At 39.2% G+C, this 119875-nt stretch overlaps 4 protein-coding genes and 1 long non-coding RNA gene across 11 annotated transcripts; 1 reads left to right on the plus strand and 4 right to left on the minus strand.

The window, feature by feature from the left end:
* Positions 1-492: 492 nt before the first annotated feature.
* On the minus strand, positions 493-28920 carry fam118b (family with sequence similarity 118 member B). 2 transcript variants are annotated; one of them, XM_067419637.1, is made up of 9 exons: positions 28862-28920; positions 27965-28242; positions 23234-23323; positions 18109-18361; positions 9592-9819; positions 6334-6462; positions 1877-2186; positions 1732-1797; positions 493-1424 (listed from the first exon to the last, which is right to left on the minus strand). In XM_067419637.1, the coding sequence occupies exons 2-9, from the start codon at positions 28240-28242 to the stop codon at positions 1411-1413; spliced, it is 1368 nt and encodes a 455-aa protein (XP_067275738.1). In that variant the 5' UTR covers positions 28862-28920; the 3' UTR covers positions 493-1410. The 2 variants fall into 2 exon arrangements, with proteins under 2 accessions (XP_067275738.1, XP_067275739.1); XM_067419638.1 differs by lacking the exons at positions 27965-28242; positions 28862-28920 and adding an exon at positions 24290-24613 and having other exon boundaries at positions 495-1424.
* An 853-nt stretch (positions 28921-29773) lies between these two features.
* On the minus strand, positions 29774-49229 carry ilvbl (ilvB (bacterial acetolactate synthase)-like). Its single transcript, XM_067419627.1, has 15 exons — positions 48816-49229; positions 47316-47517; positions 47101-47228; positions 44373-44511; positions 42704-42815; positions 42487-42586; positions 42141-42238; positions 40016-40152; positions 39689-39823; positions 39104-39218; positions 37914-38083; positions 36241-36311; positions 36043-36114; positions 30980-31085; positions 29774-30816 (listed from the first exon to the last, which is right to left on the minus strand). Exons 1-15 carry the CDS (start codon positions 48915-48917, stop codon positions 30638-30640), a joined length of 1866 nt encoding a protein of 621 aa, XP_067275728.1. The 5' UTR covers positions 48918-49229; the 3' UTR covers positions 29774-30637.
* A 529-nt stretch (positions 49230-49758) lies between these two features.
* glb1l2 (galactosidase beta 1 like 2) lies at positions 49759-75689 on the minus strand. 5 transcript variants are annotated; one of them, XM_067419299.1, is made up of 19 exons: positions 75436-75689; positions 61881-62047; positions 61727-61795; positions 61179-61274; positions 59106-59214; positions 58927-59019; positions 58756-58837; positions 58250-58314; positions 57995-58079; positions 56944-57081; positions 56542-56622; positions 56333-56439; positions 55540-55686; positions 55386-55457; positions 55057-55135; positions 54843-54930; positions 50890-50998; positions 50643-50759; positions 49759-50472 (listed from the first exon to the last, which is right to left on the minus strand). In XM_067419299.1, exons 2-19 carry the CDS (start codon positions 62042-62044, stop codon positions 50362-50364), a joined length of 1812 nt encoding a protein of 603 aa, XP_067275400.1. In that variant the 5' UTR covers positions 62045-62047; positions 75436-75689; the 3' UTR covers positions 49759-50361. The 5 variants fall into 5 exon arrangements, with proteins under 5 accessions (XP_067275400.1, XP_067275398.1, XP_067275396.1 ...); XM_067419297.1 differs by having other exon boundaries at positions 75396-75689; XM_067419295.1 differs by lacking the exon at positions 75436-75689 and adding an exon at positions 65186-65237.
* Positions 75446-88667, plus strand: LOC137043148 (sialic acid-binding Ig-like lectin 7). Its single transcript, XM_067419301.1, has 3 exons — positions 75446-75561; positions 87618-87926; positions 88015-88667. The coding sequence occupies exons 1-3, from the start codon at positions 75459-75461 to the stop codon at positions 88392-88394; spliced, it is 792 nt and encodes a 263-aa protein (XP_067275402.1). The 5' UTR covers positions 75446-75458; the 3' UTR covers positions 88395-88667.
* Positions 88668-96166: 7499 nt separating this feature from the next.
* LOC137043208 (uncharacterized) lies at positions 96167-96801 on the minus strand. Of its 2 annotated transcripts, XR_010898432.1 has the most exons (4): positions 96761-96801; positions 96540-96600; positions 96372-96431; positions 96167-96262 (listed from the first exon to the last, which is right to left on the minus strand). It is a non-coding gene; the product is annotated as an uncharacterized lncRNA (long non-coding RNA). The 2 variants fall into 2 exon arrangements; XR_010898431.1 differs by lacking the exon at positions 96761-96801 and having other exon boundaries at positions 96540-96618.
* Positions 96802-119875: the final 23074 nt, after the last annotated feature.

Below are 119875 nucleotides of genomic sequence, written 5' to 3' on the forward strand. Positions count from 1 at the left end.
ATGGAAGCGGAAATGCTTCTAAGTAGAGCCTGAGAAACCACAAGCATTTAGGTTCACACCTTGGTCACCCTTACAATGTGTTCTTCTTACAGGCCAGATTCAGTTGTAAAAGAAATGTCCAGTCATATTCCGACTAAATAATAGAATAAAAACCATGTGTGTGCTGTCTATACACATACACACTACAGATTTTTGTAATGTTTTGGAAAAATTACACTCAGTAAGGCTACATTTGTTTTGATGAAAATACAGTAAAATTGTCAAATATTACAATTTAAAATAACATATATAAATAACTTATTGTAATATTTTCTTTTGCATTTATGCATTTGGCAGACACTTTTATCTAAAGTGACTTACATTGCATTCAAGGTACATGTTTTTACGTTTTGTCAGAACTTGCTTTCCCTGGGAATCGAACTCATGACCTTGGCATAGCTAGCGCCACGCTCTTCTGTTCTTCTGTTTGAGCTACAGTAAAGCAATACATTTGATCATTTATTCCTGTGAAATTTCAGTATTGTTATTCCAGTTTTTGTCACATGAGCCTTCAGAACTTGTTGATTTACTTAATTATTGGTATGTAATTATTAATAATGGTTATCAATGTTTAAAACAGTGCTGCTTAATATTTGTGTGAAAAACACCATTTTCAGGGTTCTTTTATGAATAGAAAGTTCAAGCATTTCTTTAAAATCTAAATATTTTGTAGCATTATAAATGTATTTACTGTCACTTTTGATCAATGTAATGCATCCTTACTGAATCATGTGACTCTGAAGATTGGACTAATGATGCTGAAAAATTCAGCTTTGCATCACAGGAATAAATTATAAAATATATTACAATAAAGTTATTTTAAATTGTAATAATATTTGACTATTTTTGGTTTAAAAAATGTGAACGCCTTGGTGAGCATAAGACTTACAAAAAAAAAAAGTCTACATGCATAGATATGGTCTTTATTCAAAATGCATTTTCTTTTTTCCCCTTTTAATTTTGTGGCGAGGCATGCCCAGGGCATTTGTTTTGTGACGTTCTCACACACTATTTAAATACTGCTCGAGCATTTGCTGATGAGAACTATTAAATGTGACAGCTCATGTTTAACATCAGACTGGCCCTGAACATCATTCTGGGTCCACAATTCAATTGCCACATAAAAAAAAAGTTCCACAAATTTCTCCTTCACTCACATGAAGAGTTTCATAAACATTTTCCGAGTAGCAGGAGTTCACAGTTTGCTTGGTGGTGTTTTTACAGACGCCTTTGCCGTGTGAAGCGAACCGGTACTGATGGCGCTCAGTTTAAGTTAGAGGAGAGTCTGTTGTGCGTGAAGATCTAGTCATACCAGACCCGAGCTGAAGGGGGCGACGGAACTGTGGAAACGTTCTGAGACTGCCACTTGTGTCACGAGTGGTAGTCTGGACAGAGAGACAGGAAGAGCTACAATGAAGATCTCGTTACAACAGGAAGCATCAGCTGATTTCACCACAGAAAGCCACAGCGCACATGGGGTCAGGTGTAGAAGAGTACAGTGGAAAGGTGCAGCGAGTTTAAAACAACAACAGAAGCACCTTGTGCTGCGTTCAGGTCTACGAGTCTATCGTTCTAGAAGCATGCACTTAAGGACAGAAGGGAAAAGAAGAAAAAAGCTCTCGACATGCTTCAGTTAAATGCCCAAATTGCCTTTAGCATGCAAGCGGCCGACAGCATGAAAGCTGTCCTAACCTTGCAGGAGTTTTTTCTGGGTTGTAAAGCCATTTTGACTTTCTTCACCTTGTGAGATGGGAGATCCTAAACAAATCAAGCAAATAAATGGGTGAAAAATGGCAACCATCGTATGTCACATCTAAAAAATGGAACCAGAGCTTACCCCAACCATTGGTCACTACGTCTCGGTCCACATCCCGGTTGCAAATCTCATTGGCCAGCCGCTCAAAGTACTCTGGCAGGTCGGCGTATTCGTTGCCGTACGAGATGACCTTAATGCCCTTGTCCAGCATGTTATCTCGAAGCTTTTTGAATTCGCCCACGTCCTCTCGCCGCACCAGCATGAAATGCTCGAGGTCGGACTTGTGTTTGACCGCCTCAAGAAACAGTGCCTGGAAGGTGGTGTCGTCCACTGTCCTCCCACAGCCCAGGAACACAAAAGACTTGGTTTCGTAGAGTTTCTGGATCTCCCTCTGCAAAAACAACATAACTGACGATATGGAGTGATGGCACATACATTTTAAGGATCACTGAGAAATAAAACATCTTACGGTTGATTCCATATGGTTTTGAAAAACTTTTATAGCATTTTCAATAAAAGCTTTACAGGGGGGGTGAAATGCTGTTTCATGCATACTGATCTTTTTACACTGTTAAAGACATGGAATCCCATACTAAACATGGACAAAGTTTCAAAAGTTAAGGTGGACGTTTGATGGGAGTATTTCTTTGTCAAAAATACTACTTCCGGTTAGTCATAAGTTTCGGCAAGTTTTTTGAGATCATGCGTCCACTTGACGTTAATAGGTCGGAATTTCCTTGTATGGGCCGTACGGGCAATTCTACCGTGAGAGAGAGAGGGAGAGAGAGGGAGAGAGCGAAAGCAACAGGCTACGCCCATCAAAGCGCTGGCTCGTAGGCTGCGCTGCACAGGTGATGTGACTTCAAGAAATTAACAATGTCACCAAAAAAGTGCGTTTTTGGTTGCCAGACCAAGACAGCCCTGTACAGATTGCCAAAAAACCCCGCGTTAAGGCAACAGTGGATGTAATTTGCTTTTCCGGATCAGCAACTGAGTTCCGCAAAGGTTTATGTCTGTTCACTGCATTTCGGTGCCGACTGTTTCATAAACAAGACCCAGCTCGACGCCGGATTTTCCGATCGCCTAATGCTGAATGATGGAGCAGTCCCAACGATAAAGGTCCCAACGTTAGAACCGCAGGCGGTGAGTAAGACTGCTTCAAATGTCTGTGTTATTGCCTATGCCCATCAAGTAGCCCAAACATGATCACGTATAGTTAATTGATCAATGGAGCATGCGATGTGTAGTGCGTGTACATTTGTTTAGCTGGCCACTATATGTGTAACTTTATGTTTGTGTATTGTAAAAGCACTCCAAACAACAATACACAAAGAGTGGGGGAAAATGATACACTAAATAAGCGCTCTTCTTCATTCAAATGCACTACTATTCCATGTCTTTCAATGTAAACACTAGCCTGCCGTGCAAAACCAGTCCACTTACTACAATTGTCTACACAAACCACGCGCAAACACACACACACACACACACACACACACACACACACACGTGCACAACTGCACTTCCCACATGTACACCTTCAAAGAAAAAAAATACGACGATATAATTCAAGTATAAATATGTAAATAACACAAGCCGCTAAGCATATTATATAGTTAGTGTATAACTTGTACCACATACAGACGTCCTGCTCTAGTCGTTTTTGCTGCTGCTCCTGTTCAACTTCAGCCTCTGGGTCTGATTCCGGATCATAGATGTATGGCTGTATCTGATTAAAAGCCATTTTTTTTTATTTTGAATAAAGTTTTTTCCCGCTGTTAGGGATGACACAGCTTTACGACGCACTCAACACAATAACAGCGGCGCGCACTCGTCATTATTTAGCTCCGCTCACACGATACGCCCCCACCCGCTCGGCTTTTTTCGGAAAGACTCGGAACAGCGCATCTTTCTTACATAATTATTAAAAAAATAAAGACTTTTCGGAGATTTGCAGAATGCAATGCTACTCTATAGGTACTCAAGATTGACATGACACTGACTGAAAGTGAGTGTTTCACCCCCCCTTTAACACATAATAAATTTATTTTCAATAAGCACTATATTCTTCTATGGCCACAAGTGTATAAAATCAAGCACCTAGACATGCAGATGCTTCTACAAACATTTCTGAAAGAATGGGTCGCTCTCAGGAGCTTAGTGAACTCAAGCGTGGTACCGTGATACGTTGCTACCTGTGCAGTAAGTCAACTTGTGAAATTTCCTCACTACTAAATATTCCACTGTCAACTGATAGTAGTATTATAACAAAGTGGAAGCAATTTTCTGGCAATCCGAAGGAGGAGTCTGGGTTTGGCGGTTGCCAGGAGAATGGTACTTGCCTGAGGCAAGTGTAAAGTTTGGTGGAAGGGGGAATAGGGTGTGGGGTTGTTTTTCAGAGGTTGAGCTTGGCCCCTCAGTTCCAGTGAAAGGAACTCAATGCTTTAGCATAACAAGACATTTTGGACAATTTCATGCTCCCAACTTTGTGGGAACAGTTTGGGGATGGCCCCTTCCTGTTCCAACATGACTGTGCAACAGTGCACAAAGCAAGGTCCATAAAGACATGGATGAGAGAGTTTGGTGTAGAGGAACTTGTCTGGCCTGCACAGAGTCCTGACCTAAACCCGATAGAACCCCTTTGGGATGAATTAGAGTAGAGAATGTGATCCAGGCCTTCTCATCCAACATCAGCCTAACCTCACAAATGCGCTTCCAGAAGAATGCTCAAAAATTCTCACAAACACACTCCTAAACCTTGTGGAAAGCCTTCCCAGAAGAGTTAAAGCTGTTATATAATAATCGGTCAAAAATAATCGGTCACATAATCTGATATTTTATAGATTTATTGATGCAGTCGTGACAGTCTAAAGAGATCTCTATTATATAATTTACTGTTTTTTTTTATGCAAGTTAGTCTTACCCCATGATTTGATGGACAAAAGTTGTTCAAACTCACGGGCATTCATAATGGTGCATGTCCACTAGCCACACTTCACTCCGAAACACTTGACTTTATGCTTTATTTATGCTTTATAAAGAAATCTAAATCAATATACCCACATCATATAAAAGGTGAGTTCAAATGACAATGTATTATTTGTTTATTTTATGCATTTTTTTGCATAAATTATCTGATCCAGACCACCAAAAAAATGCAGCATGTGATTGGCAATCATAGCATTATTTTATGTAGCTTTTATCACCTTCATGTTGATAATGTTGTCCTAAAAGTTTTGTTCAAGGACTGAACAGGAAGCAACAAAAACTGCTTCAAAGGAGTCTCTCTCTTCAGGGCAGAATGCTTTGGTTCACTGTGCCCTTCACCCCGGGGAATTATCACTTCCAGTGGTGTGACTATTTTAAAAAAACCTTTACTGGGGTGAGCGATATATAGCCTCAAAATTATTTCACGATATTTAAAAAATGTTTGTGATGATATTTATGACAACATTTTTTTTTTTTTTTTAAACACGTGGAACAAAGTTTTATTGGTGATTGCAGCTGGTAGGCAGCAGCATTTATTAGTGCAAACAAAATTAAGGGCATTTTCCAACATTTCCAATGAGCTATTGTCATTGATGACAGAATACTTAATTCAAAGAGCAAATCTATTGTCATAAGGTGCCAGCAGAACCATTATAGTGCAATACTAGTGACACAGTCACTTGTTTGTTTTGTTTTCACTGGAAATCCTAAGTAAAAGTATAACATAACTCCTGAACATTTTAATTTAAAAATAACTGAAGTAATTCATGCCATGCTCTTTCTGAATATTCGATTCTGATTGGCAGGAGGATGTACAAAAAAATTGTTTAATGCACAGGTCGTTCCGAGTCAGATGGATCACCGTTCTATATCAATGCTGTTTTCATTAAAGCACGCACACACACACGTCACTTGCATACAGACAGAGCGGAGATCACGCTGTGCATTCAGGAGCACAGAAACTTACCAACGCAGCCCCTTGACTTTTAGCAATAAAATAGCTAAACTACTGTATAACTACATTATAATTCTCAGCTGGGGTTACATCGCTATTTTTAAGTAATAAACACACACCATTGTTAAGAAAGACGCTGAACAGACACAGTTATGCAGGTACAAATCTCTCGATAATTAATTAAAATAAATGCTATGATTCATTCATTCAAATAAATGTAATCTTACCTAATCGCTGTCTGATTCAAAGCGGGCAGAATGCTGGATCTAACTGACAAAATTAACCTTTAAATTTACTCTTCTGGTCAAATATTGTGCTGAAAACGTCAATAACAGCTTTAAGTTGTCGACATTATGTCAGTTGTCAACAGGGTCTGACCTATTGTGACCAAGTAGTTCCCGTTTTAGGTACTAAATCGTCATCGGAGGCTGTCATGCTGCTTCCAGTATACTCTCAGACCGGTGTTGTTGTGCGCGCTGGGGAATGTTAATCCGGCATACGTCATCGCTTTGCCATATCATTGATATACATGACAGTTGTTTTATCATGTAAACATTTATACCGGTGTGTTACAACATGGCAAACCTCTACTCACCATGACTTCTGTGTTCCTCAGAACATTCTGGTAGCCAGCAGGATGCAGTACGATACCGCTGGGGTTGGTGTAAACACCGTGAATATGGAGCACGCTTAGTCTTCTCTTCTCCTGAGCCCACTCCAGAACCTGCACACACATGCACACAGCAGCATTTCATACTCCACCGAGCCCAATCCGGTTCCCACTAGGTCCAGCTGCTTTTAATGACTGTGGGTTCTAATCAAGAGGCATTCATTCGATTGAAAAGGTGCATAAACACCCAGCCTAAAGGCCACACTATGGAAAACCACACACAGCCTGATTAATAAAGACAGAGAACTGAACATGCAGTCACTTGTGTTTCAGAGGGCCCTTCAAGTGAGCTGCTGTAGAGCTTACATGCACTAATGCACTACATGACGCTTGGCCGGGGACCATAAGACTACTTTTATGACTAATAGCTGAAGCTTTCACTGCTTTGTGCTGAAGGAAATTTATGGCCAAAGCAAACAAAGATGAACCCAGTGCCCTGAACATCTGAAGAACATCACTTCACAAATGTATTTCATTATTTTTAAGTTTGAAGCAACTGATATGAAAATAATTATTTTTTGGTCTCTTTTTCTATGCATTTTTGTGTGTCAGTGACTGATTAAACTCCAAGGGGAATTCCACAATGCAGCATAAACAATGCAATTCAAATCATAGACTAAATAATTGCCCTATATGACACATTGCAGATGAACTTAGAGATCCCAATGACCTCCCAAAACTAGAATTTTTGCAAGAATAGAATTACGATATACATATGTATAAACTGCATTTCCTTGTCATTTTTTATATAATTAAATACATTACCCACGCCATATTACATACGTCCTATTTATCTGAAATAATACAGTAATCGGCAATATCAGTATATTGCCTAATTTTGACAAGCAGGGCGAGTGAGAGGTGTGAGATACAAGATTGGTGTAGTGTTGTCACGATACCAAAATTATGACTTCGATACGATACCAGCCTAAAATATCGATATATCGATACTAAATCGATACCACAGTAAAAAAAAAAAGAGATAAGATGCTTAATATGACAACAGAACTTATTATTTATTGTTATTTTTTACTAAAAATTCATGTGGCCAGCATGTTCCTTAGGGTTGGGCATCATTTTGATTTGAACAATTATTGATCAATTACTATTAAAATTATCTCACAAATTTTTGCTATCTCAATGTATTTTTTTCAATGGGGTAACATAATTGTGTTGCAATAGCTTACACACAGCACAAGAAAGCTTGATTTCGAATGGTAAATTGAATTTAAAAAGATGAGTATACAGTAATAAAATAAGAACAAATAAACAGATTACAAACAATAGCACAAATAAATGCAATAGAATAGAAGATACAAATTAAATAGACTGCTTTATTTTTTCAGGTAGGTCTAACATTTAGATAAGAAACTGAATAAAAAAATGCAGTAATTACATTTAAAACAACATTGGATAATGTTCTTTGTAAAAAATTCAATAGCGTACAGATGAAACTATTAAAGTTACACAAGTTGATCAGTCAAGAGCAGTGTAATCGTTTGTCTTTTTGTAGTTTGAATAACAAATGACTGCGGTCCCTTTAAGACTAACGGACGCATGGATCCTAAACACTGTTCCTGTTACTCGTTCTTCCTGAACTGTTTGCGACTGCGTTTACGTTAATACTCTTCCAGATGTGCACTGATAGTTCTTTGAGTGTATTTGACCAATAATAAGCTGGAAAGAAGCAAATGTTTGCACTTGTATCATGTCAGAGGCGGCTTTATTACGGTAAGCTATGTGTGCGCTTTAGATGTGAGCAGGAAATCTGCGGGGATTAGTAGAATTAATTTATGTGCAATCCCGCGCGAAATTCAGACCGATCACACACTAACACTAACACACTGTCATGAGGAAAAAGTCCAGCAGAACGCGCGTTCGCCGTGCTCAGAGGTTAACCGGGCTGAGTGAGAATATGCCGGTGTGTGTCAGCTCGCTTTCGGTCGGAGAGGAGAGCGCAGCAGCTGATATCGATACTGTAAAAACTGAGAATCGTATCGTTTCAGATATTCCAGTATCGATACATATCGAAATATCGATATTTTTGACAACACTAGATTGGTGTGATGCTTATTTGCAAATAGGCCACCAGCCTCGTGTTGTTCTCTCTTGCGGCTCTTATCCGCCCTGCTTGTCACAACAATATTTCGTTTTTCGTTTTTTTATATCACGGTAATATCTCGGCACGGTTGAAAATTAACTAATTACTAGGCATGAGTCACAATTTTTTTTACTACGGTGGTGATAGTAAACATATAAACTAATATTGGTATATAATTGAAATGTTTTATATCTATTGACTTTAGGCAAGACAAGCCAAGTGTTGATTTGAGAGGCTAAATTGAACAAAAACTTTAATTGAACAAACAAAAAATTCTCCAAACATTTTTCTAAATTAATTGAATAAAGAAACTAAACAAATTAGAACTATTTTGACATTAAAAACAAAACTGACCTATTTGAGTGGCTGTAACAGTAGTGTGTAATCAGATGGGAGGATAAAAAATTTTTTTAAACGTGAATACACTGCTGGCTCTCTTTCAATCGTATCTAAGGTAAATCCTCAACACTATCATGCCTTATGTTATTGAACTAATGACATTTTAATAGGCTAAAACGCAATGTTTCAGCATGTTACAATAATTTTATGGTTTAAGTTAATATGTCCTATTCCCTTATGAATTAAACAGTTTATCATACAGACTGAGAGTGTGGATGGTCTCTCGGCCTCTCTGTCTCTCTCTCTGTTTGTGTGAAGCCTATATGCGTGCATGCGGGGGAGAAGTTGCGATTTTCGAATAATTTCCATCAATCTTCGAATACAAAAACGTATAATTCATTTATCATTATTATAATGATTAATATCTTTTGTAATAATAATTTTATGATTTTTACAGGTTAATTTCTATTATACGATTTGCACTATGATTTTGAAAAAGATTGAACTAAGACCTAATATTACTGAGATCTTACTAAAAAAGACAAATGTCTTTAGATGTTTACATTATTACAGTATCTTCATTCATTGATGCTGCATTAATGCATTAGCAAAATCCAGATCAAAAAAGGTTGCATCTTCTTCACTTTCCAAATAAAAATCATTGTAAGCGCATAATAAAGCAGTCTGATCTGTAATGCTAACTGACCTAATTTATACTGAGTTCATTAGGAAACAGCAGGTACCTTCTTCTCGTCTGTGAGATCCAAAGACTCCAGCTTGGTCCCTTGGTGAGCAGCGTAGATCTCTAACAGGTTGTCAAAGTTGGTGGTGAGGACCAGGGCACCGCTCTCCATCAGCTGCAGCACAGAGCGGAGGAGATGCTTCCCAGCGTTCTCCATCTTACACTCCAGGTCATCAAACACCTCGTAGAGGCAGTCTTTAAAAAAGGTGGAGCGCACATTTCCCGTCCGCTATGGAGAACGCAAGAGGTGAAAAGAAAGAAATCTGAGGTGTTTGCAAAACAAAAAAGCTTCATGAGTTTATAAATAACTCTTTTGGGAGCATATGGCAGGGTCACAACGAGTGAACCATAGCATGCTTCTAGAAAGCAATATAAACATCTTCTTTGAGGACATTGAACTGTGGAACACATTAAAAGTAATTAAGTACTTATACTAGTCTGATTGGTTGACAAACATTCTAAGGTGTGCAATTATTTTGAAGCGAAATGCACGGATTAAGTTCAGGCAGGTCTTGACCACATTACATTTCTGTATCACCTCGCCTAACAATTTCAGTTATTTCAAAAGGTCCTTACAGTCTACAACAGCAAAAGGACCAAAACCCACAGCAACAATGAACAAGCAAACAAAATATAGTAAACATTAGGATAAAAACAACAAATTATTTCCGTGTTTTTGGAATTTATTATGTATAGAAAGCATATACTCTCTTTTCTACTGCTCTCTCTCCCACTCAAATGCAATACATATAGTACGGACACACACTCGCACAGAAACATGTAAGCGCTGCTCTGATGAATTTATTAGTAAAATAGTTTAACCACCATTATCGAGGTAATAAGTAGGGCTGGGTCAAAAAATATATAGATAGAGTTCTCGATTTTACTCGATTCTCATATTTAAGAACTAATGTCGATTCTTAAATTCCAAGTCATCCTGCTTTCAGTTGATGAATTAACGGAGTGCTCCTCCCATCCAATAAACCGCAATAATCTTTGTGTTTTATTACTACGGATATGACACAAAGTCTCAGTGTTTCAAGCGCGGAAAGATGTCAATAAAACAGCTTGCAACAATTTTATGTAACATCACATTTACCTCAGAAAAACCATACCCAGTGTCCATAAACTTAAAAAAATTAACTCCAGAGTGGAGCATTTTGCTAAATATTGGCACCATATAACATATTCATTATAACCTTTAATGTTTTTCAATATTTAATGCATGTTTGAATAAATCTGGCAAGTTTTTATGACAAATCACCAAAACAAACACGCCCCTATCCACCAAAAGGTTCTCTGCCCTATTTTGATAGCTCCGCCCCACACATACGTAACCCAGGCAATGACTATGACAGAATCTGTGTGTTACTAATCCAGGTTGAAAAGTCAATGAAAAAGTGAATATCCATCACAAAAACACAAACCGTTCTAAAGAACAACTCGCTAGAACACGAGCCAACAACCATATTACAATTATGACCAGATTAGAGTTATAGCGATCACAAAAACACAAACCTTTCTCAAGACAACTCGAAAGTACAGAAGCTCGATAGTTCATTTTGTGAGCTGATCTTGAAACAGACAGTGAGGAGATTTAGATGCACCATACGGTGTGGAAATGAATGGGTCTTTATCATCGCTGAAGTGAGACACAATATGGTCTTAAATGAACAAACAAGCGAACATAGTCAAGCATATTCAAGCAAAAGCCAGCATATATTATTTTTCGGCTAATGCCCGGTATGTGTGTTTTGAATAATGAAGTGCACTGAGCCTCTTTTTCACCATTATTAATGTTTTAAGGACAAAAACCTGACAAGTGTCTTGAAATATATCATCTGAACAAGGTGTGGTAACCATAGTATAAGCCGAATCATTTACTGTTGTATTAGAAAAACAATCCACTTCGTCATGGCCACATTAGCCGCCCACAACATTTGAGCTCGGGCAGTTTGGCCTGGACTTGATCAAGAGAGTAATTATGCCTGAACAGAAACTGTTCGGACCAATGAAACTGTCAGGACGGGCTTTAGACATGATGGACAGATGATAAACAGTAACATAATCATTGAGGTCACTTCACCCCGCGGACATGGAAAACAACCTGCTGGAAAACCGCTGACTTGGCACACAGTTCAGTTGAGTTATGCGTCGCTCCATTGCTCTGATTGGTTTTAGGTCTATCCAATTGATAGTAGGTCTTTCCTGGTTCGGTTGAAACAAGCCCCATATCACAGCCCAATGGAGCAGTATCAGACTCATATTCTGTCTAGAAATGAGTATGACCACGTCAGGCTACTTTGAATTGCCATTAGGTATGAAATGTGCAAAACAAATAAACTTGCCTTGCCTTGCATAATAATTTGATGGTCCATGGTCAATTTTTCCTTACTTAAATAATATATTTAAGATCAAATTAGAGCCCAGTTTAAGTGGCCAATATCAGCCTGTTGCAGATATATCAGCATCGGCGTATTTGCCGCAGATATGCCACCGATATGAATGTATTCGCTCACGCATCTCACAGCTTACTTTTTCTGTGGTGGTTCACTCATGCAAACTTCAACCCTGATAACAGGAATCTCATAAGAAATAGAAGTACTTCAGTCATTACAGTGACTTATATTTAATTCTGAAAGTGTTCATTAGACACTGTACATGATTTGATTGCTAACACTGGAAAGTATGTGAGATTGTGGAGAGAGCGCTGAGAATAGAGTAGTTCTGACAGCATTGCCCTTGTCCTAGTCAGACTCAATCTCATTACACTGAGCTGAATTCATTCTCTGAGCTTGGCCGAGACACATGGAAAACGAGAGAGAGAGAGAGAGAGAGCTATGAATAGCTTGCAGAATCCACTTTCTCAGGAAGGAGCTAATTATCAGTACCTCCACACCTGCTGTGAACTAATGCCTCTGATCTTTGAGGTGTAGGTATCTTTCAACTGTTTACACCTGGTATTAAAGGGTTAGTTCACTCAAAAATGAAAATTATCCCACAATGTACTTACCCTCAAGCCATCCGAAGTGTGTATGACTTTCTTCTTTTAGCCAAACACAATCAGATTATTATAAAATATCCTGGCTCTTCCAAGCTTTATGATGGGTTTATGGATGATACCCTAGATTTTGAATCCCAAAATGTATCCATCCATCATAAAAGTAATCTATATATCTCCAAGGGGGTTAAGAAGCCATGCGATTTTTTTAAAAGAAATGTACATATTTATAACTTTATGAACTATAATCACTGGCTTCCAGTAACTAGCATCCTTGAGTTTATTTACAGCGGCAAAGTGACCTCTGGGATGATGATGGGATCGTTTTTTGGGTGTTAGTCCTTTTTGGGTGAACTAACACTTTAACATCTGTCTCAGGCATCTGATCACGTGTGCAGTGCTAAATACAGATGTAAACCACTCAAGATTTGCAGGACTCCAGGCAATATAAATGTATGTACACATTATAATTTTTTTGTGTTGACATGATAAAATGAAAAGTTTCAGTGGAAAGAAATTAATTAATGAAATGTTGACATATGACTGAAAGTAAGTGTTTTGAAAGTGTAAAACAATCTTACGGTGAAACATTTTGCAGCTGTTTGTTTGTTTTTCACATGACCTTAGTCAGTGTAGCGCATATTTAAATGTGGAGATGAACAGGAATAAAAATCAGGCTGACGGTACAGTGTGTACAATGGATTGTACTGTTGATTAACAATATACACATTGTTCAATCAATTAAATTTCTTTCCAAAAAAACTGTCAGCAGACAAAAAGTTTTTAAAATTACATGTGATCTAGGATACTGCACATGTATAAATAAATAAAAATCTATCTACAAGTCAATTTGTTTTTTTTGGGCACTCAATGAAAAAAATTGCATTGAACAACAAGCACTGAGAAATTAGATATAGATTTAGACACTAAATCATATTTGGAAGGTTTTGGACTTTTTTGTGCTTATCAACATGCAGTAACACGATAACTTTGATGTCCGACTTCAAAACAGAAGTTTGAATGGGTCAGGCATACTTTCATGCTCAAACATCTGAATGTTTATTTTGACTGGCATTCTCCGACTTGCAGCGAACATTACAAAGAATGCACGACTAAAGAAATATTTCACGCCAAAGCGGCAATAGGATTATTGTCTAGCCGTGGCATGTTGTTCTGGAGGTGTGAACTCTGGATGCATGTACAGATTAGCCGATCTTTAAAGAGTCATTTGATCCACAGAGGCCTGATCTGCTCATGTAAAGCCTAGTTCACACTGCCCGATTTTTGCCCCGATTTTGAGTCGCCGACAGGTTTTGTGAAATCGCCGACAAATGCCCGAGATCACAGGCAAATCGGTGCTCGTGCACGCGAGTGACAATCACGCAGTGTGAATAATCAAAGACGCGATCAGAAAGAATCGCCGATGAGTCGCCGACGCCGGTGAGATATTTGGCATGCTAAATATCTGGACCTGTCGGCGATTCAAACTCCTGCTGTGTGTTCTGACTGAAAATTACACCGACAGCCAATGAGAGAGTGAGATACAGGGCAGCAGGAGGTTCAGGGAGGAGTTATAGAGCATAATTTCAGTATTTTAATAGATATATTTACAATTCTATCAAACAGAAACATCCAGCCACAGCAGCAGCACATTACAAAATTATTTATTTACCTCAAACTGTTTTTGCAGAACAAAATCCTGGCTCCCTCTGTCTCTCCAACAATTTCTTCCGCCATAATCTTTTTTCTTTTTCTCCACAGATCAGCGCACATACAATTTGAAGCAAACTTTGTGCAGTTTATCATTTTTAATAACAATTCCAAGTCACGCGCGAGAACTCCGGTCTGACGCACGTGTGATCTCGCGTTGTTTACTTGTCACATCGCACGTGTGTTTGGGAAACGTAGTTTGAGACCTTCAAGGAAGGGAAGACAATGCTTTACATATAAACTTTTTGTTGTACTGGCTGAAACTCTCTTCACATCCTCCTAGCAATCAATAATGAGATGGACTAAATATTAAAAGTATATATATATATCTTCTCAGGATCAAGAATGTTCGTCCAATCATTGCATTCGATCCCAATGCAATGACAGGATGTCCTACTTGCCTGTCAACATTAGTATTTCCATCCTGCTGTAATTATAAGATGACCACCCATGACAATCTACCCGGAGCTGTTCACGTCTTCAGACTCGGATTTATAAGTTTTTATGGCAAAATTATCAATGAGAAATTCATTTTTGTTTTAAAGCACATAACTTTTGCTGCGGTTACGCTTGTCTACACTACTCTGCCGTTTTTGAACCTCGAAAAACTTGCTGTCTTTGTGGTCCTTTTTAGCAGCCATTGTTCAGTTAAACACTGTATTGTATAATACTGCAGCCGCCTACATACACAAGAGGCAACTGTTCACACTTGTACACGCAAGCCCAGTGTGCACGAACAGTCACGTGACAAACGTTTTCGGTCATGCAGTGTAGACTGAGATCGTTTCTGAACTGTACTAGTGTAAACGGGGCCTGAATCTGCAGCAGTCAGGTGGTACACGTCAGAGCTCTGCGAGTTGTTTACGTTCATTATTATTGCAATGTTACGTGCTTTGAGACATGAGGTAAATTAACGCAGTCACTTGTGAGGCTTTGCAGACTCTGCTCTGGCTGTGCACATTAATGCGTTCTGGAGGAGGTGTGGCTTTGGAGACGCTCTAAAAGGGAGGGTGAGATCTTATGTTTTCAAAGCTAGCTTAATATTGCTAACCTCTCCTAGCTTTGACTCCAGAGCATCGCAACTAACAACAACAAACAAACTGAGCTTGTAAATTGACTTGGTACTTTACTGGATTGTGACAGACTGCATGCTGATGTTTTTATAGGAGAGTTGTTTTGTTGATGTTCAGCTACAACCATTCCAGGCAACGAAACACCAGCGTTGGTGCTGAAATTCATTACCTAACACCCTTTGACAGGCCTAAAGCCATCTAAATCCTCTAGTGACACTGGTGGGTTCGGATGCAATTGATACAGGGGCTTGACAATGAAAAACAGGGATGAATCACTGAGAGCTGTTTTTACGGGGGGTGACAAACAACACAGGTGGCACGTGGCTCTACGCCTCATTCTGGCTGGAGAAAACGGAAAAGGCTAATGACAGACAAACTTGCACTGCCTAGCAATATGCTCATTAGGGATGTTAACCGATGACCGTTTGACCGATGGTTGACTGTATCAATGTAAACCGATCAAAGTTGTCGGTTGTCGGAAAAAAAAAAAAGTGATCTCTAAATTAGGCTATTATAAACAGGACTAAACGCTACTACAGTTAGCCATCTCATTTCAAAATATTTTTGTGTGAAGGGAACAAATCCCTCACACTCAATTTTTCATAACTCGCCTGTTTGTACTTAATAAACCAATAAAAACATTTAGCACGAGGTCACAGCGTTTGGGTTTGCGCGCTCACAAAGTTTGCAAAAAGTAAACAAGCTAAAACACTCGAGGTTTGAGCCAGGGCAGACGACAGTATGAAGCGTGTATTCCGCATAAGCTGGACTTACATTTGGAAATATATTACATCTATATTTCAGTGGTAACACATTAGGTGTTGATGATCATCTTTCTTTATTATTGTTAGCACTACCTCGAACTAAAACGGCGTCTCTTCGGAGCTGTCATTTTCTTAAATGAGCCGCGGCAATGTTTCAAATGAGCTTTTAACACTAGACAAATGCCTTTATTTTCAACGCGATCCCCTTGTACACAAACCATTTCGAAACTAAGGAGTCATTTGTCCTCCGATTACAAACAAGCTCCTCGGCGCCATGTTTGCGGAACTCATGTTTCGCGCTGTAGGGGATTTTAAAAAAGTGACGTGAGTGGAAGGGAGGCGGCGGCGCCGGGACAGTGTGTGCGTGAGAGCGGGAGGCAGAGCAGCAGAGAGATGCGACAGAGTTGCGAAATTGCATGCGTGGCTCGCAGCTGTTATTTCAAATAGCGCAGCATATTTTAAACTAATCGGTTAACCGGTTTCAACCGGCTAATGAGGCTCGGTGGTCGGTCAAGAAAATGTTTAGTTTTCGCCATCCCTAGTGCTCATGATCCAGGTTTATCAGGGCTCTAAAATAAGGATTTTTCCCTGCCCTGTCAACATTATCACTAACCCCACCACAGAAAATTAAATGTTTTTTCACCGCCATGACATTTTATTTTTATGGTATAAGCCATAAAACCTAGGGCTGGGTTGACAATACAGATGAATCTATTTTGATTAATCAATCTTTATTTTTATGAACTGATATTGATTATTCAATCTCAAGATCGATTTTTCAATCTATGGTGTTGATGCGCAAAACAAAACTTCACAAAACATTATTTATAGTGTGCCTACCATCCAATAATCACAATACGCTGGGTGCTTTGTTACTTCTGATAGGAAAAAAGTCTTAGCTTTTAAATTTTATTAAGAAATAAAAAATAAAATAATGTGCCATTTAATGTGGTGTGACAGATCGCTGTAGCCGCATTAGTGCAAGCGGCAGCAAGAAGCACGTGGCCCGACCATCTCTTTCCGCTTTACTACTAGTTAGGCTAGAGCACAAAATATAGAAACATAATTATATAATTAAATGCAAACTTTTAAATTAAACTTTACGTTTATATTTGAGTGTTGAATATTTCTAAAAATAAATGATGATAAATGAATAAATGACAAATTTTCTAAAATTTGATTTGGACTGTTGTTAATTTTAACCTTTAATATATTACGGTACTTATTATGCGAAATTCAATTTTACATGGTGAACTATTATATGGTGTTTGAACATAAATGTGTGTTGGCAGTGTGTGTACACAACCACCCTATAATGGTAAAAGTCCACCCACTCCTGTTTTTATATTCCCCACAAATTATAAATCATGTTTCACAATGAGTCATTCAAGTTTTATTAGGCCTTTATTAAGCCCCCGGACTGATTTTACTTTTATAATGGATGGATGTAGTTTTTTGGGGGGACTTCTAATTTTGGGCTGCAATCCACTGCCATTATTAAGCTTGGAAGAGCCAGGACATTTTTTTTTTATATATATAACTGTGATTGTATTCGTCTGAAAAATGTCATATACACCTAGGATGGCTTGAGCCCTCAAGTAAAGTAAATTATGGGATTTTTCATTTTTGGGTAAACTAACCCTTTAAATTGATATTGGATTTCAATCATATTAGAATTGAAATAAATAAAAAGCTTGTGAATCCAAATGAAATTGATTGCAAAATCTGTCAATAAAATAAGCACTAATAAAATCTACTCCAGCACTGTAACTTAAACACTAGAGTATTGCGTTAACAACAGCAGAGTTATGGGTTTGATAGCTAGAGAATGCAAAAACTGATCAGGTGAATGCGGTGTTGCTTAAGCCAAACGCATGCATGTATGTACTACTATCAACACTTCAAACTTGAAAACTTAAGTTTAACTCTTTATTTAACACGTATAAGAAAAACTAATGAAAGATTCTTACCGGTGAAAGTTTCTGAATAAGGTCATGAGCAACGTGCACCAGGTTTTTGTCCTCTTGCAGACTTTTTTGGAAGCGGCGGCTCTCTTCCTCCTCAAGCAGATCAAAGTCATTGGCAGCATCTAACAGCGCCTGGATCAGACCTTTCCAGGAGCGAAGGGCGGGCACCTGAGGAGCTACGGCTGAACTCACCCCCGTGCCGATTACCAGCACCAGCTCAGGGGCACGTTTGGTCTTCAGGCTGGGCAACAACTTCCTATAGTCAGAAGAGGAAATGTAATCAGGTCAGGAAACTTGCATATGCACAAAACTATGCAGCAGAGCAGTATGCAAATGCATGGCTTAAGCTGACTTTTTTATTTTTATAAATGTTCCGGTCAAATTTTTAACAATTAGTAAAATGAGGTCCATCAACCTTAGGAAGTCATTTTATTTTCAATTAATTCTCTATGTTTATTGTTGGACACATCAAAATACAATTAAAAACCCAGGTTTGTGCAATTGTTATATTTTAGCAATAAATAATTCAAGTTAGCAAGAAATTAAAATTCTCCCTCTATTTTGTAAATGCATGTTATTGTTTGCAAATGTTGTCCTATGTTCAGTTGTCACTCAGAAGGGAAAATTAAATTTGAGACCAAGGCCTCGTCCACACGAAGCCAGCGCTTTCCTAATCCGATCATTTTTTTTTCCTCGTTTCAAGAAATATCTGCGTCCACACGGGATTAAGAACACGGACTAAAAACGATGTAGTTTGCATGCCAGGCCAGTGTGTGGCGCTGTAATTCTGCCACAGAAATACACTAAAAACAGAGAAGAAGAGTTGTGGCTAGCAGGGGTATAGCAGTGGTAGGAGGTGAGCCAAAATCTCACAATAAAATAACAATAAATACATTTGCTACTTAACAGATGTGTTTTATGAATGCCTACACCTACCCCAACCCAAAACATACCCTTACAATAATGCAGATACGGTAATTAAATGACACGATATTGATGTGCGCATGCCCAGTGCCCGTAGTTGTATCCCTTAAACTCTTCACCGTGCTGGACGTAGTGTGATGACATCACCGTTTCAGAAAATATACGGATTCGCTGTACACACGAAGACGGAAGATGACCGTTTTCAGATTTATCCGCTTTGGGACCCGGTTTAGAAAAATATCGGATTCATACTTCAAAACGCCGGATCCGTGTGGACGAAACGCTGATACGGTAAAAAATGTATACGTATACAGTAGGGATGTCAACGATTAATCGATGATCGATTAATTGTCGATAAGAAATTTGATCGATAAGACTTATCGATCATCGATTAAGCAGGGTCATGCGCGTGCGTGCGGCTCAAACGCGAAACGGGAGGAAAAATGAAGCGAGCGTGTCCGAGTTCTATTTGGGACCATTTTACAGCTGGAGTCACACCTTCATCATGACTGCAAGTTTGCATGTGCATTCGCAGCCTTTTGTTTTGTGCAAATTTTGTAATATTGTGTTTATTTTGTGCAGGCCTATCTATAGCTGATTTATCTCATAAGGATGCATTTGGTTAATAATTAACGTTAGAGGCGAGCGGTAGTAAAAGCGTGGCGGTGATCAGCTTCAGCATTTAGCTCCAACAGCAATGCACAGCTAATAATGACTATGAGTGGGACTGTCATATTACACAACATTAATGAGAACACAATAGTAATAAAACATTGTGATTGTTAAGTATTTGGGTTTATTTGCCGTGTGTTTCATTGCGTTGATCCAGGAAGAGCGCGTGCACAACATGGTTCTCGGTCACGCACTCTGACTCGCGCATGTAACTTGGTTAAAGTTCACTTGTGCATTCGCATCAGATTGTGCTGAAGTAATTTGTAATATTACATTTATTTTGTAACGTTATATATGTGATCAATCATATAGGATGCGTTTCATTTAGCGAAATAAAACGCACTAGCAAATGGCTTCAGTCAGTGATGGCTACCGGTTTTCATTCAGTGCTTCGGCTTTAGCGCATACAGAGCAATGCATAATAACGATGATTGGGACGGTCATATTATATAACAGAAATGAGAACACAATTTTAATAAATGGTTGTAAAGTCATTGGGATTAGGTGCCGTGTTCAGACCGTTGTTCCAGGAAGAGCGCGTCTCCCATTCTGAATTTGAATATCAGCAACTCAATTCAAGTTCACTTGTGCATTCGCATCATTTTGTGAAGATATATAATTTGTAATATTTTGTTAACTTTATATAAATCTGATTTATTTCATATAGGAAGCTTTTTGTTGAGTTAAATAACGCGCTAGCAAAGCTTCAGTGTAACTTACCAGTGTTGATTCAGCGCATCTGCTTCAGCTCGCGCAGTTCAAACAGCAACGCGCGACTAATAATAACTATGATTGGGACTGTCACATTACATAACATTAATGAAAACAACATTTTAATAAATCGTTTTGAATTAATTGGGTTTAGGTGACGTTTCAGCACGTTGTTCTTGGAAAAGCGTCCACACATTCTGAATAACAGATCTGAGGCGGCGTTGGTGTTGTATTAGCTACAAATTATATTTGGTTATTAAATAAGTCATTTAAATAAATTTTAAATAACATCGACTAGTTTTACAATCCCATAGCTCTTTGTTTAGATAAAAAAATCCTTCTCATTCATTTGGTGAACATGGCGTTTTGAGCAGCATTTGCACATCCTGTCATGCAGTCGGCTACAAGCCACTGCTGTAGACGCATATTTTAGTATTATGGTTAACGATTAATCGATTAATTGATCGTTAATTTAAACGACAATCGATCATGGGAATTTGTGAAAATTAACATCCCTAGTATACAGCGAAACGCGTCTCCGTGTGGACGGGGCCCAAATGTGGGTTTGTTGTCAGTGATACACATTTAAAAAAACATTTGTTCAATAATTGTTACTTGTGTAATAGAGTTGAAAGTTTGAGCTCGATTATTGCGTTCAACAATTTGTATATATTAAAATTAATAAATTTTAAAATAATTAAAAATAAAATAAAATTATAGAATAAAAATAATAGAAATAAAATTTGTATCATATATTTTCTTGTTACTCTTGGGTATCACAACTCTAATAATTTTTTATTAGAAACAATCATGCAATAATAGGGTTGCACACAACATGTATTGAATTAAATGAGCCAACTGCAGATTATTATAGTGATACAGTCAAGAACTGTGAAGAGGGCGTTACATTTTTTGATGCACTTAAAATCGAATTAGATACTTGTTTATCTTCTTACAACAACGACCTGTTTGATTTGTCTCTCTACTCTTTCAAAATCTGTCTCATGCAATACTCTGGTGAAAATGTTTTACCAAGTAAACAACATTCCAATCAACCGATCAGATATGAGGAACAAATTTACAGTTGATGTCAAGTTTATGCTTACAACAAGGGTTAGGGGCTTCTACATCAGTGTTATTCACCTGTAAATTCCCTCTGAGTTTAGGGATAACTTATGGGTAGGGTTTTCTTTAAAGAATAATAGGAAACAATTTACCATGTGTTACCATTAATGCATTAACTAACATGAACAAATACTGAACAATACATTTGTTACAAAGATTAATTAATTTTTGTTAATGTTAGTTTAAAAAAAAAACAGAAATTCATTTATTTTTTATGTTAGCTCGCAGTGCATTAATGTTAACAAATACAACTTTTGAATTGAATAATGCATTAGAAAATGTTGAAATTATTAACTCAGATTAATAAATCCTTTAGGAGTATTGTTCATTCTTAGTTCATGTTAACTTAATTAGTTAACTAATCTTAAAGCGATTTCTGAGAATCACTGGGTGTGTTAACATGCACACCAGTAAGCAGATAACAAAAAAAAATTGCTTATTGAAATAATCAGTTTTCCCTGTTTGCATGCAAACCAGTAAACTGACAATGCAAGTAAACCGCGTTTATATGACTTTATTAATAAACCGGGTTAATTCCTTGTAGTGACGTTAAAAAGTTATTATGTCTGTATCTGACTCTGAGTTTTTCAAATGTTACGTCAGTTGTGATGTTAAATAAAGCGTGCGCCATGCCAGCGGGAGATTTTCGGCTCATATTATCCCTCATGCAGTTCCAGATGCAGTGTTTGGACTGAACCTCTTCTACTTCTGCTGCATGAGATGAGAACACATCTTTACAATTTTCTGGGTCTTAAAAGAGTCTGCGTTTGTGATATATGTCCTTATTTCATGCAAAACGTTTGCTCGCTCTGTCTGGATGCATTTAAATCTGTTCCAAGTTATGCATTTTTCTCACCTATCACACATGTGCACTTCAATAAGCCGACAGAAAGCAGGTTAATGCGTTTACATGCAGCGCGAAATCAAGGTAAGAGGCAAAAACCTACCTGTCCCAACCGGTTTATACTTACGCTGTTTATGACCTTACTCCGATAAAAGAAAACGGGTTACCGGGTTTACATGAACATGTTCATTGTCGGCTTATTAGGCATAATCGGCTTAAGAACGAGCATGTAAACGCATCCACTGTTGATATTTGAAATCAACCCAAAAACACACACCCATTCCTTTTCATGGGGCTCAATGAGATTCTGCTCCCTTTTGAGCCTGTCTCTAGTGGCCAGTCAACGAAAATTGCAGTTTAAGTCACTTCCGTATTGGCTTCAAGAGAAGCTGGGGGAGGTTGCCGCATGGTCATAAAGCTCTTGCCTAATCATAGCCCATCTTCTTCCAATTATATTCCTCTGACCTTTTCTTTTAGGTAATGTCTCTCAGCCATCTCTCTTTCAACATTCTTTCCTCCCTCTTACTCACTCCTCCCTCTCCTCCCCCATTATTAGTGGACACGCCCCCTACTGATAATTATCCACAAGTGTCTTGTGCCGCTCGGTCCAACCCACTTTCAACAGCTTTTCTCAGTAATTGCTTACTGCACCTTTAACTAATGAAACCTTATTCTTAAGTGTAAAAAAACATGAAAAAAAAACTTCCAGGTAAATTCATCCTTATCAGGAAGTTCTTTGGAAAAACATGTTTGCCAGAAAAGTTCAGAAAACGGGCTGACTCCATGAAGAATACTTCGTCTTGAGCATGTGCTGGCACCAAAGCAAGAAATGAACATCTGCTGTTTTCATACCTGGCCTTCTTAGACACAGTGTCACCATCCTCAGAGTCAGGGGAAGGACGCTTCTCTGCCTTCACTGTAACAACAGAGGCCATTCGACTCCTGCAAAAAATAAAATATATATATAATAATTACAAAGCAACAAATATTGACCCAAAGGGCTACACAACAGGTCATAGATAGATAGATAGATAGATAGATAGATAGATAGATAGATAGATAGATAGATAGATAGATAGATAGATAGATAGATAGATAGATAGATAGATAGATAGACATCAAGAGTTAATTTAGAAGGTTTATAAAGCCTAATTGTTTTAATTGGCCTTGACATTGAGAGATTTTTTCCCTTCTAGCTGGAGGAACAAGTTTCAGAGTATTTGAATGCTCATATGAGGTACAACACTGAAGATGCTTCAGTTCTTTGTTCTGCTCACTAATAGTTAATTAGTTAATAGTGAACACACATCTCCGTTCTTTCTGTTTTCTTTGTTTTTCTTTCATATTCATGTCAGACATATTCGACCGCACATGAAAAACATAGAAAATCAATCATAACCTACAACAACAAGCTGTCCAGAAATCTGACTCTCTTTGAGCTAGCAAGCTAACAGGCTAGCTACAATTGTGATTATTACAGCGCGTATATTATGTATTAAATCACAACAGGGGTTTTTTTAAGTTTGACACCAGAATTACGAGTACTAACGGAATTCTTATGATATATATATATATATTTTGGGCTGTTTTAGCTTTAACAACTGTTTGTGTTTGTCTTCAACCAAACGTTCACCTGTTGATTTTGTTCCATATGTGATACAGTTTTTAGCATGCAGGCTAAAAAAAAAAATCTATATAGATGTTATTTTAATATTCAAAACATTTAAGAAAGGACATCCATTAAGTTGAGGAATGGCGATATAACTTAACTGAAAAGGCAAGATTTAATGTTAACTCAGCTAAGGTAACTTACATCACTACGACTAAAATGAAAACACGACAAAAGCAGTAGCATACTAAACTTAACAGTATATCAAAAAAAAAGTTCCAAACACTAACGTTACTTACCGAGATGAACAGGGAAAATGAGGATCCGAGTAACGTTACTTAATCTTAAATTTCCTCGAAGCGTTTAAGTTACTAATGATACAACAAAACACTAAGGAAAAACTCGTATCTGTCGAACACACGTCAAGTGGCTTTCTATAAGGAATCTCGATAGCAGTAACGTTAGGTTATCAGTGCCAATCAGCCTTCAGTCCAAAAGGCTACAGGCCTTGAAAATAAAATCTGGTCAGCCTTTAGCGAAGCACCTGTCCAGTCTTGCCTCTGCGGATCCCCGTGTACAGTACACAAGATGAGCTTTATGTGTCCGCGCATCACAGCGGAAGTGCGCGCGCGAGTGTTTGTCTATGGGATGTAAAGCGGAGGTTTAAACCGCCAGACCTCACTTATTACAGGCAGTGCCTGCAAAAAAGTGCTAGCCTACTATAGTTAACTAAAACCATAACAAAATTTGTATTAAGAATGACAAAAAAGCACAACAAAATTACAATTTTTTTAACAAAAATGTAAATGAAAACAGAAAGAATTATCTCAATGATACTGAAATAATTGTGCTCCAAACACAGTACTCCGTCTAATTATAAGTACAATTAAATATATATATATATATATATATATATATATATATATATATATATATATATATATATATATATATATATATATATATATATATATATATATATGTGTGTGTGTGTTTTAGCACTATGAGCATGATAGGCTTGCCTTAAAGTGCTGTCAACTATGTTTCTGGACACTAACCAACTATAAATAATATAAGTCTGCATTTAAATAATTTATCAGATATTCTATAACTTTTACCTGGGATATGCAATATACTTTATTGAGTGTCAGAAACAGCATTTAAGTCATTAAAAAAAAATATGGTCACAATTTTTGTTAACACTTGATTTTTCAGTGTCATTGTTATGTTACATGCAAAGGGTGGGCCAACATTAAAATGGGTTACACTTAATTTTCTATAGGGTTAGGGTTTGATTTGGTTTAGGCTTTGTTGCAACCAAACCAAACCCTAACCCAATAGTAAGTACATGTAGTTACTTAATAGTACTCTTGTAATACTATTATTGTAACTATAATAGTATAGTTAAAATAAAGTGTAACTATATTTTAATGTGCAGTTGTTGAACTGTAATTACACAAATAAGTACTGATTAATATGACGTTTATTTAAGGTTAGGATTTGGTTTAGGGTTATAGTATGTAATTACGCATAATGTTCTGTAAATACAACAGTAAGTATATGGAACATAGGGATTAATATGGAGCTGGCCCACCCTTTGCAGCTATAACAGCTTAAACTCTTCTGGGAAGGCTTTTCCATAAAGTTTAGGAGTGTGTTGGAAATTTTTGACCATTCTTCTAGAAGTAAATTTGTAAGGTCAGGTACTGATGTTGAATAATTAATCTCAAAAAGTGTTGAGGTATGAACCTTGCTTTGTACACTCCTGCAGTCATTTTGGAAATGGAACGGGCCATCCCCAAACAGCTCCCACAAATTTGGGAGCATGAAATTGTCCAAAATTTCTTGGTATGCTGAAGCATTTCCTTTCACTGGAACTAAGAGGCCAAGCCCAATCCCTGAAAAACACACCATAATCCCCCATCCACCAAACTTTACACTTTGCACAGAACAGTTCATTCTACTGGCAGCCACCAAACCCAGCCTTATCCATCGGTTTGCCCGAGAGAGAAGCGTGATTGGTCACTCCAGAGAACACGTCTCCACTGCTCTAGAGTCCAGTGGCGGCGTGCTTTACTCCACTGCATCTGATGCTTAGGTAATCTGAAGGCCACACAAAGTTTGGAGTTATGTAGCTATTGACTTTGACACTGTGTGCCTTAAAATGCACTGACCCCCCTCTGTGATTTTACGTGGCCTACCACTTCTTGGCTGAGTTGCTGTTGTTCCCATTTGCTTTCACTTTGTTATAATACTACTCACAGTTGACAGTGGAATATTTACTAGTGAGGAGAGCGTGCTCCTGAGAGCGACCCATTCTTTCACAAATGTTTGTAAAAGTGTCTGCATGCCTACGTGCTTGATTTTATACACTTGAGGCCATGGAAGTAATTGGAACACCTGAATTCAATGATTTGGAGGGGTGTCACAATACTTTTGGTAATATAGTCTATGTAACAAGTTCACTGTAAAATAAAGTGTTACCATATCCGCTTTGTTACTCATCAACTATGTGACCCACAGTGTTGGGGAGTAACTAGTGACATGAAACAGAGTTATTTAATTTATTTACAAAATAAATGTAACTGTAATCCGTTTGTTTTTGAGAAAAAAAATTGCAATTACATTACAGCAATGTTATTCTGATGATTTTCATTGGTTCTCTTTGAATTTGCAGCACAGCACGTCTGCCAATTACATCAATCCACAGTGCCGCTGAAAGCTTTAGGGTACAACCTGTCTGAGCTGCCACCATGCGAGTGATGTGTTCCAGTGCAAGAAATGTAAAAATAATTTCATCCAGGAATTAGAAAAGGGCACAAAATATCATTCAATGCAAAATATGTTTGCCAAACTATTAAAATCCTATCAACATAGAAGATGTCAATGTCGAACCTGAGGAAGCATCTCCTATGATGAACGTTAACCACCTAGCGGACAAATCTCTCTATTAGTTTGTCCTGTTTTGACAGGAAAAAAGAGCTATTTAACAACTAACACTAACGATTGGTCATCAACTCTAAACAATATTTTAGTTGTAATATAACTTTTTAAAAACAACAACAACAGCAACAATACCATGCATGTTATGACAGATACTGTCTGTTTGGGTTGCCAGTGAATATGAATCTAGAATCTATTCTTGCTTCTGTTAGTGAGAAATCAAAATTAGGCCTTATTCTATGTTTTTCCCTTGATACACACATAGTGGTAAAAAGAATAGAATGTATATTTTTTTACTATTATTTTATATCAGTAAGAAGAAAAACATCATGTTCTTTACTACAGTATAATGCTTTCTTTTAAATATAATCAAGTGTAATCAGTTACATTCATAAAGTAATTGAAATAGTTATACTTTACATTTTAAATAGGGTAAATTGTTATCTGTAACCCATTATATTTCCAAACCTTCCCAACACTGGTTGCCTGTTATACACACGCACGCGCACACACACACACACACACACGCACACACGCACACACACGTTGTGTTTCCATGTTTTATGGTGACTTTTCATAGGCGTAATACTGTACTGTATAAACTGTATGTTTTATCCCCCTGTATTGTCCCTACCCCTAAACCAGAATGTTATCACAGGAAACATTCTGCATTTTTAACTTTTCAAAAAACATCTTGGTATGAGTTAGAACATCTTATAACTTAGTATGAGTTATAAGATGTTTTCCTCATGGGGAGCAAAAAATGTCCCCACAAGGACAAGGATTTCGGATATTGCCATCTTTGTGGGGACATAACGTAAGGTTTACCAGGCCACACACACACACACACACACACACACACACATACGCTTGACAGTAACGGTTCACATTGTTGAAGTAAATAACATAACTGACCAGATATATTATTGACAACATTTATTTTATAGCATATCAAAGTATATATATATTTAATAAATGAAAAAATAAAAATAATAAAACAGCATTGTGAAAGACATAAATAGGCTTTCTACCTTGATTCTTCAGGTGGCTGGTCAAATTCAGATCTGTCTGCTGGAGTAAATATGTTTTCTAGTATTCGATTTCTTTGTCTTCTTCTCTGTTGTGCTTTTCTCCATTTGTCTCTTTTGGTTTGTTTCTCCTTCTCACTCAACTCTGCGATTTTTTTCACATTTCCTAGTCTTATTAATCTGTACCATGTCTCTCTCTGCTTTTCTAAATATTGTGCCCTTCTTGAGGGATCAGCATCCCGTCGAGCCCTGTATCTTCGCTGTTTCTCTGCTGCTGACATCTGTCAAAATCAAAGAAAATTATCGATTGTAACAAAACAATGGGTCTTGTATAATGTTTGAGGTCAGTAAGAAAAAAAACTTTTATTCAATAAGGATGCTTTATATTAAGTGACAGTAAATACATGTATCTATTTCAAATAAATATGGTTCTTTTGAATTTTCTATTCATCAAAGAATCCTGGGTGTGTGTTTGTGGTGGGGGGGAGATCATGTTTTCACAAAACACAAGAATGATTTCTTAAGGATCATGTGACACTGAAGACTTCAGTAATGATGCTGAAAATTCAGCTTTGATCACAGGAATTACATTTTAAAATACATTCAAAATTTTCGTTCAAAAGCATAAAAGTTTACTGACTACAAAATTGTGGACAGTTAGTTGTACTGTGTTGAACAAGTATAGTTTTATATAAACGATAAACAGATTTAAATATTATTCATGTCTATGACTAACTTAAGCAACACTGATATTGCTGAGTAACATAGTTGACAGGTAACATAGTTGACATTCCTGTGTTATTTATTCACCCACACGGCATATTTGTTGTATATTTTGTCATTTCTCATTGTAAGCACAATTATTAATGAAACATTAAGGGAAAATAAGAAGCCACTCACCGGTTTGTTTTCAAAATGTCTGCTGCTGAAGGCTGAGACGCAAGTCACGTGGTTTTGGAACAAACTACAGCTCAGTTACACGGGGGTGATCTATTGGTAATTTAGTTGACAATAGCAATGAGAGATATTTTATCATTTTGATGATAGAAGAAAAAACTTATTTTTTTGGAACAACTGAATAAATATAAATTAATGCCGATATTAGTCGTTTGCATTGTGCATTTTGAATTCAAACCTGTTTGAAAATGCATACACATGCATAGTAAAATCATGATAATTTGCTGATAAATTAAACATTGAATTCTGAAAGTGTTTGATGTTCTGTCCTATTGGTAAAAATATAATATATAGTTAAAAATATATTTATAAAAAAGGTCACAATATTTAAAATACAGGCTACCTAATCATATCACGCATTTGCAAACATGCAGCTCAATGGCAGATGGCTGTAAAAGATCTCAAGTCTGTAAGTTGCTCTTTTTATAGCAGTTCGGTCTCAGTGAAAGTAGGATATGTTCCTATTCAAATGCTGCCTGCCATAATAAAATTAATGGGTTAATGGCAAGGCTTGCTCTATTTTGGACAGGTCATGATGTGCCTGTGGTTAATGAAGCGTCAAGTTTTATATGGCCTCTTGCACAGAGACACAAGAGCATCCTTATTTTCAGTACTTTCTTCCTCTAGTGTTCTCTCTTTTCACCCGCTGGCCATGTATTTGATTGCTTTTCACTGACTGCACATGAAAATCAACATAATGTTGATTAAACAGGTAACTGGTTAGAGGGGGATTTGTGAGCAGACAACACAAAGGCACAGAATGGTACAGTTATTACTAATAACTGATGAATGACACCTTAATAAATGCACAATGGTTTGCATGGCAGTCTGACACTTACAGAACAATGGTAACACTGTATTTTAAAGATTTTATTACATAACCAAATCTTGATAAATTATGTTGCCATATTCACATGGTCATTTTGTGGGTGAAGCTGAGGTGATCAATCACAAACAGAAGAAAAGTCGCCTTATCCAGGGCTGATATTGCAGCAAAAACAGGACTGCATTTCCAAGTATGTGTTAGAATATTACTTTGGTTAAGATGGACATTTTTAACTAAACAAAGATAGAGCCATTCGATTCACACAAAGTTCTTTAAAAATATATTTCTAGCAAATTTCAGATTTTCTGAACAAGATCAGTTTAACATTCAGTAAATACAGGCACACCAAAAATTATATTCAATATTATATATCATATATTCAATCATCAATCAATATATACTGGACAGAGTAAAAGGCACTGTGTGCTTGCTCCTTTTCAGCTCAATAAAAACCGTACTTGCAAAACATGTCCAAGCTCACATTTCAGCCCAGAAAAGAAATGACATTATAATATATGTATAGGTCATTTAAATAATATTTTCTCTCTTTTTGCTTTAAGGTCATGAGAATTTGGGTTATATGTTTAATGTCGCATTAGAAAATAAATCATAATGGTCTTAAACGCAGGCTTAATTTCCTAAACATTCCATAATTTATTATTTATCTTTTAGAATGAAAAATGACCCAGACATGTTCTTGAAGGTTTTGATTTGAACAGTATTAGTCACAACATAAGTTAAATGTTTCTGAACATCTGATATGTAGTTGCATTGATCTCTTTCTCAATCAGCTGACACTATGTAACTTGGTAAAGGCTGTATCTGTATATTTTGAGCATGACAACACAAAAAAAGACTTTGGGTATCTAGGCAGGATGGTACAGTGTTTCTCGCTAAACTGAGATTGAACCTTCCCTAAAGTTGGTCTTTCCGATCAGAACGTTCAGCAGAGTTGCCTTTCCCTCTCGGCACTCCTTCTGCGCCTTTTTAATGATGTCATCAAGCTGCAACTCATCCTCTCGGCCAATCAGGTAACCTTTTCCGCCATAACCATCAGCTACAATGTGATAATCTGCAAGGAAGAGAAAAGACACCACACCTCACTATGACTGATCAATTTATATATTCACTTGGAAATTAGCTAGATTATTAGATTAAATATTTTTGTGGATTCGGACCATAGCTTTGACATATAAACAAATGCAGTGAACAACACTTTAATGATTGCATCTTACCTGAAAAGGCAAGACCACAGGCCACGTTGCTGCCCAGCATAGGCACTTGTTCTCTGGAGATCTGACTCCAGCACGCATCATTGCCCACCAAAGCGATCACTGGGGTCTAATATGAGATGACAAGGGAGTCATTAAAAGTTACTAAGAGAAAATAAAAAGAAGCCACAACAAAGATGCCTTTAAAGGAATATTTTACAACTATTGAACAGAAAAAACGATTCATAATTAAATATAAACTATTCAACTAAATAAAATCTGTTCATTATATAAAGTGGTCATTTATTTTCAGAAGACTTGGATTAAACCACTCGATTTGATTTAGGATTTATTTATGAATTTTTTGAAGCCTTACACTTTTGAAAGAATAGACATTTCACTAGTTCACACTTACATCAAATTAAATAGAGTAAAGATTATGCGTATTTGGCGTGCTGTCCGGGGGAGGGCGCCGGGCTCGGAATTTCGCCCGAACCCAGAGTACCCCCCCCGTGATAGAGATACTCTAGAACTGGACTGGAGTATATTATAGATTGAGTTGACATCTAATAAGAGTTTGTTAGAATCAAGTGAGGAGCTGGGGTGGTGGAGGGATGCTAAAATGAAAATGGTCAATGAAAGAAGGTAAATCAGCTGTATTTATACACCCCTCTTATCGTTGATTAGCTTGATGTGCTCCACTTGTGTTTAATTAGGTTTAATTATATGAGCGTGCTCCGCTTGTGTTTAGTCAGGTTTAATTATCTGCACGTGCTCCTCCCGAAATTTTGTTAATAAAAACTTCACTTCACTAGTTCACACTTACATCAAATTAAATAGAGTAAAGATTATGCGTATTTGGCGTGCTGTCCGGGGGAGGGCGCCGGGCTCGGAATTTCGCCCGAACCCAGAGTACCCCCCCAAAAATGCAAGAAGCAGAGGACAGCCACCAGAAACCCCCCCAAATACGCAGATAATTGGTGGGCTGGCGTTTTGCTAAGCTTGGTTGCTTGACCAGCAGAGCCCATGTTGGCTCTGATGGGAGCAGGTCATGGCCTCGGGTGTATGGGCCCTACTGGCTGATTTACTGGGAGCAACCTTGTTTTGGAGCGACCGATCGGAAAGGCTCTTCTGAGAGAGAAACGGCACTGCTGCAGCTGTGGAGAAAAGGTTAGCCAGAGAAAACCGGGCTCTTGCGGGAGCAGAGGAGACCGCACTGCTGCAGCTGTGGAGAAAAGGTTAGCCAGAGAAATTGAGCTTCTGCGGGAAAAGAGGAAACGGTACTGCTGCGGCTGTGGAGAAAAGGTTAGCCGGAGAAATTGGGCTTCTGCGGGAGCTGAGGGAACGGTACTGCTGCGGCTGTGGAGAAAAGGTTAGCCAGAGAAATTGGGCTTCTGCGGCAGCAGAGGGAACGGTACTGCTGTGGCTGTGGAGAAAAGGTTAGCCAGAGAAACCGGGCTTCTGCGGGAGCAGAGGGAACGGTACTGCTGCGGCCGTGGAGAAAAGGTTAGCCAGAGAAACTGAGCTCCTGCGGGAGCAGAGGAAACAGCACTGCTGCGGCAGTGGTGAAATTAGCCAGAGAAACTGAGCTCCTGCGGGAGCAGAGGGAACAGCACTGCTGCGGCAGTGGTGAAATTAGCCAGAGAAACTGAGCTCCTGCGGGAGCAGAGGAAACAGCACTGCTGCGGCAGTGGTGAAATTAGCCAGAGAAACTGAGCTCCTGCGGGAGCAGAGGAAACAGCACTGCTGCGGCAGTGGTGAAATTAGCCAGAGAAACTGTGCTCCTGCGGGAGCAGAGGAAACAGCACTGCTGCGGCAGTGGTGAAATTAGCCAGAGAAACTGTGCTCCTGCGGGAGCAGAGCAAACAGCACTGCTGCGGCAGTGGTGAAATTAGCCAGAGAAACTGTGCTCCTGCGGGAGCAGAGGAAACAGCACTGCTGCGGCAGTGGTGAAATTAGCCAGAGAAACTGTGCTCCTGCGGGAGCAGAGGAAACAGCACTGCTGCGGCAGTGGTGAAATTAGCCAGAGAAACTGTGCTCCTGCGGGAGCAGAGGAAACAGCACTGCTGCGGCAGTGGTGAAATTAGCCAGAGAAACTGTGCTCCTGCGGGAGCAGAGGAAACAGCACTGCTGCGGCAGTGGTGAAATTAGCCAGAGAAACTGTGCTCCTGCGGGAGCAGAGGGAACAGCACTGCTGCGGCAGTGGTGAAATTAGCCAGAGAAACTGTGCTCCTGCGGGAGCAGAGGGAACAGCACTGCTGCGGCAGTGGTGAAATTAGCCAGAGAAACTGTGCTCCTGCGGGAGCAGAGGAAACAGCACTGCTGCGGCAGTGGTGAAATTAGCCAGAGAAACTGAGCTCCTGCGAGAGCAGAGGAAACAGCACTGCTGCATCTGAGGAGAAAAGGTTAGGCAGACAAATGGAGAACCACATTCGTATGAGGGAAACAGTGATTACCTTTAAATCTAGCATATTTTGTGTATGAGCCAATGCAGTATCCTATTAAAATAAATATCCATATTTTCCCCTGAAACTGTAATTGCCATTATTTAATACGACAATCACAATTTACATTGAATGATGTTTTGAATATAGCTTTATACTAGGGGTGTAACAATACACTTTTGTCACAAGTCGCTATAAACCATGATACTTACCTTATCAATGAATTGGACCCACAAATATTCCCCCATTGCATCATAATACACTATATTCCACATTATATAGTGGTTTAATATAGTAATGTCACTCACGCTTTCAATGCAGGCAGCATTCTCTCCCGGTCTCTATGACCCTCCTCTCCCGCTACTAATAAACTACACATATAAAAATAACCATCTAAAATGCTTTGGATAACCATACTACTAAACCAAAATGTGATCTGGTGATTTAAATGATGTTTGCACTTTCGCTATAAGGAGTGCCTCTTTAAATCATATTTGCACTTTGACATTGAGGAGCGCCATTCCAGCAGCGCACACGCTTTAATTGATCAGTGCAATCCGTCACAGTTCTGAACGCAAGAATGCGTGTCAAAATGACTATTCCTAAAACTGTAAATGTTTAGCTCACCTAAAAAATTTAATACTGCATGAACTCATGTTGTTTTCACATGGCTCGCAATAATTTGAACGTCCATGTTTACTACAGTATGTGCGTTGTGTTAAATATATTCATCAAGCCATTGTGTCTCTTCAGAAGACTTAACTTTGGATTAGCCACTCGATTAGTTATCTTTACAATGCTTTTATGATAGTCGTTGGATCTTTTTCATACAAAGTTTGAGAAGAATGGACGGTCCCGCCGCTGGCCGTCTTGATGCCTTAGCGTCAATACTTAATGATGCCCACAGCACTAGGAATGGACTTAAATGGAGGGACAGAAATCACAGGTTTTATATTAAAAAAAAAACATCTTAATTTGTGTTTACAAGCTAAAATGAAACAACGCGGCTTTTAACGAAATTAAATCTTAACATCTAATCATGAACACAATTAGAAATTTGATTAGAGTTATGCAGTCGTATACCAAAGTTTAATATAACTTTAGAGACGGTCCCTAGATCCACGGATATCGAATGACCATGTCAAGCCAGCTTTACTCCGGTTAATTTCATCCGTAGTAAGTAAGTCTGGCCAGTAGGAAAGTACTACAAACGTTGGAACGTGAAAAAGCCTTTTGGTGAGTTACTGTGAATTTGCAGACGGTCCCTAAAGAAGCCTCAGTGGATACTTTAACTTGTTAAATTAGCTACTGCTCCTTTAAGGCGGAACGTACTCTCATCTCACTCGCTGATGAGAGGCAGTCCGTAGTAGATGAAGCGCGAGCTGTGAAAGGCGCATGGATGCGTTCTACATTTCTGTTACTCTTTGCCGTTTGTTTTTCTGTTTAGTAACGCAGTTGTCAGTGGAGTGTTTAACTGCCCCAAGTGTGCGAGGGATTTACGGTGATAATAAACCCCCTTTGTGAGTTTGCTTCAGCTGCAACCATTCGGGCCAGCTATCCGGCCTCTCGATGTGAAGTGTGTAATACAACACACAGTTAATCACAATGAAGAAATCATTGTCGTTTTTAATTTAATGACGTAGAACGCTTAGAATCTGAAACGTGAGGCTCACATTATCAGCTGGTTCCAGTGGCTTATCGTTTGCCGTAATATGCGCTTTGTAATGGCATATTTTAATGATTTAGCTTCACCAGCAAGTAACATTATATTTAGGCTATAGTTCATCACCACAGCAACCTTGAGTGGGTCCATGATGAACGCAATTGTCGCGTGTGAAAAGTATCTGTCTGTATTACACAGAGGCGGCAATCAAAAGAAAGATTGATGCATGTAACAAATTATTTAAGATCATTTTCTAATTCTGTTGTAGTTTCCCCTGAAGCAGGTCTGCAGTGTGCACTTTTTACACTGTCCGAGCGCGACTCTGTCGTCATTTTATTTATTTATTTATTTTCTAAAACAACCAGCTGTGAACATAACCTTACCTTAGAACAATGATTAGACTTTAGAAGATGGAAACGCGAGTGAATCGCAGCAAACACAATTACATTGAGGAAAAGCAGAATTGGTTTTACCGTGATGGAAGCGGCCGAAATGGCTTAGAATTCTGTAACGAAAATTTTTAGCATTGTAGAATTGTTTCAAGCTGTTTGAGCGATCTATACAGCGTGGGCGGGCGAGGCGACCAGCCGGAAAAGCCATCCATGCTAAAATGAAAATGGTCAATGAAAGAAGGTAAATCAGCTGTATTTATACACCCCTCTTATCGTTGATTAGCTTGATGTGCTCCACTTGTGTTTAATTAGGTTTAATTATATGAGCGTGCTCCGCTTGTGTTTAGTCAGGTTTAATTATCTGCACGTGCTCCTCCCGAAATTTTGTTAATAAAAACTTCACTAAATGGAGGGACAGAATCTCTTCATTAAAAAACATCTAAATTTGCTTTTCAAAGAAGAATGAAAGTCCTATTATGGGTTTGTGATGGCATGAGAGTGTATAATTTTGGGTGAACTAAGAGCAATTTTGTGAATCTTTACAAAACACAAATTCATACATTCTGATATTGATGCTGTAAAAGTTACCTTGTGGCGTGTGAAGGTATCAAATTCAGCCACACTGTATCCGAGGGAACCGTCGCCATAAACAATCCATACCTGTTTACAAGATATTGATGTGTTTACATGCACAATTATAAGGTGTTTTTATTCAACAGTAGATCTGAGAAAAACATTATTTAACAAAAATTAAAAAATGCATTCAAATTAATTTTAAGATTTTACCTCTGACTCAGGTCGACAAAGTTTCGCTCCCAAAGCAAACCCTCCTCCAACACCTAGAGTCCCAAAAGCCCCTGGTGCAAAGACAAGCCACAAATCATGAGGAACACAAAGACTATAAGTGCATGTGTCAGGTTTGAAAAAAACAACAACACAGGTGGAGATTCTTATGGAATTAGATTTGTGCCAAAAAAGAGCTTTTCATGAAGTTCACACAAATACAAATGAAAACAGTGACCTCAATGGCACAAATGAAAATGTCCAAGATTCCTTATCGCAAATCATGGATTATGAATTAAAGGTGCCCTAGAATGAACAATTTAATTAACCTTGCCATAGTGAAATAATAAGAGTTCAGTTCATGGACATCACATACTGTGAGTCTCAAACACCATTGCCTCCTACTTCTTATGTAAATCTCGTGCATGATAAACACCATGGAAAAATAAGTGATTCTCAACATAACGCCAACCGTGACACAATCGTTGGGGATCATTTATATGTACGCCCCCAACATTTGCATCTGTCCAAACATGTTCATTGTCAGGCGGAACTGACGGAGCGACTCATCGGGACTGCAGATAAACAAGCTTCACTAGAGGATGGCGAAAACGGCAGCTCTCATGGACACAAATGTCATGTTCCAGGCTGTGCAGGGGACGTGAGGACTGTTCTACCCTTCACACAGATAAAAAATGTCAACAGTCATGGTTAATGTTTATAATCGGATACCACAACAATTTAATTCAAGATTGTTTGTTTGTTCGGCCCATTTCAAGCAAGCTTCGCTCAGTGTCTTAAACTGAAGAAAGTGGCAATTACAACTGTATTCCTGTAAGCAGTAAGTAGCGATTAGAGTATCCACTTATTGACTGTTTAAACAATTTTCTAAAAAAATCTCTACTCTCATTGGCTCATTGGATGGGCAGCTCCCTGACCTAGAAGTAGAGGCTTCAGTGACTCGAATATTGGAGAGTGATGTGACTGGCTTACTACTGAAAAATTACTTATTTAGTTTGTAAATTAGATATAGTAATTAATATATAAAATTTGTGAAGTCTCAGGTGACTACTTTTTCTAGATGAGCCTTCAGAAGCAGTATGAACATTGTCATCATAATCATACTCAGCAGGAATCTCGAGGCAGCTTGAGGTAAGTTAATGTAACTAAGAAAATCAAACAACATGTATGCAAGATAGTGATGGGGAGCTTCATTGCTGTGTCCGAAATCACTCACTTGTTTACTGATTCTCTAATCCATAGCCTATAGTGCATGACAGTTGGGTGAATTATAAGATAGATGAACGAAATAAAGCGAGGAATTCGGACACTGACGTATTACACAGAGTCAGAGAACTGTCGCAGGAAAGTGCCGCTGTCTAGCAGAGTTTAGCTTCAACCCTAATCAAACCCACCTGAACAAGCTAACCAATGTATTCAGGATTACTGCAGGACCAATGTTTCCTATCTCTGCCCTTTACCAACTAAACTAGACCTAACTCTAACAAGAAAAGGCAGAATTTTCACAACTATGCTCCTTTATAGAAAGAAATGGTATCTGCGAGGATTTCAGGAATTAGACTGTATCATAGTAATGAGTACTGTCCCATTGACTTCTATTCATATGGATATGATACAAATGCTTGAGACATTAACATAGGGATATTCTGTCTAACCTGGGTCCAGCCAGCGGAGCGGGCCCCGTGGCCTCATGATATATGCCGCGCTGCCAACAAAATCCCCCCCATCAGCCACGATGATGCTGTCCTCAGGCAAGAGCTCATCCACATGGTGCAAAACACTCAAAGGGTTCAAATGCCTCTCTGTCTTCTCATCTGCTTTTGCTCTGAAGGCAAAAAAAAAGAGCATTAACATAACATATACGGATAGATAACATCAAACATGGCCATACGTATATGGACACCAATTGTTTGTTTTTTTAAAAGGAGGTATAACTGCAAACATTTTTATAAATGTTTAACAGGTGTGTATGTGGTGATTGGCTATGTAGTGTAGGTCTACGCCTTTTCCACCAGAATGGTTCACATTATGGGACCGGAGCCTGATCTCGGCCAAGCGAAGTGGAACCTGTTGTGAACCACAGACTTGAGGAACCAACTGTGATGTAGTGCTACTATGTGTTGTTTACGTGACTATAACCAGCCTAAAAAAACCAGCCTTTTTCTGTTCACAGTATTGGAAGTGATTCTAGCAATCTGGCGGATCATATAAACTGCCGGTATTTTTATCTGTCCTTTTCAGAATAAACTGAAACTAAAACTGTTGATTCACTTGCTCTCTCACATACTGGGTCTCTCTCAGGTGCATAGATTATTTATTTAAATATGAGGAGCAATGTTATTACATTGCTCATAAAGACAGCATCAGCATTTCTCGAACCCTGCTCCACGACTCTATTTGAGACTTGGGCTGAATCCGAAATCACCCATATATACCCTCAAATAGGGCATTATTTGAGGGGACAGCCATTTGTAGTGGTGTACGAAACCATGGCGGACCTTATTTAGAGCACTCATTCAATCCTACAATGCAACCGCAATTACGAGTGTACAACCGATGTACTTTCAACAGCTGTCAGAATTAGCTCACTTGTTTTCATTCACTCGTTCAAGTGGGGAATAGTGATTGAGGGTTTAGGGGGAGATTTCGGATTCAGCCCAGCAAGTTTTTAGAGGCGAGTTGAACCGATCTTTCCGTTGAACTCCATTTTCTGCAGTGGAAATGGGTGAAGCGGTGTGAGAATAGATACAGGCTGGGAACCGGAACCGTGCCTGTGGAAAAGGGTCAGTGTCACCACCACAGACAATGAATCCAAGCAACAGTATAATGGTTGGAATAAGACCACCTGTTAGCTTTCTCTTTGATGTCATCTCCCTCTTTCAGTTTCTGAGGCCATTCCTCTGGGCATCTGTGTCCCTTCAGGGCTTTTGAGAGACGCACGAGGAAGGAACCAGCATCGCCTGAATCATTTAGGAAAGGATACCTTGTTATGTAACAAGTCTTGTAGTGCATCTTTAATTCATATATATATATATATATATATATATATATATATATATATATATTACACACACACATACACACACACACACACTTTTATTCAGCAAAGTAGCATTAAACTGATCAAATGTGACAGTAATGGCATTTATAATGTTCTAAAAGGTTTTCACTTCTAAAACAATATATAATAAAATGTTCTGTGTCAGTACGTGTGGTTGCGAGTGTCGACGTGCTCTGGGAGTTAAAAAAAATACAGCATATTTGTCTTTAACCATGCAGCAAACAAAAATCTTTAAACCGTTTAACTGATAGTATTAATCGGTCAAAATTATTACAATCAGTTAACAGTTAAACGGTCAATATGGGCATCCCTACCCCAAACCTTTAAAAGGTAGTGTATATCCACTAAATAAGTAAAATAATTGTTCACCTTGTAGGGCCACTGTTGGCTTCCAGAACATGTCTGAGTTCTTTAGTAGCTGACTCTTGTCTCTGTTGACTGCAATGATTTTACTCCGTCTGTTCAGCACTCTTCCGTAACTCAGTCTGAAATCACACACTGTACCTATTCACCAAGAAAAATACATTCAGGAACAAGAACTATGCAAAACACACACTTTCCCACTTCCAAACCTGGAAATCACAATTTTAAAGTTCACTAATATTTTCAGACTTTCCAAAACATACAAAGAGCTGTACACAAGACAAATTCTGCTGCACATAATCCAACTGTACAGTAGCTGGCGCCGTTTCCCACCTGCCAGCAGCACGAGATCAGCATCTTTTAAGGCGTCTCTCCTGTTCTGTCTAATGTGCAGTGGACTGTTCTTTCCCAGCATCCCCCGGGACATTCCACCTAGGAAGCAGGGAATGCCTAAAGATTCTAAGGCATTTCTGTGAGAAAAATAAAATACAAATCTTGTGACTAAAAATTGACTTAGTTATTGGCAATCGTGATTTATGGGTGGGTCAAAGACTTTTCATCAATAATGTATATGATTTGTTGTTGTTTTGGACTTTGCTTACAAACTAAATGCATTTTCTTAGATCAATGTATTCCATACATACAGTACCAGTCATTTATGTTTCTTAGGATCTTAAAGTCAGTATAAAATGAAAACTCATACCAGCTATTTTCTAAATGCATGTTACAGCTTTTAATTTATTTTTTTACGCAGCATTTCTCAATCATTTAGTGTGCTTACAGGATCATGAAACCCCAATATATATATATATATATATATATATATATATATATATATATATATATATATATATATATATATATATATATATATATATATATATATATATATATATATATATATATATATATTTTTTTTTTTTTTTTTTTTTTTAAAGGGGTGGTTCCATGCGTTTTTTCCTAGGCTTGGTTGTGTTTATGGACCAAAATATAACATCTTAATACTTCTTTCTTTTAAAAAAAATGCCATATTTTTCTTATAATTGACCTTTATTCCACACCGCTGTCTCCACTGTCCTTTGAACGGATCGTTTGAGTCCTGCTTCTTTGAATCTCATCCCTCGGATAAACGCAATGGTCTTAGATTGGTTAGATGGCCAAAAGTAGTTTCATGTATTTTTACTGGCTGAAGTGCCAAGCACAGGTTGTCCGGAAACGCCACGGCCCTTCCCATTACGGGCAGAAGTCACATCTGCGGTGACTAGCAAGGGTTTTTCCACCAACCCAGGAAGAAACTCGTTGTAGTCCAAACCGGCCGTTTTTGTAGGCAATAAACTGCCATAACTTTAAAAGACATTATCTCCGTTTGCATTGAACTTTCAGCGCTGTAACTTTGCAGATACTGTTTATGCTAAAGCAGCAACATTACACACTAGCTCAAGTTAAAAAAGTGAAATTGCATATAACCACCCCTTTAAAGTGTGAACAGATATGCACAGGCTACACATACTAAACATACTCAGAAAATTAATCCATACATGGAAATTAGTTATTTTTGCAATAGCAATATCGTACTTTAGGTTTGAAAAGCAAACTTGAAGCAACGTAACAGATTCTGGCGTAAATCCAGCAAGATCCGGAGTGGTGAATAGCTGCCGGGGCTTCACTAAGGGAATAAGCACATCTCTGAGCACTTCTCTGCATTTATTCATGACAAAGAGCTCAATCAATCCAGTCACTGCACTGTACTATGCATAAGATATAATTGAGGCATTATGCATGAGACAAAATCACTTGTCATGTTTGTCTTCCCTCATTATTTAGAGACATGGTCATAAGTGCTTGTTTGCTATGTGAGAAAACACAAAAAAGTTGTTTGAATTTTAGGGCAAGAGTTTAACTACAAACACATGGGAAATATGACTGTAATAATGTTTAATAAGTAAGAACATGTAGAACACAGTTTAACAAGGGCATATTTCATATACTCTAGTGCTCTAAACATGAACCAGCACAAGTATGCATGTCATGCAAGCTCAAGCTAATCTGCCTCCACTTTTGAGTGCAATGCCCACATCTCAATATCCAATCAACAACCGAAGAACTGAACAAAGTTCCAGCCTATATATTGTATAGGCTGGAACTTATATATATATATATATATATATATATATATATATATATATATATATATATATATATATATATATTTACACTCAGATATACACCACAATACAAAATAAAAGATTTGTTGCAACTCATTTCACTTTTTTATCTAAAGCTTTATGCTTGTATACATTACTGGACAAGAATTTTTGTTCATGTCTGAGTATGTAAATAACATTTTTAATTTAGGGTTAGGTGTTGTGTTAGGCAAAACTGGACTGGTGACCTAAAGGTCAGAAGTTCAAACCCAAAAAGGCGGCCCCTTTAATAGCCCCTGTAAGCAGAATTTTACCTGACATCATCTGCTGGCGTGGGGGGTAATGTTGCCTGACTGCCGAGCAATATGACAGGTTTCTTGGCTCTGCTCACCAATTCCACACACCTTTGGACCTGTGAAGAGTAAAGGGTCATTCAAGAGCCATTCAAGTGCAATGTGATCTTATCTTATGTTTTTTGAGGGCAAAAGTCAACATTTCAACATCTCTCCTTCAGCTTTGTTGTTTTTACCGGTGTAATTCAGGTTTTTTTGAGACTGAATGATGATGATGAGCATAAAGCAATTCTTGAATCGTTATCATATCATTGATCAGTTGCATCTACAGAATAACCTCCAATGCATATGCCATAACAAGCTTTACCTCATCCTCTGTGGCTTGAGGGATATGAACAGGAAGTGGCGACGGATCTTGCGTCTCCCAAGCTCCAGCAAACAAGTTTGATAAATGATTCTTGAGATACCTAAGGGATTACAAGAAAAAGTGATCAAACACTTATTAAATGCCATAACTCATCATTTAATAACAAGATCAGGTGTAGTATGAATAATAGTATGTAAATACTGATACATGTTTGTACCATGCAATGATTTTCCCCATCAGCCCTTTGGGAGTGTTTTTAGGGGCAAACTCTTTTTCCACCACATGGTAAGGGTACAGCGTGTCTATGGGAAACTCTATAAACACTGGGCCTGTCCAAGAAATCAAAGAAATAGAATTACACTCACTGAACTGCAAACAGGGCTCTTTTACATAGAATTAAATAATTCATGAAAGGAATTTACTTTGCTTTAAATATTAAGAGATAAAAAATGTTAAAAACAAACCAGTAAAAAAGCTGATTATTTGTAGAAAAAGGTTACTATTTCTAATAATACAAATAATACTCATTCATACTCTTTAAAGGCTTCTTTCAAAAGTGAATTGGTGAATTATAATTCATTTAAAAAAAATTATAAGATATTAGAATCTATGGTAAAATCATAAACTGTAAAACTACTGTTAAAAAAAAGACAAAAGAGAGGAGTCAAATAATCAATTATTATATATTATTGAATTAAAGGTGCCCTAAAATGAAAAATTGAATTAACCGTGAAATAATAAGAGTTCAGTACATGGACATCACATACTGTGAGTCTCAAACACGATTGCCTCCTATGTGTAAATGTAAATATGTAAATCTCGTACATTTAAAACACCACGGAAAAATAAGGGATTCTCAACATAACGCCAATTGACGAAAAATTTGCATCTGTCCGAACATGTTAATTGTCAGGCGAAACGAATCATCGGGACTGCAGGTAAACAAGCGACACTCGAGGACAGCGAAAATGGCAGCTCTCATGGACACAAATGTCATGTTCCAGGCTGTGCGGGGGACGTGAGGACTTTTCATACCCTTCTACAGGTAAAAAGTGTCAACAGTCTTCGTTGATGTTTATTATAATCGGATACCGCAACAATTTAATTCAAAATCGTTCGTTTGCTCTGCACATTTCAAGCAAGCTTCGCTCAGTGTGGTCAGATGATCTGAAAACACCAATAAACAGGCTGCATTTTAGCCATCCCCATTTCAGATGTTCTGCTTAAAGTGTCATTCAATCGGTCTGTATTCTTTCAGGACTCACAAGCAGCTTTGCTAAACAACTGAACTGCTGTGTACCGTGAGCTGCTAAAAATAAGGCGAGCAGAGCAGGGCTCACATTAAAATTCATGACTTTGCCAAATAAGGTAAAAACAGAGCATTACATCTTAGGGACATTTTCTAGGGTTGTAAATGGACCTGTAAAACTGTATCTTTTTGCCTGTATCAGAATTTTTGCCCTTAAATAAGCCACATAGAACAATTCATAGAACAATTTAACATATTGTTAACTCATTCTAAGGCACCTTTAAATTATTTTTCTTTTTTCACATTGGTCTGACTCTAAACAAAAGTTACAGGTGGGCTAAAAGAAAATTCAAATTCACAGGTGGCGGCAGTTATGGAAAAAGCAGACATACAGATGATACCTCATAAAAAAGCAGCACTGAGCTTATAAACAACTTTATTAGGCATTATTCATCTTCTCTGAAGAGTCAGGCCCCCTCAGAGATGCATACATATAAAGACGCCACCAGCCCCCCCCCCCCCCCCCCCCCCCCCCACCACCACTCCCCAAATCATGTGATTGTCATTTCACTATCAATACAGTACATTTCAGCAAAAGGAGACAAGATTACAGGTATAGGTTTCAGCACCACTGTACCTGGTGTGCCAGACTGTGCGGCGGCCAAGGCTTTTCTTACAGTGGGAACAATCTCTCTCACGGTCCTCACTGACGCACAGAACTTACAGAGAGGCTTGAAGAGGGACATTTGGTCAATATCCTGTAGCGCACCTCTACCCTGTAATAACAATCACGTAATATTAATGACAAAGTATGATGCAAATGACACCAAACAATTATTTCTCTGAGATTCAATTGAATAAAGCCCTGTTCACACCAAGAACAATAACTAATAACTATAATGTTACATTTTAAGAAAATCATAATGTAGATACATTTGAATAATAATCATTTTAATTCTATGAGATGAGGTAAGTCCACAACATAACTACAACTGCGCAGAGGAGCAATATTGTTAGAATCACTGCTAGAACTATTTTTTTCAAGCTGACGAATGATACAAACATTGACAGCTAATCAGAATTCACCTAACCTTAAAGGAACACTCCACTTTTTTATAAAATAGGCTCATTTTCCAAGTCCCTTAGAGGTAAACAGTTGAGTTTTACCATTTTTTAATCCATTCAGCCGATCTCTGTATCTGGCGGTAGCACCTTTTAGCATAGCTTAGCATACATTATTGAATTGGATTAGACCATTAGCATCATGCTCAGAAATGACCAAGAGTTTGAGTTTGAGCATTTAAGGTGGCAGACTTTAACGTAACTGTACTGAGCATTGGTGAATGATTATGTTTGTAATAAATAATTGTGGATGTTAAAATAGTTCTGTCATGACAACTCTCTGAGTGTTTGGCATTGTAATGGATAAGAATATCAATGTCTAAAGAGAATGATATGACTGCTAGCAGATTGAGTTAAGGACCTATCAGCCTCCACAATCTAGAGTTTCATGACAGAACTTTGTAGTTATTGCTATACATTAGGTATCATTATTGTTATTTGTCTTGGTGTGAACTGACCTTAACAGCAAACTTCACTTCAGTACAATAGGTCCATTAGTAGATGCATGTCTCGTGTATCATCAAATCAAAAGAGCATACACCTATCAGGCATAACATTATGACCACTGACAGGTGAATTGAATAACACTTATTATCTCTTCATCACAGCACCTGTTAGTGGGTGGGATATATTAGGCAGCAAGTGAACATTTTGTCCTCAAAGTTGATGTGCTAGAAGCAGGAAAAACGGGCAAGCATAAGGATTTGAGCAAGTTTGACAAGGGACAGAGTGTGATGGCCAGACGACTGGGTCAGAGCATCTCCAAAACTACAGCTCTTGTGGGGTGTTCCCGGTCTGCAGTGGTCAGTATTTATCAAAAGTGCTCCAAGGAGGGAACAGTGATGTACAGGCGACAGGGGCATGGGCAGCCAAGGCTCATTGATGCACGTGGGGAGTGAAGGCTGGTCCATGTGGTCCGATCAGAGAGATGAGCTACTGTAGCTCAAATTGCTCAAAAAGTTAATGCTGGTTCTGATAGAAAGGTGTCAGAATACACAGTGCATTGCATGGCCGCAGATCAGTCAGGTGCCCATGCTGACCTCTGTCCACCACCAAAAGCGCCAACAGTGGGCATGTGAGCATCAAAACTGGACCATGGACCATGTGTGTGCGTCGCTTACCTGGGGAACACATGGCACCAGGATGCACTATGTAAGGAAAGCCAGTGGAGGCAGTGTTATGCTTTCTGCAATGCTCTGCAGGGAAACCTTGGTCCTATCATCCCTGTGGATGTTATTTTTTATTTATTTTTTTATGTGTAGCACTTTGGGATTGTTTTTAACTATGAAAAGGGCTTTACAAATAAAATATATTATTATTATTATTATTACTTTAACGGGTATCACCTACCTAAACATTGTTGCAGACCATGTACACCATTTAACAGAAAAAGTATTCCCTGGTGGCTGTGGCCTCTTTCAGAAGGATAATGCACCCTGCTACAAAGCAAAAATGGTATAGAAATGGTTTGTGGAGCACAACAACGTTTGAGGTGTTGTCCTGGCCTCCAAATTCCCCAGATCTCAATCCAATCGGGCATCTGTGGGATGTGCTGAACAAACAAGTCTGATCCATGGAGGCCCCAGCTTGCAACTTAAAGGATCTGCTGCTAAAATCTTGGTGCCAGATACCACAGCTCAGGGGTCTCGTGGAATCCATGCATTGTTGGGTCAGAGCTGTTTTGGCAGCAAAAGGGGGACCGGCACAATATTAGGATATGTTATGCCTGATAGGTGTATTTTTCATTGTCTGTGACATCTGGGTGGTTCCATAAAATGGAAGTCAATGGTAACCAAACTTGTTTGTCATTCAGGTTTAGACTGGCATGAGGGTATGCAAATAATGGCAGAATTGTCCTTTCTGTGCGACTTTCCCTAAAGTGATTTTTATAAATCAAATCCTGGCTGTCATGGTTCAAGGCTGGTTCTTTGAGAATTAACCCTGAGCTGAGATAATATCTAATGTTTGCACAAGACATAAAATGAAGAAAAGATAAGGCAGTTATAGAGGTATAGGTCATCCACAGCAGAGGGCAAATATGCAGATGTCTATGACTTAGGTGTCGATCGTTACTATGCTTATGTTAGTGTTTCCTTTTTATTTATTTATTTATTCTTTTTTTAGTATGTTGTTTGAGCTTGTGATTATGACGCACTCAGTGCAACACCTGTTGTATTAAATTGTGCAATACTAATAAAAAGAAAGCAGATGACGTGCATGAAGTGTACAAGGCACTTCCTGACCTGCAGGAGAGTAGCAGCTGCACCACCAATCAGAAGCAGCGGTGATTCGGCCATCTGAGCGTTCTTCACCGCAGTCACTGTGTTCGTCAGCCCCGGCCCCGCCGTCACCGCTGCCACACCAACAGTACCTAAACCGCAAAAAAGACGATTTTCAGATTATTCTGCGGCTTCTAACAAGATGTGCCTTCTCTGCGTCTGCTTATGATCAGCCTTACCAGAAAGTCTTGCTACGGCATCGGCAGCAAACACAGCTGTGGCCTCATGGCGGGTGTCGACAATGCGGATGCCTAGTTTCTCACAGGCCACAAGGATGGGCGAGATGTGTCCTCCCACCAATGTGAAGACAAATTTGACCCCATGAGACCGCAAAACCTCAGCCACACTCTCTCCTCCATGTCGAGGGCTCTGTCTCTCTGTCTTGTAGTGAGGAACATTAAAATCATGATGAATGAAAGTAGTGACAGATCTTTTCTGTTGTATTGTGATGTACATCCAAGTGTAACAGATTATCAGAGAAAAAAAAATGTAGGACGGAAACTAGGTTCTATGAATCAGTTGTTGATTCGATGTTGAAATGTGGGCATTGCATTAAAAATGAAGGCAGGGGTAGAGTTTACGCAGACTAAATGATTGGAGGTGTCCTGCTTACATCACCAGAGGGAAGTCTGTCATTTTCACCGAAAGATTCAGTTATAATTTTTATTAAACATTATAAGGTCCAATAAATTAAACCTATGCGCAAATTAATTCACAATAACATTTTAACATGCATATTACAGATCTCTCTACATGCTTAAAAATAAAAGGTTCTCTATTACCACTGATGATTCCAGGAAGAAGATCCATGGAAACTTTCCATTGCACAAAAGGTTCTTTATAGTGGTAAAAGCAAGCTTCTTCAAGTTATTAAAATATTCTTTACAATTAAGAACAATTTAGTGAGAGGTTCTTTGTAAAAACCAAAAATGATTTTCTACCGCATCACTATGAAAACCCTTTTAGGACCTAGGAGTGCACTAGAGAAAAAAAAAGACAACCTCTAGAACATACCTTTTTTTTCTTTTTCTTTTTTTTCTCATGCAGTTACAAGGAATGAAGCTTTCACATAAAAAAGCCAACAAGCAAAGTATGACTGGAATTAAAATCATGAGAGCCCTTGCTCGCCTCCATGAGGGTTCATGATAGAAGTAGTGATGTCTGATTGATGAATTAATTGCTTTTTGTGTCTGATATTTCCTAATGAATCAGTTGATCAGGTTAAAAAAAAAAACCTTAATGAATAATGTTTTTACAATTGATATGGATAACTTACAACCCACTTGCAAGTGTTATGTGTTTTCAGTTAACACCATAAATTTCCATCTGTTCTTCACACAAAGCTATTATTTGACTTCAGAAAATGTACATAAAAATACACAAATGTAAATAATAATAATAATGTCAGTCTGATTTTACTGACAATCAATACTAGACTTTTTTGTTGATGAAAAAAATAAAACCCTGCCACACATCAAAATTATTATGAAAGAAACTGCTTCATTTGGTAGTTCAAGTACTTCAATTCATGTAGTTATTAAACATGCAATTATTGATTAATATGATTTTATAAGATGACAGACATATGCATGAATGATTCAAACTAACGTTAGTTTAACTGTTTAATTAGGTGAAAGTCGCAAGCTGTGAAAGACAGACAGACAGACAGACAGACATACCTTATGAAATAGCTGGTAAAGTAAGCCCATTTTATAGGATACAAGGATCACACCCCCGAGGGCAGCACCCAGAGTGCAGCCCAAAACCACGGAAATATCCATCGCTAGAGTGGGTTGTTGGTTTACGACCTAATGTCCACCTGTTTGCTAGGGACCTGCCCAGCAAAAGCAGGAACACAAATAAAAGAACAAACCGCTTACAATGTCGTGGGCTTCGAGGTTGACCTTTAACCGTGTAGTTACTGGATAAATGGCGAGACAGTGGTCATTAGATTTAGCACGCTGTCATGTCTGATCCTGCCATGGCCTGGTAAAGGTTAGACAACACTACCTGCCAGCTCTTTCTCCCCTTCTGCAGTTGTTGCTGAAGCGAATGAATGCACTGAATGGGACCGAGTGAGAAAGAGTTACGTAATAGGCGGAACAACTGCTCCGCTGTTTGAGTAATTGTCTCTTCTCGGCACATTCAGGACTCTACGTTGATTCCTTTGAGAATAGCAGTCTGTGCCGTAACATGATTGACAGCGCCGTCATCCAATTGAAAGCTGAAACGTAACTCAGTCACTGTAGAGCTGTACAACCACCAGGAAACTCGTGGCTAATGTCAATAATCAGTTGTTTTGTTAATTATTTTATTACTTAAGTGTGTTTTGTTGTAATTACGCAGGTGTAACATGAATTTCCTAATTTATTTAAATGGATCACAGCCAATGCAGGTGACACCGTGCGAATCAGTGCGACGTTCACCAATTAAATGACCTTTACTCTAAAGAACTTCTGAACTTTGACAGGATCATTACATTCGTACATGTACATCAGTAATAATAAATCATAACACTGAACGTTTCTTCCAGGGTCTTTTTAATTGTCTTGAAAACAGCAAAACGTCGACTGTAGCTCATCAATACAAAATATATTTGGTAGTCTGACTGACATAAGACCAAACACTCCAGTTTTTACAGAGGGATTTGTTCATTTAACATTCACTTGATTTATACATTTTTTTCCTAAAAATATTTTTTGGCTTTCTGGATGTTCACAGTATTTTCTGATTTATAGAGTTATAAAATAGACGTACAAAATCCTCATAGTAAAAAGCTGTGGCCTTTTCAGAAGGATAATGCACCCTGCTACAAAGCAAAAATGGTATAGGAATGATTTGTGGAGCACAACAACGTTTCAGGTGTTGTCTTGGCCTCCAAATTCACCAGATCTCAATCCAATCGGGCATCTGTGGGATGTGCTGAACAATCAATTAATTAAACTAATATGTCTAAAAAATTAAACAAGAATTTTGAACTTAGTTTTTCCCCATGTTTAGATCTGTGTTCTGGAAATGTTTGCAGATTAGCACAATTAGATAATGCATCATTCTCATATTTAAACATAACATTTCAGAAAACAATTTTCTTAATGTGCAGTTAATAAATCAAAAGAGGAGGTGATATACACTATTACAAAATGTTCACCATTTTCATCGATGCGATGCTGTCTGCTGTTTTAATGGATGTACGTCTGAGATCCATTGTAAAACTGCAGGTGTGCTTTAAAGAAGGGTGCAAAACAATTGTGTAGATACATCGACTGTCTTGCCATATTCTGGATTTTCAGCTAAATGGATTGTTTCCGCAGCTTTAAGTTCTTCAAAAACAACAATCTAAAAGATTGAAAAGATTGACATGTATTACATTTCATAGATTTAAAGGAAGACACAGATTTTGTATTGATTCATGCAAAATAAATTGTCTTATACCAGTTTATGGCTTTTGCTATACTACATCACAGTGAAATATTTATTTGCCAACATATTTGCACACAGCCAGTCACCTCATTATCTCCACTCCTGAGCCAGGGACCTGGGAGATAGAGGGCTTTCTGAGGACCAACCGACCAGTGGCGTCCAAGATTTTGCCCGTTCACAAAAACCACTCCTTTACTCCAATTCTGCAAACAGTACAGGAAAACATGATATGTGCTATCTTCTATCTAAGGCTGTATGGGAACATGTTACTCAAGGATAAAAGCAAATGTGAAGAAAACAAAATAAAACTGTAGAAATTTGCTGAATACTCACTGGCAGTTTAACAAAAGTATCTGTAGGCTGCTCCACTACCAGGGTTCCCTTGAAAAATGCAGGGTAGGTGGGCTTCATACCGACAGACATCCATTTCTGTGACTGCAGTCTAATGACAATTGAGAGATTCAGTTCAGTTATCCTATGATTTTTTTTAAATAACAAATGTGTTCATTATTTACCCAGATCACTTATTTACAGTTAGAAACTGCAAACCCAATTCCAAAAAAGTTTACAAATCTCATAAACTTTTTGAAACATTATGACATTTTGAAATGTCATGCCAAATATTGGCTCATTTTGGATTTCATGAGAGCTACACATTTCAAAAAAGTTGGGGCAGGTAGCAGTGAGAGGCCGGAAAAGTTAAAGGGGGGGTGAAACACTCAGTTTCAGTCAGTGTCATGTCAATCTTGAGTACCTATAGAGTAGCATTGCATCCTGCATATCTCCGAAAAGTCTTTATTTTTTTAATAATTATATAAGAAAGATGCGCTGTTCCGAGTCTTTCCGAAAAAAGCCGAGCGGGTGGGGGCGTGTCGTGTGAGCGGAGCTAAATAATGACGTGTGCAGCAGCGCGCTGTGTGTTGAGTCGAGTGCGTCGTAAAGCTGTCTCATCCCTAACAGCGGGTAAAAAACTTTATTCAAAATAAAAATATGGCTTTTAATCAGATACAGCCATACATCTATGATCCGGAATCAGACCCAGAGGCTGCAGTTGAACAGGAGCAGCAGCAAAAACGACTAGAGCAGGACGTCTGTATGTGGTACAAGTTATACACTAACTATATAATATGCTTAGCGGCTTGTGTTATTTACATATTTATACTTGAATTATATCGTCGTATTTTTGTCTTTGAAGGTGTACATGTGGGAAGTGCAGTTGTGCACGTGTGTTTGTGTGTTTACGCGTGGTTTGTGTAGACAGTAAGCGGACTAAAAAAAACACAGACATTTGAAGCAGTCTCACTCACCCTTCTAACGTTGGGACTGCTCCATCATTCAGCATTAGGCGATTGGGAAAATCCGGCGTCGAGCTGGGCCTTGTTTATGAAACAGTCGGCACCGAAATGCAGCGAACAGATATAAACATTCACGCAACTCAGTTGCTGATCCGGAAAAGCAAATTACATCCACTGTTGCCTTAACGCGGGGTTTTGGGGAATCTGTGCAGGACTGTCTTGGTCTGGCAACCAAAAACGCACTTTTTTGGTGACATTGTTATGTGCACATCAGACATCACCTGTCCAGCATCCTACAAGCCAGCGCTTTGATGGGCGTAGGCTGTTGCTTTCGCTCTCTCCCTCGCTCTCTCTCACGCGCTTCCGGTAGAATTGTCCGTAAGGCCCATACAAGGAAATTCCGCCCCCATTAACGTCAAAGGGGACGCATGATCTCAAAAAACTTGCCGAAACTTATGACTAACCGGAAGTAGTATTTTTGACAAAGAAATACTCCCATCAAACGTCCACCTTAACTTTTGAAACTTTGTCTATGTTTAGTATGGGATTCCAAGTCTTTAACAGTGTAAAAAGATCAGTATGCATGAAACAGCATTTCACCCCCCCTTTAAATGTACATGTAAGGAACAGCTGGAGGACCAATTTGCAACTTATTAGTTCAATTGGCAACATGATTAGGTATAAAAAGAGCCTCTCAGAGTGGCAGTGTCTCTCAGAAGTCAAGATGGGCAGAGGATCACCAATTCCCCCAATGCTGCGGTGAAAAATAGTGGAGCAATATCAAAAAAGAGCAAAAATTGCAAAGAGTTTGAAGTTATCATCATCTACAGTGCATAATATCATCCAAAAATTCAGAGAATCTGGAACAATCTCTGTGCGTAAGAGTCAAGGCTGGAAAACCGTACTGGATACCTGTGATTTTCGAGCCCTTAGACGGCACAGCATCACATACAGGAGTGCTACTGTAATGCAAATCACAACATGGGCTCAGGAATACTTCCAGAAAACAATGTCGGTGAACACAATACACTGTGCCATTCACCGTTGCCGGCTAAAACTCTATAGGTCAAAAAAGAAACTATATCTAAACATGATCCAGAAGTGCAGGCATTTTCTCTGGGCCAAGGCTCGTTTAAAGTGGACTGTGGCAAAGTGAAAAAATGTTCTGTGGTCAGACGAATCAAAATTTAAAGTTCTTTTTGGAAAACTGGGATGCCATGTCATCCGGACTAAAGACGATAAGGACAACCCAAGTTGTTATCAGTGCTCTGTTCAGAAGCCTGCATCTCTGATGGTATGGGGTCGCATGAGTGTGTGTGGCATGGGCAGCTTACACATCTGGAAAGGCACCATGAATGCTGAAAGGCATACTGTATACAAGTTCTAGAACAACAAATGCTCCCATCCAGACATCGTCTTTTTCAAGGAAGACCTTGCATTTTCCAACATGATAATGCCAGACCACATACTGCATCAATTACAACATCATGGCTGCGTAGAAGAAGGATCCGGGTACCTAAATGGCCAGCCTGCAGTCCAGATCTTTTACTCATAGAAAACATTTGGCACATCATAAAGAGGAAGATGTGACAAAGAAGACCTAAGACAGTTGAGCAAATAGAGGCCTGTATTAGACAAGAATGGGACAACATTCCTATTCCTAAACCTGAGCAACTTGTCTCCTCAGTACCCAGATATTTACAGACTGTTATAAAAAGAAGAGGGGATGCCACACAGTGGTAAGCATGACCTTGTTCCAACTTTTTTGAGATGTGTTGATGACATGAAATATAAAATCTATTAAATTATTTTACATTTGATGTCATGTTGTATTCTAAATAAAATATTGAAATTTGAAACTTCCACATCATTAAATAAAAAATTTATTCACAATTTGTACAGTGACCCAACTTGTTTGGAATCGGGTTTGTATTAAGCTCATCCAACTATAGTAAGAAAACATTTGTCAAGACAATAGTAGAATAATTGATAGGTTGAAGGCACAGAAGAATCAAAACAAATTATGACTTGTTCTTGTCCATTTCTTATTTTGCAATTATGGGTCAGATTTACTCACATCTTGCGCCCACAAACCCTCTTTTGGCGTAAAAAAAAAAAAAAAAAAAACTACTGTCAGGATTTACTAAAAACGCAGTGATAAAATTTAATTTTTTCGGGTGATTATTCTGCTCCTTTTGCATATGGATTTATAGGAGTTTCCCTTTCAGGCGCAGTTTATTTATAGGAGGAGAGTATATAAATGAATCATGCAAGGTGATTTACTAAGGATTGCTCTCTCGTCAATTTACTGGTATTTGCAGCATTATTTACAGCCCAAAAAAGGCATGTTCTAAACCAGATGCTAATTTGCACCGCTCTTGGAAGATTGTGCTGGTCATTAAGGAAATGATTTGCTGTGTCTGTTTGTGTTTGCGTGATGCACGTCAGCCGTAGTTCACGAGCAGAACTTTCTTCTCCCATCTAGACTTTTTTGGAATTGCACACCCACGCTAATTTGGCCAGTTTAGTAAATCTGGCCCTATATCTTCAGCCAGGGCCTACGGTGATAGATGATATCAGTTCTTAAACCCCAGAGAAGCCAGTGATTCCTGACATTAAAGTTACCCATTTTAGTTTAACACAATTATGGAAGCTGTATCCGCCATGGAATAAAAAAAAAAAAAAAAAGGTAATTGTGACTTTTCTAAATTTTAATTTTCACCTTTTATATCTCACAACTCCGACTTTATAAGTTGCTTTTGGGAGTGTATAATTCACAATTCTGACTTTTTTATTCCTCAATTCCAATCTCATAATTTACTTTTTTTCTCAGAATTGTGAGATACAAACTCGTAATTGCCAGAAAAAAAAACATGCAATTACCTTTTTTATTTTAGCAATGTTAATAGTTCCTGTATATAGTTCCGTGGTGGGAAACAAGCTTCCATACACTATATACACACAATACAGAAGCAAATACTCAGAATTAACCTGTTTATGAAACTTGTTTTCATATCCAAACAGTACATGGAGAACTTTTTTAGAGGTACATCATCCAGAGTTATATCTCCAACAAGCCCTGCATGGATGAAAACAATAATGAATGGCATGCTGTTAATGTCACTACACCCCTTATCATATCTATTACAGTATTGTGACATACATAATCAATAAATTAATTTTTATTAAATCAATCTTTCCACACCTTTCTGCTGGTTGTCCAGGGCTGGACCATAGTTCACTCGCCCGCAGTTCTCAACAAGCAAACTCAAGGTCCTCTCACTCTATAAAAGGAAATCCAATAAACGCACAATAATTCATCGTAAAATGTAATATTACGGTATATACCATAGGTATATACATTCTAGGGAAAGAATGAAAATGAGCACAAAGTGCTCAAATCTTTTTTACTTTATAATACTATAATATTATTATGATAGCAACTTTTATATTTATATTATACATTTATATTATAATTTATATTAATATGTTTATTTATATTGTATTTTAAGAACAGCAGTGTATCATATTTACCTTACTCTGAGATATTTTAACTTTCTGAGTTCTATAGTCCAAAACACCGATCAGTTCTCTGTCAATAAACACCTTCAATAAGAGATTAGAATTCAGTTCTCTCCTTAATTTGATTTATTTTACACTTTATTAAATAAATAAGAAAATATATTACCAGAGCTCTGTCACGAACATGGTTCCTTGAGTTAAGTTCTCCACCTGAATAAATGTCAGTCTGATAGAGTGTGTACCCATAGGACTGACCATTGTTGTGGTTTGCAGGAAGGTTCTCCATGCTGATAGGATCATCAGCTCGGAAATGCTATGTTGAACAAATGGTGTTTAGTCATTGTGGGATCATTTCTTGCAAAAATGTTCACCTATTTATACTTTTTTCAATAACATATAACATCATATGCAAAAGCATATTTTTTCCTAGTGTGGCATATTTCCTAGTAAAACAGTATATTTAATGATAGAACTAAAATTATGTAAACTAGGTCAGTTTTGATGAAATGGAAGCTCAAATGCTCAAATGGGCATGTTTGATGTGTGAAAACTAGGTTTGTGAGGTTTGTGTTCACGCATGAAGCAAGCACATAAAGTTGTGCTTCTGTGTAGGTATGGTACTTTGATCAATGTTTAGGTCAATCTGTTCATCATATAAAGTGATCGTTTCACTTCAGAAGACTAAAGAGGATTACATTTCTCAATTCATATGGATTACATTTACAATGTCTTTCTAAATGTTTTGAAGCTTGGAAATTGCTTTGGCTGTGGGAATTTTCGACAAATTTAAAGAAAAATGCATTTGCTTATTTGTGTTCCCAAGATGAACGAAAGTCTGGATGTTTGAAACAACATGAATGTGAGTAAATTATGACAGAACTTTCATTTTTGGGTGAACTATCCCTTTAAGGGAAAGTAAAGCTGTACAAGATTGTTAGAATGGGACACATTGTTCTTACTGTTTCTGCACACTGAAGACTCTCCCATAGAGAAATGTAGTGAGAAACAACCACTGGCTCATATGCTTTCCTGCTCTGCACAGCTGGCAGCTCTGATTTCGGCTCCTCTGTCATAGATCGAGACAGACAGAGATAAAGAGACAAGCAAAGGGGGGCAGAGATATTTAACAGCAGGTTCTGTAATCAGGGACCACAGTGTAAACACGTACTGTTGTAGGTGCTCAGCAGATTCCTCAAGAGATGATACTTGGATGTATAATCACCACTCTCAGTCAATGGAGCATCATAATCTAAAAGAGACAAGGAAGTTGTGATGTTTAAATGCCAAATGCTTTAAAAACATAGTTACAGTACCATTCAAAAGTTTGGGGACAGCAATGTTTTTGATACTTTTGAAAATACAGCCCATGGCCTGTCAACTATTTGGTTACTAAATATCTTTATATATATATATATATATATATATATATATATATATATATATATATATATATATATATATATATATATATATATATATATATATATATATATATATATGTGTGTGTGAACTGTCTGTTTCACATGTGCATTATAATTGTATAATTTAATGAATATTAAAACTACAGAACCATAGCTGCTCGTCTGTGGTTTGTAGGTGCCCAGGTCCACTGCGCCGTTCATGAATCCAAAGCTGGTTCCCCCATGAAACATGTAAAAATTGATGGAGATGCCACGATCTAGAAGCTCTCGCACTATGGAAATCATTTCTGTCATAACAGAAAAAATGCAGACACAATATGTGTCAAAAAAGCAGAGAGAATTTATCAGGCAGTAAAGAATATACTGACAAGAGAAAGTGGATCATGCAATGCAAATGGATCGTTTTCCTGCAAAAAGTACATTTAGATACAGATTTTAAAGGGGACCTATTATGCAAAATTCACTTTTACATGGTGTTTGAAAATAAATGTGTGTTGGCAGTGTGTACACAGCCACCCTATAATGGTAAAAATCCACTAACTCCTCTTTTTGAATCCCCATAAATTATAACCAGTGCCTCAGAACAAACAGTTTGCATTTTTTATGCAATGTGACGTTATATATGTTTATCTCCCGCCCACGACTGCAGACAGACTCTGCCCTATTAGCATAGACCCCGCCCTCACTGAGCTGAACACAGTCCGCCATTCGGTGTGTGCGCTTCGGATGTGTGTGCTCTAAAACCATATATCCGAAGTTTAGACTGATATGGCTTTAAAACTCATGCAGATAATACACTTTCATGATGATGAAGAACTGCAATTTCACTTGAGCATAATCGCAAGATAATAATCAAAATCAAACAGATGTTTTAGTTTTTGACCTAAGGCATGAGCTGTACAGGCTCCGCCCTCTTCTGGAAGGAGAGCAGCAGCTCATTTGCATGTAAAGATACATGCACAAAAACAGCATGTTTTTCCTTCCACTCAAAAATGGGCATTTACAAAGTATAATAAATGATCTGTTGGGTATGAAACCTCACAGACACATTCTAGCGAAACCTGAGACCTATATTACATATTTTAAAAGGGGGCATAATAGGTACCCTTTAAAGTCAGTGCCTATTCTATGTGGGTTTTTTTCTCTATGCCTTGGTAGACTGTCAGTGTCCATATCCACATGATGAGGCAGATCCTTTACCTTGCGCAGGGAAAACATGATGAGGTTCTCCCCAGACATCAAACCACCCAGACCAATACTCCATCACCATCAGCGGCTTCTTTGGCTGCGGCACAGAAAAGGCTCTCACAGACATCTCTTTTGTGCTGCCTACATGTTGTATTTACAGTTTATCATCTTCCAAAAGTATAAGAGGTTTTACTTAGGCTGTACGAAATATGGCAGATTTAAATGCAGATATGGCAAGTTTAACAAAGTAAATTGTAAATTACTGACCTGCAATTCTGCTAAATGCTGTACATCACCAGATGAAAGTCTCTGCAGGTTCACTGTCTGCAAGACTTTTAGAAGAAGTGAAAACAATTACATTTAATCTGTGGGAGAAGAATATTACTTACCTACCGTTCAAAGTTTGTGGTCAATACATTTTTTTTTAAATAAATGAATCAGCAAGGAGGCATTACATTGATCCAAATTATACTTTTATGTTGTAACAAAATGTATACTTTCAAATAAATGCAAAGATAATGAAAAATAATCTAATACGGGTGTCCACAAAAACTGTTAAGCATCACAACTTTTTTCAACTTCAAACAGCAAATCAGCATAATGGAGTAAATTCTGAATGATAATCTGACACTGAAGACTGGAATAATGATGCTGAACATTCAGCTTTAACATCACATGAATACATTAAAAATACATTAAAATAGAAACCATTTTATTTTATAATATTTTTGATTAAATAAATGCAGTCTTGGTGAGCAATATATAAACGTTACCTCCATCCACCCCTCCACATTTTAACCCTTCGTGGTTGTCTGATGTCAGAAGAAGCTCCGAGATTCCCCTAGACAGTAATGCCTGTTGATTTTAAGAGAAACTGTGTAAGTATAAAAGAAATGGATTACTATATTCCAGAGTAAAGTTGATGATTTAATTTTATTCCATACCTCTTTGATGAACGACAGATATTGCTCATCCTTTGCATATGAACCATATTCATTTTCTACTTGGACAGCAATAATAGGGCCTCCATTCTTAAACTGCAGGGAGGGCAATGGAAGCAGTTTAAAATAATAATTAACAATTATAATTTATGCAATCATTTTCAACAAATAAAAACAGGTACCTGGAGGGGTGTGATTCTCGGAATCAGATTATCAAAGTACGAGTTCACAGCATTTGTGAAACCAGAGTAGGTCGTTCTTAATTTCATTTTCTTATCTTGCAGCAGCCAACTAATTAAAACAAAGTAAAAAAAAAGTAAATAAAAATAGTATTAGGCTACTAATGCAAACCTGTGATATTAACCCTCTGGTGCTGTTCGGTTCATTTTTTTAATTTTTTGTTTTGTTTTGTTTTTTGCAATTTTTTCCCTTCACAGGTGGTACAAAACTTAATAAAGGTTTTGGCACTTGCTGTGTGAAAAAAAACAAAAAAACAAATCATGGACATGATTCAAAACCGTTTAATGGTCCTTAAAATACTAGTCAAACTTATATAGATCGCAGCTCTGACCACTTTAGAAATTAATGAAAGACAAATTGTATCTACTGGAATGCGTGGTTCTGCGCACAAACAAATTCTTACTGAAAGCTCATTTTTTGAGATATCAAATAAAATTTGGAAGATAGCTAGATTTATGGCACAGTTTTAGTAAAATATGTAAAATGTGCTTTGGCAAATATATATTTCATTTAAAAAAATTAAAGGGGTCATGAATTGAGAAATAAATTTCCCCTTGAGATTTTGATATATAAAATGTCATGGTAGTATAGGAATATTCTGTACGTTTCGGAGCTAAAACTTCCATGTTAGTCAAAGAAAATATTTTATTGACAGCTGGCTCATCAAATGAGGGATCTGCAAATGTCGCTGTGATGACAGAGAGCAGTGAAATACCATCTTAACAGAGGAAGATTAAGAATAGATAAATAACATATTTGGAGCCTATGTGGCACTAAACAAGCCTGGTCTTACCAGACTCTCATACATTTCATTTGTACATAGAGTCTAGCCACTTGACAAGCGTTTATTTCCACGAAGGCAGGTACTCTGTTGAAGTTTAAAACTATTGGATCTGCCCCCTGAGCCACTCTGGATCTGCCATAACCAATCTCTAACGTTTAGTCGTGATGTATGTCATGCGCCCTTTGCCTGTTTCACACATGGAAATCCGTCAAAATAAATCTGCACTTGTGCAGGCTACCTCAGTGATAAAACCATGGGATAAAACCTAAAACTCGTGCATTCGGATTGTGATTTATTCACGCCACGGTGGAGGAAGTTTTGTGATCGGGAACGCGCTGATCATGTGGTCCGTAACATGATTGTATGCTGTAAATAAAATGTCATATGCTTGCTTGGTATGATAATAAATGCTGCTATAAATGACGGACCAAATCAAATGTTTACGTGCTTTTATTTTAATTTGTTTGAGCAGTGATGAAATATATTGCTCTTGTAAATACTTGCCAGCATTTTAAAGAAATACAAGTCTAGAAATGCATCCAAATAACAGCAAAGCGCACCCGTACGGTGCTCTGCAGGGGTCAAAAATGATTATAAACAGTACATTTTTAAGTGATATATTCTTGAAAACTCATGTGGATTCGGACAGCTATTACATCACCACACAAACTGTTTGACAAAAGCCGGGGATTTTTACGCAGATGGTGGGAGACGGATGGCAATAAAATAACTGACTATAGCCCCTGTAAATGATGACAATACCTTCCGACCCCACGAGAAACAGTTTACGTCCGAACAGGGCTTTAGCCAACTCCTTCACCACTAAAGGAGCGAGCTGGAAAGTTAAACTTTTCCCGAATTCACCCTGTTGGGGTTGACAATCAAGGTTGACAATTGTTAAGTTGACATAAGTTGACAATTTATCTCTAAAAAGAGAGTGTGCTCCAAAGATTCAAGAGAACGTTTAAGTTAGAAATGTAATGTTCAGGTCCATATTCAAAAAGTGACTACTACAAAATTGTCATTTAGTACCATAAAATATATAAATAAAATATATAATCAATCTTAAAATATAGTATAATCATTTCATTGAAATAGGAAAAGGTCATTTTTGACCAGCACACGAACAGTACCAGAGACTAAAGCAAACATAAAAGATGCACACACCTTCACATTCACCACAAAAAAATATATATAATAATAATTTTCATAGCACAAGGGATGCACTAACCTTGGTAATCCACCCAAATCCCACTCGGCACAGATATATGGCCCTGGACGCAGAATCACCCAGAGGCCCAATTCCCCTGCGAGACGAATGTACGCCCTTTAAACAAGCAAAAGTGTTTGATAAATTGATGAGTACAGTGGTGAAAATAAAACATGAAGTGTTTATTGCTGAGGCAACCATCATTGTGGGTCATACAAGGCTGTAAGGGTTTTCAGCCCCCGGAAAAAATACTTATATTGAAAGCGGGATAAAACTTAAAAGCCAAGTATGATCAAAATATCATGTATATTTTATTGGAAATGATTGCTTTTTAGTATGGTTAGGTTAAGCATGGGTTAAGGTGTAAGGGAATGGTCAACAGTGTAATTATAGTTGATAACAGCTGCATGTACATGCAGGTATTAAATATAAGCACAATGTAAAAACATGCATGTGCACAATAAGTGCATCGTATCAAATTATTAATTTAAATGTACGTACACAGTAGTTAAAGACACTTAATATAGAGTATAACACACACAAACCAAAAATAAATAGAAACATCTTACTCCATATCCAGCTGCTCTTGAAACATATAAACTCCTCTTTCTGGTTCATGCAGATTCCATGGCACATACCTGACAGACAGAATGAATAAGACTCTTCAAGATGATTTTGAAGAGAAAGAAAAAACCTATCCTTGAACCCCTGTCATGGTCTTACGTGGTTAAAGTATTAAGGCCACAGGCCTTCAGTTTCAGCAGCCGGTCTCTCCAGTATGCCCTGTGGACCCGAAAGTAATGAATGGAGCCTCCTAGGATCAGAAATGGTTCTCCTCTTAAAGTGAAGTGGGTCGAGTCTGCCCTCAGTCCCTCTCTCGCTGACATTCTCTGAAAGAGCCCCAACAAGATTAAAAAAATTACAGAATATTTTATATAAAATACAACACCTATTTTACACTGGATCTGGTGCAGTTTGTGTATTTACTGCATTTTGCCTTTGTAGCGTCCCTATCAACGTTTTTTGTAAACAGCAATTTCCTAAGAGCACATTCTCCCTGTTTGTTGCTGTAATGTTTTGTCAATCTGTCCCTTGTGAAGAAGAAGTGTGCTTAATGTGCACTTGTAGTATACTTCAAATCTTAAAAGTATGATTTTAAAAAGTGTACTTGCAGATAATACAATATTAATGAAATGTAAGCCCACTTAAGTGTCCTTAAAGAGAGTACGCTATCATGACTGTTTCTTAAGACATGGACTTAAATGGACTAATAATGTTGAATTCAAAGTTTTACTAGAGCATTTTAAATCATTAGGTTTTGATAATCTTTTGTCATGCTTTAAAGAAGTACACTTATTTTGAAGTGTTGACTAACATACTAAAGCACATACTTTACAACAATTTTAACTGTAGTTTGTTAATTGATATTATATAAAGTTCATATATTTGAATTGCTCTAAACTAAAATTGTGTCATTTCAAAAGTGTAATTACAAATTATATTTAAATACATGACACACGAGTTTCTATAGAAATATATATTTTTAAATATATAAATTATATTTAAGTTTCCCATTCATATATACAGCACAGTTTAACTATATTTCAAAGACAACAGGAGTAATGAAATTACATATAAAGGTGTAGCTGATTGGATTTAATATACATTTCAACTACAATACATTTAATTTATTTGTAAATAACATGCAATTAGGTGTCTGAAAATATTGCATTTAATTTGTGCATTTAATAGTATATTATTTAAAACATATTATTTCCCTAATAAATACTTTTTAAATGTTTGCTTTTAACAAGGGTTATAACATACATAACATATAACAACACAGATGTAGTCTTACCTTACATTAAAAAAGTCGCACAACGCAATTACACTAACTGTTATTAAGAGGAGCACTAATCAAAGCTGTGGCCACGGTACCAGCTGGAGCAGAGCGAAAACAATGAAGCAATGCCCAGAACACACCAATACAAAGAGAACAATGAAGGCTTTGTTTTGAAGAGAAAACAAATGGATTCAAAGTTCAAGGTCATCTAATTTGTCACATACATATACATGTGATGCAATGTAGTTAAATGGTATTCCCCTAAGTTCTCGTCCTAAATTGCAACAATACAAACAAGAAGTTAAGTACAAATAAACCAATAATAATATATAATACAAACATTAATATAAAATCAGTATAGGGTAATGTCTGTGTCTGTATGCAATGTATGTTTTTTACGTAGCTTAAAATTTCTACAGACTCATCCATTGTCCTTATTCAAATTTCCTCTGATCCAGATGTGAAAGAGCAGAGTGTGAACATGGTTATAAGCATAATATGTACCTATATAGGCTTATGCAAACTGTAAATGGACCAGACCACTGGGAAGAGAGAAACAAATATATATAATCTCTATCCAAATTTTGTACTAATATTGCCAACCTCAAATCGTGAATACAATATATTTCAATCATTAGCTAAGGAAGCATAAAGCATTGCCATTATTGATACACCGATCAGGCATAACATTATGACATCATAATATTGTGTTAGTCCCCCTTTTGCTGCCAAAACACTCCGCTGAAGGTGTGCTGTGGGATCTGGCACCAAGATGTTAGCAGCAGATCCTGGAAGTTGTAAGGTGGGGCCTCCGTTGTTTGGACTTGTTCGTTCAGCACATCCCACAGATGCTCGATTGGATTGAGATCTTGGGAATTTTGAAGTCAACACCTGAAACTCGTTGTTGTGCTCCTCAAAACATTCCTGAAACATTTTAGCTTTGTGCCAGGGCACATTATCCCGCTGAAAGAGGCCATGGACACCAGAGAACACAGTTTCCTGATGATACCGTTAGCGCTTTCGACGGTGGACAGAGGTCAGGAGTGGCACCCTGAGTGGTCTGCGGCTGTGCAGCCCCATACGCAACAAAATGTGATGCACTGTGTATTCTGACACCTTTTTATCAGAATCAGCATTAACTTCTTGAGCAATTTGTGCTACAGTAGATCATCTCTTTGATCGAAACACATGGGCCAGCCTTTGCTCCCCACGGGCATCAATGAGCCTTGGCCACCCATGCCTCTGTCACCGGTTCCCCACTCCCTCTTTGGAGCACTTTTGATAGATACTGACCACTGCAGAGTGGTCAGTATCTATGTGGCACTCAGTATTAGAGTGGCAGGGAACACCCAAGAGCTACAGTTTTGGAGATGCTCTGACCCAATGTCTAGCCATCACAATTTGGCCTTTGTCAAACTCGCTCAAATCCTTACGCTTGCCCATTTTTCCTGTTTCTAACACATCAACTTACTTTGCGGACAAAATGTTCACTTGCCGTGATAATCAGTGTTTTTCACTTCAGCTGTCATAATGTTTTGCCTGATTTGTGTATAGTCTGCTGTTGTGGTGGTTTGGGGTGGAAGACTAGAAACATATACATATTATTATCCACGAGATTCCAAAGTTGAATAGTTTTGTACAAGAAAAGTTATTTCATTTTTTGACTCCACTCTTTGAAAAAAGGACTTTGCCACTTCTGCTACATTGATCACATGCTGCCACCATGCGGTGTGAAACCATATCTTGACATTTCTACTTTTTCAGATTGCTTGATGTTTGTGATTAAGCAATCTGAATAGTAGAAATGTCAAGATGTTCAAAAATTCAACGACTTTTTTTAAATAAACAAAACAATAACTAAATCTATGCACTGGTCTATAGGCTATCAATTATCATTTAGATCAGTGACTAGCCTATGTCTAAAAAGCAACAATTTCCTTATTTTGCCAATAGCAACATAACAACAGAACTGGCAAAAACACCAAATAACTGTATCAATCATAGTTCTAAATATAAATTCATATTTTCTGCTTTGAAAACTGATTTGATCTTAGTTTGCTAAATGTAGACAGAACAGACTAAAAAAACTAAAATAGTCACATGAAGACGCTTCCTATTATACATGCTTATAATAGCCTATACACAGTAATAAATTAAATAAAAAAACCATGGACACTTTAACTACCCTTGACGATTGCAGTTTTCCTCGATGTGTTGACGTTCCGTTTATGACAGGAAGTCAGGGCGGGACATAACAAAATGATTTTTAAATAGCCAATAGCGTTTATTTACGTCTTACATTTTATTTCTGCACCGTAAAGGGTGCACACTCCGCAAGAACACAGAACAAAGTTCTCGCTGCCCTGGTTCGGGAGTTCTTCTCGCAGCTTGCTCTCGATACATCACCTGAGCAGAACTTTTTTCTTGCGGTGTCTAAGAACTATAGTGTGTGATCGGTCATACATTTAAAGTGGGCGGTGTTAATGCAAACGCAGATCGGCATCTGCTTTTCTCGTGAGTAGGCATACTGTTATTGGCACATCGAGAAAACGAGCTAATTTCTTTGTTTGATAAAAGGAAATTAACTCTTTAACATTATCTTGTTTTATTTGAACGAAGTTTATGAGATCCTGTGTCAGCTCCAAATAAATCAGCTATTTAAATTGCAGTAGGTTAAACTGTTTCCACTGTATTTTTGATCAAATAAATGCAGCCTTTGTGAGCATAAGAGACTTCTTTTAAAAGAAGAAATGTTGGTGGATTTATTTCAAACATTAAACAAAGCTTGTTTAAATATATTTTGGCGGAAATAGACATGCTACTTGTATTTGTTGAAACTGGAAGCTATGCTGTAGCCTACTCCGTCCAAAACATGCTGCATGTCAAATAAGATATTTGCTCTAAACCAAATCACATTCTCAAAGCTATCCATTCATAAAAAGGTTACCGGGCAACTAGCGCCAGCAGATTTTTTTCCTGCACTGTGGACTTTGAACCCTGACGAACAAGATAGTCCCATAGACCGTAAAAAAATATGTAAATGAGAGGGAGACTGCAGGCTTGGATAGTCCAGCCGATGGCACCGCGAGCTCGTGCAGCGCTGTCAGAATCAATCCGTGCATTAGACAACGTAACATTTTGCAGTTTATTTAGTGATTGTTTTAAGGCCATTTCGCGATTTCAAACATAAAGTAACATGCAGCGGCGGCAAGAAGTCATTTCAAGTGCTTTTAGGGCCCCCTGGTGGCCAAAGGGCCCTAAGCAGCCGCTTAGTTTGCTAATGCCTTATGCCTACTTTTTTAAAATAAAATAAAAATGTTTATAAAGGGGTATGCTGTTTTGATGGCCCCTGGTTTAATAAAAAATAGTTTATAAAGGGGTATGCTGTTTTGTATGGATGATGGCCCCTGGTTAAAAAAAAAAAAAGTTTATAAAGGGGTATGCTGTTTTGATGGCCCCTGGTTTAATAAAAAAAATCGTTTATAAAGGGGTATGCTGTTTTTTTGGCCTCTGGTTTAATACAAATACAGTTTATAAAGCGGTATGCTGTTTTGATGGCCCCTGGTTTAATAAAAATAGTTTATAAAGGGGTATGCTGTTTTGATGGCCCCTGGTTTAATAAAAATAGTTTATAAAGGGGTATGCTGTTTTGATGGCCCCTGGGTTAATACAAATACTGTTTATAAAGGTGTATGCTGATTTGATTAATAAAAAATAGTTTATAAAGGGGTATGCTGTTTTGATTAATAAAAAATAGTTTATAAAGGGGTATGCTGTTTTGATTAATAAAAAATAGTTTATAAAGGGGTATGCTGTTTTGATTAATAAAAAATAGTTTATAAAGGGGTATGCTGTTTTGATTAATAAAAAATAGTTTATAAAGGGGTATGCTGTTTTGATGGCCCCTGGTTTAATACAAATACTGTTTATAAAGGTGTATGCTGATTTGATGGCCCCTGGTTTAATAAAAAAAAATGTTCATAAAGGGGTATTCTTTTTTGATGGCCCCTGGTTTAATAATAAATAAAAAAAAATGAAGTGTTGGGGTATCCTTTTTAGTTAGTTTTCACACTTACCAGCATACCCCTTCATATTTCTGTGTATCTTTCTAAAAGAAAATAAATTATAAAAACATTCATTGTTTATAGACTGGTTGAATTTTTTTAATACAAATGTCAAATTTACAATATGTATAACAGAACTTTTCAACAGTGTGAGGCAAACTATGCATTTATCACACATGTAGCGAAGGGCTATGTAAAGATGTTTGGGCTAGTTTAGATCACAGTGAACCAGGTGTGTCGAACAGAACACCACAGAGTGAAGGGTCAATTTAACTGCTGTATTCTCAATGGTGTGCAGATATCAACATCAGAGGGTGGAGTCAGCCTTTACATAAACATTAACACATAGCGTGAAGCACCAGGACTGGGGAGGGTTTTGCTGTCGGAGCCGATGAGGATTTCTTTGCAGCGTTCGGAGGAGATGGATTTCTGTCGCTTAGTTTTCTGTCGCTTTTGAACGTGAGGATAATGTGTGTGTGTGTGTGTGTGTGTGTGTGTGGTTTTCCTATAGGACGCACACGAACACAAGCTGCACCCAAACTGAGGCTTACAATGACTTTAATGATCGTCTTCAGGGCTTATGAATGCCTTAAACTTGATCCTGCAGCAGCTGATGCAATCTGCCGTCCACGCCGTGCTGAATGAACAGTGCCTCTCTTCCAGCCACGCGCACACTGCGCACCTTCATAATAAGATTCCCCGCTTTGGCCAGCGCATCATTGCTCTGACACTCCCCCCCTCAAGAGGCCTTTTGCACCGCCGCCCCCAAATTGCGTGCAATTTGCTCATGTAAAAGGCTCACTTCTCAGTCTGTGGACACCGGAGGTTCTTCCACATCCTCCTCATCATCTGGGATGAGTAATAATGTAATAAGCCGGGCAACTGGCCGGGTGTAGACCCTGTTCTTGACCTGGATGTCTGCAGATTGCACATGCCCACTCGGATGACTTTAACTATTCTGCCAACTGGCCAGAGTGCCCTGGGAAACTGGGGCTCCATCAGCAGGACTACAGAACCTACTGTCAGATTGCCTGGGGCACCATGCCACTTCTGTCTACATTGGAGGGTTGGCAGGTAACATCGGATGAATCTTGCCCAGAAGTGATCTGCTATTTACATTTACATTTATGCATTTGGCAGACGCTTTTATCTATAGCGACTTACATTGCATTCAAGGTACACATTTTTACATTATTGTCATTTCTTGCTTTTCCTGGGAATCGAACCCATGACCTTGGCGTTGCTAGCGCCATGCTCTACTAGTTGAGCTACAGGAAAGCCATGACTTGACAGTGTCAGCATCTCCGTCTACTTATTCCTTCACTCTTAGGGTAGACAACTGAAGGTATTACTCCATCCAGCCACCCCATTAATAGGCCATTTGGGGTCACGGCGTCCACATCAGCAACACTGGATGAGGTATAGCCCAGAGTTATGGTATTCAGTATAACCTCTAGCAGGGTAGTTTGTAATACCTCCTCTGAAATGGGTTGGACTCATATGACAGTATACATTGCAGTCTTGACAGACCTGATCTCCCTCTCCCATGTTCCCCCAAAGTGAGGAGCTGCCGGGGGATTGAAGCGTAAAACAATCTTCTGCTTGGCTAGGAGTCGTTGGAGGTCGGAAGACATGCTATTAAAAGACTCACAGGGTTGCTTCTCTCCTGCCTTAAAGTTCGTACCCTGGTTGGAATAGAGCTCAGCTGGAGTCCCTTTGTGAGCAATGAAACGCCTGAGGCTCATCAGGAAACAGTCTGCATCCATTCTGTGCAGGAGGTCTAGATGCACTGCTCGGGTGGTAAGGCATTTATTGATGATGCCCCATCTTTTCTCTGACCGTCGTCCTATCTTGACTCGGAAGGGCCCAAACCAGTCGATGCCTGTAGAGTAGAACGGTTTGTATAAGCGTAGATGGGTCACAGGTAGATCCGCCAATTTTGGCACCACAGGCTTAGATTTCCATCTTTGGCACTCATTGCATTGGTTTTGCACCCTCAGAACTGCCTCCCTGCCACGGAGAATCCAAAATAATTGGCGTATCTCTGCAAATACTCGTTCGGGGCCCGGATGGCAGAGACGAGCATCGTAGTCCTGGATAAGGACTCCATGCAAGGAGTCCAGGACAATAGGATGTGTGAATGCAGGGTCTAAGCAGTCGGCACGTCTGAGTCTTCCTCCAACTCGTATGATTCCCTCATTGGGGTCCGGCTCCGGGGACAGGGAAAGGAGATGACTGCTTCAGAGCACTGCTTTCCCTGACTTGAGATGACGTAACTCCTCTGGGAAGTACTCAGCCTGAAGTCTCCGGAAGATGCGGTATACATCTCTGCCTGCCGATAGTCCTCTGCTGTCAAGGGCTCATCCCAGTCTGCCGCCCCATGTACCTCCTGCGCTACAGCCTCAACCATATCCTTCCAGGACAGGTATGACTGACCTAAATGGGTCCCTTGGCTATCCACTCTAGATATTGCTCCGCACGAAGCAGACTTCTTGTACTCCGTAACATCCTGTTCTGGTACCTCTCCAGGTGAAGATGGTCATTCAGCTGGTCCCTTGAGGAGAAAAGAGGGCCCTTTGCTCCAGAGTCTACATAGCGCCAGGTACTCTCCCCTGTAAGCTCCTGGATCTCGGACACAGGAGTACCCACGAAAACCTTGAAGCGACATGACTCTGACTGCAACCAAGTTAAAACTGTTGTTGAGTGGCTCCAAAGCATTGTCTGGTCCGTCTTCAACGTCAGTTGTCTCTCTAACGTATTTGCCAATTGGGCAGCTGTCAGGGCACCGCAGAGCTTGAGGCGGGGAATGGAATGCTGTAGCCGGGGCGCTACCCTGGACCTAGCTGCCAAGAATGCCAGGTAGACCTGTCCCTGGGTATCTTCTGTCCTTAGGTAAGAGACCGATCCCTTTAATGGCATTTTTTTTCCCTTTCCTTACATTACTTTTACTTTTATATTTTAAGTAGTTTTGAAACCAGTACTTTTACACTTTTACTTAAGTAAAAAGCTTGAGTTGATACTTCAGCTTCTACAGAAGTATTTTTAAACCCTAGTATCTATACTTCTACTTGAGTAATGAATGCGAGTACTTTTGACACCTCTGAGGTTGACGCATCTGAAGTCAGAGTGGGAGCTGTGTTTTCGCAGCGCTCCACTCTTGATCATAAGGTTCACCCGTGCGCTTTTTTTTTGCGCCGGCTCTTGTCAGCTGAACGCAACTATGATGTGGGTAATAGGGAACTTGCTATCCGGCTGGCCATAGAGGAGTGGCGTCATTGGCTGGAGGGAGCCTCCACTCTGTTTATCGTCTGGAGTAACTTGGAGTATATCCGCTCTGCCAAGAGACTTAATGCTAGTCAGGCTCGCTGGGCTCTCTTTTTCTGGCGTTTTAGTTTCACGATCTCTTACAGACCTAGGTCCAGGAACGTTAAACCCGATGCTCTTTCTCGCCAGTTCTCTTCCTCTGATGACGGTGCTACCACGGAGACCATCCTACCGGAGGGATGCGTGGTTGGTTCCTTCACGTGGGGAGTGGAACGGTTGGTGAGAAGAGCGCTGGCGCACACCGTCGTTCCCTGGAGGTGCCCTGAAGGTAAACTTTTTGTCGTACAGTCGGTTCGTCCAGCTGTTCTTTGTTGGAGTCACGCCTCTAGATTTATTGCGCATCCGGGGGTGGGGCGCACGCTGGCAGTTGTCCGCCAGCGATTCTGGTGGCCTGCCATGGAACGTGAGATACGTCGATTTTTTTCGTGTCATGTTCTGTCTCTGCGCAGCAAAAATCCGGTAATTCGCCTCCCAAGGGTCTTCTTCGTTCCCTCTCTATTCCCTCTCGCCCTTGGTCCCATATTGCCCTGGATTTCGTCACGGGGCTTCCCCCCTCCTGTGGCAATATGGTGATTCTGACTGTTGTTGACCGATTTTCTAAGGCGGTTCATTTTGTCCCTCTTCCCAAGCTTCCGTCGGCAAAAGAGACTGCGCGTACGGTCATGGACCACGTCTTTAGGATTCACGGGTTTCCTACGGTTTTGGATAGGGGGCCCCAGTTTGTTTCTAACTTTTGGAGGGAATTCTGTTGGCAGATTGGGGCTACTGCCAGTCTGTCGTCAGGGTTTCACCCACAGACTAATGGCCAGGCTGAGCGCGCAAATCAGGACCTTGGGTGGATGCTTCGCTGCTTGGCAGCTAGAAACCCCTTCTCCTGGTGCGAACAATTGACTTGGGCAGAATACACGCATAATTCGTTGCCGTCATCGTCCACTGGCCTGTCTCCGTTTTTATGTTGCTTGGGTTACCAGCCACCTCTGTTTCCCTCTCAGGAAAGTGAGGCTGCCGTTCCCTCGGTCCGAGCGTTCATTCAGCGCTGTCGTCGTACTTGGAGGAGAGTGAGATCGGCTCTTTGCCGGACAGCGGAATGCACCCGTGTGGGCCGCTAACCATCGTTGGTCTAAAGCACCCAGGTATGTGTGTGGTCAGAAAGTTTGGCTGTCCACACGTAATTTACCCCTTCAGATGCCCGCTTGTAAGTTGGCTCCCCATTTCATTGGGCCCTATGTCATCACTAAGGTTATCAGTCTAGCGGTAGCATGGCTCAGGTTGCCACATTCCCTCAAGCGCGTCCACCCGGTTTTCGATGTCTCATGCATTAAGCCCGCGGTTCGCTCTCAGTTCCCTCCCTCTCCCCCCCCTTGCCATTCGTGCTAACTCCCCCGTCTTTAAGGTTAAGAAGCTGCTTGATGTCCGACCCCGAGTATCTTGTCGATTGGGAGGGATTCGGTCCGGAGGAGAGAAGCTGGGTACTAGGAAGGGATGTGCTGGACCGCTCGCTTATCGAGGACTTCCTCCGCGCCCGGCAGTCTTCCTCGGGGGCGTCAGGTGGCGCCCTTCGGGGAGGGGGTACTGTCAGGAGTTTGGTTTGATTTCTCTGGCTTTACTCTTCTCTGTACGCTTTCTCTCAGCTGTTCGCTATCTTAATCAGCGGCCGCGCTCTGTGCATCTCACACCTGTTCCTCCTTTGTCCTGATCACCTTGTTATTTAATTCTCATGCTCTTCTTCTCTCTTTGTCTCGTTATTGTTTGATCTTTCATGTCTGCAACTAACGTCTTGTCCTCTTATGCTCGCCTAGTCCTGTTTCGCCGTGTGTGTGTGGTTCAAGAGGATTTTCCCCTGGGTTCTGCGGCTTCCCAATCTGCTCTTCAGCACCGCCGTGCCAGCCGAGTGAGGTGTGCGTTCCGATGCGTCCAGCGTGTGCTCCCTGGCCAGCAGTACCCGTTACCAGGCTACTCGCCAGTTCTTTATCTGGACTCTTTAGTTTGCCTCTCCTGATCTGCGTCCGCCTTTACGGCTGGTAACTGGCAGTCAGCCTTATTTACCCTTTCTCCGTTTCAATAAATTAATATATAACCAGCATTCGCTTTTGTGTTCTTTCTACATTGTGACAGATTTAATGAAAGCAGTGAACTCATTATAAATAATTAGAAAGAAATCAAACAATCACCCATTAAAATGATTTATTTAAAAAAAAAAAAAAAACATTAGTAATGTGTTTAATAAACATCAATATTCAGTCAATAAATTTAATCAATAAACATCTCCCCAGTCATAACACGTCCTCACATGTAATGACCAGGAGCCGAAGCTATATATATTAAAAGGCTAAATCAGTTGTGAAGGTTTGGTGGGTTTGTCTATTCATGTTAAAGTTCATCAGTTGAGTTATTCAGTGAACTGTTGTTTCCTGTGTTAGATTTTCACACCAACAAAGTTTATTCCGTAAACGCTGGTCTCTTTCTCTGGGTTGATGCAGAAGTTTATTACTCACACAAATTAAAATGTATTGTTAAGTTTAATTCATTTATAGATGATTTATCACCCCCATGTCATTCCAAAACCAGTATGACTTTATTTCTTCTGTGGAAGACTAAAGGAGATCTTTTGCAAAATATCCACACTACTCTTTTCCAATATTTTACTTGATATATACAAGTATCTGATAGATGGTTTGAAATAAACAAGAATTAAATTCCATTTTTTAAAATCTTGCCAAAGTTATCTTGCTTGCATCAATGCACAATGTAGTCATGTTTTAACAGCAAAGCAAAGTGGGCTTAAGTTTCACTGGGCTTAAGTTTTGTTTGTGAAAACGGGGTTAATAGTTTTATCTTTAGAATAATTACCATAACAGTTTAAAACAACAAGAGCAAGACTAGGGCAGAGAGCTTAGGTTAGAGAAAACTATTAAAACAGTTGGCCTATCACCAACACTGCAGCTGTGTATCAATAACGTTGTGGAATTTACACACCTAATCTCATTTTGGCATACATATGGTAGTTTTTTGCTTGCATATGATACGCACTTTATGGCGTATTATACACACAAACTCCCATCCCAAGAGCGTGTCATATACATGCCATAAAGTGCATACCATATGCATGCCAAAACTCATTTTGGCGCATACATTCCATGACATTTTCACACTCGTAGCCTACTATTGCTATACATTCTCATGTGATCGTGTTGAATTAATACTCTGTTATCCAACAAATTTGGCTACAATGTAACAAATTCCTTTATTTTAGGGACAAATTCCTTTTTCTTCTCATTCATCTCTGGTTTCTTGTTCTTTATGATGTTTTCATTTCTTTAGCTGGGAAGTCTTGATTTTTATGCACACCATTAAATTAATAAAGTTATATTTTATAAAAAAAAAAATATATTTAATCCTTAAAACACAAACTAATGCAATATGTAACTCAAAATACAGGTAAAACACCAAAAACCAATAAAAAAACAATACGGAAATTTGCTTTATATTTATACAGTACATTGAGCCCTATTTAATATGGACTTTTTTTACAGTGTATATTTTAAATAATATCAAATTATTCGATAATTATTCGAGAAACATTTCACTTCTGCTTTTTGCATTGAAGGCGTTCTCAAATCTATTATAGATTGTATCATCCTTTCCTGATTCCATCGTGCATGCTTGTATTCAACGTCTGTGAGGTTTTCAGTGATGCACTGTGACTTCACCACAACTGAAGTAAAGGTCGCTCTTATCTGGGGCACTGTAGTCTTTATTTAAGGTAAACTATCAAATTTTGTTTTAAAAGAGAAATTATTTAATTGTAAACTGTACAACTGTCAAGACAAATTACAATAAAAGAGATGGTTATAAGCTATACATTTAATTTTCATTATTTCTATTCTCAGAATGCTTCCTGCAGCTTTTCTTGTATTCAGCTCCATTCTGTCAGGTTGGTCTTTTTGTGTGTGTGTGTTTTCATTAAGAATATAATTGAATTAACAATGACCCCAAAAAGTATACTTAACACTTTTGGACACTCGTGTCAAACTTAATGTCTTATAGTCATTGCATTAGATCTGCTAACAAAGAGCTTTTCTCAGAAGTAACTTCACTTTCAGAGCCATAAAGGTTCCAAAAAGGTTCTTCATGGAACCAAAGATGCCAAACCTTTATTTTTTGGAGTGTATATAAAGTGTACTATAAAGTGTGACAGCCAGAACGTTAATTTTAAAACCTATAACAAGCTTTATTGAGTGAAAAACTTGAAATACTAATAAATAAATGAGGATTTACTGTATAGTTTATAATGCAGAGACGTGATGCCTATAAATTGTTATTTGTGGCTTAATTGTCAAAATATTTTTGAGGCATAATGCATATATTACGCTGGACCACAAAACCAGTCATAAGTGTCATGGGTATATTTGTGGCCAACATTGTATGGATCAAAATTACAGATTTTTCTTTTATGCCAAAAAACTTCTGGATATTCAGTAAAGATCATGTTCCATGAAGGTATCTTGTCATTTTCTTACCGTAAATGTATTAATAATAGTAATATACATTGCTAAAGACTTCATTTGGACAGCTTTTAAGGTGATTTTCTCATTATTTAAACTTTTTTGCACCTTCAGATTCCAGATCTGTTGTACCTCGGCCAAATATTCCCCTATTCTAACAAACCATACATCAATTGAAAGCGTATTTATTCAAATTATGTGTAAATCTCTCTTTTTATGACCCTTATGACTGGTTTTGTGGTCCAGGGTCACATATAGGTGTATAGATGTTTATTATATTTCATTATAGCACATTTGTGTTCCAGCTGCCTGGTGTCAGTCAAGCCTGAAAGTATCGGTCCCCAAAATCCTAAACGCCACCAGCGGCTCCTGCCTTTTGATTCCCTGCCTATTTACAATTTCAAAGGATAAAGAAGCATTTCTTCACAGTTCACCAGTAGTAACCTGGAGACGAGGATCTATGTGGGCACTCTATGATACAGCTCGTTTTACTAATGCTCACCGTCAGAAGGAGCCTCTGGTGAAGGTGGTGGGGGACTTACAGATGAAAAACTGCACCTCTGTCATGATGAATCTCACAAGCCAGCATTCAGATCGCTACTTCTTCAGGTTTCAATCTTCGGGCTTTAGTGTGACTGAAACAAAAGCTGTGCAGATAAATGTGTCAGGTAAGGGAGTGTGCAAATGTTTCAATAATAGTCAAAGACATTAGTTTTCAGTTTAAGAGGTTTGTGACACCAAATCTTTGAAAAATGTTATGAAGGGGCACATGTTAGTAGCTAAACTATAAAAAACAAGTTAATATTGAACAGTTTACATTTGAGGTCAAACATTGCCACTAATTTTATGTATTTTTGCTCCCCAAAGATGGTAGCTGTTTTCCTTTCCTGAATTATCAGTGTTGTTCACTTAGTTCCTTGGCCAAAAATACATAATGTATTTAAATAAGAATAAAAAATACCTTAGTTGAAATGTTTTAACATAAAATACCATATATATATATATGGGTGTTTCTGCAACTACGGGCACTTTTGACTATCCAAATTTTTAAAAAATCAACCTTTTTGAATTTACATTTTAACCATCATGGTCTGTAATACATATAACAATGTACACAAAATGTAATGTAGTCGTTAAGATTTTAATCTTTAGTTTTTTGGGTCATCTTCTTAAAAAGTGTCCTTACCGCAACGTTACAATTAAGTTCATTTCATACATTTTCCTTTATTTGTTTCTATTAAAAAAATATCATATTTAAATAGCTTTTTCAAATTTTACCCAGTTTTGTAAATACTGATATAAAAATAATAATATACAAAATAGGGAATTTCATGTTTTTTTCTATGCCATGTAATTTTTTTTACAGTAACCTTAGATGTCAGTTGTTTCCATACGCACAAAATGCATTTGAGGTCAACCACCAACATGCTGATGATATTGCCATGCTGGTGATATTTTTCTCCACACATACCGCTTAGAATTAGGGCCAAAAAGTTCTATCTTGGTCTCATCAGACCAGAGAATCCTTATTTCTCGCCATCTTTGAGTCCTTTAGGTGTTTTTTTTTAGCAAACTTTCATGTGTCTTGCATTGAGGAGAGGCTTCCGTCGGGCCACTCTGCCATAAAGCTCTGACTGGTGGAGGGCTGCAGTGATGGTTGACTTTTACAACTTTCTCCCATCTCTGCATCTCTGGAGCTCAGCCTTGGTGATCTTTGGGTTCTTCTTTACCTCTCACCAAGGCTCTTTTTCCTGATAGCTCAGTTTGGCCAGACGGCCATCTCTAGGAAGGATTCTGGCCATCCCAAACGTCTTGCATTTAAGGATTATGGAGGCCACAGTGCTTTTAGGAACCTTAAGTGGAGCAGAAATGTTTTTGTAACCATAGCCAGATCTGTGCCTTGCCACAATTCTGTCTCTGAGCCAGTTCCTTTGACCTCATGATTTTCATTTGCTCTGACATGCACTGTGAGCTGTAAGGTCTTATATAGACAGGTGTGTGGCTTTCCTAATCGAGTCCAATCAGTATAATCAAGCTGGACTCAAATGAAGGTGTAAAACCATCTCAAGGATGATCAGAAGAAATGGACAGCACTTGAGTTAAATATATAAGTGTCACAGCAAAGGCTCTGAATACATAGGACCATGTGAAATTTCAGTTTTGATTTTTATAAAAATCAGCAAAAATGTCAACAATTCTGTGTTTTTCTGTCAATATGTGGTGCTGTGTGTACATTAATGAGAAAAAAAATTAACTTAAATGATTTTAGCAAATGGCTGCAATATAACAAATACTTTCCGTACCTACTATAATATATATATATATATATATATATATATATATATATATATATATATATATATATATATATATATATATATATATATATATATACTGCAGTACTAATACTGTCATTTAATTTAAAAAGAATGTAAAGTAAACCTTGAATTTGTCTGTACCGCGACACAAGGTCTTTACAGCAACACCTAAATTTGCTGCGGTAATGACATGTTGCGGTAATGACATTTTTGCTAATATTTTAGCTAATTGCAGCTAGCAAGGCCTACTACATTAGTTTTGACTCTTAGCATCTTAATATAAAATAATTCAACAGTAATATACATTTATTTTTAAAATGTAGTCCAAAATACACAGTTATTAAGCTGAATGGTAAGGACGCACAATAAATACTAGAGCAGAAAAGATAATGTTTACCTTATTTTTTTGGCAATCTCACAATACATGGCCCCGGTCATCCTCTCCTAATACAGTGCAGTCGACTTGTCCCATGGGCAGAAAAACACCCCCAAAGCATGATGCTACCACCTCAATGCTTCACAGTAGGAATGTTGTTCTTGGGATGGTAATCATCATTCTTCTTCCTTGACCTAAGATCATGATGTCTTAGTGTATTACCAAGAGTAACCTTGGAAACGGTGGTCCCAGCTCTTTTCAGGTCATTGACCAGCTCCTCCTATGTAGTTCTGGACGGATTTCTAACCTTTAGGATCATTGAGACCCTACGGCGTGAGATCTTGCATGGAGCCCCAGTTCGAGGGAGATTGACAGTCATGTTTAGCTTCTTCCATTTTATAATGATTGCTCCAACAGTGGACCTTTTTCCACCAAGTGTCACGGCTGTAATGAGAGACAGAGAGGATCCAATAGCGAATCAAAAAACAAGTTTATTGTTCCACAGGACGGCAAGCGTCAACAATAAACCAAGCTCAGATAACAGGCAAAAGTATAAAGAGACAGGCTCCAGGGCACAGGCAGGCGAACTGCGGCGAAGGTCAGGTGCAGGCGGTCAGGCAGACGATACGGCAGAGCAGGGAAGCAGCGGACAACCAGAGGCCGAAATCCTGGACCAGGAACGGAGATAATTCCCCCAGGGGAAACAGAAGCCGAAGCCAGCCACGCCAGAGAAGCCTGTAACAATCTGACAATGGGTGCCAGTGAGAGAGCGGTTTAAATAGTGAGACTGATGAGTGCAGCAGGTGAAAGTGATGAGTCCCATAATCAGTGGCCACGCCTCCAACACAACCTCACAAGACACAAAGAAGGAGACAATGAATTCATAAACCGTGACAGTACCCCTCCCCCTAGGAGCGCCTCCTGGAGCTCCCAGGAGGACCTACCTGTCGATTGTAATCATCGATAAGGGAGTGATCCAGTATGTCCCTAGCAGGAACCCAACTTCTCTCCTCCGGACCGTAACCCTCCCAGTCCACCAAGTACTGGAATCCGCGTCCCCTCCGTCTAGCGTCCAGAATACGATTGACCGTATAAGTTGGTTCCCCATCTACGAGTCGCGGCGGGGGGGGGAACCGGGGTAGGCGGATTAATAGGAGCATGAAAAACAGGCTTTAATTTGGAAACATGAAACACGGGGTGAATTCTCCCGTACGCGGGAGGTAGTTTGAGGCGGACTGTCACCGGGCTAAGAATCTTGGTGACAGTAAACGGGCCAATGAATTTAGGGGCTAGCTTATTACTCACGGAGCGGAGAGGAATGTTCTTAGAAGAAAGCCACACTTTTTGACCTACGACGTAGACGGGAGGCTTAGACCGGTGGCGATCGGCTTGGGCCTTGGTGCGTCTACCCACCCGGAGCAGAGTCTCACGGGCTCTACTCCAAGTGTCTCGACACCTCTGGACGAAGGCGTGCGCGGAGGGGACCGCGACCTCGGATTCCAGACTGGGAAAGATAGGTGGCTGGTACCCTAAACTACATTCAAAAGGCGAAAGGCCCGTACCTGACACTGGTAATGAATTATGTGCGTACTCAATCCATGAGATGAGTTGACTCCAGGAGGAAGGATTTCTGGAGGCCAAACATCGTAACCCTCTCTCAAGGTCCTGGTTGGCCCGCTCTGTCTGGCCATTGCTCTGAGGATGAAACCCCGAAGACAAACTAACCGTCGCCCCTAATAATTTACAAAATTCTCGCCAAAATTTGGACACGAACTGGGGTCCCCTGTCGGAGACCACGTCCATCGGAAGGCCATGTAAACGAAAGACGTGATCGACGACAGCTACCGCTGTCTCCTTGGCTGAAGGTAATTTGGGCAAGGGAACAAAATGTACCATCTTCGAGAATCGGTCCACGACGGTCAAAACAACCGACTTGCCCTGGGAGGGCGGGAGGGCGGTGATAAAATCTAGAGCGATATGGGACCAGGGTCTCGAAGGGACAGACAGCGGTTGAAGGAGCCCATCGGGAGGGCGGTTAGATGTCTTCCCCATGGCACAGACTGAACAGGCCAAAACAAAATCTCGGATGTCACGAGCCATACCGGGCCACCAGAATCGTTGCTTAACCAAAAATTTGGTTCTATTAACTCCTGGATGACAAGCGACATTGGAGCAGTGTCCCCATCGAACAACGTCGGACCGAACTCCCTCCGGAACGAATAATCGGTTCGGTGGTCCACCGTGCGGAGGCGTTACCCCTTCTAAGGCCGTCCTGACCTTCGATTCGACCTCCCATTCGAGTGTGGAGACTTTAAGTCTCTCAGGTAAAATGCACTCGGGAGTAGACGGGCGTTCGGAGCGGTCAAAAACGCGCGACAAAGCATCGGGTTTGATGTTTTTGGAACCCGGGCGGTACGAAAGAGAAAAGTCAAAACGTCCGAAAAAAAGGGACCACCGAGCCTGCCTGGAGTTGAGTCTCTTAGCCGATCTGATGTATTCCAGATTCTTATGGTCGGTCCAAACGATAAAAGGAACCCCCGACCCCTCTAGCCAATGACGCCACTCCTCCAATGCCAGTTTGACTGCCAACAGCTCTCTATTACCAATGTCATAATTGCGTTCGGCTGGCGACAAGCGATGAGAAAAAAACGCGCAAGGGTGCATCTTATCATCCGAGGAAGAGCGCTGGGATAGAACCGCTCCTACCCCCACCTCTGACGCGTCGACCTCCACCACAAACTGGCGTGATGGATCAGGGGTCACTAAAATGGGAGCCGAAACAAAGCGGCTCTTCAGGTTGGTAAATGCAGTCTCGGCTGCAACCGACCACCTGAACGCCGTTCGGGTGGAGGTCAAGGCAGTCAGAGGCGCGGCTAGCTGGCTGAAGTTGCGAATAAAACGCTGATAAAAATTGGCGAACCCCAGAAACCTCTGTAGGGCCTTACGGGAATCTGGACTTGGCCAATCTATCACAGCCCTAACCTTATCGGGATCCATGCGCATTCCCTCGGACGAGATGATGTAACCTAAAAATGGTACAGACTGTGCATGAAACGCGCATTTCTCCGCCTTGACAAAAAGCCCATTCTCTAGCAACCTCTGTAACACTAGTCTGACGTGCTGGACATGTTCCTGGAGAGAAGAAGAAAAAATCAGTATGTCATCCAGGTAAACATAAAGAAACTGATCTACCATGTCTCCCAGCACGTCATTGACCAGTGTCTGGAAGACTGCGGGAGAGTTGGACAGCCCGAAGGGCATGACCAAATATTCAAAGTGCCCCCTGGGGGTGTTAAATGCAGTCTTCCATTCATCCCCCTTCCTGATGCGCACCAAATGATAGGCATTGCGTAAATCCAATTTCGTGAATATGGATGCTCCCTGTAACCTCTCGAAAGCTGAAGACATCAACGGCAAAGGATAGGTATTCTTTACCGTGATGTTATTCAGCCCCCGGTAGTCAATGCAAGGTCGCAGAGAACCATCCTTCTTACCCACGAAAAAGAACCCCGCCCCCGCTGGAGAAGAGGAAGGACGGATGAACTTGGAAGCTAGAGAATCAGAAATGTATTTCTCCATGGCCTCCCTTTCAGGAGTAGAAAGTGAATATAACTTGCCCTTAGGCGGAGACTTGCCTGGAAGTAGATCTATAGCACAGTCATAGGGACGATGAGGAGGAAGAGAAGCAGCCCGGGACTTACTGAACACCTCCTTCAGGTCGAGGTACTCCTTAGGCACGTTAGATAAATCCACCGTCTTCTCCTGCAACACAAAACTAGACATACACGAACGAGCAGACACAAGACAAGAGGCATAACACTGATTACTCCAGGATGTGATAGTATTATGTCCCCAGTCAACCCTGGGATTGTGTTTCTGTAACCAGGGATGACCGAGGACAACAGGTGCATGAGGAGTGTCAGTGAGGAGGAATGTGATAGTCTCTGTGTGGTTCCCAGAAATGGTGAGTGTAATGTTTTCAGTGATGTGGGTGATGGTGGGTAAAGTCTGGCCATTGAGGGCGTGAACAGAAATGGTACTGGAAAGGGGGGTGACGGGAATCCTGAGTCGTTGTGCCAGAGTCTGATCGATAAAATTACCCTCCGCTCCAGAATCCACGAGGGCTTGGCAGATGTAAAAACTGGCTGCCCACTGCAATCTTCCCGGAAGGAGAGTCGCGGACGAGGCTTTCTCCAACGCAGCTCCACCCGACAGTAACCTCCTTACTACTGCCGGGCTCGATCTTTTACTGAACACTGGTTGAGGAAATGCCCCGCCGCACCACAGTAGAGACAGAGACCCCCCGCTCTGCGACGCTCTCTCTCCTCCCGGGAAAGCCGAGCTCTACCCACCTGCATGGGCTCGGGATCGTTGGTGGGGCTGACCGTGTAGGCGCCATTGGGCTCACGAAACTCAGATGTCCTCCGCATATGAGAGCGGGATTCCAGGCGTGAGTCAACTCGAAGTGCTAACGTCATCAGTCCATCGAGATCCGTAGGTAAATCCAAGGCGTACACCTCTCGCTGTACACGGTCAGCCAGCCCATGCAGGAAACGGTCCCACTGCGCTTCCTTGTTCCAACCACACTCAGCGGCCAGGGTACGAAAGTCGATGATGTAATCAGAAACGGGTCTACTGCCTTGTTGCAGATCGGAAAGCCTGCGGGCCGCCTCGCGTCCCACGGCGGCTCGGTCAAAGACCCGTTTCATCTCCTCCGTGAGTGCGAGGAACGAGGAACAACACGGATGGCGATTCTCCCAAACCGCCGTTCCCCAGCGTGCCGCACGGCCCGTGAGCAGGTTGATTACCAACGCCACCTTGGAAGTCTCTGAAGCGAACGTGGTGGATTGCAGAGAAAAGAACAATGAACATCTTGTTAGGAAGGATCTACAAAGATCGGGCTCACCAGCGTAGCGTTCGGGCGTCGGAATCCGGGGCTCGTGCGGGTTGATGTTAGCTGGTGGCTGGGGAAACGGCGGCGGTGGTGGGGGCGCAGTGGGAATCCGTAGCTGTTGAAGTTGGTTGGAGAGCTCGGACACCTGCTCCGCCATCGCCTGTAATGCCTGGGTGGTAGCAGTCGCCTGTTGCTCCTGGCGATCCATCCGCAGACTGTTCGCGTTGAGATACTCTTGTAATTCGTTCATCTTCGCTGGATCCATAATGGTCAGATTGTTCTGTCACGGCTGTAATGAGAGACAGAGAGGATCCAATAGCGAATCAAAAACAAGTTTATTGTTCCACAGGACGGCAAGCGTCAACAATAAACCAAGCTCAGATAACAGGCAAAAGTATAAAGAGACAGGCTCCAGGGCACAGGCAGGCGAACTGCGGCGAAGGTCAGGTGCAGGCGGTCAGGCAGACGATACGGCAGAGCAGGGAAGCAGCGGACAACCAGAGGCCGAAATCCTGGACCAGGAACGGAGATAATTCCCCCAGGGGAAACAGAAGCCGAAGCCAGCCACGCCAGAGAAGCCTGTAACAATCTGACAATGGGTGCCAGTGAGAGAGCGGTTTAAATAGTGAGACTGATGAGTGCAGCAGGTGAAAGTGATGAGTCCCATAATCAGTGGCCACGCCTCCAACACAACCTCACAAGACACAAAGAAGGAGACAATGAATTCATAAACCGTGACACCAAGCTGCTTGGCAGTTTCCCCATAGCCCTTTCCAGCCTTGTGGAGGTGTACAATTTTGTCTCTAGTGTTTTTGGACAGCTCTTTGGTCTTGGCCATGTTAGTAGTTGGATTCTTACTGACTGTATGGGGTGGACAGGTGTCTTTATGCAGCTAAGGACCTCAAACAGGGGCATCTAACAGGTCTTTGAGTAACAGGTCTTTGAGGGTCAGAATTCTAGCTGATAGACAGGTGTTCAAATACTTATTTGTAGCTGTATCATACAAATAAATAGTTTTAAAAAAATCATATATTGTGATTCCTGCTTTTTTATTTTTAGATTATTTCTCTCACAGACCCCTCCATGATTTCCAAGTGGGAGAACTTCCAAAATAGCAGGGTGTTCAAATACTTATTTTCCTCAGTGTATATATACTGTATATGTGTATATATACTGTAAACAAGGTGATTAACAGGACACAGGCGATGGCTATAACTCATTAGACAAACTGGGGAGAAACTTGGTCAAGGGGGAATAAACTCAAAACACAAAGAACACATCAGATAGGGCATACATGTAACATAACGCCCCCCCTCTCGGAAAGGCTGCAGTAACTCGCGCCGTAGACAGTAACTGAGGAGGGAGGGTGGGGGCTCAGGAGGAGGACTGTGAGGAGGATGACACCCTGGGGATGACTGACAGAGAAGGAGCCTCTGATGCAGCCGAGGAGCCAAAGAGCCACCGCGACGCAGATGGTCCTGGAGACCGAGGTAACTCCACAGCAACGAGCACTCGAGGTGGAACCAGGGAACTAGAGGACAGCGGCTGATCCGGAGGGACCGAGGACAAAGGCGGAGCTGAAGGGAGGGCAGAGCCAGACGAAGCCGCAGGCAAAGGCAGGTCGACGACTGACCAAGACGGAGCCGGAGAGACGAGGGAGCCCGGAGAAGCCGTATGGCCGATTGGTTTCCGGTGGAGCCGAGGGAGGGAGGAGCCATGAGAGCGCCGAAGAGTTGACGGGTCAAGGCGGAGCAGGGGGCACCGAGGCTGGAGGCGGAGACGGGGAAACCTCAGTGCTGGACAGAGCTGGTGGCCAGAAGACACTCGGTGTGTCCACACAGCATATTATGGATGGCGCAGAGGGATGGAAGGGCAGCAGCGAAGGAATGTTACATGTACCTGTCTTGTCTGTTTTTGTTTAGCTTGTGTTTCTCCCCAGTTCAGTTAATTAGTCATGTCAGTCACCTGTGCCTTGTCCTTCACCTGCACCTCGTTATCCTCATTTTACCTCAGTTTTGCCCTCAGTAGCCACGTTTACATGCACACTGTTTTTGTCATTCCAATTTTAATAATTCCGATTGAAAGATTTAGTGGACTGTTTATATGAGAGAGACGTTATCTAAACCGATCTGGGGTTTACATGTGCTGACTTTCAATCGCAATCATCACAGAGCAGTTTGTCTGCCGCATCAGAAACGTCGACGCTGTCCTCTCCAGCAGCTGGAATGTGTTCAAGGATGCCGTAGCAATTCTCAACGGCCACCAGGACTTATACGGTTTTATAAAAGCTATTTATTTATTGTAAAGTGTAACCATCTCTGAAAAAAAATTATTTTGTCAGGGGCAGTTGAAGTAAAAAGTGCCTGGGACAAACGTTGTCAAAGATGATAGCCAGGCTATGTCTGTGTCATTATGCCAACATTATCTTCATAACGTATATATAACTTAAAGGGATAGTTCACTTTGAAATTCAATTTTGATATGTTTTAGCTTATCTCATGGGCATCCGAGATTTAGGAGTATTTGTTTCCCCAGTAGTTTCAATTTTGATAATTTTTGGTCAAACCATTCTTGTCTGTGCCTCACATAATGCAGGTCTAGGCAAGGCAAGGCAAGGCAAGTTTATTTATATGGCACATTTCATACACAATGGCAATTCAAAGTGCTTTACATAGAAAAGAATTAAAATAGGGCTAAAAAATGCATAAGAAAAACAATGCAATGTAAAGAGAATTAGAAATAATAAAATGATAATAACCAAAGAAAAGAACAAAGGTAAACTAAAACAGTTATAAAAATAATTTAAAAAATGATGCATAGATAAGGTGCAATCAGTCGGACGTACAGTGGCACAGTGCTCATTCAGTAAATGCACAGCTAAACAGATGTGTTTTGAGTCTGGATTTGAATGTGGCTACTGTTGGAGCACATCTCATCTGTTCAGGAAGCTGGTTCCAACTGCGGCTGGCATAAAAGCTAAAGGCAGACTCTCCTTGCTTTGAGTGAACTCTTGGTATTTCTAACTGACTTGATCCTGCTGATCTGAGTGATCTGTTGGGTTTGTATTTAATCAGCATATCTGCAATGTATTGAGGTCCTAGCTCATTGAGAGATTTATAAACAAGTAGAAGTACTTTAAAATCGATCCTAGATGTAACTGGAAGCCAGTGTAAAGACCTGAGGACTGGTGTGATATGGTCATATTTTCTGCTTCTGCTCAGAATCCTGGCAACAGCGTTCTGTATGAGCTGCAGCTGTCTAATGGTATTTTTGGGAAGGCCGGTGAGAAGGCCATTACAATAGTCCACCCTACTGGTGATGAAAGCATGAACTAGTTTCTCTAAGTCTTGCCTGGAAACAAAACATCTAATTCTTGCAATATTTTTCAGATGATATTATGCTGATTTAGTTATTGCTTTGACATGACTACTGAAACTCAGGTCTGACTCCAAAATCACTCCAAGATTCCTGACTTGATTTTTTGTTATCAGGCCTTTAGCCTCAAGATATGCGTTCACCTTGAGAATTTCATTAGGTCTATGGTCACCACCTCAAAGAGCATACACAGAGAAGTCCAAATTAAACAATCCCCCATCGTAAGTACACACTGATGGCCTAAGACACGAAACGAGCGGTTTGTGTGAGAAAACGAACAGTATTTATATCGTTTGTACCTCTTGTACACCACTACATCCGACTGATCTGAGGGTGCGCGTGCGTGTTTCCTGTGGTGACATTCGCGCGTTCTGGCTTTAGTCTGCACAAGCGCGGAAAGCGGCGGAAGTGGTATCACATTCTTGATCAGTGTATTCTGGTTCAAATAAATATGGTTGTGGAAAAAATTCAACGTTGTCTGTTAATATATCGAAATCTTCTTCCATTGCGATGTCCTGTACGTCTAAATATGTTTAGATCTTCACAGTGAAAGGTTACACTTCCCAAATTTCTGTGAGAGACGTACACGCGCAGGAGATCCACTTCCGGCGCTTTCCGCGCTTGTGCAGACTAAAGCCAGAACGCGCGAATGTCACAACAGGAAACACGCACGCGCGCGTTCGGATCAGTCGGATGTAGTGGTGTGCAAGAGGTACAAACGATATAAATACTGTTTGTTTTCTCACACAAACCGCTCGTTCCGTGTCTTGGGCCATCAGTGTGCACTTACGATGGGGGATTGTTTAATTTGGACTTCTCTGTGTATGCTCTTTGAGGTGGTGACCATAGACCTGCATGTGAGGCACAGACAAGAAAGGTTTGACCTAAAATGATCAAAATTGAAAGTACTGGGGAAACAAATACTCCTACATCTCGGATGCCCATGAGGTAAGCTAAAACATATACATAAAATACTGTAGGCTATATTAAATATAAAAATTGTATCAAAATGAAATATTATAAACTTTCTGGACAAAGTTGGAAAAGTATCATGCTTGTGCTTTGGGTCATTCTGACCTGTGAGGGAAGGATGTGTTACAGGTATAGCTACAGGAGGAGAGGATGAGAAAGTGTCCAAATTATTATAATAAGTTATGACGAAATGGTTTGAATCCTTTAAACAAACGTTCACATATGTGCATTTACATATCTTTTTTTTCACAAAATGAAACAAATTTAATAGCCTAATGTGACAGCTTTCAATTACACATAAATCTGGACAGACGTGTGTCTTAAGTGTAAGAAATACATAAGATAAAAATGAGATTGTATTTTATTACTTCCTTAAGAATGCATATAATTAAAAATATAAAAACAAAGTATGTTTTTAAAAAAAAGCTCTGGTTATCCCAACACACACACACACACACACACACACACACACACACACACACACACACACACACACACACACACACACACACACACACACACACACACATTTGGAGAGGTCAACCTTTCAAGCAGAGGTGTGTGAAAGCTTTCCAAGTAGTCTGAAATTCAGGGTTTTTGTTTCTTATCAATCAGATCGAAAGTAACTAACTAAGTACTTGAGTAGTTTTTTCATAAAATACTTACTGTTACTCAAGTAACTATTACGATCGTTACTTTTACTTGAGTAAATATTTCCGTAAGCACTTTGAGTACAGATATTGGCTACTCTAACCACCTCTGCTCTTTCTTCTCTCCATATCCTGATAGACTCCTTGGCGGAGCCGCATGTGATTGTGCCGATGCTCCGGGAGGGTGAGATGGGGAATTTGACTTGCTCCGTTCCAGTGCCTTGCCCTAGTAACTATCCAAATATAACATGGGATCCTGCATTAGGTGGCAATATAACACAATGGACACAGCTAAATTCTGATGGGACACAGAGTGTTTCTGCCATTTTGAACTTCCTCCCATCGTTCCACCACCATGAGCTGAAAGTGAGCTGTGTTTCCATCCATCTTCTAAACAGACATGACAAACCAATGCTAAGCCACAAAACCGTCAGCCTCAATGTGGAGTGTGAGATTTTAACCCTACACAGTTTGCAGCTTCTCTTTTTGTGGTCGTTCTGAAAATGCATGCTGATTCTTCTCTTTCTGGTCTACAGATCCTCCTAAGGAAACACAGGTCTCTCTTACAGGCTCACTTGGCCTTGGCAATAATTTAACTCTCACCTGTCAAAGTAATGCCAACCCTCCAACGGTCCACAGGTGGTTCATGAAGAAGGACGGGATAGTGAAAGAAGTGGGTGCCTCACGTGTGCTTTCCTTTACTATGGCCATTGAGAATACTGGGGAATACACTTGTGAGGCACAGAACTTATATGGTGCTGTGAACTCCACAATCCTACAGATCAATGTCCCAGGTCAGTCTGCGCTTGAGACTGCACTACAGAGCAAGGTTTCTCAAATCAGGCCCTGGAGAGCCACTGTCATGTGTGGTTTAGTTCAGATCTTGATCAAACTCACTATACCTACAATTTTCTAGTAACTCTGAAGATAAACTGTCTTATTGGGAGATGAGAGATATTTGAAAAAACATTCATTAATTAATGCGGTGAAAGCGTTGCTTGGCACCTGCTTTTCTCATGGAGGAAGGAATGTACTGGCCAGAACGAACTTTGTTCTTGTTCTTGCCACCTCGAGAAAAGGAACAAACTTCTTTGTTCTTGCAGAGTATATCCCAAGCTTTAGGTTGCAGGCTTACCTTCAGGGGCTTTGCACTGAAGACCTTTATTAGCTTATTCAAGTGTGTTTGATAAGGAACTAAATTCTGCTGGCCATTGGCGCTAAATGACCGGATTTGAGGAACCCTTCTGTAGAGTTTCACCATATATTTTTACACTACTGTGCTGTGTTCAAAATCCCCCCCTATACCCTCCTTCACTATTCCCTACATTAGTTCACTGATAGTCCACTTGAGGGAGTGAGTGAAAACGAATTCGGACACTGAGTGGCCGGAAGAGCTGCAACTTTTGCAGCTTGTGCTTGCTGTTTATTTGAAACGTAGCAAACCGGCACCTCTAGTAATAATGAAAAGATTTATCTTGAATTCTGCGATGGAAACTTGCATGTGTAAACCACAATCAAACTAATCAATTAAAAAGGAATTTATACCTGCATGCATGCTATTTGGTTGGTTATAATTTGGTTGGATATTTGGATAATTGATTCAGCTGCGGGTGCCATCTCCTGGCAGAAATCTCCTTCATACCCTTAAACAGGGACCTATTTGAGGAAACAGCCATATGTAGTGTATGTCCGCAACTAGCCTGACAAGCCAGACCCACATCAAGATGTTTGTGTGGAAACTCACCATTGACAGGGCTCAATCCGAGGGGCGGGATGAACGGTTGTCTTTCAAACTCCCTCTGCACGCAATTGGATAGCGCTACAACCAACCAGAGCAACGTGAAGCGGAGCTAGTTGACAGATTAAACTTTCGCCGTATCCAGTCGGCAAAACTCCGCACACATCTTCCCTTTTTAAGAATGACTTCAGTGCCGTTCTTTGTTCTTTTCTCAGAGAAAAGCTTAACTCTAAGTCTTCCAGAGTCGTGGTTAAAGCGTATTCGAAAGACCGCCATTCGGCAGTTTCTGTGTTTACTAGAAGCACGCAAGAGCAACTCTGCAGTAATTATGTTAAGCCCCGCCCACCTACTCTATACACGATGTGATTGGCCCGACCAGAGTTTGGCTTTCACAGCTCAGAAGGGTATTGAGAGTTGCTAGACGACATTCGCGGCAGATTAGATTTCCTGCCGCTAGGGTGCGTCTAGATTTCTAGGCTTGTCCGAAACCATAGTGGACATTATTGAGTGCATTGATTCAATCCCACGATGCACTGCAATAATGAGTTTACAACCGATGTACGCTCCATGGCTAGAGAATACCCATAATACACTGTGAGAGTTGTGCAGCGTGTAGAATTAATTCCCACGTCTCGCCAGGAGATGACATCCACAGCAATCACACACTTTTAAGACCAATGATATTAGACCCACTCCCTTTATAGTCTCTAACATGTCTGTTTAAATGCCAACAAATGCTTCTCCAATCTGATAGGAAAGGGGAGCAATTTTGGTTTCAAACCTCCGGTCGATTTGCGTCAACTTGATGCCATTCATCTTACCCCTACACTACTGTCACTACTACAAATTGAGTGTTACCTGATTTTGTATGGCCCAACCAGACTTTTTGTAAACAAGGTGTGGCTAAGTGGTTGCCGGAAATTCAAAACGCAACCTGATTTAGAAAATAATTTTCAAAAAAATTGAATTTTTTCAGTGTCGACTACGCCACCTAGGGGCCTTTACCCCAGGAACTCCCTATATGTCCTCCCTATACTGTACTTACAGGTTGAGGCCCACAAACAGCTTCTTTTTTTACATTTGGAATTGGTCCATCTTTCAGGACAAGCCGTTGTGCGAATCCTGCATTGAACTTGTGACGATTGTGAGCTTTCCTCTGTAAAAATCTGCAGTACAGAACGCTATTTTGGTAACAATTATGAGGGACCAAGTTAAAAATAAATTTTAACCATTGATCCCTAACTCCCCCATCCCTAGGAAGGCTGAACAAAGTGAACCTGAAAATAACAGCGTTTCGTCGGCGTTGCGCGACCGACAGCATTGCACTCCAGTCTACTATTCCACAGCAATAAAAAATGGCCTCACCCCTCTTATTTAATATTATCGGAGGAGGGGTTTATGTAAATATTGTAGCTGCTGATGTCAGCAACCCTGTAGGAAAAGGCTGTAGTTCCCTTCTGTACCTTTTGTCTTTAGAAATTGATTTCTTTAAAAGCAAATATCTCCCTTTGCGTTAAACTTTGAGCGGTGTAACTTTGCAGATGTTGTTTATGTTCAAACAGCAACATTAAATAGTAGCTAAAGTTAGAAAAGTGAAATTGTGTTTTACCACCCCTTTAAGGGCATGGGGGCGATTTCGGACACAGCCCTGTTTTGCTCAATCGCTTTGGCTCAATTCTCAAATACGTTTTTTTTTTTTTATTCTTAAAGTTCATGATCTTTTTATTTATTTAGTTTTTTGCAAAAGAGTAAATATATAGCTTTGGTGGCACTGGCCAATTTAATATCACAATAACTTTGAAGAATGAATGAAATCCTTTGAGTTACTATACATTTACAGACATGCAGAAGTCATTGTTTTCTATAAAATAGTTTGTTTTAATTGCACTTACAGTTTAAAAAAACGGTCTAAAAAAATGGGCCAAAGTGACTAAAACAAATTATTAGTTATGTATGTTTATTCATAAATGACATTAATCCAATGCAATGAACAGGCACAAAAAGGTCACTTTGTTTTTTCAGGCATATCATTGACTGTTTTCCTCGCATTTTTGGCACCGTTCTCATTGCTTATATTTGCAATTCCTATTATTATGATCTACAAAAGGTAAGGTCTTGCTAGATATTAAATGATTAATTATATAAAAAAGAACATTATTTGAGATAAATGAGAATATTTTCTTTTTATGTTTATATCTAGGTCCAAAAAAACATGCAGGAGTGTAAGTATATCTTTTCTGTAATGGTGTGTGTGTGTGTGTGTGTGTGTGTGTGTGTGTGTGTGTGTGTGTGAGCCTGTTTATGGGGTTTATGAGGACACAAATTTGTATAACTACATGGGTATTACACTATAAATGTGGTTTATGAGGACATATCAAATGTCCCATAATTCAAATGGCCTTAAAAACATACTAAATTATGTTTTTTTGAGAAAGTAAAAATGCAGAATGTTTCCTGTGATGGGTAGGTTTAGGGGCAGGGGCAGTGTAAGGGGATAGAAAATACGGTTTGTACGGTATAAAAACCATTACGCCTATGGAGAGTCCCTGTAAACCACATAGACCAACATGTGTGTGTGTGTGTGTGTGTGTGTGTGTGTGTGTGTGTGTGTGTGTGTGTGTGTGTGTGTGTGTGTGTGTGTGTGTGTGTGTGTGTGTTCAGAAACACCAACTACATGCTCAGAAAAACAGAAAACAATTTTGAATAAAATTGTTAAAAGTGATAAAAAAAAATCACTCCCTGGTGGTATGCGCGCTGTACTTATGTATATAGCGGTGTCCCAGGTTAAATGAATAGTTCACCCAAAAATGAAACTTTGATGTTTATCATGATGTTTATCTGCTTACCCCTAGGGAATCCAATATGTAGGTGTGTTTGTTTCTTTAGTAGAACACAAATGAAGATTTTTAACTCCATCACTGTCAGAATTTAGATCTAGAATCTAGAATCTAATCTAATCTAATCTAATCTAATCTAATCTAATCTAATCTAATCTAATCTAATCTAATTTTTCAGTGAACTATCTCTTTAAATAAAGCTTGCGACGTGTCAGCTGGAAATATTTTGTCTCATATTCTCTCATGACAGATGCAGCGCTTTGTCTGAACCGCTTCTGCTTCTGCTGCATGAGATGAGAACACATCTTTACAGTTTTCTTGGTGTTAAAAGAGTCTGCATTTGCAGTGTAAAACACTCGCTCTGTCTGGATGCATTTACATCTGCTCGTTTTTGTCACTTATCACACTTGCACACATCACGCCGTGAAGTGCACATTCTTAATGTGCACATTCTTACATGCGCATTCTTAAGCCAATTATTATTTCAATAAGCTGATATTTTGTGAGTTATCAGCTTACTGGTGTGCATGCAAATGTGCTCAGTGTAAATTCACAGCTCATTTTAATGCATTTCAGGAAAACAAACAAGATCAGGACATTTACGCCAATGTGTCTGCAAGTGCAGCGACAAGTCATCAGCGTCAGTCAAATACATATGGAGATGAGGACATTAACTCCAAAATCAGTTTCAACGAGAATCTCTCCTGCGAAGATATCTATGCAAACTGTTAAAGTGAGAAGTGTAACATTTTAAACACCCTTCCATTGATCACCACTAAACAAGTAGTGATCATTTTGATAAGCATCATGTAAACTTCCCATCTATTGTGTTCAGAACTACACCATATCAATGCTACTTCCTTTCTCTGTTTAAAGAATAAACTCTCCAATAATTAAACTCTGAATCTGTACTTAATTGTATGTTTCTTTTCTTTTTTATGTGACGCAGTTCACTTTGCTCAATTAACAAATATATATTTTTAAAATTGAATAATGCATTATTTATTATGAATGAATTACTTGGGCAATTTTTTTATTCATCATTATTATTTTTTAAATTGATGTGTCCTCATTATATTTAAAAAAATTGTTTTGCCAAATCTCTTCCCCGGATAGTGTTTACTGTGGTAACTATTAAATGCTTTAAACCAGGTTTCAATGAACTCATCCTCAGTATTGTATCCCTTTATCGATCCAGATTCATTAAACCGCTAATTTAAGGCTCCTTCTTCCCAAAATATGATCTCTCCCTGCTTCCCCTTCCCCTTCCCCTTCCCTCCCCTCCCCTTCATATATTACTACATCTCCGCCTTTACCTTTCAGATGCGTCTCGTGTTTGTAATAATAATCTTGGGGGTGGACTCATTTAAAGTAATGTAGTTGTTAGGTTTTAGCCAGGTTTCTGTCAAACACAGCACATCTAGGTTATGATCTGTATTCATATCATTAACAATAAGCACTTTTGGGTAACACTTGAGTAACACGGCCCGGAAAATACTGCATAATTAAAGTGAATTTACAGCATAACTTTCGGTAATTATAGTGTAACTATAAAGTAAGTACGTGTAGGTATATGGGAACAATACGTAATATTCGGGGAATAAAGGGGTAGCCTACTATCAGGAAAAATAACAAATTATTTGTACTGAAAGTATTTTTTAATTAAGGGGTAATTACTGTGTAGTTACAGGGTAAGTATGAATGTGCAGGCTGTAAATTAAAGTGGCTCTTGTTCCCCTCTTGTTTCATGTAGTTGCGGGGTAAGTAGAATAAAAACACATTCACAATCTGATATCACTCATAAATATTTATTTGAAAAACAACTTAATTCAAAACAGATTTATAACACTAATTCGTTTTTTTTTTTTTTTTTTTTTTTATAAACTTTTCATTTCAAATGATAATGTCCTGACAGAAAGAGGCACGTTTTGTCCCTTTCTCTTTCTTTTCTTTTCTTGTTCATCTTCTTCATTTTCGTTATGTCATCTGGGAAGGCACTATCATGTCTGATGTCCTCACTCATGGTCAAGATGCCCTACATTAACCCCATGAACAATGTCTCTCTCATCATCATCTGGCTGGAAAAAAATGAGACACAGATACAAATTTTAAGTGGTGCTGTCATAAAATATTTATTCAAACATACATTAAATACTAAAGAACAGCAATACAATAACTATGCAATATAGTAAATATACTTTTTCTAGCTGACAGAATATTTTTTCTGAGGTAAATGTGACATGACATTGCTTAAAAGCTATTTATTGACGTTTATTAACGTTTGCGCAGTTGAAACACTGCGATTACATGAGACAATACAGATTTCATACATTGTACTGTATCTTTAAACATATTCTCTGATGTTCATACATGTTTATTTCATGCTGTATCTACTAGTAAAGTGCAATATTCAAATGCAAAAAAGCAACAAAAACAACATTTAAAACCACTGTCATATTAAAGGGTTATTTCACCCAAAAGTGAGAATTAGCCCATGATTTACTCACCCTCAAGCCATCCTAGGTGTATTACATTCTTGTTTCAGACAAATACAATCACAGGGCCTGACATACATTTAAGAAGCAATATTTAATGTTTTGTTCTATTTCAGCAGTGAAAATCATTCACAGCAGAACCGCAACACGTCACAGCAACATGTGTGTTACTGAACGATTCAGCGTTTGAATGAATCGTTTGAATGAACGACTCAATGACTCACTCATTAAAACGGCCACCTGCTACCACCTACTGGAGGTTTGGTTTGATGTTTAAACATTATTGGTCTATCCAAAAATACAAATTTCAAAACATTATTTAATGCAAATTAAATTTTTCAGTGTAAATTATTTAATGTGATTGGTAACAGCCCTTATAGTGTCTTATTTTAAATTAATGTATAGATCAAATTTTACAATATAAAATGAAACCTGAAGCATAGCCTATATTTAATAAGATTAGAGGGGAAATGCCCTTTATATAAGGTAAAAAATAATAATTAAAAAATTCACAAATATGCAGATTTAAATATGTCAAAGCTTATTGAATACTGGTCAGCATATTGCTTCAGAATAAATTATATTTAAAACACACACACACACACACACACACACACAAAATATCAAACTTTTTTCCGGACAAGCACATGAACATGCTTAATGTCAAGCCCTGTATCCATTATAAAAATAATCCAGAAGGCTCCAGGGGGTTAATAAAGGCTTCTGGCGGACCGCCTTCAATTTACGAAATAAGTGTAATGCCTCTCGAAGTTCAAAAGGTTTACGCCACGTCCGACGTCATCGTCGCGGCAATTACGTTTTTTTTTACACCATGTCCGATGCCGTCGCTGCGGCAGTTGCATTTTTCTTCCCCTCTACGTCCGACGACATCGCCGTGCCAGTTACACTTTTTCCGTAACTTTAATACGGATGGCCGTCCCGCCAGAAGCTACATATTTTATATTATAACTTGTTAAATATGGATTTTTTTTTTTTTTACACAAACCCATCGATTCACATCAGAATGTCTTTATTAACCCCCCTGGAGCCATGTGGATTACTTTTACAATGGATGGATGCACTTTTTTCTGGGCTTACAAATTTGGACTGCCATTCACTGCCATTTATAATGCTTTAGATTTTTTTTAAATATAACTCCGATTGTATTCGTCTGGAATACACCTAGTATGGCTTGAGGGTGAGTAAATCATGAGGTATTTTTCCTTTTTGGGTGAACTTACCCTTTAATAGTTATTTATTTTACCTGTATCGATTCAAACTCACATTTAATAATTTTCAAGGAGTTTCATGAAACGTATCTGTATCTGATGGCGATCTGAGAGAGAGACCATGCAGTGTAGCGAGATGTAGTTTCATCCGATCCGTAAACCAGTTCAGTTTCTTGTCAAGGAGCAATAGATAAAAACATTAAAAAAATAAAAATAAAACATGTTATAGGCTTATTGACAACATGTTGCAATGTTTACGCTGTACAATGACTCAATGTGATTTAATTAGGGCTAAATACTTCAAATTTCACAATTTGATATTATTTAAATTCATAAAGTTAATATTTACCAGAAATTGCAGCAAATATAGTGAAACGGCTGTCCCTCCAACCATTCGAACAAATAGACGGCGCGAGTTGTTGAGAGCTCCATGAACCCCGCGAGGTAAAAGCGTGTAACGTTAGGAACTCTGTATTTCAATGGCTCTGGGAGCACAACACACACACGCACACACACACACACACACAAATATAATTATAAAACAATATAATGTCATAAATGCACTTTGTAGATGAGGTTAAACACGTAACTTACTTTGTGTTATCTTGGTTAAAAGTAAACTCCATGTCTGCACTGCACGGTGAGTCATGTCCCCTGAGAGAAAAGTTTTGGCTATTTTAAACGCGCACAGCATATAAGTTACATATTGGTATAAATCAATAAATTATGAAAAACAAATGGTAAATGAGATAAAACACTTACTTTATAATATTTCCCTGTAAAAAAGTTCTCTCGCCTCAGTCGCCTGTTTCTATCCTCCGCTCTGCACCGCGAGTCAAAGGACACACACACACACACACACACACACACACACACACACACACACACACACACACACACACACACACACACACACACACACACACACACACACACACACACACATACCATCCTACCACAATATAATGTTATAAACTTCATACTGTTAATGAGATAAAACACTATGCCGGTGTAAACACAACTCATTTGCTCAGCATTGCGATTGAATGGAAATGGCGTCTGGTCTGTCAGTCGGTGGGGGAGGGGATACGGGGGCGCGCGCATACAGCACGTGCATTTCCTGGATGTACATAATTATCCTCTCCGCCAGATGGCGCTGTTTTCACTAGCCGTGTTAATAAAAAACTCTTTACTCATTGACTCCTTGAATTAAGACTTGGTTTATATGGTGTGGAATGGTACGTATTAAATACGGTAAGTTAAATAAATGTGCTCATATCTATATAATTAGAGTGTTGTATATAAATCAGCTGCACATAGTAGATTAAGTTTAGTTTACTGTAGTTAAATAAATAGACTAAAGTATAATTGGAGTAAAATCCAGAACAGTTCAACTTATGTTTTTAAGTTAAAACAACAATTATACTTGTTCATTCAACAGAAAATCTAGTGTAGTTATTTCAACATATGTTTTTGAGTTAAAACAACAATTATACTTGTTCACTTAACTTTCAGTCTAGTTGAGGACAAGAAAACTTAAAATGCCTTGTTGTCTGGACAATCTAGTTATCTCTACTGAAAAAAATTTGTTGAAATAACAAAATCGCAAAAAAAATTTTTACAGTGTAGAGACATGTGGGATCCTTCTTAAGATTCATCTGTGACAAGGAAGAAAAAGAGGAACAAGATGAGGATGAAGCCAAGCAATGTTCTGAATGTGTTCTAAATCTGTAAAAAAAAAAAAAAAAAAAAAAAAAAAAAAAAAAATATATATATATATATATATATATATATATATATATATATATATATATATATATATATATATATATATATATATATATTCTTTTTTTTTTTCATTTTTTAAATAAAGGTTTCCAGATGATATCAGATTGTATTTGTGTTTTATTGTACTTACCCTGTAATTAAATTAAACAAGAGGGGAACAAGAGCCACTTTAAATTAAAGCCTGCACATTCATACTTACCCTGTAACTACATGGATAATTACCCCTTAATTAAAAAACACTTTCAGTATAAATGATTTGTTAATTTTCCTGATAGTTACACCTTTATTCCCCCAATATTACATACCTACACATACTTACTCTATAGTTACACTATAATTACCAAAAGTTATGCTGTAAATTCACTTTAATTATGCAGTACTTTCCGGGCTGTAATCTAAAGTGTTACCTTTTCAGCAACCCAAGCTTTATCAATTGTTCATCTGAATTATATCTGTTGTTCATTTGTTAGACATCAATAAAATTTTTACTGTTGAATGGTTTTGATGGTTTTTTGTATTTACTAATTCGATGAACAGACACAGTCATTGTGTGACAATATCTAGGTGAAAGAGTTTTTGTGTGTTGGAATTCATCTTATTCTGGTGACATGAAACAGGCAACAGCTAGCAGACGGTTGGTTTAACCAGTCTGTCTGCTTGGTTATCTAATGTAACAACCACACCTTAAAGGTCCACTGAAATCAAAATTGAAGTTTTTTAGCTTTTAGTATGACTGTGTTAGCCTTAAAGTTATGAATAAGCTATGTTCCAAAACTATGACAAAATTTGCATTTAGGAGATAAGAGCATTCAAAATGTACAGTCTCTCACTTCCGTAAAAAAGAATCTCAGATTTTGGTGACATCATCGCAGACTTCACTTTCTCTTGTCAAATCTTCTGTCCAATCAAAATGGTCTCTAGAATCTAAAGCCCACCCCCTACGCTGCTGAAGCAGCGGCTGAAATCGGTCAGTTGTTAAAGGGATCCCCTGGTGTTGAGACTTGTATGGCTTAATATAACATAAATTATGTCTCTTACTGAATTATGTAGTAGAAAACCCATGAAAGATTTACGTTATTTAAAAAATCGATTTTATATTTGGACCATGGGCGGCACCATTTTGTTTGCGTCCTAGGTTGATGACGTAGAATGGTTGCACTCCTCAGTCAGCTGGTTACCCGTAGCTATTTTTAGCCCAACACAACTCGAAAATTGTTTCAGAGTTAAACAAAACCAATGAATTGCTTTGTAATTGTACTTAAAACACACTCAAATATATATGTGCGCACAAACTCTCTCTCTCTCACAGACTTACACACACCCCAACAGATTCGACGCGAATACACACACACGCACTGCGTGCGCGCATACATAACCCCAATCACTATTTCCTGTGTTGATATCATAGATAGACTGTTGATAAGCAGTAGATTAACTGTAATGCCTAATGTAACCAGCAGAGGGAACTATCTGTAGGATCATGGGATAGGGGAATGTGAGGAAGAGAGGCAGGATGTTTTGGTGATGATGCATGGGATTGGTTTGTGCATTAAAGTTTGAGCACAAGCTCAGTGAATTAACCTCAATCTTTAAACTTTCATTTTTAAGACACAAATAACATTCCCTATTTTGTTCACTAATAAAACTTGAAGGAGGGAATGAAGACGAGTGCGAGAAGTCGGACAGCTGTTTGTAAATCGGCTGTACACTCGTTATTGCGGTGCAACGTGAGACTGAATGACTGCACTCAAGCATGCCAACTATGGTGTCGGACAACACTACAAATGGCCGTCCCTTCAAATAATGCCCTATTTCAGGGTATAGGGGGTCGATTTCAGATTCAGCCCCTGTCGTGGAGACTGAGCAGCCCAACATCTTGATTGAGACAGCGCAGTCTGTCAGGTGTGTGTGCGCCGTATACTGCATCCTACACAGGACGTGTCCTCCGGAGGACGCAGCCTTCGAAATTTAACAGGAAGTATCACATTGCTATGCCATTAAGTTCAGCCTCGTTGCACTCTCACGCCAGTTATATGAATGAAAATTATTTATAACTTGAAAATGACTATGAAATGTTTCTTGTCTTGACAGCAATGTACTGTTCTAAACGTTTAAAATTCACTAAACGTTTGTAATCCTTTTTACTACAACTATCTGTTTGAGGTAATAGAGCTTAAAAAAAAAAAAAAAAAACTTGAACTACTTATTTTAAACACCACACCTACGCTGGCATACATCTGGCGGTAGTGCTGTTTTTTCATATGATATAAAAAAAATTACGGTTGTTAACGAGATGCAAAGAATTGTGGGTTATCTCCAGCCGTGAAGGCTACACCTCATGCACACTCCGAAATCCTGTGAAAGAAGGACGCATTTGGAGTGTCCTACTCACTTTTTTGAAATGAGACGGCCTTATGACGTATGCAGCCTTCGAATGCGACCTCCGGAGGACGCAGCCTTCTGAAATGAGACACAGCTATTGAATAATGCGGCGCGTTCAAAGCACTTCAGTGGGCCTTTAAGTGACAGGTCATCCAAAAATCAGCGTTGACTTGAATACCAGTCACTACCTTACTTAGCATCCTTGGGTGGACAAAATTAAAATCACTACAATGGAAATGTTCAAATTAAAGCTAAAGCTCCAATCTCCAAACAAAAAAAGTCTGTTAGTGCCTCCGTGACAACTTCACTCAGAGAAATGGTCAATCATGATATCAAACTCTCAAATAACTAAAGTTATTTAAAAAAAAAAACATTTGAAATGAAATCATTGTTATTAAAACTGCTTAAATGACAGAAGCCAACTTTGGTTATATAATATAAAAAATTATATGAAGTGTAATTTGATTGTTTAGTTTATCTCACATCCATTAGAAAATGGATCGTGACCCTATGGATGCGGTGTTTATAGAAGTCATACAGTAAAAACCAAATTGTTTATTAAAATAAGGCATTGCTCGAACATTATTTATCCGCACGTTATCAATTATCAGCAGATTTTCCCACAGATTCTCTATGGAGTTCAGGTCAGGAGAGTTGGCAGGCCATGGTCAGTAAACCGTTTACCAGTGGTTTTGGCACTGTGAGCAGGTGACTGGTCGTGCTGAAAAATGAAATCTTCCTCTCCATAAAGCTTTTCAGCAGATGGAAGCATGAAGTGCTCCAAAATCTCCTGATAGCTAGCTGCATTGACTCTGCCCTTGATAAAACACAGTGGACCAACACCAGCAGCTGACACGGCACCCCAGACCATCACTGACTGTGGGTACTTGACACTGGACTTCAGGCATTTGGGCATTTCCTTCTCCCCAGTCTTCCTCCAGACTCTGGCACCTTGATTTCCGAATGACATGCAAAATTTGCTTTCATCCAAAAAAAGTACTTTGGACCACTGAGCAACAGTCCAGTGCTGCTTCTCTGTAGCCCAAAAGAGGCTTGACCTGGGGAATGCGGCTCCTGTAGCCCATTTCCTGCACACGCCTGTGCACGGTGGCTCTGGATGTTTCTACTCCAGACTCAGTCCACTGCTTCCGCAGGTCTCCCAAGGTCTGGAATCGGTCCTTCTCCACAATCTTCCTCAGGGTCCGGTCACCTCTTCTCGTTGTGCAGTTTTTTTGTCACATTTTTTCCTTCCCACAGACTTCCCACTGAGATGCCTTGATACAGCACTCTGGGAACAGCCTATTCGTTCAGAAATTTCTTTCTGTGTCTTACCCTCTCGCTTGAGGGTGTCAATGATGGCCTTCTGGACAGCAGTCAGGTCGGCAGTCTTACCCATGATTGCGGTTTTGAGGAATGAACCAGGCTGGGAGTTTTTAAAAGCCTCAGGAATCTTTTGCAGGTGTTTAGAGTTAATTAGTTGATTAAGATGATTAGGCTAATAGCTCGTTTAGAGAACCTTTTCATGATATGCTATTTTTTTGAAATAGGAATTTTGGGTTTTCATGAGCTGTATGCCAAAATCATCAGTATTAAAACAATAAAAGACCTGAAATATTTCAGTTGGTGTGCAATGAGTCTAAAATATATGAAAGTTTAATTTTTATCATTACATTATGGAAAATAATGAACTTTATCACAATATGCTAATTTTTTTTAGAAGGACCTGTACAAGTTAATGAAATAAATCAACTTTCTGATGATATTCTAATTATATGACCAGTACCTGTAGAATCTAACTGTCAGCCTTGGTCAGTGTGCAAACTCTGGGGCACACCATGTTGGCTCACAGTTTTCAAACAAGCACTTGGCGACAGTGGTTTGCACGTTGAGTCTACATTTTTTTTATCAGTTTTAGTTTGATAAACATGACAATATAACATCGTGACTACATGAAAAGAGGTTTTACTGTTATAAATAAATGATTTGATGTCAGCCATTGAAATCCATATTTTTTTCTTTCTATAGGAATCAATGGCCACTGTAAACTGTCTGGTTATCAACATCAATTAAAATATTTTCTTTTGTGTTCAGCAGAAGACACCTGTACAGGTTTAGAACAATTTGAGGGTGAGTAAATATAACATAATTTTCATTTCAAGGTGAACTATCCCTTTAAGGATTTTTTTTGTTGAAAAAACCTAAGCTTTTTTATTGTTCAAGATTATCTTGTTATTTGAATACTATGTAGTTTCACAGAAAATTAACTGAGATGTATGTAATGAGGCCTGTTGCATGAAGCTAGCTGAGCAAACTCTGAGATTCAGAGTAGGTTTAGAGTTGACAAATCCAGATAAATCCAACCTGGTTTGAATCAAGTTCAACCGTTTCTCCAAGCTCGGTATGAACTTTCTCTGTCAACTTAGGTTTGATTCAGAGTATAGCGATCAACTCTCAAGCATGTGCACCTGAAAGTGTGACACGTGTGGCAAACAGCCAATCACAGTGTCCGTTTGATTCACTTCTCTTCTGAAGATTGAGAGGTCGTTTTGAAAATTATGAAATTAAATGTGTTTACAAGGCAGGAATAAACACTACTGCTGCAGCAAAAGATTGAGAAGGCAGTTGAAGAATATCTGACTAGGCTATATAATGGCTGATGTGAATCAAAGAAATATGCCTAATAATTATAGGTTTACAAAGAGCTTAAATTAATACATGTTTTTTAAAATAATTATTAATGCATGTATTATATTTATATTACTATTTGGCTACTTGTCAATTAATATAATATATATATTAACATATTATATGAATTAAAAGTTATTATAATTAATATAAATAAATAATAAATAATAAATAAATAATAAGCACCCAAAGATGCACAATTTTATTTCAAAAGCTTCTTCATTATAAACTGCTTTAATTTGGAACGAGAGATACAGGATGTGTGGCTTTATTGCGTCTTTACTTGCTGCTGATTGGCCCAGTTTGGGTTTGCGATCTCTAACCCAGAATAAAACCAGCTCCAGAGCAGGTTAGCTGTGTAGTGTAAGTTACCATGGTGATGAACACTGATAAAAACCAATCCACCTTCTTGAGCACGAAAAACCAGTTTGCTCAAACTAATCTCGAACTTACCTGAGTAACAACTGAAACCAGCTTTGTGCAACAGGCCAATGGTCTATGGTCATAGCTCAGAGGTGTTTATTCATCTACATGAAGAGTTTAGCTCAACACAACTGCCAGATATTTTCGTTTGATCCTACTGACCATGATTAGCTGCTTCAGGTGTGTTTGATTAGGGCTGGATATAAACTTGGTGGGAAAAATCAGACACACTTTCTTTGCCAAATTGTGAAGAAGAAGAAGAAACTTTTTTTTGGTATTGAAACGTTAATAGATTTTTAGAAAACTACAAGATATATACAGATTTTAACAGCACTATTTGAATATTTTGTGTTGAGCAAAACATTTTTTTAAGTGAATCATATTGTAATTAGTATTGGCATTCTTAAATGTGGCTGTATGCATGACAATTGAATTGACTTGTTCTTAAAGGGGGGTGAAACACAATCTCATGTCAATCTTGAGTACCTATAGAGTAGTATTGCGTCCTTCATATCTCCAAAAAGTCTTTAGTTTTATTATATTTATAAAAGAAATATAGGCTGTACCGAGTCTTTCCGGAAAAAACTGAGTGTCTGGAGGCGTATCGTGTGGGCGGAGCTAAAGAATGACGAATGCGCACAAAGCGTTGACTCAAGCGTGGAGGAACCCATGTGAACAGTTGGACCACAGTAATGCTTTTGTCCTACCATCTTTTTTCCGTACCATAACGACAGGTGCAGCACAAGGGCTAAGAATGACTTCCACAATACCTTTTAAAAACATGTCATTCACCAGTAACCCTCTTTATCTGAGAAGAATGATCAGTCTGTTTTCTAAAGGGAATTGCATTGTCAGTGTTGATTGTGTGTTTGGCTATGTTCATTCTACCAAAATATGTAGGGCTCTTACTCAACACATACACAGTGCAGCCTGTATTTTGGAGAATAGCAATCCTTAAATCTCTCCCTGTGGCGAGGTGAAAAATCCAAAAAGTATCAGAAATAACATTCACTGTTGTAGACTTGAAAATAATCAAAGATATTTGATGTTTGAAATTCAACAAAGAAATTTGCTTTACTGTTTTCAACCGCCATCTCTCTCATCAAAAGGGATATTTGGAATTCCTAAAGACAAAGAAATGCTGAAGGCCTGTAGGCCAAATGTGTGTCACACCTTTAGTTAAGTGGGGGAAGTTTGGCCTGATTGCTCAATTATAAACATATAATTATAAAAAATAACAGGGAATATAAAACATAAAAAGAATGCAACTGTTTCTGTCTCTTTTACTCTCTTTTACACTCTTCTTCTTCTCTCTCTCTCTCTCTCTCTCTCTCTCTCTCTCTCTCTCTCTCTCTCTCTCTCTCTCTCTCTGAGCATTCTATTCATGCTGGGTACGATTAATGGTATAAGTTTTTATCATCTTCTACATCTATTTTAAGTGTAACCATAACCAGATTTTGTCATTAAATTCTTTCAATTAGAAATGATTTGCTAACTAATTTTGATTCGGCATTAAATTAACTTTATGTAAGAAATAGTATCAACTTATCTCTCTGGGTCAAACTGTTGGAAACACTGATACGTTGTTTAGTGTCTGTGAAAGAACCATAGAAAGTAAAAGAAATGGACAGAGCTATCCCATTGAGTTCAACGGCGGAAAGTGAGTTCAGTAAGGAGCACTCACTTCCTGATGGCTGAGTGAACTGCGCAGGCTCAGACTGAGCTTGACGACGTAGATGTGACGTGAGCAACCTGTCTGACAGCTGTAGGTCTTCTAGTAGTTGTGGAAAGTGAAATCTGAATCACATTGGCCCTCATTTATCAAAAGTGCGTACACCAAATTTCCAGCGTACACCTTGCGTACACCCAAACCCACGGTGACTTTGAGATTTATCAATATGGACGTTGGCGTACGGCACGCTCAAATCCTACGCCAGCTTAGGAAGTGGTGTACGCACGTTTGAGTTAGTGGGAAAATGCGCATAAAAACAATTCCTAACACCACAAAACGCACTGACAAGATATGCTATATGACCCACTGTTAAAAACCACAACAACAACATTCAGTGTTTATTTTTGTGCAACATGAACGTCAATGTTTAATTTGTGTGACTTTCCCAAAGCGTTTGATTTGTAGGCATATGTATTCCTACAGTCGCGAGCCTGTGCGCTTTATCTGACGTTTCCTGGCCCGGTAGCTGCGCACGGACTGGGACTAAAATAATTCAGACTGACAAAATAATAAAAATGACCTTCTTCTTTTAAATAATAATAAAACCAATAAAAAACGACATTCTTCTTCTAAATAACAAGCGTCATTAAGAATAAAAATCATAATAATAATAAGAAGAATCTTACAAATTGTCATGTAATTATTAATGTGAATGAATCTTACTCCACATCATCATCACTATTGTACACCCCAATACATGTGCCGTGATACGAAATTAAATGCAATTTTTTTCAAAACGTGCTGTAAAATAATGCAGTGATGGTAATTTATCATCCAAACAGCTATTTAAACTGCTGGAGTGCGCTTCTCGTTATTTGTGTCCATATTTTGTTTTTGTGGGTGCCTTTAATTCCACTCTTTAAACTCCCAAATAAAACAATTTCGGGTTTTTTTCCCACTCCCCTGGTGATCTCAATCATCTCACTAGTCCACTAGTCAGGGCACTGATCAGGGAGTCAGCCCGTTGACTTATGTCCTAATCAGTGCCCTGACTAGTGGACTAGTGAGATGATTGAGCGCGCCCGATCTCCACGTCGGAGAAGTTTCGCTTCTTTGCCGTCTTCCGTGTGTCCATGGCGTAAAATGAGGGCGTGGGGGAGGCAAAGACTTGAATATATAGGGGCGTGTCATTCTAATGACGATCGTTTTCAGCCGCGGCATTTATATTGCGTACACCTGGATTGCAGAGGTAGGCCTACGCACAGCTTCATAAATCAGGCGATGAGAGGAGTGTAAGCATAATCTTACGCCAACATATACACCAGTTTCTACGCAAGATTGATAAATGAGGGCCAATGTATAAATGTTTTCTCCCGTTGCTTTTGGCTCACTATGGGCTTCTCCCCATTCTGCCCCCTTGACTTTATCAGACTTTATGTCTCCACGTCCCCCCGACTGCACCATAGACAGTAAAAGATTGCTTCTGAGCGTCTCCTCAGGTCTATACGGTAATTTCTCAACTGTGCGACAGAGTCGCGTTGGTTATGACGCAATCGTTAGCCTATTTTTTTACAAAAAAAGCTTCTGCAGGGCGATAGTGTAAGATACAATGTAGGAGCCTTTTATGCATTGTCGTGTTTCTTTAGAAATACACAATGGACAAATGGAGTCTTTAAACGCCTCAGATGTAAAGTTATTCACTGTCAAAGTGACTCAAAAATCAATGGGAGTCAATGGGATGCTAACAGCAGGTGATGGCTTGGTTATAACCAAGCCATCACATGCTGTTAGCATCCTATTGATGGCAATGGCCTATGGGTGGTATGCTTTCCGAGTGCTAGATTGCCCCCTTGGAAACAACAAAGCAGCCGTCATTTACTGACACTACACAAGGACCACCCTCCTCATTTCCATGTTGCACACAGAAAAAGAAAAAGAAATGAATCAATTGATAAAAATAAATACATGTGGGGAAAATAAATGTAAAAAATAAATGAACGCATAAATATAAAAATATATGTAAAAATAAATATAAAAATAAATGTTAAAATTAATTAACAAATAAATAACAGTTAAAAATATATATTTTTATAAAAGCAGAAAATAATAAATTAAGGGAAAGATAATACAACCTTAGATTTTATTTAAAATGAATCATATTTATTTTATCAAGTCGTTTAGTCTGTTATTTATGTTCCTATTATCACATGTCTATTTATGTGTTTATTAATTTACATTTACATGTATATTTATTTATTTATTTACTTATTCATTTATTTATTTTTAATTTGTGCAGGGTTGCTCCTCCATTCTACCTATTGCAATACAATATAGTCACACAATAGCAACGCTCTTCCAAATATTTTCCTAACTACACTTATTTCCATTGTTGGTATAAGCTGCAGTGGGTGGTTGTTGTTTTTTGTACCATCATGATAATAATGTTATGTAGTCATTCGGCAACCACTGTAGTCGAACCACCCTTACACTTTCTGTGCTGCTGAATTGTCTCTTACCAGATGAAGCCGGCTGTACCAGTCTGGTTGCCTGTCGTGCCTGTTTCTCTTCTGTCGTGATCTTTGAACTTTTTCACACCCCTCTCATACTTCTTCTTGATGTGTATTTATATCATATTCATTTATTATTAATTGAGACATTAATTAATTTTCATAGACATGAACTTTCTGAGGAAGGACAGTGAATATTGTAGTTCAGCACTCAGCACCAAGAGGCACTATAATAAAAAATCATCTCTCTCAGCTCCACATAAAGAAGGCACAGCATTGTTTTTGTAATATCATTCTGTCTACAAATCAACTCTCGTTTACAAAAGAATCCGCAGTTAAATGAAGCAAACAAATTCAATGTCTTCCCCACTTGAGCTGGAACTTCATTAAAAATAAAGTTCAATCACTCTGACTCGGAGGCACATTCGCCCAATGATCATTTGCTGAGCCAGCTGTCAATAAAAGCTTTTCTTTGACTAACAAGGAACTTAAAATATATTTTTATACTATAATGACAGTTTATATATCAAAAGCTCAAGGGAAAGTTGGTTTCTCAATTCATGACCCCTTTAATGGGCCTAAGGTTTATGCAGTTTAATTAATAGTAAATTTCCATCAAATTGTATTGAATAATCATTATGTAATTTATTTAAATAATTGATTAAGGATTATTCAATCAAATGTTATGGTATATGCATTCACTCACAAACATTTTGTGTTCCCCTGAGAAACTTGCATTCACTTACAAAACTTTTGCATTCTCTTGAAAAAGTGTTGCACTTCCCCGATAAACCAAGTTTGCTCGTGCTTCTCAGAGGAATGCGAATGTTCTGTTAGCAAACACTTCTTTTTTTTTGGCCATTCATTTACACGACAACAGCACAAGTTAACGTTTACATTTTTGAAAAGGATAATTTATAATAAATGAATAATTAGTTTTATCTCTGTGTAATTTTGTGGAAACAGTGATGCATGCTTGTGTATTATGTGTTCAGTAAATAGGAATGTAGTGGTTTTTTTACAAAATGACACTCGTTTTAATAAATAGATGTCATGCAAACACACCCAAACACCCCATTTCTTTAAGATGTTTTAATGATGAATTTTCCAAATTGTTCAACGAAAATGTAGAGGACCAGCATACTTGTCCGTTCAAAATAAACAATTCCCACCACAGGTTCCTCATTTCTGTGAGTTCTGTGTCAATGCATGCTTGTCCCTTATTCAAAACTAAATGAAAACTGTCTCTAAAATTCTAGTTAAACACAGAATCAGGCCCTCGAGTTGAATTAGGTTCTTATTCTAGATATAACACACACATAATATCTTTAATGGGAACTTTACATGGTGTTTCGGATGTGCGATTCATTATAAATTACACAGACACACATGGACACTGCAGCGTGAAAAATTATACAACAGCCTAGACATTTAAACACCATTTAAGCACATACCACAATTTTAACTTAAAAAAATGCTAGGTTGTTTCAACCCATGTTTGGGTCAAATATGGACAAAGCCAGCAGTTTAAATGGTTTAAATTGAAACAACCAAGCATTTTTATTGTACATAAAACATCTAATACTTTGTTACATTTTCCCACAAGTAGAGACAATTCACAGAAAATGATGCTAGTAGCAAAACTGTTATCATAGCTCACAAATCTGGCATGTGTTTCTCAGAAACATGGTGAGCCAAGTTGACTGTAGAGACCATTGGTGTTGATGCTTAATGGAGAAACGCAGCCCTGACAAATAATGCCTAAGACATTTGTCTCCTACAAGGCCCATGTTTCAGGAACAAGTGATTTCCAAGGAATACTGCCACCATCACCATATACCCACACACAAATTTGAATGCTGGTATGTAGACTTGTAAAATAGTAGCTTTCTTTCTCCCACTGAACACAGAAGAATATATATTTATCAAAAACTGTAACAAATGCCCAAAACGTTCACATTTTAAAATAGGTAGAGTGTGAATTAATCCAACTTCACTAGTACAGCATATTGTAAGAGTGTGGCCATGAAGTGAAGGAGTGTTAGTGAAATTTTGCAGGGAAAAAAGGTTCATTGTCTATTTTCAATAGTGCAGCAAATTATGAAGCACAGCTCAAAAAGAAGTCACCTTTTTAAAACCAAAGCCGTTTTCGGGTTGATCAATGTGGTGAATTCACATGACCAGTTTGAAATAGTAGCAAACAGATTTCCCTGTACGATGAACTGATCAAAATGTGACTGAACGTCATGAAATATGAAAACCGTGCTGACATTTCATAAATGAAGTCCCCCCCCCCCCCCCCCCCAAAAAAAAAATCTATCACACACTGTCACAGATAGGCTGTGACCTATGACTTTTATTTTGGAGGACTGCTGAAGTGCATTGACACACATGAACAGTTTACACCAATACCCACACACAATCTAGAAGCCGGCTAAATAACATCAGTTATGCTAGATCTGTGGTTACTTTTCTGATTATGTGGTGTCATATGCCATTTGTGTCCCTCTAATTGTCTTATATAATTTTCTTTTGTTCTTTGTTTGTTGTTTTGTCTCAATTAATAATGCTTTGTTATATGATTTACTATTCAAAGAATACACACCAAACTCGTTTACAAACATTAAGTTTATTTTCCATTTAACAAAACAACTTGTACATATAAAACACAGTGGTACTTACATTGGGTGTCACTGCTCAGTTGCCAAACCCATGTCTTCTTCTTCTTCTTCTTCTTTAGGGTTTAACGGCAGCTTGCATCCATTAGTGTTGCACTACTGCCATCTTCCAGTTTCACTTTCCTGTAATATCCATTACATCATATTCTTTTCATCAGACCTGTCGTTCTTAAAAAATTGAAAAAACTTCCTCTTCTTTGTTCATTCGCCCCACTTTCCAGTATTTCCTTCAGTCCTGTCTCTTTTCCTAATTCTTCTATCATTTCTTTTCTTTGTTCATCATACTGTTTGCAACTCATCAGCACATGCTCTGTAGTTTCTGCAACCTGACAATACCCACAAAAACTCGTTGGATGCTTCCTTATAATATGTAGAGTGCTATTCAAATTACTGTGACCTATCCTTAATCTGGTCATAACTATTTCTTCTCTTCTATTTCCTCCCCTATTCTTCACATCCCCAACTTTATTTTGAATATTATACAAATGTCTCCCTTTAATTTCCCTGTTCCACTGACTTTGCCATTCTCTAATGGTTTCTTTCCATATAATACTCTTCCCTTCTGATTTTGACAACTTAATATTTGTTTCAATACTCTCTTTTTTAACAGCTTGTTTGGCTAACTTGTCCACTCTCTCATTCCCCACAATGCCGATATGCGCTGGAATCCAAATCAGTTGAATCTTACTACTTTTTTCCCTTATTCTTGTGTATATTGTCAATATTGTATACAGTAAGTCCTGATGACTATTTGACTTGCCTATCCTGAGACTGTACAATGCTGATAAAGAGTCACTTCCAATTAATGCTTTACTTATTTTGTTTTCCTCAATCCATTCTAATGCCATCATAATAGCGTATAATTCCACTGTATATACACTCAGATCATTGGTAGTTCGTCTGCAAATCTCACTTCTTTGATTAAAAATGTAAACTGCAGATCCAGTTTGCCCTGTTTCTGGATCCTTTGATCCATCTGTATAGATCTGTATGTGATCTTTATATTTATTCCCTGTATATCTATAAAATTCAGCTGCCAAATCTATACTATTGCTAGCTGTTTTGACTTGCAGTAACTTAAAATCAACTTCCATGATTTCTAGATTCCAAACCGGGATATCAGGCCATGTTACAGTTGAACAAATCTCCTTTTCATACACTCCCAAGTCTTTAGCTGCTGCATCTCCTATCCACCCAAAACTTAACTTTTGTGCTCTCTCCCTTTCCCAGTTATCTTGCAGTATTCTTTTGATAGGATGACTATTTCCATGTCCTTTTATATTTATCCAATAATTTACAAGCAACTGTTTACGTCGTATGTTCAATGGCATTTCTCCTGCATGCTTCAACTTGAAGAGCACATACTGGTGATGTTTTTACAGCTCCTAAACATAATCTCAGTGCTTTCGCCTGCATTACATCAAGCCTCATTAGTACAGATTTGGCTGCTGATCCATATGCCACACTTCCATAATCCATCCTTGATCTTATTAAACTTAAATATATATACTTCAGCGATTTATAATCTGCTCCCCATTCTAGTCCTGTTAAACATCTCATTATATTTATTACTTTCTTACACTTGTCCTCCACATTCCTGACATGCTCTACCCATGTTAACCTTGCATCAAAGTGTACTGCTAAAAAGCGAAATATTTTAACTTTCTCTAAATTACTTCCATATAGTTTTAAATGGATATTGTCCTTAATTTTCTTCCCTGTAAAAAACATCACTTTAGTTTTCTCTATAGAAAATTTAAAACCCCACTTTATTCCCCACTTCTCAACCTGCTGGATCCCTTCTTGTACTTTTTTAACTATATGTTCTACATTTCTTCCTTTTTTCCAGATTGCCCCATCATCCGCAAACAGTGATCTTCCCATCCCTACTGGTATATTTCCATATATATCATTTATCATTATTGAAAACAAAGTGGGACTTCCTACACTTCCCTGAGGTGTTCCGTTCTCTATTATATATTCACTTGATAAGTCTGCCCCTATCTTGACCTGAATTTTCCTCCCTTCAAGGAAATCCTTTACCCAGTTAAATAGTTTCCCACCAATTCCCATATTATGCAATTTAATCAATAATCCCTCTCTCCATAGCATATCATATGCTTTTTCTACATCAAAGAATACTGCCACTACCATCTCTTTATTTACTTGTGCTTTCCTTATGTCATCTTCCAAGCTTAATACTGCATCCATTGTATTCCTCCCTCTTCTAAATCCACTCTGACATTCAGCCACCATACCTCTTTTTTCTACAATGTACATTAGTCTCTCATTTATCATTCTTTCCATTAACTTACATACATGGGATGTTAAGGCAATAGGTCTATAACTTGTTGGTTTACTAGAATCTTTCCCTGGTTTTCTTATAGGGACAATAATTGCTTCCTTCCAATTCTTTGGTAGTTTCCCTTCCTCCCACACTTTATTGTATAGCATCAACAACTTCTTCTTTCCCTCTTCGCTTAACTGTTTCAGCATGCTATAGCAAATGTCATCTTTTCCTGGGGCAGTCTTCCCAGTTTTGTCCATTGCTCTATTTAACTCTCCCATATTAAATATTTCATTTAGTTCATCCTCAACATTTCTCACCTTCCTTAGTGCCTCTATATTTTCAGATTTAGTTTTTCCTCTGCCTTTCTTCCCTTCTTCAGATAAATTATTAGAGCTGTGCACTTTGACAAATGTATTTACTAACATTTCAACCTTTTCCTTATTTGTCACTGCAATTTCATTTCCAGTACTCAAGACTGGGTAATTCCATTCTCTCCTGTCTCCACCCATCTTTTTAATCATTGTCCACACCTCTCCAATCTGAGTTGTATTCCCAATTGAGCTACAGTAATTCCTCCAATATGTTCTTTTTGACTGTCTTACTGTTTTCCTTACTATTGCCTGATCATGCTTATATTGAATCATGTGTGTAAAATTATGAGTCCTTTTCATGATTTTAAATGCTTTATTCCTATTTCTGACTGCTTCTTTACATTCTTCATCCCACCAAGGTACTGTTTTCCTTTTAACATTACCTTTACTTTTTGGAATGGACTCTATTGCTGCTGTTATTATACCTTGCTTTATTTTATTTTCAATTGTTTCTATATCCTCATTATACTCAACCTGATTCATACATTTATCACTTTCTTTCTGAAATTTTTCCCAATCAGCCTTCTCAAATATCCATCTTCCTCCTCTTTCTTCTGCACTTTTAGATATAGAAATATTGACTTTACATAATACTGGATAATGATCACTTCCTACTGTTCCATCTTTATATACACTCCAATTACATTTAGCTGCCATACTACTGGAAACCAGCGTAAGGTCAAGTACAGACTCCTTCCCAGTAGTAACCTCTATCCTTGTTTTACTTCCATCATTTAAACATACTAAGTTGTTCTCCTCCAATAAATCTTCTATTACTTGTCCATTAGCATCAGTCTTCTCACTACCCCACAATGTATTATGTGCATTAAAATCCCCACACCACACAATATTACTTCTATTTTGCCCCTCTATTTCCTCAAGCTTGCTTATCTCTAATTTCCTACACGGATTGTAATAATTTATGACTACAATCTTTTTTCCTTCACCCCATTCTTCTATTTCAACATACTCTTGTCCATTCCCTGTACCTAACACCCTGTGCGGTATCCCCTGTCTTACAAACGTAACACATCCTCCTCCACTACTATTTTTCCTATCTTGTCTAACTGATTCATATCCATATATGATAAAATCCAAATTAGGCTTTAACCATGATTCCTGGACGCAGATAATATCTGGCTTTACTCTTCTACTTTTAACAAATTGTTTAAAATCCTGTCCATTTGCCATCAAGCTTCTTGCATTCCATTGAAGGATTAGCATTACTACTATTAACCTACACATGTTGTCTCTTGACTCGACTGTACACTGAGTTCATCCCTTACTTCTTCCCATTTCAATCCTGTCATACCCATATGATGTATTGCTGCTTTAACAATAATCTGAATTCTTTCAGTTTTAGACCTGATTTCAGCTGTAGCATTTATCACCCCTGCTATGAATATCACTATTTTCTTTCTTTCCTCCTCCCATTGTTCCTTCTTTTCTTGTTGGCACTCCCTTACCTCCCTTACATGTCCTCTGCTCTGCTCTTTTTCCTGCTCAGTTCTCTTAACAGCCTCAACATACGAAAGTTTTTCTTTTGTTTTTATCTGTTGTATTTTAACTTCCTTTCTCATCAATTCACATCCCCAAAATGCCACACTATGACTCCCTCCACAATTACAACACTTTGGCCTTACTTCCTCACCACACTTTCCATACTCATGATCACCACTGCACCTAGCACACCTTCTCTTTCCTTTACATACCTTAGCCATGTGCCCAAACTCCTGGCAGTTATAGCATCTCATTGGTTTAGGTACATATTCCCTTATGTTGTATACCATAAATCCATAATACAGCTCTTTTGGTACATCCTTTGTTTCAAACTCAACCAACACAGACTCCGTTTCTATTTTTTCAATTCCTCTTGTCATTCTTACTGCATTTTTAACTGACCTATTCTGCCTTTTCAAGTTCTCCACCATCTCTTTCATGCTTACTGTACGTGGAATTCCATATACCACTCCCTTACTACCACCTGTTCTTTTTTCCCCCACTCTTGCTACTTTTACTACCTTAACTTTTCCAATGCAACTCATCTTCTTTGCTTTTTCCATCTGCCTTTCATTACTACATCCTATCAGTAAATTTCCATCTCCCAAAATCCTTGCATATTTTACTTCTCCTACCTGTTCCTTTATTGTTTTGGTTAACTTAATCGGATCAATTCTCTTAACTCCACCTTCTCCCTCAAATCGCACCACTACATTAAATAGCATGCTTTTGGGATCCTTCCTTTCATCTTCTCTTTCCTCACTTTCCGTCCCATTTGAGCAAGTATCTCCTTTTTTCTTTCTTTTACGACTAACTGCCTTCTTATCCCTGCGCACTCTCCCTACCTCCTCCCAATCCCAAACCCATGTGCAGCAGAAGCCGCCATTTTTAAAGCTTCCCTTTGCCCAATAGGAAGGGCTCTACCATTTTCAGGTGACATCACAGGGGGAAATCAACTTAACTAGAATTTCCCATGCATTTTTATTTGCAATGTTTCAATGAATTACTTTAATCAATTGTGTGATTCATATGTTGCATGTTAAAGCCATGTGTTATGTGTATTTGTATAGCTTTATCTTGCTTTAGAATTGCTCCACATGGTATGTTCTAAGTGGGAGGGGCCTAACTCTATAAAATGGCTCCTGGTAGCCATTTTGAAAGGTTTTTTTTTTTTTTGCGTGTGGCAGTATCTGCTGTATTTCTGGGCCTGGATATAGGCATAGCCAGAATACATACGTGAACATATACATATATTTTTTTTTTTTCTTTGACTTTATTGCTTTGCCTCGATTTTGTCACTGTATATATTTTTGCATTTTGCTTGGGAACCACAATTTTTGCACCAAAATAAACACCCTGGACTTTATATTCCTGTTCATCGTCATTTGAGTTTACACCTTCACCGCCGGTACACCCTAACAAGTGGTGTCAGTACCGGACAAGTGACGTGGGGAGAGAGTTTTTGACATGCCTCCCAAACTACGGAGTCAGCCTGAGGAAGGCACAGTCCAGGACGTGGATCAGGGTGCCATTGGAGGTGACCCAGAGGTGAGTATGCAACCTGCTGAAGTTCCACCAACTGGAGGGGATGCAGCAATTACAGCTCTGGCAAAGATGTTTGATTCCTTCGTGCGGTATCAGCGAGAGCGGGATGACCGGCAGGAACGAGAAACAGCTAGACGAGAGCAACACTACAAAGTCCTTAGCCATCAAGTCAACCAAATGCAGCTGGATATGGAGCGTTCCAGAGTTTCAGATACTGACTGTGAAAGAACACCAGCCAGACTGAAAGGGCAGGAGCCAAGATTGGCCAGACTTGAGGACACGGATGATATAGAACATTTTTGACCACTTTTGAGAGACTAGCGGAAGTGTACCTGTGGCCAAGAGGAGACTGGGCTATTCGCCTTATCCCCCTGCTTACAGGGAAGGCCAGGAGCGCTTTTGTGGCCATGAACTCTTCCCAGACACAGGATTATGACCAGCTGAAGGAAGCCATATTGAAAAAGTATGAGATTAGCACTGAGACCTATCGGCTAAGGTTCCGTACTTTAAATACCCCAATGAATGAGTCACCACAAGAACTCTACACTCGTCTTAAGGATCTGTTTTGCAAGTGGGTCCAATTCAGCAAAAGCAGCAAAGAGAACATTATGGAGGCAATTGTGCTTGAACAGTACCTTCGGGTGTTACATCCAGAGGTGAGGACCTGGGTCAAGGAACGGAATCCAACCACTGCTGCAGAGGCTGCTAACCTGGTGGAGGTCTATATCGCAGCAAGGAGGGGTCCAGGGAACTTCCGCTATGCTGGCATCATGCAGGCCACCAGGGGTAAGTCTGAGGGGTTTGGGGTGGGTTCAAGCTCTCAAAGTCAATTTAAGATTCTGAAATCCACACACATTGAACCCACAACAGTAGTTACACTACCTCAAACAACAGCTAAAAATGAAGTTGTGTGTTTTAATTGTGGTGAGCCAGGGCATACTAGACCGCATTGCCCCTTAAAAAATCCTAAGACAGCTAGTCTCGGCTATGTTCCACGGCAAACACAGTATGCAAACCCTAAACATGGCTTAGAGCCAGTGTTAACTGTTTTATTGAATGGGAAACCATTTCCAGCTTTGGTTGATACAGGTTGTGCCCACACATTAGTAGAGGCCAAATATGTACCCCAAGATAACTGGAGTGAGGAAGAAACTGTGACTGTTTGTTGTGTACATGGGGACAGCACTAATTTGCCAACAGCTGAGGTCTACATTGAGGTGCATAATCAGTCATACCTAATGAAGGTAGGAGTAGCTCAGAGTCTGCCATACCCTATTCTGCTAGGCACAGATTTTCCTGTATTGATGGATTTGGTGCAAGAGACAGCATGGTGTGGTGTATTGACCAGGGCCCAGGCTAAGCATCAAGTACAAAACCAACCATTATCAGACACTGATGAGGTGTTGCAGTCAATGCCTTTTTTTCTGAGGTTATTGTCACAGAACCAAAACCTAGGGAGGAGGATAGGCTGCAGTTACGAAGAGAATATGTGGAAAATCTGATTGAGACCACAGAGCAAGCTGAGGTAGAGACAGGGGAACCTGACTTGAGTGATACAGATCTTGTCATTCCGAATAATCTAGCTAAGCTCCAAGATGAAGATCCCACCTTAACTGACTGTTTTAAGCAGGTAAATGAGAAGGGAGAGGTGAATACATTGTTGGGTGAGAGGTTTGTACTGAGTAATGGACTCTTGTACAGAGAAATTAAGGAGGACCGCATGCAGTTGGTTGTACCCCAGCCACAGAGAAGGGAGGTATTAGAGCTAGGACACACCATCCCCTGGGCAGGGCACTTGGGATTTATGAAAACTTTGATGCGGATCGCCAAGAGATTTTATTGGCCCAGAATGTACAGCGATGTGAAAGAGTTCTGTAGGACATGCCCTGAGTGTCAGCTTACTGTTGGTCGCACCCCTGCTTATGCTCCACTCATACCATTACCTGTTTACTCTCATTACTCTCCCTTTGAAAGAATAGGAGTGGATATTGTTGGCCCACTGGAGAGAAGTCAGGCAGGGAACCGATTCATTTTAGTAATTTGTGACTATGCCACAAGGTACCCTGAAGCTTATCCACTTAGAGAGGTCACTGCCAAACAGATATCCACTGCACTGTTGGGGTTCTTTTCACAAGTTGGCATCCCACGAGAGGTTATCACAGACCAAGGTCCCAACTTCATGAGCCATACCCTACACCAGGTTTATCAACTGTTAGGGATTAAGAGAGTGCGAACCACCCCTTATCACCCTCAGACGGATGGGCTGGTTGAACGTTTTAATCAGACCCTAAAATCCATGCTCAAAAAGTTTGTCTCTGAAACAGGCAAAGACTGGGACAAGTGGTTGCCTTTCTTGCTTTTCGCTTATCGAGAAGTACCCCAGGCCTCAACGGGATTCTCCCCTTTTGAACTCCTCTATGGCCATCATGTTAGAGGACCATTGGATGTACTGAAGGAGAGCTGGGAAGACATACATAAGCCCAGTAAGCAGAACATCCTCACTTATGTCCTCAAGATGAGAGAACAGCTCCAAAAGACCACCGCTCTAGCTAAAGAGAACTTGCTTCAGTCTCAAGCCCAGCAGAAAAAGTGGTATGACCAAGCAGCCCGAACACGCAGTTTCCAACCTGGTGAAAAGGTCCTCTTGCTCTTGCCAACATCAGAAAACAAGTTGTTGGCAAAGTGGCAAGGCCCCTATGAAGTCAAGCGGAAAGTGGGTCCAGTGACCTATGAAATTGAGATACCTTCCCGAAGCCAGCCACTGCAGGTCTTTCACATTAACATGCTTAAGAAATGGAATTTCCATATATCACCATCAGATATGGCTGAAGGCACAGCAGACCCAGTGACTGACAATGTTATGTTTGTGAGAGCGGTAGCAAAAGAGGAGGAAGTTGAAGAACAATACATCCCTGGGCATCCAGGCAAGAGTGAGCTGAATCTTGATCACTTGACGGAGAAACAGAAACAGCAGCTGGTGGGATGCTTACCTGACCAGCTGTTCATGGAGTCCCCAGGTAGGACAGACCTGATATGTCACTCTATCATCCTGAATGACCCCAAACCTATCCGACAGCCTGTCTATCGTGTGCCTGAAAGATTGCTGTCAGTGATGAAAGAGGAGCTACAGACCATGCAGAATCTAGGGGTAATAGAACCATCCATCAGTGAGTGGAGCAGCCCAATCGTGCTGGTACCCAAGAAGGATGGCACTCTCCGGTTCTGCCTGGACTTCCGTAAACTGAACAGTGTCAGTAAGTTTGACCCTTACCCCATGCCAAGAGTGGATGAACTGGTGGAAAGACTGGGAAGTGCAAAATATCTCAGCACTCTAGATCTCTGCAAGGGGTATTGGCAGGTTCCATTGAAGTCAGAATGCAAAGAGCTTACAGCGTTTAAGACCCCATTTGGACACTTTCAGTTCCGGGTGCTACCATTTGGACTCCATGGGGCTCCAGCAACATTTCAGAGAATGATGGACCATATTCTACGGGGGACAGAAATGTTTGCTGCAGCCTACTTGGATGATATTATCATTTTTAGCCAGAGCTGGGAGGAACACCTAGGACATCTCCAAGAAGTGCTAAAGAGGATAAAGACTGCTGGATTGACCATCCGCCCAGACAAGTGTGCTCTGGTCAAGGCTGAGACCCAGTACCTGGGGTATGTACTGGGACATGGGGTGGTCCGACCACAAGTTGGTAAAATCGAAGCCATCAAGAATGCTGAGAGGCCGGTGACCAAAAAGCAGGTCCGGTCCTTCTTGGGCCTTGTTGGCTGGTACCGACGGTTTGTGCCAAACTTCTCAGCCCGGGCAGTAGCTCTGACTAACCTCACCAAAAAGTGCCACCCAAACAAGGTGAATTGGACTATGGACTGTGAGGAAGCCTTTCAAGATTTGAAGGACTCTTTATGCAAGGAACCAGTGCTTCAGAGTCCCGACTTTGAGCAACTGTTTACTGTGCAGACTGATGCTTCAGAGCATGGCCTAGGAGCTGTTTTGTTGCAGGGTGAACAAGGACATCTAAAACCAATTGCCTATATTAGCAGGAAGCTCCTCCCACGGGAGACAAAGTACTCAACGGTGGAGAAGGAATGCCTTGCAATTAAATGGGCACTGGACTCTCTGAGATACTATTTGTTGGGATGCAAGTTTAGGCTAGAGACTGACCACCGAGCATTGGCCTGGTTGGGCAAAATGCGAGACACAAATGCCTGAATAACTAGGTGGTTTCTAGCTGTTCAGCCCTTTGATTT

This window comes from Pseudorasbora parva, chromosome 16 (genome assembly GCF_024679245.1).
Source record: "Pseudorasbora parva isolate DD20220531a chromosome 16, ASM2467924v1, whole genome shotgun sequence".
NCBI classification, from domain to species: Eukaryota; Metazoa; Chordata; class Actinopteri; order Cypriniformes; family Gobionidae; genus Pseudorasbora; species Pseudorasbora parva.

Excerpts from the sequence above, each read along its gene's own strand:
- fam118b (XM_067419637.1), bottom strand. The coding sequence starts at position 28,242 with ATGTCAGCAGCAGAGAAACAGCGAAGATACAGGGCTCGACGGGATGCT. Across the intron at positions 18,362-23,233 it reads ACTGTGTCTAAGAAGGCCAG|GAAGTTGTTGCCCAGCCTGA; the intron begins GTATGAAAACAG and ends TTCTGACTATAG. Across the intron at positions 2,187-6,333 it reads TGAGGAACACAGAAGTCATG|AGGGAGATCCAGAAACTCTA; the intron begins GTGAGTAGAGGT and ends TTGTTTTTGCAG.
- ilvbl (XM_067419627.1), bottom strand. The coding sequence starts at position 48,917 with ATGGATATTTCCGTGGTTTTGGGCTGCACTCTGGGTGCTGCCCTCGGG. Across the intron at positions 44,512-47,100 it reads CAGCTGCTACTCTCCTGCAG|GGTAGAGGTGCGCTACAGGA; the intron begins GTCAGGAAGTGC and ends TTGTTATTACAG. Across the intron at positions 39,824-40,015 it reads TGATCTCGTGCTGCTGGCAG|GTACAGTGTGTGATTTCAGA; the intron begins GTGGGAAACGGC and ends CTTGGTGAATAG.
- glb1l2 (XM_067419299.1), bottom strand. The coding sequence starts at position 62,044 with ATGTCAGCGAGAGAGGGACTGAGGGCAGACTCGACCCACTTCACTTTA. Across the intron at positions 50,999-54,842 it reads AAAACAAGTTTCATAAACAG|ACTGCAGTCACAGAAATGGA; the intron begins GTTAATTCTGAG and ends AATTGTCATTAG. Across the intron at positions 50,760-50,889 it reads ATACTTTTGTTAAACTGCCA|AATTGGAGTAAAGGAGTGGT; the intron begins GTGAGTATTCAG and ends TACTGTTTGCAG.
- LOC137043148 (XM_067419301.1), top strand. The coding sequence starts at position 75,459 with ATGATGAATCTCACAAGCCAGCATTCAGATCGCTACTTCTTCAGGTTT. Across the intron at positions 75,562-87,617 it reads TGTGCAGATAAATGTGTCAG|ACTCCTTGGCGGAGCCGCAT; the intron begins GTAAGGGAGTGT and ends ATATCCTGATAG. Across the intron at positions 87,927-88,014 it reads CGTCAGCCTCAATGTGGAGT|ATCCTCCTAAGGAAACACAG; the intron begins GTGAGATTTTAA and ends TCTGGTCTACAG.